The sequence below is a fragment of the Gallinula chloropus genome (genome assembly GCF_964237585.1).
Source record: "Gallinula chloropus genome assembly, chromosome: 19".
NCBI lineage: Eukaryota > Metazoa > Chordata > Aves > Gruiformes > Rallidae > Gallinula > Gallinula chloropus.
The window spans coordinates 6,231,040-6,368,328 of NC_140104.1; the positions used below are offsets into that span (position 1 = coordinate 6,231,040).

General features: G+C 55.5%; 6 protein-coding genes across 6 annotated transcripts; 4 read left to right on the top strand and 2 right to left on the bottom strand.

The window, feature by feature from the left end:
* Positions 1 to 2,167: 2,167 nt before the first annotated feature.
* On the bottom strand, positions 2,168 to 86,029 carry LOC311198891 (S-adenosyl-L-methionine-dependent tRNA 4-demethylwyosine synthase TYW1-like). The gene is made up of 17 exons (XM_084272913.1): positions 85,916 to 86,029; positions 84,030 to 84,172; positions 83,252 to 83,392; positions 82,631 to 82,732; positions 81,718 to 81,912; positions 80,290 to 80,571; positions 79,085 to 79,207; positions 72,243 to 72,369; positions 64,047 to 64,099; positions 59,874 to 59,992; positions 52,558 to 52,667; positions 48,356 to 48,533; positions 45,221 to 45,356; positions 28,094 to 28,204; positions 17,255 to 17,422; positions 3,284 to 3,543; positions 2,168 to 3,165 (listed from the first exon to the last, which is right to left on the bottom strand). The coding sequence occupies exons 2-16, from the start codon at positions 84,156 to 84,158 to the stop codon at positions 3,322 to 3,324; spliced, it is 2,196 nt and encodes a 731-aa protein (XP_084129039.1). The 5' UTR covers positions 84,159 to 84,172; positions 85,916 to 86,029; the 3' UTR covers positions 2,168 to 3,165; positions 3,284 to 3,321.
* Positions 86,030 to 86,217: 188 nt separating this feature from the next.
* On the top strand, positions 86,218 to 92,570 carry LOC311199027 (coiled-coil domain-containing protein 183-like; the record flags this gene model as incomplete). The annotated part of the gene is made up of 16 exons (XM_084273072.1): positions 86,218 to 86,500; positions 87,355 to 87,381; positions 88,347 to 88,484; positions 88,588 to 88,715; positions 88,831 to 88,890; positions 89,001 to 89,168; positions 89,296 to 89,400; positions 89,524 to 89,646; positions 90,010 to 90,138; positions 90,287 to 90,347; positions 90,434 to 90,534; positions 90,774 to 90,934; positions 91,318 to 91,477; positions 91,608 to 91,733; positions 91,974 to 92,070; positions 92,458 to 92,570. The coding sequence occupies 16 exons, from the start codon at positions 86,218 to 86,220 to the stop codon at positions 92,568 to 92,570; spliced, it is 1,980 nt and encodes a 659-aa protein (XP_084129198.1).
* A 2,592-nt stretch (positions 92,571 to 95,162) lies between these two features.
* On the top strand, positions 95,163 to 100,605 carry LOC311199028 (coiled-coil domain-containing protein 183-like; the record flags this gene model as incomplete). The annotated part of the gene is made up of 15 exons (XM_084273073.1): positions 95,163 to 95,403; positions 96,376 to 96,513; positions 96,617 to 96,744; positions 96,860 to 96,919; positions 97,030 to 97,197; positions 97,325 to 97,429; positions 97,553 to 97,675; positions 98,039 to 98,167; positions 98,316 to 98,376; positions 98,463 to 98,563; positions 98,808 to 98,968; positions 99,353 to 99,512; positions 99,643 to 99,768; positions 100,009 to 100,105; positions 100,493 to 100,605. The coding sequence occupies 15 exons, from the start codon at positions 95,163 to 95,165 to the stop codon at positions 100,603 to 100,605; spliced, it is 1,911 nt and encodes a 636-aa protein (XP_084129199.1).
* Positions 100,606 to 103,190: 2,585 nt separating this feature from the next.
* Positions 103,191 to 108,417, top strand: LOC311199029 (coiled-coil domain-containing protein 183-like; the record flags this gene model as incomplete). The annotated part of the gene is made up of 15 exons (XM_084273074.1): positions 103,191 to 103,431; positions 104,404 to 104,541; positions 104,645 to 104,772; positions 104,888 to 104,947; positions 105,058 to 105,225; positions 105,353 to 105,457; positions 105,581 to 105,703; positions 106,067 to 106,195; positions 106,344 to 106,404; positions 106,491 to 106,591; positions 106,836 to 106,996; positions 107,165 to 107,324; positions 107,455 to 107,580; positions 107,821 to 107,917; positions 108,305 to 108,417. The coding sequence occupies 15 exons, from the start codon at positions 103,191 to 103,193 to the stop codon at positions 108,415 to 108,417; spliced, it is 1,911 nt and encodes a 636-aa protein (XP_084129200.1).
* A 2,573-nt stretch (positions 108,418 to 110,990) lies between these two features.
* Positions 110,991 to 116,216, top strand: LOC311199030 (coiled-coil domain-containing protein 183-like; the record flags this gene model as incomplete). Its single annotated transcript, XM_084273075.1, has 15 exons — positions 110,991 to 111,231; positions 112,204 to 112,341; positions 112,445 to 112,572; positions 112,688 to 112,747; positions 112,858 to 113,025; positions 113,153 to 113,257; positions 113,381 to 113,503; positions 113,867 to 113,995; positions 114,144 to 114,204; positions 114,291 to 114,391; positions 114,636 to 114,796; positions 114,965 to 115,124; positions 115,255 to 115,380; positions 115,621 to 115,717; positions 116,104 to 116,216. 15 exons carry the CDS (start codon positions 110,991 to 110,993, stop codon positions 116,214 to 116,216), a joined length of 1,911 nt encoding a protein of 636 aa, XP_084129201.1.
* Positions 116,217 to 119,577: 3,361 nt separating this feature from the next.
* Positions 119,578 to 127,360, bottom strand: SEPTIN4 (septin 4; the record flags this gene model as incomplete). The annotated part of the gene is made up of 12 exons (XM_084273024.1): positions 119,578 to 119,637; positions 119,903 to 120,002; positions 122,142 to 122,304; positions 122,439 to 122,535; positions 122,903 to 123,004; positions 123,411 to 123,528; positions 123,628 to 123,762; positions 123,944 to 124,067; positions 124,881 to 124,967; positions 125,106 to 125,199; positions 125,412 to 125,711; positions 127,325 to 127,360. 12 exons carry the CDS (start codon positions 127,358 to 127,360, stop codon positions 119,578 to 119,580), a joined length of 1,416 nt encoding a protein of 471 aa, XP_084129150.1.
* Between the last annotated feature and the right edge of the window lie 9,929 nt (positions 127,361 to 137,289).

Below are 137,289 nucleotides of genomic sequence, written 5' to 3' on the forward strand. Positions count from 1 at the left end.
CCTGAATGTCCCACCACGGCTGGGAACGAACCCCAGGAGCTCCCACCACCACCAAACACTACTGCAGCTTGGCCGTGGAGGGGAGGAGATGGAGATGGAGCCGAAGAGGAGAAGGAGGAGGAGGGGAAGGAAGTGGCAAGCTCCCACCTCCAGGAAAGCTCAGCTCCAGAAATGCAAGGGCTTCCTCTGAAATATTTCCCCAGGATTAATTGCCTCCCCTTCATCCCAGCGAGCTGCTAGAGCAGCACATGTTCTCGCTGCTGGGTCAGGTCCCCTCCTGTGGGGCCCGCAGACTTTGCCAGCTCCTTGGCTCAGTTTGCAGCTGACGAAATGAGAGAGATGCCCTTCCCTCCATTAATTCAGAGCTCTTCTTCCTTCCCCCCCTCGGGGTGCGATAGCGGCTCTAACATCATAAATGATTTAGGAGCGGAGCCAGATGAAGACAAAGCTGATGGATGACAATTCTCTCTTTGGGGCATATTTTCCTGCTGGAGGTTTTTTTGGGAACTAATATATTTATCCTCATTCAAAAGTGAAATGCAACCCCCATCCCAAATGAGTCACTCTGTGAGTCAGGGCGCTACGGCAGCGCAGACGGACGGACAGAGCTCGCAGCATGGCGAGGAGAGATGCCAGCCCAAGGATGAGCCAGACCAGGTGGAAGAGCTGGGCATGGGGCTCCTCAGATGCTCTCTGCTTTCTATTCAGTGGTTATAAAATCATCTTTGCCCATTTTGCCTTTAGGATTGAATGTCCCAAGCCTCCAGGTTGGTTAGTGAAACAACAGGTCCCTCTTGGCTGGAGGTGGTACCTGGGATGCACTTCATGATCCAACTTTGGGCAAAACCCCTCAAAGTGGAGGGAGATTGGGTCTTTGGGAGGCTGTGGGGCAGCCTGGGGGCAACAAGAAGGATGGAGAACCCCCACCCGCCCCTCCCAGCATGGACTGCTGGAGGCTGGTTCCAGTCCAGATCCAGAAAATGGTTTGACATGAAATGTATTTGGAACAAAAAAGGCATCACCATGAGAAGAGCACAGGCTGCTCCCGAAATCATCACTTCAAAGAGGGCTTCCCACATCAGGATCTCTTCCTGATCTCTGGCAGAACAGAGAAGTTCTTTCCAGAGAGAGTGGTGAGGGGCTGGAACAGGCTGCCCAGAGAGGGGGTGGATGCCCCATCCCTGGGGGTGTTCAAGGCCAGGTTGGATGGGGCCCTAGGCAACCTTGTGTAGATCCAGGCCTGCAGGTTGGTGGCCCTGCCTGTGGCAGGGGGTTGGAGCTCTGTGATCCTTGGGGTCCCTTCCAACCCAGACCAGTCTGGGATTCTGTAAGATCTCATTTACCTAAAGGGAGATGGGGCTTCGTACCGCGTCGCACAACCGAAAGCTCCAGGGGTACGAAGGTTGTTTCCAGGTACGTGTGCTGAAAGGTTTGCTCTAAGCACCAGGTAATTCAAGAGTAGTTCAGGAGCAAGTCCTGACCAAATTCCTCTCAGAGGAGCCTCCAGATATCAGATGAACCCAGGAGGGACAACTGGGCAGCATGTGGCCCTGGTCACCATCAGCCTGGTATTTGGGGCTCTGTTTTGCATCTGGTGGCTGAGCAGAGGAAATGATGTTTTTTCTAAGACAGCAGCACAAGCAGCCCAGAAGATCACATCTCACCATGTCCTGGCTTAAGCCTACAGCAGCTTTCCCAAGAGGGTGTGACAACTGGTGGCCTGGGCACAGGGTCTCACCAGCCTGGCTGGGACACTGGGCACACCAAGCTCAGCCTCTAGCAAAGCACCAATGTTACAGCGTCAGGTTTCTGCTGTAGGAAGACAGACAGATGGTTTGAAAATGTCCTGTCCTTCCCCAGGGCTTCTCAGTGCCACCTGTGTCCTGCCCAGCACTGGCATGAAGAAGCATGGCGACTTCTCACCACCTCCAACCTCCACTCAGAGCTTTGGGGAGAGGAGCTGGGTGCCTCACCTGTTAGAGCAGCTTCCCCCTGGCTGAGCCCTCTCCATCACCCACGGACACACAGATGTTCTCCCTTCATCTCCACAGGCTATCAAGACAAAAAGAGAAGATAATCTGCAACATTTGTGCTTTTGGTGTTCTTCAAACCCCCTCAGCATCTCAAAGCCTCGCGTGGCAAAGACAACGAAGGTGCTCTAGGGAAAATGACTTTATTGTCTTTCTTCTTTAGAAACACTTGTTACAGGTTATAGAAATGAGGAACTTTAAAATAAAATAATCCCAATCTCAGGATCAGTCCAATCCAGAGTGTTGAGCACCACAGGATGAGGGACCCCAGCAGTACGGTGGGAGCGCTGTGAACATCTCTGCTCTGTGCTCACACAGAACACGAACACTCAAGCATGACCATGGTTTGTTTACCACCAGCAGCTGACATCTCTGGGTCTGAAGTAAAGCTCCTTCTGTAGCAGTTCAGTCAGGCTCCTCAGCTGAAGGGCTGAAAGGGATGGGTACCACGGGTAGAGGGGAGCAGAGATGGGAGCTGAGGAAGTGGCAGTCTTGCAGCCTGGTTCAGTCATTCGGCAACTGGAAGCGCAGCTGGACATGGGGCATCTCTCCAAACAAAGAGATTTGGTTTCTGGACACAGGATCTCACCTGGTTTGGTTTTGGTTTACTTCCCCTCACCACCTCTGCATGAGAAGGAGCGACGTCCGCAGTACGTCCTCACCGTCAGCAGGACACCGGGCACACGCTGAGCCCAGTCTGGAGAGCGATGGGTGGTGGTTAGGGCTGCTGGGGGAGGGGGTAAAACCACTTGGAAAAATATTCATGGCCAAATACATGAAGTTAGGAAATATTTGGAGAGATTTCAGAAGCTGCAAAGAGGATGAACAGCGGTGCCGTTCCACACACCATTCCCAAGCTTCAGCTCCTTGGGGCTGGGTCTTCATAGGAACTGGCACTGGTGTTTTAAAACACGTAAATCTTGGCTACTTCCAGCAGGGCTCAGGCTTTTATACCCAGATCCTCCTGTGATGCCACCTCAGATCCAGCCAGCCGGTGGCACTGAAGTTCCCTCAGCACTTATCCATAGGGATGCAGAACTGGTGCTGCCGAGTGGGGTGCCAGCATGCGCCAGTCTCCCCTCACACCAGACCTCACACGAATGAGAGCACTGTAACTGTTTTCATCCCAGAAGCCCTAAGAGCAGGAGGAAGGGTTAAAGAAAGGCTTTACCCCCCTTCTCAATACCAAACATCAGAGAAATCTAGGTGGAAAGGTTAAAAAACCGGTGTTAGCCTGGAGATGGGGACCAAACCTTCAGCAGCCAGCAGCTGGGTGAGCCCCGATCCAACCTCAGCATCCAGAGATGTCTCTTGCTTTGTTCTTCCGCTGGTACCTGATGTCCAAGGGATCAAATCCCCTTTCTCTGGACCCAAACAGTGCCCAGTGAGGAGTTTTGGCTGTGTAATCAGCTGCTGTGAAAGTCTTGGACCCACCGCTGCTCTCACGCTCTCGTACCAGCTCCTGGAAGCGGCTGTAGTTGATCCAGGTCCACCACTCGCCGTCGATCTTGAACTGGAAGGAGGAGAGACACGTTACCAAATCATGGGACAGGAGAGTACAAAACACCACACCTGTGCTATGACAGGCTGGGTGAATACTGATCTGGTTACCTATCTGTTGCTCCTCCTACTTTTCTCACCCCACTGAGGTCCAGGGTAAAGCCACCCTGCAGCTCATACAGGATGACAGCTGGAATAAGAAATTCAGGTGGACAAATGCCCAGGATGTCCTGTTCAGATCAACATTCCACCCACAGGGACAGGACAGCCACTTTTCTTACAGCTTTAGTCATTCAGTGCTGTCTACCAGCTGATCATCTCCTTGAGGGTTTGACGCTTGGGTGCTTTGCTGGACCCCTTAAATTACATGTTCCCCCAATTCAGCCCCACTTGGCGAGGAGGAGTGGTTCCCTGGTGCATCCCAAGGCACACCTCCCAGGTGTGTCTGCACTTGCCAGGTGTCACTTATACCCAGAAGACCTTGATTCAAGGACCTGAAAGAGCCATGGAGGAAATGGGACATTTAAGAGCAATACCCAGGTACCCTCAATGAATGAGCTGGGGGGCTTTGGGAAGAGCATGGCCAGGTTGAGGGAGGGTCTCCTCCCCCTCTACCCTACTGAGTTGGGTGTCCAGTGCTGGACTCCCCAGTTCAAGCCAGACAAGGAACTGCTGGAGCAGAGTGTACGAGGATGATGAAGGGACTGGAGCATCTCTGGTGTAAGGAAAGGCTGAGCAAGCTGGTGATGTTTAGCCTGGAGAAGACTGAAAGACAATCTAATTGATACTTAACAGTATCTAAAGGGTGGATGTCTAGAGAAAGGGGCCAGACTCTTCTCAGTGGTGCCCGGTGACAGGGCATTGGGCAACAGGCACAAACTGGAACACAGGAAGGTCCATCCCAACATGAGGAAAAACTTCTTCACTCCGCAAGTGCTCAAGCCCTGGGCCAGATTGCCTGGAGAGGTTGGGGAGTCTCCTTCTCGGGGAAGATCCCAAACCCACCTGGACACTGTCCTGTGCAGCCTGCTCGAGGGGATCCTGCCCTGGCTGTGGGACAGGCTGAGTGATCTCCAGAGGTCCCTGCCAGGCTCTGAATGGACCTTGCCAAGGCCAATGAAAGCCCCAGTTTGGAGCATGTGGCACCAAGTCCAGGGCAGCCTCAAAATGGTAGGGGAACACCATCACCGTGTGCCATGGGGACTGGGATGGATTGGGGTGATTCCTGAGAGAGGTGAGAGGGCTGTGCCGAGGGCTGGGGGAAGATAACAAAGTATGATGACATGAATGGCTCCCTGGGATAAAAAAGACAGGGATCTCCTGGAGAGAATCCAGAGGAGGCTACGGAGATGATGAAGGGCCTGGAGCATCTCCCCTCTGAGGAAAGGCTGAGTGAGCTGGGACTGTTCAGCCTGGAGAAAAGAAGTCTAAGGGGGGGATCTTATTAATGTTTATAAATATCTTAAGTATGGGATGCAGGGGGAAATGGGCAGCCCCTTTTCAGTGTCTGTGGGGACAGGACAAGGGGCAGTGGCTGCAAGTTGGAGCACAGCAAGTTCCACACCAACATGGGGAAGAACTTTTCCCCAGTGAGGATGCCAGAGGCCTGGGACAGGCTGCCCAGGTGGTGTGGAGTCTTCTTCTCTGGAGAGATTCCAGCCCTGTCTGGAGACCGACCTGTGCAATATGAGCTGGGGAGCTGCTTTGGCAGGGGGGTTGGACCCGATGAGCTCTCCAGGTCCCTTCCAACCACTGTGATTCTGTGATTCCATGAATCCTCTCTCCATGTGAGAAGTTTAAGAATTGCCTATTCTGACAGGCTGAAGCCGCCTTTGTCTAGCAGAGCCGCTCAGCTAATTTAGCAACAGCCTGGACTGAATCCTCAATTAGGATTTATCTGAGCTAAGAGCTTATTATGTGCTTCATCCAAAAAAAAAAAAGAAGAAGAAGAAATAGAGAGGGAAAACAGACTGACTCCCTGGTTTTTTCAAGAGCCTGATGGCTATGTATTTAAAATGGCACTTGACTTTCTGCCCAAGAGCTAAAAGCTTTTTTGGTTGGAAAAAGTGCTGACACCTGCAAAACTCTGCAATCAACCCCTGCTGATGGTAATATATCCCTGCCTGTGTCATTATTACAGGGGCTTCTCACAGGAGTTGTCCTCTCCATGGAGCAGAGACGTGAGGCTGCAGCATCCCAGCAGTCTCATCATAAATAAACCCACTCCATGCTTGTTCTTCATGCACTAAGGCTCAGGCCACATTTCTCCAAGGCCACACGTCTTTCCCATGCGTGGCTGGACTTAAAGCAACAGCAGAGGAGACAACATCTGGCCTGGAAAGGAAAATGGCAGGTCCCTACTGGGATCCAGGCTCTGGAGACCTGAATTCCCTCCCGATGTGCATAGAAGTGCCAGGTGACAAGTTGACACCACATGTAAGACTCCCTGTGCCCCCAAATCCGATTCACTGATTCTCACACAAATTAAGGGCAAAAAGAGAGGCCCCACACAGGATCCAGCAAAGGCTTCAACACTCAGGCATGTGGGAGAGTTGGTCAGCACATAAGCTGCTGAGGTTACTCCCATGACAGGTATAGACACTCCCAACACTGTTACTGTGTCACTGCCCCCTCTTTTCAGAAGCTAACTATTCCCTCACCCTTCCCCGGACTGTGTTGTGGCCATATCTTCCCACATCACCTGTTCTTCCTTAAGAGTTGCTGACCTCCAACAAGGCTTGTGACAGAAAGAAATAAAACCCAAGATCTCCCAAGCACCAGTCCCAAAATGTCCCCATCACCCAGAGCTGGGGAGCAAAGCTGTCAGTGCCCCCAGAAGCAGCAGGTACTGGAGCGAGTAAGGATGCAGCTGGCCTGAAGGCAGCACCCAACACCCACTGGCTTTTGGGATGCACTCTAGAGCAAGGTGCCACACTAAGAGGTGGCTTGGACTGACCAGAAGAGACCTCTGTCCTCTCCTCCCTGCCTCCCTCAGCATAAAGCACTACATTTGCTCTCCTGGGGATGAAACCCTGCAGGCTTGGATAAACCACATGCACTGCTCTGCATCCTGAACTTTGGCATGGTCACCAAAGTCAGAGTTTAAGCTATTTAATTTTAAACAATGATTAAAACTAAAGGAAGGAAGGTTTACATTAGATATTAGGGGGAAGTTTTTTACAGAGAGAGTGGTGAGGTGATGGAACAGGCTGCCCAGAGAGGTGGTGGATGCCCCATCCCTGGGGGTGTTCAAGGCCAGGTTGGATGGGGCCCTGGGCAACCTTGTGCAGCTCCAGGCCTGGAGGTTGGTGGTCCTGCCTGTGGCAGGGGGGGTGGAGCTTTGAGATCCTTGGGGTCCCTTCCAACCCAGAACATTCTTTCTATGATTTTAAACTATTTAAATTTAAGCTATTTAATTTGAAGCTATTTAATTCTGCCCCCATCTGAAGGCGCAGGTTCCAACACGATGGAGCCATCAAGGCTGGTGGCCAGCTGCTGCAGACTAAGGTGACAATACCATTCCCACCAGACCAACCAAACGAAGGCTCTCTGGGGTTCATTACAGAAGCAGATTAAATAATATTTACTATTTTCAGTGCTACAAAAGATGAGAAGCAGGGACCCTCCTTTCAGTGTGTCACGGGGAGCAGTCGCTTCTGCGGCAGGATAAAGACCCTACAAACACAGGCTGGGGGAGAACAGCTTCCATTGCTCACAAGATTTACAGATTAGGCTTTAGCATTTCCATGATTATTCCATAGACAACAGAAGATTTAAGACTCCAAACAGTTTCACAGCATCTGTATAACCAGCCAGCCAATGCTAAATCACTGGTCAGGCTTTTTATTGAATTTTTCACTATCTGGTTAAGTCTTTTAAGGTGATAAATACATCCCAAGGGACAAATGGCTGAAACCTTCTCCCCACCCCCCACCCCCTTTTTTTTTTAAGCTGGTATCATAAAAAAAACCCCAAGTAATAAAGCTCTTTCAGCTGACTCCAAAGCCAGGCTGTGCTGTCGGGAAAGGAAAGTCACCCTCCCTGAGAGCTCTGCTCGAGCAGCGGGATGCCGAGGGAGCCAGCACAAACCTCCTGCTTGCAGCTCCTGCTCCCAGGGTGTTCCAGCTCTGGTCCCACCACAGAACAGTCCCTACAGATGAGGTACCAGTGCTCAGCAACACAAAATCTGCCAGGTACCTCTGGGAAGCACAAGGAGCACTGCCCCAAGCTCCTGTTAATGCTGGGAAAATGAGGGGCAAAGGAAATGAGGGGAAACTTGGGATGGTTTTCAAGCCCAGACAAGCTGGACTGCCACAGAGACATCTCTCATGGGGTTACCCAGCCCTGCCAGGAATGGTCTGGCTGGACTAGGGACTAGCTTCAGGGATGGTGCTACCTGCCTAGTCTGTGCTGCCCATGGACATGACCTGGCCCTCAAGCAGTCTTGATATGTAGATACACACACCTAGATAGATATATACTGCAAAGATGATGAGAAGCCCAGACTGGAGTGGAGAGCTGAGTTACCTGGGAGCATCAGCAGAGCATGGCTAACACCTCCTTTTGCTCCTGCAGCTCCAAGTGGGCATGGACAGGACATTTCTTTCCATTACATATTGTGGGAGGTTTACAACTGTAGAGAGAGAGAAGTTCCTTGCTACAGGAACCCATCAGGATTAATGAAGGAGGAGACGAGTCACACCACGTATTTCTTTTCTTATCAACACATTTGCATAAGCAATTTTGAGGTGGGGAGGGAATATGTGGATATATTGAGGAGAATATAGCAGTACCATTTACCACATTCCTCCAGACATGCATAACTGCTGAGAAATAAACACAGGGGGATGTGAAGGGATAGAATATAGAAGAGAGGCAGCGACGGCGGGACGTGAAACGCTACCACTGGAAATGGAAGCCAGCCAAGAATCAATTAGTTTGTCCTAACAAGGATAACAGTGTATTTTCTTCAGAGAAACATCACACTGAAACGAGGAGGTTCCTCTTCATCCATTCACTCTGCTCTTTCTTCACACACAAAAAAGAAGAAACTTATGTATTTCATAGAATCCCAGACTGGTCTGGGTTGGAAGGGACCCCAAGGATCACAGAGCTCCAACCCCCTGCCACAGGCAGGGACACCAACCTCCAGGCCTGGAGCTACACAAGGTTGCCCAGGGCCCCATCCAACCTGGCCTTGAACACCCCCAGGGATGGGGCATCCACCCCCTCTCTGGGCAGCCTGTTTTCAGGAAAGGGCTGAATAGTAAGAGAATAAAGCAGAGCAGAGGGTCAGTGCTTGCTGCAGCTCCTTATGGAGCAAGCTCTGGGTACAAGGGACAGAGCCCATCCCCAACAGAGAGGGGACCCACAGGAAACCCTTCTCCAATGAGCTGCAGGGCACAGCAGAAGCCCCAAGGAGAAGAGGGAAGACTGGGAAGATAATGCAGAGCTTTGGGTCTTGTATCAGCTACTCTTTAATTACAAGAGAACGCAAAGATTTAGCCAACAAATGGTTTCTTCCCCAGGCAGGTGCAGGGGGTTTAACACCATGGGTTTAGGTGCACTTTTAAAGACCACATGAAAAATTAAAATGAAAATCAGTGAGTGGTAAGCAGTGAAAGCAGCACGGGCTTTAATTGCTGGGAGACACAGATACTGGTGGAGCATCGGGAGGGGACAGGATAGGCCACAGCTCCTCTGATGGCTCTTCCCGTTCTGGTCTCCAGCATTTTAAAGCCTGGCTTTGCCAATTGTTCCAGGCTTATTTGGGTTTGTACATACAGAAGATGTTAAAGGAGCATTTTGCAAAAGGAAGTCTGAGCAACCCAGCTTTCCTGAGGCCGGCGGGTCTGGTGCTTCCCAGCACACGCTCCCATGTCCCATCCCAAAAAGCTGGGGAAACCCAGCTGCCAGCTCTGCACTCAGCTGTGCAGAAAACAGCCACACTCCCTGCCCAAGCATCCCAACCCGAACCAAGTGACACAAGCTGACAGCTTGTGCAGGACACTGTGCTGCCAGGGTACCCCACTCCCCACCTCCTCTTCCCACAGAGCAGCTGGATCCAGCAGCACCCCAACAGCCCCTTCCCCACACACCAGCACCGCTGTTGCCATGGCTTTGGCCACTCAAGGCTGCAGGGTGACTTACTTTGAAAACATCACCTCCCCCCCAAAAAAACCCCAAACCCAAACAAAACCCCCAAATAGTGTCATGTCTAAAGATTTTTCTAGTCTGGTGAGGGACACAATGCATTCAGAGCCTGCAGACACCACAGTCCCCCTGCAGACATCACAGTCCCTGCACTGCCACAGCACTTAAGCAGAGATTTAAAAAAAATTCCCAAACCTTCCTATACACCATTTTCACTCCTGCCTGAGAAGAAAACTTTAAATTCTCTTTGGAGAAGGAGTGAGGATCTGCTCAGTGTGATTTCCAGTGGCTCTACTTGAAATACACTCTTTGCTGAGCATACATAGATTCTTTTGCTATTACAGAAAAGCATTGCTCTGGGGAGGCAGCAGTGTGGCTTGTGCACAGGACTTAAGCAGATTTATTTATTTTTAATTCCATGTTTACGTCTGTGGGGTCCTGAAACTCAAACCTGAGTATCTGAGGTTGGGTGAGCTCAAGGCCCATGGGGTCACTGGCCACCACTGGTTCTATGCGGACATGCCACGGGGTGGATTTTAGGAGTATCTGGAGGGATAAAACCCCAATCCATAGCAGAAAGAGAGTTCTTGGGACCCCTGGCAGCAGCTGGAAGAGCTCAGCAGCATCACAATACTGCGAGTTTCAATCTGTGGTGATGTATGTGAATACAAAATCACATCCATCCTGGCTACTTTCGGCATTGGCCACGACCGGCCACGCAGCGGGGCACGAGCTGAACACCCATCACCCCTTTTCCTTCCTCCTACATTTTCATCATCATCATCAAAGGGCCCAGGGGACACTTCCAGACCCCAGGCCTACAGCAGCATACCGGCCATAGAATCACAGAGTCATCAAGGTTGGAAATGACCTTCAAGATCATCAAGTCCAACCATCAGCCCTACACCACCGTAACCAGGAAACCATCTCCAGAAGCACCTCACCTACCCGGGTTTTGAACACCCCCAGGGATGGCAACTCCACCCCAAGCCTGGGCAGCCTGTTCTGATGCTTCACAGGTCTTCTGAAGGAATTTTCCCTAATATCCAGTGTGACCCTCCCCTGGCACAACTCGAGTTCCTGTCACTAGTCAGCAGGGAGAAAAGGCCCCAAAGCAACAGCACAAAGCTCACAGAGAATCCCGCTGCGGAGCCACATCTGCACATCCAGAGGGGTAACACACACATCTGGATTTCCTATAACAGACAGAAGCCTTGTGAGCTGTCTAGACAGTGCAGCTGGGCTACTGCAGGGATTAAAACACAGCAGCAGGCAAGGCCTTGCGAAGCTGGGCTGGGGCCGGTCCCCCCTGGAGGGTCCCCCCCGCCTCACCACAGCTGCATTGCCAGTCTCTACTTTTATGATTCCCCTTCTGAAACATAAAATCACATCTCCTCACTCCACTCCCCAAGGTCACTCATCTTGGAAGCATTTAAGGCTGCTGGTCCCTGGGCCAGGAGGTGTCAGAGCCGCGTTGGAGGCCTCAGTTACCAGTGCAGCAGCTTTCAGCTACTGGTTTTCTATGGCTGGCCTCCACCATCAGCACAACAGCAAACAGGCAGCTGGAAAAATGATCTTGATGGCACCAGGCCTGAGCTCCTTCGTTTAAATTTGAAGACAGCCCATCGCTGCAATAAACAACACAGCTTTGATGCTGTCACACGGGGTGTTATTACACAGATCATATATAACAGCAGCAGAAGCCGCTCCCATTATGCAACTGTTAGGGACTTTTTTACACCACCTGCCAGGAGGAAGCTCTCCAAGTCAAACAAATAATTCATTGAGTTATTACACACAGTTTCTCACCTAATTAAGACTCACAATTATTTAAGGCTCCTTTTGTTTCAGAGTGGAAGTGACTGAACTGGAGTCACTCAGGAAAAGAACTTCTGAGGATAAATCAATCTTAACAGGGTGATATTGGTCCTTGAAAAGCTAAAAACTTTTCCTTTTTAATTACCAGTTGTAATTTCAGGCTCCAGGGGGAAGAAATTAAGATTAAGGTAGTTATTAAATTACAAATGGGTGCAACAGAAGGTCATAACCACCCCAACAGGACACCAGGCATGCAGAGGGGAGTCTCACCCTGGCTGTGAGCAGTTAATGGTACCAAGAGTTTCCATCTGTTTTAGACAGGCAAAGGAGTAGTCTTGGAGTAGTCACACATTCAGTGGCTTGAATTGTTCATTAGCAAAAAAGCCAAAAAAAAGAAGCCAAACAAAGGGCAAAAAAAAGAAAAGCCAAGAGAGAAAGAGAGAGAGAAAGAGGGGGAAAAAAAGAAGGGGGGGGGGGAAAGAAGGGGGGGAAAAAAGAAGGGGGGGGAAAAAAGAAGGGGGCGAAAAAAGAAGGGGGAGGAAGAAGGGGGGGGAAAGAAGGGGGGGAAAGAAGGGGGAGAAAGAAGGGGGGGAAAGAAGGGGGGGAAAGAAGGGGGGGAAAGAAGGGGGGGAAAGAAGGGGGGGAAAAAAGAAGGGGGGGAAAAAAGAAGGGGGGAAAAAAGAAGGGGGGGAAAAAAGAAGGGGGGGAAAAAAGAAGGGGGCGAAAAAAGAAGGGGGCGAAAAAAGAAGGGGGCGAAAAAAGAAGGGGGAGGAAGAAGGGGGGGGGAAAGGGGGGGAAAGAAGGGGGGGGAAAGAAGGGGGGGGAAAGAAGGGGGGGGGGGGAAAGAAGAAAAAGGAAACAAAAACAAACCCCCTTCCAAAGCAGGTCCCTAGAATTGGGACCCCCATCTGCATTTGCCCCGAGTGCAGATCAGCAGGTGGCACCAGCCCCGCGGCGCTGAGCAGGCACCCCGGGACCCCCGCGGCTGCGGGGCTGCTGCCCGGCTGCCCCACCTCATCTCACTGGGGTGACTCTACAGAAAAGATTCACCTGTGCAGATGTCCTTTGTTCCCAGGCCCTACCCACTGCCCAGCAGAACATCTCGCCTGCCAATTAAGCTGGGGTAACACCATCCAGTTTCAATTCCATAGATGTAAACTGTTTTAACTTTAGCCCAACCACACTCTTTAATAACCACCAGACCAGGCAGGGCACAGCCACCTTCTTCTCTGCTGGGAAAGAACAAAGGAAAATCAAAAAGCTCTTCAGGAAGCATCACTTCAGACCCCCACCTGAGGCTGCTCCTTGGCACGGAGACACCTTGTCCTCAAGGTAACCCCAAGGAATAACCCCATCCCCTGCGTCTGCTGCACGCATCGTGGGGGGTGTCACAGCTATTTGGTGATTGAGACCCAAATTCTACCCCTTGCTGTCACAGGGTAACCACAGTGTGGATCACCAGCAGGCCAGCATGGCCCACGTCCTGGGTTTGGGATGCTGATGGCAAGGACACCTTACACTCTCCAACAGCTTTGCCAGGCAGGAAGGAAATAAGTGGCAATGGACTATTTTTCTCCACTGTAACCCTCGTCAGTGGATCTGCAGCTGGCACTGAAGTGCTTCCTTTTCCTCCCTAAATATAGATGAAATGCTCAGCATGGAACATCTTCAATGCCTTTCACCCAACCTCTTGAGCCTTCTGCAGTCACAGCCAGGACGCACATGAAGCCTTCACGTCCCATCTGAGCTCCCAGGTGAAGCCTTCATGTCCAGTCTGAGCCCCACAGCACAGGCACTGCTGGAAAACCCAGTAGGAATGAAAAGGCTGATGCCTTCTTTGCTGGGAAGGTTTCTTGGCTGATGGGAGAGTGATAGACAACTTTAGCCAGGCTGCTGTCCTCCCCTCAACACATTTCAGTTCAAACTACCTGTGATACCTGCCTTGGAGGTACCCTGTGATGCTGAATAAGGGCAAGTGTAGGGTCCTGCACCTCAGGAGGAATAACCCCAGGCACTGGGACAGGGCTGGGGTGACCTGCTGGGAAGCAGCTTTGTGGGAAAAGACTTGGGAGTTCTGATTGAAAACAGCCTGACCATGACCAGCAATGTGCCCTTGGGCCAAGAAAGCCAATGGCATTCTGGTGGGGGGGGGTATCAAGAAAAGCATGGGCTTTTTTTTTTTTTACAGATTACCAAGATGCTAAAATAAATGGAAATAAAAAATAAAAATTAAAATAAAAAAAGACAATCAGAAAATAAAAATAGAAAATAAAAATGAGAAATAAAAATTAAAATAAATAACATTTTAAAATAATCAATGAAAAATAAAGAGTAAAAAAGAGTAAATTTTATTTTAAAATATGGAAATATTTAAAAATAAGTAGTCTTTACTACAAGGCAGCACATTGCCCCTTCTAAGGTTCTTGTTTGGGTTGTCTTAAGGCTCCAGCGATTGCTGCAGCTCAGGGCAAGCAGCTGCCTCAGGTCCCTCAGCAAAAGGTTACTTGAATTAACTGTTCAATTATAAAGTTGCTGCTGTCTGAACATCTCAGCCAATGAGTTCAAAAGCCCCAAAATAAATCAGGGGGTTTGTATCGTGGTGTTTACAGGATTTGTACAAAGCAAATGTAATTCCTCAAGAATTTAACCCTATCACTAAGGAAAAGAACCAACAGGGACAGAGCTGAAACAGGCTGGGGCTGTTAAACTGGGGGAGGATGCTAAAGAGACAGGCAGAGGAACTGCCTGGCCAAGGGTGGGCTGCACCCACCCCCCACCCAAGCACCCTCACTTCTCCTTCAGGCTTACAAAGTCGATACCCAGCTGCCTCACAGCCAAGGAGTGGCAATACCAGTAACCAGTGGGTTTACTAGTCAAGGTGAGGGGGATCTGGGCGTTCTCTGGGGTATTTTTTAGGGATCTGTGAAGGGGAATTGGAAAACAAGGGGTTTGCTGTAAGGGTGAAGTTTATGAGATGTTTGAAGCTCTGCTTGGGGAGCGCAGCAGGGCCAGCCCCAAAGCTCGCCCCACGTCTCACTCCCAGCCCCAGCTGAGCTGTAACTGCAGACAGATGGACAGAGGTACACACAGACACTGGGAACAACTTCTGGTCAGCAGGAAAAAAAAATGCTGGGGGAGGTGGGGAGTGAGACTTGAAGCCTAACTGCAGATTTTTAAGCCCCTGAATTACCCAAAAATGCAACAGCTCCTCTCTCTCTGCATCACCTGATTCCCTCAGACAAGAAAACACCACCTGATACACAAACTGCTGTTTCCTCTACCTAAACCCCCTTCTTCTCCCTAAATCCTTGGCCTTAAGCGACTTCAGAGCCAAAACCCTAAACTGCTATTCATCAGGTAAGCAGGTGCCCATCAGTGACCCTCCATAAATCAGGGAGCAGGGGCTACCCGTTACACCTCTGACACTCCCAAACTCTCATTAACAGATGGCATTTCAATACCACCACTTCAAATGATTACTCTGAGCATTGTTTGAACCCCTGGAAACTCCGACCTCACAGAACACACTGAAATAAATCACATTTCCTACTGGGTTTTATTACCACCTTCCTCCAACTCCGTAACTTCTGCAAGATACCTTTGATTTTGCAATTACTCGCTGCAGTTTGATTGTTCCCAGGGCACAGGTTTCCTGCAAATAATATAAGCTGACAAATTTTATTCTCCACTGGAGCCTGAAATTCAGAATTAAACATAATAGAAATAAATTTATTTTTTATTAGTTGTTTTAGTACTGAGTATAGGTTGTTTCCAAAAGACGCCCTCTCCTTAATGGCTTTGGAAAGCAAAGCAGCTGTTGAATTCCTCCTGGGCTGGTATCAATCTATTCTTGTTACTAATGGTGTTTGTTAAATTCTACATGGATAATTTGGGTGGGGATCTGCTCCCTTCCTTTCCCTTCGGGATTTTCCCTTGGGGATTTTGAGGATTTGCTCCTTGCCACCAGTGGCAACACCCAGGACTCGGGCTGGAAATAAAGCCGCTTCAAGAGGAGTTAAAGTAAAGCCAGTGCCAGGGATCCTGGGATTCTCTGCTCCTTTACAGCTGTCCCCAGAAAGCAGGCAGTCCCCAAAACACAGAATCACAGGGGTTGGAAGGGACCTGGAGAGCTCATGGGGTCCAATCCCCCTGCCAGAGCAGCTCCCCAGCTCATATTGCACAGGTCGGTGTCCAGAGGGGGCTGGAATATCTCCAGAGAAGGAGACTCCACACCCCCTGGGCAGCCTGTCCCAGGGCTCCCTCACCCTCACTGGGGAAAAGTTCTTCCCCATGTTGGTGGGGAACTTCCTGTGCTCCAACTTGCAGCCATTGCCCCTTGTCCTGTCTCCACAGACACTGAAAAGGGGCTGCCCATTTCCCCCTGCATCCCATACTTAAGATACTGATAAACATTAATAAGGTCCCCCCTTAGTCTTCTTTTCTCCAGACTGAACAGCCCCAGCTTATTCAGCCTTTCCTCAGAGGGGAGATGCTCCAGGCCCTTCATCATCTTCATAGCCCTTCTTTGGACTCTCTCCAGGAGATCCCTGTCCTTTTTATCCCAGGGAGCCCAGAACTGGACACAATACTCCAGGTGGGGCCTGACCAGGGCAGAGCAGAGGGGGAGGATCCCCTCCTTTGACCTGCTGGCCACACTCCTCCTGATGCCCCCCAGGATCCCATTGGCTCTCTTAGCCACCAGGGCACACTGCTGGCTACGCACCACTGGAAAGCAGCACGAACCACCAGAAACAAGGCAAAACCAGCTGCCCCACCACAACAAGGTTTCTTCTTGCCCTTCTCAAATCACAAAGCAAGTGTGCCAAAGCACAGGAGATGCTGAGCTCCTCCTGTAGCTGATAAATGCTTTTTGCCTTGATTGCCATGGAAGAGCTGTGAGTTATTTCGACCCACAGCAGCATGGGTAACGTCTCCACAGCTTCTCCCTGCACACACATGTCCTGGCTTTGGCCAAGACAGAGTTCATTTGTTTCTAGCAGTGGAGGAAATGCCAGGTTTGGGAATTGGGATGAGAGCAGTGCTGAGAACACGCCCATGGTTTAGTAGTTGCCAAGCAGTCAGGGACTCCTCAGTTGTTCGTATTTCCCCACTAACGAGAAGGGGGGGACACAGCCAGGACAGGTGACCTGAACTGGCCAAAGGGTGTATTCCATGCCAGTCAGAATCATAGAATCCCAAACTGGTCTGGGTTGGAAGGGACCCCAAGGATCGCAGAGTTCCAACCTCCTGCCACAGGCAGGGCCACCAACCTCCAGGCCTGGAGCTACACAAGGTTGCCCAGGGTCCCCTCCAACCTGGTCAATGACGTGATGCTCAGCATCAAGGGGGGCTGGTGGGGAGGAGCAGGCAGCTTCAGGTTGTGTGAGCTTGGGAACGGTCTGATTTTGGGCTGTATGGCCAGAGCTGTGTGGTTCAGTGAGAAGCTGCACTGTGTGTCACCAGTCTCATGTGTCTTTTGCTATAAAGTCCTATTATTGTTCTTATACCTGTCTCTCTGCTATCCCAGCAAACTCTCCTTATCCCAACCTGACAGGTTTTGGTTTCCTGGGTTTTCTTCTCCCTCTCTTTTCCCCTCCCTCAATTCCACACCCCTCTTAAAGACCAAGTGGCTGAGTGGCTCTCAGCAGCACACTATGTGCACATCCAGCTAACTCAAGAGAGGAAACATGCTGAAGAAGGCAAGCGAGCAACCCTTCTGAGGAGAAGAGAGGCACACCCTGGCACACACTCACCTTCTTGTGAGCTATCAGGAGGCAGTTGGAGTGCTCATGCTCACATGCAATTTCGTAGTCAGGGATGAGGTCAGCCAGCTCCTGGACAAAGCGCACCACCTCCTCGTGCCAGGGGACGTTGGCCATGGTGAGGTTGCTGGCTGAGCTTTCACCACAGTATGTCACCCCCTGAGAAGAAGCACAGACACCATCAGCTCCACTCTTCACAAGCTCAGGGCACAGCCAACCCCAAACCATCTGTTTTAATCCCCTCCCTTATGCTGGACATTAAGGAAAGGTAATGGATTTGGAGATGGCATCAGGAAAATCGGGCTCCATCTCTTCTCATCACCAAACCACAGCGTGCCCAGGCTCCCTGCAGTAAAACACAGATCAGTCTTTATTCTGGGAAGCAGCTTTAACAGCACTGAAATGGGGGATGCTCAAGCTCCTGAGCAATGTGCCATGCCTGGAAGAATATCTCCTGAATAACCAGTGCAACATGTCAGCATGATGCTTCTCGGGATAACTGCCCAGTGTGAAGAGGTGAGGACCAATCCTTGCCCAAGCCAAGGCTGCAGTTCTTGCCACTGTCCTCTAGTATGCACGCAAATCTCATTCCAGCCCCTTGTAGAACCTCACCCAGCCTGCTCTGCCTCCCTGCTGCTCCTCTCCACAGCCAGACTATTCATCTGGCCTTCAGCCAGGACAGAATCCCGGAGCACATGAGCAAACACCCTAAAATTTAAAGCAAAACTCCCTCCAGCTCATCCCACTCTCACCATCTTCTGCTTAAATCATTCTGTAAATACCAAGAACTTCACAGGAAAAGAGTCCATCTCCACCTGCATCCCCGTGAGTACAGGTTGTGGCCAGTGCTATAGAATCTCTGGTGGTTACTGACGAGAACAGACTCGGTGGCATTAAAAAGCAGCTTGTGTTGTTTTGGTCAAAGGCCACCAGAACAAGGGAGGAAGTTCAATAATCTGATCACTCCACAAAGAGTCCATGCTGCTTGAGGAGACACTGATAGTAGAAGTGATCGGCCCAGAGTGAACATCCACAAGTCACACGTGGGGATTGTGTTTATATGACTGATCTGCACTGATTGCAGACCTCCCACCTGACCCAGTCTGCCAGCCAAAAGGCCACCACCATCACTCACCTCTTCATCTCCCCTGACACAACAGAAGTAAAGGTCACCCAGTGCTGGCATGTTGTATCCATGCCCAGAAAAACCCTGCTGGGGTGGGAAGCACCCAGCACATGCGGGCTAACGTGATGAGCACCGTGAGCATCCCTTGGGCAGAGCGTGGAGAAAAGCCACACATCGCTCTGCAAAGCTCTGAGGCTCATGAGCAAGAGTTCCTGGGCAGGAACACAAGGCTTTGGGCAAACAGCTTTGCTGGTTGTTTCTGAAAGCACACTCAAAACAATGTCCCTGCTCACTGCAAGGGGGTTGGACTAGTTGACCTTCAGAGGTCCCTTCCAACCCAGCCCATTCTATGATTCTAGGACTGAGGAGCAACATTGTTCAAAAGACAACTTCATTTCCCATTCTGCTGCATTTAGTCAGCAGAGATACTGGTTTCTTCCTCCAGCTCCCTTTCCAAACACCAAACAGCAAAGGGACCACAGGAGAGAGTGTCAGAGTGGGACATGTGGTCCTGCTGTGACCTACACAAAGCCAAGAGCACTGCTGCTCTGGGTGATTTACTTGCAAGAGAAACTGAGGCACGCCAGGATACGGTGATGCTCAGCTCCATGCGCTGCAACCATCGCTGGTTGGTGAACAAAGCCCCAAACGTTCTCCCACGTGTTCACCATCCAACTTCACCCTCTTTATTCTGAGATCAACTGCTCTCCATTTGGCCCTTTGATCCCCTGAACCTCCTGAATCACCGCTTCCGCCTCAGCCGTGACCTCCATTTCACTCCTGCCTTGCTCCATCTTTAATTACATCAGTAAATTCTCATCAATTAGCCCAGCAGTATGTGCCTTATCTAGATTTATTTTTCCTTCTTTCTTTTTTCCCAGATCAAATTCATTAAAGGCTCATCCAACTGGTTCAACCCATGGTGACGCAGGGTAGGTCACAACCCCACCCCTGGCACCCAGAGGAGCCAATTCACACACACACACACAAACCTGGTAGTTCTTCTAGACAAAAGCTCAACCCCTTTGTCCCTCTCTAGGTGGTTTCACCCCTTCTACTCTTTGGCCAAGCTATTTTATTCCAGTCACAAAATCCCATCAAGCACAGGTCTTTAAAACAAAGCGCATGCAATTTTCTGGATGATTATGTTTTGTGTTCTCAGGTTCTTCCTCTGTGAAGAACACTTCTAGCTGGTTTCACTGGCATTTGCATCCACACCATGTTTATGGTGCCTGGTCCCAATTAATGTCACACCCCCAAAGATCTAATTCAGCAACATTAAAGCTGAGCGAGTCGTGTCCGGCAATAAACAGAGACAGACACTCTGCAAACACCTCAGACTGGAACAAGGTGAACTATGCAGCGCTTGAACAGGGCTACAAAAGAAACAGGCTGATGCTAATTAGAAACTGTACAAGTTTTGGAAGCAATTACTTTCTCATGGGTAAATTTATGAGGGACCTCCTCTATTAATCTGCCTGAGTGATGGATATTAGAGCCACACGCCGTAACCCAGCGCCAGCGCGGAAACAGCCTGACCAGGCACCGCCGCAGCCCCGCTGGGGGAGTGCTAAACAGGGAAGTACATTAATTTCTTAGCCCAGCTCTGAAAGTCTGAAAAAGTTTCTAAATGTTCTTATATTAGAGCAGCCAGCCAGGCAAATAATAGGCTACGGATCCCCAAAGTTCAGCTGTACAGGCACAGCTCCATCCAGCACCCTTTTGCCCTGCGTTCCTTATACAGATTATGATTTGAGAGGCATGAAAAAAAAATGTATGACTACAGAGGAGGAAAATTCTTAGGCAGCTCTAACATGACTCATTCTTTTAATAAACTTCAAAGATATCATTTACAAGCAAAGAAAGCGCGGAAGCAAATGGAATAACGAAGCGCTCGGGTGGCTGATTAATTCACAAGCCCAAATCAATGGAAATCGGCTTAGCGGCACGCTGAGTGAAAGCACATCAGCTTTCAACTTCCCCAACTTCTTAAAACTTGAGTTAATTAGCAGTGCTGATACCACTTAAAAAATGCCAACAGTTGATTAGGGCGGTTGTGTTATATTTTCCAGTAATACCCAAAGACAGTTATTAAGACATCAAGCAGCAAGGAAGGAAACCATTCCATTCTGCACCCTGAGCTCTCGCACCGACTTCCCCGCAGCACCAGCGTCAACAGCGCTGCCTCTTAATTAGCCTTTAATAAGGGTGCTTTTAGCATCTTAATCGTGGCGCGGAGCTTCGGCCGAATACCTCGAAACACGGAAGCCTCTGAAAAGGCTGAGTGAGCTGGGGCTGTTCAGCCTGGAGAAAAGAGACTGACTGAAGGGTGGGACACAGAGGGAAATGGGCAGCCTCTTCTCAGTGTCTGTGGGGACAGGACAAGGGGCGATGGCCTCAAGTTAGAGCACAGAGGGTTCCCCACTAATATGTGGAAGAACTTCTTCCCGGTGAGGGTGAGGGAGCCCTGGGACAGGCTGCCCAGGGGGGTGTAGAGTCTCCTTCTCTGGAGATATTCCAGACCTGTCTGGACACCAACCTGTGAAATCTGTCCTAGCAACCCTGCTTTGGCAGGGGGGTTGGACTCAATGATCTCTGCAGGTCCCTTCCAGTCCCTACAGCTCTGTGAACCGTGAAAAGCCTCTCGACTGTTTGTGGTTATACCAGTACGAACCTGGAGATGCAGCGCTGGGCACTCTGTGGATCCCTGTGCTGCTGTAACGGAGGGGAGCATCCATTCATTCCCAACACGTGAGCACTTGTGCCCAGATGGGTATCACTGCAGCAAAGCACCAGAGAAGCACGTTTCCTCTGCTGTGCTTTGGCTCCTTGCCGGAGATCCCAACAGCCAACACTCCCTGTAATCCACACAGCCACGGAGGGAACGCTTGCTTGGGGAGCTGAGCGTGACAGCGCTTTGTTTCTCTGCCCTCACACTCCAGGCTTCCCAACTTAATTACCCAACACGAGAATTTTCTTAACTCCTAGCCCACAAATTACAAGTTTGTTTAATTGAGGCTCGTGTGAATTAACAGAAGAACAAAGCGTTGGCCAAGCTGCTGAGTGACAGAGCCGCTGTTTAAAAACTGAGGCAGCCCTGACCCAAGACAAACACAGAAAGCCTCAAATGACATGTTGATGGATCACACTCTGCAATGAAAACGCTTATGATCCGAGCATCAGCACTGTCCAAATTATACACACAAGCTCTCAGGCACGCCTGCTCCTCGCCCGGGTGGATTGAGGCCCATTGGGTGGTTTTAATAATCGCTTTCAAGCCGATTTAACAAAGGACGGGGGTTGGTTTGTGTCGAGCCTGGAAAGCAGGAACTGGAGTGGGTAGTTACACAGCATAACCCCAGTGTGTTTGACACTGCCTCTCCAGATGCACCCAACCCAGATGGGTGCTATGATGTCCTCAGCGACTCCCCTGAGGCCAAGGTAAATCCCTCCTGCACCAGCAGAGCTCCCCAACACCAGACGCAGCCTCTGGCTCTTGAGAACAAGTTGCATGGACACTAAGGAAGAAACAGCCACTGTTAACTCACCCCCCTGCTCCTCACGCCCAGTTAAAGGGCGATGACACCGGGTGGAAGAGTGGAAAGACTTGGTCTGGAAGGCAGGAGGTGAATTTTCAGCCAGCAACCTGCCTTGCTCAGACACACTCCCACCCTGCCTCAGTTTCCCCAGCTCCAAAGCACAGTATGTGGTGCAAGCTCCTCTTCTCCCACAAGCGAGTACCCAGAGCCATGGGCAGGACTGACCAGCACAGAGCATCAGCTGAGCACAGCAACACCAGGCATCACCCACCCCGGACTCCACAAGCTCATGCCTCTCTACAACTTCCCCTGCTCACACCAAAGCCTCACAATTGCAACTTCCAGGCCCCACACTGCCTCTTTGTTTTGGACACTAATCTTCATAGAAACACCAAAAAAAATGGTGAGAACAATCCTTCTTGGGTGGGATTTCCATCAGGCTCACCTCAGCACCCAAGTCCAGTCACAGACTGCAAATATTCCCCCCGAACTCCAGAGACATCTTTGCATCTACCCCAGGTTGGGCTCAGGGCTGACTCTGAGATGAAACTGGGGCAGGGGCACTGGAACAGTCAGAATTTAATCATTCACCTCCACTTTGCCATGAAACTCATTAGGCAGTCTTGTTGTGTGCTCACAACATGACGTTAGCCCAACTCCTTGCACACAGCTACCACAGCTCATAGCCTTGAGCTGGGCCCTGCCTCTGGCACTGCGGATGCCAATGGGGGAAGGAGCAGCCTGCAGCTCAGCACCCACCTTTCCCCAGGGTGATGGGGGTTAATGGGGCAGGGCCAGAGCCTTCGGGTGCCGACTGTCCCACAGGTCTCCAGCACAGCGGGGAGGTGGCACAGCCCTGGCCATGCCCTTAGACCCATGGCAAGAGGACACAAAGTGGTCAGCAGGGTTGTTGTATGCTGGTGGGATTTGGTTTAGCACAGGCACTAGGCCAGGGTTTTTTTAACTTCACCCTCATCTAAATGCAGCCTAGAATGGCAGTGAGACTCCAAACAGCTTTGACAGGTGGGGGCAAGTGCCTCTTGCTGCATGCAATTAAAAACTCATTAAAGCTGAGCTCATTTTCCTCATTATTTTAAGCACTTAAATAATCTTTATTGTTTAATATGACAAGACTGAGCAGACCGGGAGTGATACTTCCCCCTGGTCCTTCCTTCCAGACAGTTACTGGGTCATTGCAATTCCCCAGCAAAGCCTCAGGCGCCCCAGCACACCAGCCTCAGGTCCACCGGACTCCAAGCCCACCCACCAGCACCACAGCACTGTGCCAGAGCTGCAGAGCAATCATCAGGGACAAGGGCTTTGGAGTGGCTGGGAAGTGATTTCATAGAATCACAGACTGGTCTGGGTTGGAAGGGACCCCAAGGATCACAGAGCTCCAACCCCCCTGCCACAGGCAGGGACACCAACCTCCAGGCCTGGATATAGACAAGGTTGCCCCATCCAACCTGGCCTTGAACACCCCCAGGGATGGGGCACCCACCCCCTCTCTGGGCAGCCTGTTCCAGCCCCTCACCACTCTCTCTGTAAAGAGCTTCCCCCTAATATCTCATCTAAACCTTCCTTCCTTCAGCTTCACCCCATCCCCCTTGTCCTGCCACTGTCTGCCCTTTGAACAAGCTGATTCCCCTCCTGTTTTTCTGCTCCCTTCAGGGACTGGAAGGCTGCAGTGAGACCCCCCATGAAGCCTGAGGATATTCTGGGCAGTGCCACCAGCCTGAGATCTGCTCTGCCCTCCGACAGCACCGTGCTACCAACAGCCCTGGAATAACAGACACACCAGGCAGCCTTTGTTTCACTGAAATTAAAAGGGATGGAGATGCAGCATGTCTCTGCCAAGGGGGCAGAAGCTGCAGGACACAGCTTGGCTTTAGCAGACGCCAACCACTGCCCTTGGGATGTCCCTTCACCTGCGGCTCTGACCGCAGCAACTGCATCCCCCCCCACCACTGCTGCCAGAGAGGCTCAGGAATCACACACAGGGCTGAGCGCCTGTCTGCATCCACCCCACCTCCCAGGTGCTGCCAGGGCAGGGAGGGGGCCTGGCCAGAGCTGTGATTAAAGGTGGAAGCGTGCCCAGTTCCTCTGGGATCTGTCAGCAGCAACTAACAGTCCAGGTTGGGTTCCTGAGCACTTACCGGCTTTGTAGCAACCCAGCCATGGGACTGACCTCCCCAGGTTTACATCCCACCTGAAAATCCTTTTGCCCCTTTGGATCAGGAAGGGCAAAACACTGCCCATCAGCATGAGCCTCTGGCTTCTCAAACACAGAGAGGCAGCACTGCAGCATGAGCAGCAGTGCGTTCAGAGGAAGCATTAGGTGGGAAGGGACCTTCCAAGGCCTTGAATGTCTCCAGGGATGGGGCCTCCACCACTTCTCTGGGCAGCCTGGGCCAGTGTCTCACCTCCCTCAGAGTGAAGAACTTCTTCCTCAGGTCTCATCTAACCCTGCCCTGCTCTAGTTCAACCCATCACCCCTCATCCCATTGCTCCCTGCCCTTACAGACAGCCCTGCCCAGCTTTCCTGCAGGTCCCTTCAGGGACTGGAAGGAGCTCAGAGGTCTCCCTGCAGCCTTCTCTTCTCCAGGCTGAACCAGCCCAGCTCTCTCAGACTGTCTTCATAGGAGAGGTGTTCCAGCCCTTGGGTCATCCTCATGGCTTCCTCTGGACCCACTCCAAGAGGTCTGTGTCTTTCCAGCGCTGAGGGCTCCAGAGCTGGATGCAGCACTGCAGGGGGGTCCCACCAGAGCAGAGAAGTGGGGCAGAACCCCCTCTCTCAATCTGCTGGCCACACTTCTTGTGATGCAGTCCAAGATGCTGTTGGCCGCCTGGGCTGTGAGTACCCATTGTTGGCTCATGTCCAGCTTTGCATCCATCTGCACCCCAAGTCCCTTTCTGCAGGGCTGCTCTCCATCACATCACCCCCAGCCTGTGCTGGTAGTGAGGATTGTCCTGACCCACATGCAGGACGTTGCACTTGGCCTTGCTGAACTCCATGATGTTTGCATGGTCCCACCTCTTCAACCTGTCCAGGTCCCTCTGGATGACATCCTGTCTCTCTGGTGTGTCAACCCACCACACAGCCTGGTGTCACCTGTAAATGTGCTGAGGGTGCCCTCGATCCCACTTTCTATGGCGTTGAGGAAGATACTAAACAACCCAGAATCCAGATCTGAACTGTAACGCTCAGCTCTGTACAGCCCCAACAGCCGCATTCCCGCATCGGAACAGACCGAGGCAACAGTAACACTGACAAGTATTTAGTAACCACATGACTGATTCTTCCTGTACTTGGGCTTTACAAGGGTAATCAAGGCTAATTTCTATTGGCTTAACGACAAGAACAGGGTCCCAGTGAGTTCTGCTGCCGTAAGATGCTCATGTAAATGAGAACAAGGATTAAACCCAGCAAGAACCTCAATCTCCATCCACTGCACCCCGTGAGCCTCTCTGGAGCACCAGGGGATTAGCTACCTTCATTTGAAAGGAAGGTCATGTATTTCATGTATTTACCCAGGAAATCCCGTGGGGATGAGCCTCAGCTGGCAGATGCTTTGCAGTATCTCCTAACGTTACTTGGTCTGTTTGCCTTCAGCAGGACCTGGCCCTCTGTAACCCATCACACCAGGGGTTGGGGGAAATTAACAAAGCAAGCTATCCACACGCCAAACAGACTCTTCAGTGTGATGTATCTCAAAGGAACATGAGAAATGACTTTTGACCACCAGCACCAAGTCATAGAATCACACGGGTTGGAGGGGACCTTGAGAGATCATCAGGTCCAAACCCCCTGCCAAAGCAGCTCCCCAGCTCATATTGCACAGGGCGGCATCCAGACGGGGCTGGAATCTCTCCAGAGATGGAGACTCCACACCCCCTGGGCAGCCTGTCCCAGGGCTCCCTCACCCTCACTGGGGAAAAGTTCTTCCCCATGTTGGTGGGGAACTTCCTGTGCTCCAACTTGCAACCCTTGTCCTGTCCCCACAGACACTGAAAAGGGGCTGCCCATTTCCCCCTGCATCCCATGCTTAAGATATTGATAAACATTAATTAGGTCCCCCCTTAGCCTTCTCAAGACTGAACAGCCCCAGCTCACTCAGCCTTTCCTCAGAGGGGAGATGCTCCAGGCCCTTAATCATCTCCGCAGCCTCCTCTGGACTCTCTCCAGGAGATCCCTGTGTTTTTTATCCCAGGGAGCCCAGCACTGGACACAATACCCCAGATGGGGCCTGACCAGGGCAGAGCAGGGGGGGAGGATCACCTCCTTTGACCTGCTGGCCACACTCCTCCTGATGTCTCTCTCAGCCCCCAGCACACACTGCTGGCTCATGGCCACCCTGTCATCAACCAGTCCTTTGGGGCTCATCCCCAGGTCACAAACACCGTGTGAACACAGCAGACCTCTGCCCTGCGTCCTCTGGCTCAGGAGGTCACTCCTGACTCCACATGGTTGTAACAAGCATTGTGCTGGGTGCTGGGGGTTATACCCGTGGTTTTGCTCTGCTTACGCAGGCTTTGCTCACATGCAAAAAGAAAGGGGTGGGGCAAAAAAGAAAGGAAGGGGGGGGCAAAAAAGAAAGGAAGGGGGGGGCAAAAAAGAAAGGAAGGGGGGGGCAAAAAAGAAAGGAAGGGGGGGCAAAAAAGAAAGGAAGGGGGGGCAAAAAAGAAAGGAAGGGGGGGCAAAAAAGAAAGGAAGGGGGGGGCAAAAAAAGAAAGGAAGGGGGGGCAAAACAAGAAAGGAAGGGGGGGCAAAACAAGAAAGGAAGGGGGGGCAAAACAAGAAAGGAAGGGGGGGAAGAGAAAAAAATAAGAAAAAAGAAGGGGGGGGGAGGAAAAAGTCCTCCCTTGTGGAGCTCTGACAGGTGCTTTGAGGCAGTGATGACATTTTTGACTGAAGCAGTGTGAACTCCTGTCCCAGCGGGAGCAGTGCCAGGAGCACACTGAGCACCACCTCTCTTCCCAGCTGCTCCCCTGGCAGCCCAAGCATGATGCTTCCAGGGAAGAGCCACTGGGAAACCACAGCTATGAGGCTGAATCCTTCCCTCTGCCTTGGAGGAGACAGATGTTTGTCCCAGAGAGCCCTCAGGGGAACCTGCATTCCCATTGATTAGCTTACACCTGATTCATTTTACTAATTAAAAGTCGCTACACACGACAGAGCAGTCTAAGCAGCACGTACACCGACAGCCTCACACTCCAGGCTGGTGTGCACACTCACCCCCACCCTCATCACATGCTGCAGGGGCTTTTTTCCCCCCGCAAAAAAACCCCTGAGGCTTCTCACCCCCAAACCTCCACTGACAGCCTGAGGAGCCACACAGAGAGCACAGCAGCTCCCAGGACAGGTCACATCAGAACCTCTGGGGTTTGGTTTGTAAGGAAATTGCAGCAAAGTCCTTTTCTTCAAAGCAGCAGCAAATAAAGGTTAAATAAAAGGAAAGTGAGAAAGGATGAGGAAGGAAAGAGGAAGACAAGAAATAAGGGAGGTGCAAATACACAGGCCTGAGGTAAACGGGCTGGTCTGCAGGGGAGCTGCTGGATGAAGACACTGACAGCAACTCTTGACAGAACACACTTTGCACTGTGCCTGTTCGACATCCCCGTGACACTAAACTGATCCACCCTGTGATAAAGCAGCTCCTGCCTGCTCTGTCTCACATGCTCCTGGTAGTAGCTCTTCCCTGAAGGAAAACACTTCCCTGTTTTGCACAGTACCCCTTGTAAACTTGACATTTGTGCCTTGATCTCAAGTTCTGCTGGGGGCAAAGGTGGGAAGAAGAATACCACAAACCACCAGCTTGCTCCAGAATATTTTGTTTAAAATGCTGGCTGACATAAAGGAGGAATACCCAGTTATCAGGCTCTGCTTCCATGAGAAAAACAGAGACCAGAGGGTTACCATTCTGTTGGGCAGAAACTGCTGGGGCAGAGCTTGGCTAGCCTAACACTGAAGACACTCCAAATGCACCCCCATAAGGTACCAGAAACCTGGATGCTGAACACCAAAGCAAAGGGGAAGTTCCTTATGCATCACTGACTGCCATCTGGGGAGAACTGCATCTGCCTGCACACACTATGGGCTGGGAGGGTGGAAAAAAGTAAAGTACAATGGAAAAAAGAAATAAAAAATAGCTGTGTGCAGCTCACCTTGACCTCAATGAAGTCTGGCTGCCCAAGGGCGATCAGGTCAGCGTAGGCTCTGAGTTCATCCACATTCCACGCCTTCACCAGGGTCAGCCGGTACACGGTGCGCTGCTGCTGCAATGAAGATCAAGTTCCATTAGCAACACCTTGGGATGCAGGGAGGATGCTCCAGCCTCACACACAGCTTTGAACACAGAGGGGGGAAAATCACCATGCCTTTATCCAAGAACTGGGGGCTAAAACCAACCAGGAGCCACCTCACTTGCTCTTTCCAGAAAGTTCTGAGATTCTGAGAGTGGAGCCACTTTCACCTGTCTTCCCTCTGTCTATCCCAGACACTTTGTTTTTACAGGAGCTTTAACTTCATGGGTAAACAACCAGGAAGTTTCTCTCTCTTTATTTCCTTCCCAGGCACAATCATCTCCCTGTTAGCTGCCCTACCAATGTTTTATTCACTCCAGCTGGACCATCTGACACCAGCGGCTTTTGGGCAGGATGAACAAGACCACAGAGATCATCCCCTGCCCTGTCTGTGAATTCTTCCAGCACATCAGGTATGACAGCACAGTGAAGAGGCTCTCCTGTCCTCACCAGCTACACAGAGTGTTTTATTGGAAGCCCAAAGCAACAATTAAAATCACAACACTGCAGACATGCTGCTTATGACCCCACTGTACCACAAGTGTGGTGCAAGCCCTTAGGAACAAACACTGATGACTGCTGGAGCCACATCCACCCCTTGGTACCCTCTGCAGCAGGGTAGCCAGGTTTCCACCACAGCATCCCTGCACAGACCCATCCTCTCCATCCCATGGCTGAGAGGAGCCAGCCGGGCACTGCCACTCCCCAGCTGCCCCTCCAGGATGCCCAGACCCCATCTATTTCTGTGCACAGTGATGAGCAGCACCCCAAGACAACCTTTCCTTGGAGTTACTCTGATTTTCCCTCTCTGGGCAGCTCTCCAGAGATGTTACTGGTGACAAAAGAACTTCTATTATCCTCACAACCACTCAGCCATGGAGCAAATCCGGTCTCTCTGCTGACATCTGCTCTCTTCTCTCTTTCCCCTCCCCTTCCCTTCATCTTCCACTAACATTTTATTTCACTTATCTCTGGAATTTATCTCCCAACAAAATTGGGTTTTTTAATTAACTCCTTTCCCTTCCTTGGCATGCTGCAGACCAGAAAACGTGACCAAAGCACCCGTTTAACCAGAGGGCAAGAGCACGGTAACCAATCTGGAGTGAGCCACATCTCCACAGCTCGGACCCGGCAGGACACCAGAGCTGGGACCTTGCAGAGCAGCAAGAGTTGAGATCAAGATCTGCTCCAGGAGTCTGGGCTTGGTCTCTGGTCAGGAGTTTCTCCCTTACCTGTAACACACTGGAGCACAAGGTTACCTGAGCTCCAGCGCTGTGCACAGGAGGAACACACACTACTCTGTTCAATACAATTTCCAGCCCAGAAGGACAAGCTGACTCCCAAGATCCAATGCTGGGCTGAGCTCTCCATGGCCAAACCTCAGACCATTCCCAACTGCGATGCCCTGGAGAGCACCGCTGCCCCAAGGCAGAGTGGGGATGGATCCCAGAACCCTGAGTCCTGGTCCAAGGCTATTAAAAAACTCCATGTTCAGGGAAGACCACAAAATACTGGCAGCAGCTGGAACATCTGCCCTGCGCCCCAGTAGCTGCCACCAGTACAAAAGGAGGTCGTGGTGTGACAGTGGGTGTGAAGGCACGTGGCCACCAGCAGCTCTCTCAGAGCCAGGGGACACAGGCTCAGGCAGACCTGAGCAAAGTCCAATGTCCAGTCATTTGTCACCTCCCACAGCAGGGTGAGCAGGGACACCCTCTGCCCTGCACCTCTGAGCCCGCAGGAGCCGCCGGGAGAGAGGGGTCATCTCTCTTTCTAAAACCTTGGGGTTTGGGCACCACACCCCTGTTGCTCTCCGTGCTTTGTCCCTGTGACTCTGAGAGTCCACCCTGTCCTCCACTTCAGCGCTGGGCTGAGGATGCCAACGCTTCTCCTGCAACCCCCCTACTGATTCATTTCACTCCCGTTCCACACAGGGACTGACCACAGAGCACCGGGTGGAAGCGCAGGCGGCACAGACTGAGCACACAAGGAGCAAAGGCCGTGCTGAAGGGCAGCTCTGCAGAGGAAGAAAGCTCATCAGCTGACCTTCATCACAGTGTTTTCTGATGCCCATCAAGTACCACGCTGCAGCGAGCATCTTCTTACCAACACCAGCACCTGTCTGAACCTTCCTTTTAACAATACACACACTAGATCCTCTCAGAAGCCTGACTTTAAAGTTCAAGTACTTCAAAAAGCTAAAATTGCCACAAATGTATGAAAAGGGCTTCTCTCCCCCTGTAGGGACAAGCGATATCCACAGTCTGGGTGTATCACCCATCACTTCCATAACGGAACCATCACAAAACCTGGACCAACCCATCCCAACCAGTGGTGAAAGCAGCAAGTTAAAGAAACTAAACCACTGCCAAAGGGATACAGGGAAAACCCAAACAGGCAGAAATACCAGAAAATAATACATTTGAGACTGAGGAAACTTCTTCCCAAAGGGCAACATCTCTCCAGTGGTGTCTGAGCAGGAGGACAAGCGGTGGAGGGGACAGATGAGAATGATGGAGGGCCTCCCACTGCAGACTGTTAGATGGGAGCAATCTGTGCAGGCTGCTGGCAGGACAAATGCACAATCCTGGTTTATTAATGTATTATTTGTCTTTGGTTGTACAATAGGGCCCCAGGAGAGCCTCTTGTAAGCGTTGAAAAACAAGAAATAAGAGCTTCAGCCCTGAGGATTTAATGATCTAAAGCATCAGGATATGAAGCCAGGCTTGCAGGGCTTTACGCCCCGTGCTCCCAGGAAAAGCAATTGGTGTAATTTCACCTCAGGCAGCCAGTGGAATAACCTCAGCAGGAAAGGAGAAGTTAATATGGTAACAAGCCTTTCCAACGGGTGAGAGCTGAGGGTGAGGAGCAGCATCTATCTCCTGCCCAGAAGCTCCTCACACAGACCATCAGGGCAGCTCTGGGATGGTCAGGTGGTGATGGGAAAGTGAACAGGAGAATGCGTCCTTGTAAACGAAGACCTGGGAGGGATAACGATGAGGAGCAGAGATTCCCCTGCAGCTTGTGGAGGACCCCACTAAAAGACTTTCCTGCTAAGAGTCTTTCCAAACTACTCCAAGAAGCATTTGCATCCCCAAATGCCTGGGCACAAGAAGGGTACTGACAATAAAACCCATTTCAGGACCTGGATCTAAGATCCTGCTCAGCAGGCAAAGAGACCAAGATCTGTCTCAAAACCATAACTGTCCTGGTGCCAGCATCAATGCCCCATGGCCAGAGCTCAACACCATGCTCAGGGGCAGCCAATTGAGGATCACAGAATCCTCAAATCACAGACTGCGTGGGCTTGGCAAGGAGGCCACCAAAGGCCATCCAAGTCCAACCCCTGCAGTGAGCAGGGACACAGAAACACAGAATTGTAGGGGTTGGAAGGGACCTCAAGAGATCGTGTCCAAAGCCCCTGCCAAAGCAGGGTCCTTAGGACAGATCACACAGACACCTTTCACTAGAGCAGGTTGCTCAGAGCCCCCTCAAGCCTCACCTTGAATGTCTCCAGGGATGGGGCCTCCACCACCTCAGTGGGCAACTGACCTAAATCTCCCATCTTCTAGTTTCAAACTATCACCTCTCATCCTATTACTCCCTGTCCTTGTGAACAGACACAGTTCTTCCCCTCCGTATTCCTCACCTGGCTGATTCTGGGGGAACCCAGCAGGGAACACCAGGCTGTGCAGATCCTCAGCCTCCAGCAGCTTGAGCTGATGCATGGTGAGCAGCAGGACAACCTCCCATTTCCAGGGCAGATATATTTTCCTCCAACACCATCCTAAACTTTTCCTAGTCCTACACCATGGGCGCATTTTGCCATTGGCCGAGTCTCAACCCCAAAGCACCTCAGAGCAAGACAGAGCCCAAGAGATGACTCTGCTCTCCCAGCATCTGCTGGTCCAGAAGACTTTAACAAAGGACTCTCATGTCAGTTTGACAAAGTGCTCCCTTCTTGCTTCAATAACCAAGAGGGATTGGGGCGCTTTTTTTTTATCACTTCTTTTTAATTCCCTCCTCCTCAACATTCATCTTCTTGTAGATCAAATATAATTATTCTTCATAAAACATCTCAGGTCTAATCTCAGGAGGAAGAGGGAGGGGTGAACACGTCAACTGTGCAGCAAAGAACAGGTTGCTGGGTTGACAAGTTGACGTGGAAGCATCTCCCTTCTCTGGTCGGGGCAGGGAGGCAGCAGAAGCAGGACTGGACCTCGTGGGACTGCAGAAGGCTGGGACAAAGGGAAGGGCAGACAAACCTTCTCCTCCACACACTGAGGTCCTACAAGACATTGACCTTGGATCATGTCACTTGAAATTGCTCTTTTAATAAAGCCAAGAATGTTCTGCCTGTAGGAAGGAAACACCCCACAGCCCAGCTGTCCCCACACTCATGTGCCCTCCTTGGATAGATTAATTTTCTGGCATTTCATTCACAGGAGATTCAACGTGAATCCATATTCTGCAGCCAGTGGAAGGTAAGAAAAGCAATAGTGTCAATAGAAACATCACATCATTTCACAGCCTGGAGAAGAGAAGGCTGGAGGGGCACCTCATTGCAGCTTTCCCATCCCTGAAGGGAGCAGAGAAACAGGAGGGGAATCAGCTTTTTAAAAGGATAGATAATGGCAGGACAAGGGGGATGGAGTGAAGCTGAAGGAGGGAAGGGTGAGATGAGATATGAGGGGGAAGGTTTTTACAGAGAGAGTGATGAGAGGCTGGAAGAGGCTGCCCAGAGAGGGGGTGGGTGCCCCATCCCTGGGGGTGTTCAGGGCCAGGTTGGATGGGGCCCTGGGCAACCTTGTGTAGCTCCAGGCCTGGAGGTTGGTGGCCCTGCCTGTGGCAGGGGGTTGGAGCTCTGTGATCCTTGGGGTCCCTTCCAACCCAGACCAGTCTATGATTCTATGATTGAAAGCTGACTCCATGACATTTCCAGAGCTGGCACAGACCTGCTCGGATCCCAATACAAACCAGCCCCAAAACTCAAGCAGGCTGTGATGGATCCCACAGCCCAGCAGGGTGCTGGTGCTGGTGGAAGGTTCCTCACCCTCATGTGCTGCTGCCCTTGGCAAGTGACAGCCCCAGCAAAGTGGGGAGACATCCTTCTCCACAGAATGGGTGCGGATCCCTTGTTTGGGTTTCACAAGGCTGTGCTAAGCCAGTGAGGCCTGAATAAAGATATCAAAGCAGTTTTCACACTTGGAAATTACTTGTCACAGGGATGATGGGATGAGGAAAAAAAAAAAACCAAACCCCTGCAGCCAAGTATCTATTCACCATATTCAGTAACAGCATCTTTATGCATAAGCCCCCACGGAGGACAAAAGATTCAAAAACACAGCAAAAGGAGTTTTCAAATGCCAACACCCCCCAATTTCACAGCTTTCCCAACGCTTCCAATCCAGCCTGGAGACAAAAGTCCCTGTGAGAAGGCTGGAGACCACTTGTGCCTCCCCTGACTCCAGTGCTACTGAGCCTGGGGGCTCTCAGAACCTCTGCACATGAGCTGAGGCACACATCTCACTCCAGAAGAACATCATCAAGGAAAGACTCAGCGCCCTTGGAAGGGCAGCAGATTAATCCATTCTTCTGACAACCAGGACCCTCCCCTTAAATAAAAGGCTCATCACTTCATTAGGGCTCATCTATCACTACACAACACGGGCACTGGAGAGATGATGTCCTCCTAAAAGTCACACTGCCAACCCCCAGAAGCATTCTGCTGGGCAGATTTGCAGAGCAGAGATTTTTTTTTTTCCCCCTCTCTCCTTCCAAAGATTAACTCAGCACAAAGCAGAGAAGTTCTGAGCTTCCTTTCATCAGGCTGAGGCAGTCATTAAAGGAAAAAGCCTGAACAGGTGATGCTGCGTAGGTACCTACTAAAACATACATTGTTCAAGCATTTGCTATTAATACACCAGCTTAAAGCAAGTTGAGGCTTTGTCTTCCCTGCTAAAAAAGGTGCTTGTTACCAGAGGGTAATTAACACATTAGCTACTCTGCTCAGAACTTGGAGTTCATTGCTAGGAAAGTGAGTGTGCTCCACCTCAGCGTTTACCTGCAGATCAGCAACCAGTCCCTTGGTCTCTGCCCAGCACACACAGTAGTCCCTTTGTCATCCCCAGGACTGGGGAAAACACCAACCTCATCATCACCACCCTCTTTTTTGGACCCTGCACCAGCTCCCAGCAGAAAAATCAAGTTTCAATGCCGAATCACAGAATCACAGGGGTTGGAAGGGACCTGGAGAGCTCATGGGGTCCAACCCCCCTGCCAGAGCAGCTCCCCAGCTCATATTGCACAGGGCGGCCTCCAGACAGTGCTGGAATCTCTCCAGAGAAGGAGACTCCACACCCCCTGGGCAGCCTGTCCCAGGGCTCCCTCACCCTCACTGGGGAAAAGTTCTTCCCCATGTTGGTGGGGAACTTCCTGTGCTCCAACTTGCAGCCTTTGCCCCTTGTCCTGTCCCCACAGACACTGAAAAGGGGCTGCCCATTTCCCCCTGCATCCCATACTTAAGATATTTATAAACATTAATAAGGTCCCCCCTTAGTCTTCTTTTCTCAGACTGAACAGCCCCAGCTCATTCAGCCTCTCCTCACAGGGGAGATGCTCCAGGCCCTTCATCATCTTTGTAGCCTCCTCTGGGCTCTCTCCAGGAGATCCTTGTCCCTTTTATCCCAGGGAACCCAGAACTGGACATAACACTCCAGGTGGGGCCTGACCAGGGCAGAGCAGAGGGGGAGGATCACCTCCTTCAACCTGCTGGCCACACTCCTCCTGATGCCCCCCAGGATCCCTTTGTCTCTCTCAGCCCCCAGGGCACACTGCTGGCTCATGGCCAACCTGTCATTCCTCCCCCTGTTGCCACCTATTGCTTGTAATTTACTTTATCACTTCCCACTTCAATATAGATCAATCAGTTTATTGGTTAAAGTCTCTAGAAATACACCAAGTCCAAGGGCAGTTTTGTTCTGAGACCTGAATATGCTCTTGTTAAACAGATCCAGAACCACACCAGGACGTGTTTTTAACAGACTTACTCCCATAAACCAGCCCTAGCAATATTCCAGGGATTATTTCCTTCATTGCAATATTTCTTGGGCAGTTTCAAGGAACTACCATGTAAAATTTATACCAAGGGAAAAAATTCCAGTGTAATATAACTTAAACCAGAAGAGGAGCAGTAAAGCAGATCCTACCGAGCCTCGAGCAGAGACACACTTCAGGCTTGCTGTTAAACAGACCACACAGCGGGCTGATATGTCATTTCCTGGGGAAACAGGGATGTTTAACAGCAAACAGCCAGGAAAAGCAGGAGCAGGAGCCTGGGGAACGCTCCCAGCCCCATGCTGAAGGCTCATCACAACCAGAGACAGACAATGACACTAGCAGGAAGCGAACACACGACACCAAAAAGCTGTTTCACCTGGCTAAAACCCTTCAGCATCGCTCCAAGTGTGTGCCCAGGGCACAGTGACTTTGAAAGGGCTTCACCCAGAAGCTTGACAGGGGATGCTCTTGTGATGGCTCCCAAAGACGGGAGAGATCAGGACCTTTTCCACATGGGAGTCTTCCAATTAAGTGCAGCAGCTGTCCTGCAGGTCGGGGCAGCAGCTGCTGCAGCAGCAGGGACCTGCCAGGTGGGTACCAAGTGACAAGAGCTTTGTTCAGCTCCAGCTGCTGCTCCTCAGCACGAAGCACAGACAAGCTGCTGACCTGCTCAGCCACCGTGGCTCCATCCTATCTGCAACAGCCCCTTCAGCAAAGAGGTGAAACATCCAGGAGAAGCTCCAACTTGCTTTGATCTGATCACAGAAATGATTTCTCCTTAAGCTGAGCAAGCACCTCGACTTTCATCCGGACCAGCACTTTGCATGCATGGTCACAGGATGGAGTGGACACACTTATGTCAAGGCCACAAGCCAGCCCTGCAATGAAACCACCCTCTGAGCCATCCCACAGCCTCCTGTCCTTTCACAGTCCCCAAAACATCCCAGCCACAGCTCCACGCTGCCACATCTCTCAAGCTCCATCACCCCATGTCTCAGGCTTGGCTGCTTGGCCAAAGCTGAGGGCAGCTCGTGGTCCCTGGTGTCCTTGGTCCTGGAGAGGCACCGTTTTGACCAGCTCAATTCTGCTCAGTTGTAACCCTGGCAGCATGAGAAGTTGAGAGAAGAACAGCACCAAGAACAAGCTTAGAGCTGAGGAAGCCCCAAAGAGAGGGACAAGGAGGAAAGTTTACCCCAAACACAGTGCAAAAAGCTAAAGCAAGGGGTAAGAGCAGCTTCAAAACAGCACCCAGCTTTAGCCCAGTGCTTCTGGCTAAGGGAGGACCTCAACATTCAACATCACTCTGGATCCAACACAGGAAACCAGTCTCCCCCACGTTTTCCAGCCACCCCAGCAGTTCATACATACAGCCAGAGACCTCCACACTTCCTTACGGATCTCCACAGACTGAAATCTCAGCCAGGAAAACAACATCCCACTGAAACTTTGCAGGGCTCTGAAAAAATATTCCTCAAAATCCATGCTTTCTGCTCAGCCATGGGGGATACAGGATGGAAGAATAAACATCATCTTAAAGGATCCTGTAGTAAGCATAGGATCATTGAGTCTTTAAGGTTGGAAAAGACCTCTAAGATCATCAGGTCCAACTGTCTGTCCAACACCACCATGTCAACTAACCCATGTCCCAGAGTGCCACGTCTATATGTGTTTTGAAGCCCTCCAGGGATGGTGACTCCATCACCTCTCTGGGCAGCCTGGTCCAATCCTGACCACTCTTCCATTGAAAACATTTTTCCTGCCTCCAATCTAAACCTCCAGTGACACAACTCGAGATCATTTCACCATGGTTTAAGTGAGCAACTGCAGGATAACAAGAACCTGAGGCACCATGTCTGGAATGTTAAAAGAAGATCCACAATGTGACAAAATGTCACATGGGATGACATCCATGGGAATAACTCCAAGGGCAGCAGCCAGCAGTGCAGGTACAACAAGTGCAGCACAGCACACAGGCTCCACCACAGCCTGAGAAGGGCTATTGTATTTAAGAGAATAAACTGACTCTCGTTATCTCAGGAAACAACAAACCAGCAATGCAACTTGCAGAGTGAAATGATGAAAGCAGAGATTAATCCCCCATAAAAACATAATTACCTCGTTAAAAATCACTCTCGCAGCCTGCGAAGCAAAGGATTTAGAGTATTTTTCTTCTGGGTTTGGTCCAAATCATCTAAAAATAGAGCCAAAAGCCCCACCACGATTTGCTGAAAGTCCTGCTCACTTCATCTGACAAAGAACACCACCAGGGAGGAGTGGGAAATAAATTCCCTTCTTAAGGATTAAGCGATCCCTGGGAGCCTGCTCCTCTTGTAAAGCCCCAAGGCAGCGGTGCAGCTCCGAAGGAACACAGGCTGAGGAGGGAAACAAGCTTTAAATGTTTTAACTGCCCAGCCTGTTAAGCAGCTGATCTTCAGGCTGAGCTGGGGTCTGAGAGGGGACATTCTGATCCGAGCATGGATGCTTGTACAGGCAGCCCCTGGATTGCAGCCCCTGGACCACAGCCCACTCGTGGGGACTGGGGATCCCGGGGGCTGGGGATCCTAGGCTGCCAACCCATTGTTTGCCAGCAGCTGCTGTTAACCCCTGTCCCAACACTTCTCACCAGCACCTACCTGAGGGTGCAGAAGCAGCACTGGGAGCCTTTAGCTTTCACCTGGCTCCTCACTCTGAGTGGCCTGTCTCTGAGCTTCAGCCTCAAGGGGCCAGACTCCAGTCAGTTCCCACCGGTTGACAGGATGACACCCTCCAGACAGACCCCAGGAAAGTTTTTGGGGTATCACCATTTTGGAGCAGGCAGGGATACTTGAACTCCTTAACCTCTGCCCCATCAACTCCAGCCACTGAGAAAGCTGACTCCCCATGTAGGTCAGCATAGCAGAGCAGCATCTGGAGAGCCCACAGAGCTCCTAAGGCAGCCATCATCTCCAGGTGAGTGTCACAGATGGTACCCCTGACCTGGGCTGCTTGGACCTGTGAGGGGGACACTCCCATGTGTGCCAGCTCTAAGGGGTCAGTCACTGGTGTTAGCAAAGTTCACCTCTTCCCAGCCCCACTCCTCTGCTGGACATGCCCTTGAGCGCAGACATAAGCACCAAGTACCTGGTTGTTGTCAGAGATGCTCAGTTAAGATTCTCTTGAAGCATCATGCAAAACAGCCAGGCTCTTGTTTGCCACTGTGCAACATCCTCCTGCTCCCACCTGGGTCCCAATGTGGCACTGCTCCATCAGACTCACAAGCCAGATCCCCACAGGCAGCTCCAACAGAAGCAACACGTGAAAAAGGAGGGTTTGGAGCAGAATTGGAGAGATTTCCTGAACACAACAGAGGCTGGGTAAAGGAGAGAATGAATCTCTTAAAAAAAAAAAAAGACTGCAGAAATAGTCCAAGGTCATGGCAAAATCCAGGGGTTTGAGCACCAGGTCCTGTCCCCACAGCTCCACAGACCTTCCCAGATGTGAACCTCAGGCACAAGGTGCCATGCGATGCTACCGAAGAGCTTCCATCTCCTCACCCAGCTTCACTGAGGCACAGGCTCAGCTGTTAATTACCCACCTTCTACCTCTGGTACTTATCAACCTCTGACAACCTGAACAAACCAGCAACCCAACCTTCTCCTTGGGCAGAGGCTTCGGCAGGAATGCTGCCTAGCAAGTGCTGGGTGAAGAGAGCGACAGTCCTTCTGCCAAGGAGCAGGTCCCATCTGTGACAGCAATACCACCAGGCACACTCCTGTGCCTGACACCTGGATTTACGAGTTACATTGCTTAAAAACCCACCACAACAGAGGGTTTGACAAAGTCCCAAGCGTCTCTGGAAGCACAGAGCGACTTCTGCTCCCACCTGAGGAGCCCACCGTGGGGGTATGGGCTTGACACTACCTGGAAGTCTGACATCCCAAATGAAAGCCTTCAGATCTTCCTGCTGTCACAGAAAACCAGGCTCTTCAGAAGAGCCCTAACAGGGAGACATGGCTCCTTGAGATCCTTAAGCAAATTTCAACACCCAAAGCCCGAGGGAGACGAAGGTGATGAAGCAGAGCAGCATTTCTGCAGGCCTGTAAACAGTCACATTAGCGCTATGGATCATCAGCTCCCCAGCTCCAGGGCTCATCTCCACTTACGCTCTTGGTGCTCCTCCATTTTTAGAACAAAGCAGTTAGAGGAGATCATTTACAGCCCATCTAACAACAGATCCTCACCACAACATCCTTTCAGGGAGTTGGAGAGAACTGAGCCTCTTCTTCTCCAGACTGAACAGTCCCAGCTCCCTCAGCCACTCATCAGATTTGTGTTCCACACCCTTCACCAGCTTCATTGCCCTTCTCTGGACACACTCTAGGACCTCAATATGGTTCTTGGAGTGAGGGGCCCAAAACTGAACCCAGCATTCAAGGTAGGGCCTCACCAGAGCTGAGTACAGAGGGATGAGCACCAACCTGGTCTTGCTGGCCATGCTATTCCTGATGCAAACCAGGATGCCATTGGCCTTCTTGCCCACCCCAGCACACTGCTGGCTCATGTTCAGGCAAATGTCAACCAACACCCCCAGGTCCTTCTTCTCTGTACAGCTTCCCAGCCCACCTGCCCCAAGCCTGTGTCGCTGCTTGGGGTTGTTATGACCAAAGTGGAGGACCTGGCACTTCACCATGTTGAACTCTATCCTATTAGCCTCTGCCCATGGATTCAATGTGCCCAAGTCCCTCTGAGGGCGTTCAAACCCTCTGGCATATCAACACTTCCCCCCAACCTGATGTCACGATGTATCACAGCCAACCCCTTTGAGGGGATTTCTGGCCTCCAAAGCACTAAGTCTCCCTGGTTTTACTTGCATTGCAGGAGCCCACAAGCACGTTCCCCCTGCTGCAGAGGAGCACCAGCACACCCGCTACCCCGCGCCCAGAAAATCCATCTTCCTATCCGCACTGTTTTCGCCTCGATTATACACTCACCATCCAAGATGAGAAAACAGATCACTCTGGCAGATGCTTTGTCAACTCATCTCTCCTGAAATGTCAAATGAATAGATTCAATGAACCCAATGAACGCTTCGGATCTGAATCATCGTGCCAGAGCCGCTGATAATCGGTCAGTGAGTAGAGACATCCAACAGCTAATGCATTTAGCAGAGTGGAATATTATACAGTGCTCTGCCCAGCCCCAATCCCAGTATTTGGCCCTGTTACTTCCACTTTATAGGCTTAAATAAAAGCCTGTTTTAAATTAAAGCACAGATACAAGTTCCCTTTGCCTGGCTGCCACTACCAGAGTTTTAGGCTCATGCTCTCTTTTTTAAGAGTTGATGTAAAAACAAACATGTGCTCTGTCTTCTCTGGGTGCTTTTCCATGAGGACTACTGCTCTGATTCACAGCTAGGGAATGCAAAGGTGAAAAGATGTCCCCTAGGAGCAGAGAGCCTGTTGGGGCAGCTCCAAGCCCTGAGGTACAGAGCAGCCCTTCACTAGTGAGTGGAGTAATAAATAACAGAAGGGCTGGAAGCAGGAGCAGAGATGGGTTTGAATCAAGTTCTCTAAAAGCCGAGTCTGGCATCTCTCACACAGCCTCGGAAGAGCTCGAGGCATGAGGAAGATCATGTTTACTGAAGGGCAAGAACAGCAAATGCTGCTGAGATGTTCAACACCAGAAGAGCCAGGCGAGCTAAGGAACATGTGCTGGTTCAGGAGCAAAAGAAGTATCACAGAATCACAGAGCTGCAGGGGTTGGAAGAGACCTCCAGAGATCACTGAGTCCAAACCCCTGCCAAAGCAGGGTCCCTAGGACAGGTCACACAGGTCAGCGTCCAGACAGAGCTGCAATCTCTCCAGAGGAGACTCCACACCCCCTGGGCAGCCTGTCCCAGGGCTCCCTCACCTTCACTATGAAGATGTTCTTCCCCAGATTGGTGCGGAACTCCCTGTGCCCCAACTTGAGGCCATCACCCCTTGTCCTGTCCCCACAGACAATGAGAAGAGGCTGCCCATTTCTCCTTGTCCCACACTTGAGATATTTATAAACATTAATCAGATCCCCTCTCAGTCTCTTTTCTCCAGCCTGAACAGCCCCAGCTCACTCAGCCTCTCCTCATAGGGGAGATGCTCCACTCCTTTAATCACCTTCATAACCCTTTGCTGGACTCTCTCCAGGAGATTCCTGTCCCTTTTATACCAGGAGAGTGAATGTGGAAGAGGAGGAGGGGAAGGACCCTCTTTCTCCCATATACACTTTGTAGCCAGAGCCCGTTCCCAAACAGCATGGGAAGGGGGACATGTGTCTCTTACCCACACTGAGGGCGGCAGCTGGGTGTCTGCTCCCCAAGCAGCAAGGGAACAGTCTGAAGCTGGGCAGGAGTGAGGAGGGGACTGATGTGGGTAATGAGCAAAGCGCCGGGTGAGGACAGAGACAACACGGATTTTGCCCAGCTTGCAGAGACACCCAGCCTCACCATCCCATCTTCACCCAGTACCATCCAGCAGTTGGAATAACACACCAGTTTGATGGTGAAGTGTGTTTATGAACATCTCCCCCCTCCTCTTCTTGCCTGTGAGCACACCAAGCAGCACTGGCACAGACAGACAGAAGATCGCACTCCCTCCGCAGCCAAAAACCTCTCTGAAGCTTCCCTGGATCGCTGCTCTCCAGAAGCCAAACTGAGAGGAGGGGACATATTTCAGAGACAATAACTCAGTATTAACCATGGCACCTCTGTCACACTCAGCACAGCGCATCACAAAAGCCTCACACCAGAAGGCTTATTAGCAGACCCATTACAACGAGCCCACAGCTGGAGGAGAACACTCCCTGTGCAGGGGATCAAAGTCTCCTCAATTTATTGCTGCAAAATTGATTACTGATTCTAACATCTGCTGCAGATTTTACATTTCAATTCTCCTTAGAAAATCAGTGAGCTCAGAAAGCTCTGGCTGGGCTCTACAGACCAGCTCCCCTCCCCCAGGTACCACCTCAATCATCTCCATGCAAATCAAACGTGCTCTTTTCCTACCAGCAATTGTTGCTGTTGAGATGTAACTCAGTGTATTTACACTGCACCACGGCAGGGTCAGAGCAGATGTGAGGGAAAAGTTCTTCCCTGAAAGAGTTGTGGGGATGTGGAACAGGCTGCCCAGGGAATGGGCTGAGTCCCCACCCCTGGGTGTGTTTAACAGACGGGTAGATGAGGTGCTCAGGGATATGGTTTAGCACAGGACAGGAACAGTTGGACTTGATGACCTTAAAGGTCTTTTCCAACCTTGTGATTCTGTGATTCTGCCTACAGTCACAAGTCTACCTGAACTCCAGAAAGCACCAATCAGCTGTTTCTTTTGCTTTCTGTGACCCTCCTGGAAGGACAGGAAGAACAGGAAGGATAAGGTTCTGCTGCATCATCAGTTCCTGCAGTGCCTTAACATCCATTAACCTAAAGGGGGTTCCCCCCCCTTCCCCTGTTAGCTTTGTGCGTGGCTGCAATCTGTTTGAGAGAACATTGGCACCTGTCCCCTGAAGTTGAAGCAGTTCAGCAATGCCTGCCTGGTGTCTGGCAGCACAGCAAGTACCGTGAGGTACAGTGCACTGAGCAGCTTGGACAGGATTTATCATGATTAAGTGAAGAAGATACAGACAGAAGAGGTCACACCACATCAAGGTTGGAGGGCTGCTTCTCAGAGCACAAGAGCAACACCAGGGAGCTCTTCCCCAATGCTCCCCAAGGCCTTGAGCATCCACGGAGCAGCTGATGCTCCCTTCAGAAGTTGCCTTCCTCTCCCAACACAGAAAAAGAGACATTTGTGGAGATGCTGCACTGAAACATCAAGCCACAGACATTCTGCTGTGTGTCCATCACCATCTTTTCTCCAGCTCATTTCAAAGTGCTTGGGTAGAAATCCACAAGCACTTCTGCCATTCCAGGTCCCTCCATCCCCGCTTCATTCAGCAGCAGCTCAGTGGGAGATGCCCATTTATCTCAGCCAGCATCCCCATCACCTGGGAACACACTTGGTGATTTATGGATGCCAAGAACAACAGTTTAAAATCCCTCTGCCTAGAGAATCTGGTGCTGTAACAGGGAGGGGAACAGCACAAAGTCAAAACGCAAATGGATCACAAGCCTGGCTGCTGGTGGAGGGCAGCTCAGAGAACAGCAGCACGTTATTGTCTGGCTCAGACAGCTTGGTGAGCGGGGAAAAAACGACCCCAGAACATCCATTTGACAGGACTTAAGGGAAGCACCATGAAAATATGGGACTTGTATCTGTTTCAGGACATAAGAGAGCTTCACCACCTTCCATTCATCATGGTCCTACAGAACAGCACTGGTCACACCAAAACACTGAGCAACACACTCCCAGAGAAACCAGAAAGGAGCTTCTGCCCAGAAACAGCTCAGAGAGTTTTTGGGTTCTCAAACCACATATAACTTGAAGAGAAATACCAAACAAGCATCCTCAAGGCTTCCTGCTGTCCTGCATGTGTGATGATGCAAGATGCAGCTGAGCAGGGCCTGGCAGAGCAGCCTCCTGCCAACTGGAGTAACTGCTAATTTGCTCTTGTGTTATCAGTGCTTCAAGGACTCTTCAAATTGCAGTTGCTTGGAGGAGAAAATGCACCTGCTAGTTGAGCTTCTTTTTCCTCTCCTCTTCACCTTGTCCAAAGTATTTTTAGCTGGATGGACAGACTTGCCAATACTTTCACCTTCAATTCTCTGCAAGGAAACCTCTGACAACGCGCTGCAACGAATGAGCTGTGGCTGCCCAGGGCAGAGAGAGGCAGAGGGGAAGAAATGATGGGCAAAAGCAAACTCCCAAAAGACTTTGTTCAATATATCTGCCTCCAACATTTTAGCTCTCCTTCTTTCCACAGCCTCCTCGACCCACACAAAGCTTAGTACCCGATTTCTGTAAGTTCAAGAGTGTGGCCTGAGACTCCACATAACCACACCAGCCAGCACCTTCACACCAACGGCTTGATAAGCTACTCACAGGCAGAAGAAAGTGTGGCTCAGTTCCTCTGAGTCTCCACACCTACCCACATAAGTACATTTGGCAGTAAATTGTCCAATATTGCCATCTCAGAGAGCAGAAAACCTCATTATTCAATTAAACAGTCTCTCTTGCCTGTTCATCTCAGCAGGTAACATGTCAGCTTCTGCCAAATGAGTAAACAGAAGTACAGGCTCCCATCAGAGCAGGGTGTCAATAAATGAGAGGGAAGACATGAAGCATCATTCTTATTAATTCCTGTGATGCTGGGACCACCAGCACTTCGTTAATTGCTACAGAAACAGTGACATGGCAGGGTAAGTCCCAAGCTGACGGCAGCGAGACGTGATCTCACAGGACTTGGGGTCACTGCTCAGCTGTCTGAGACAGACAAACCACCACAGACCACTGACAGCCCCAAGGGTCACCCCTGCCACTACACCCAGGTCTGCTCAGGAAAATCTGCCTGGAGTGAGCAGATCTCTGTGCCACAGGAGGGTGACTCGAGCTCATAAACACCTGCACACACATCTGGATGCCTGTTCTGTCTGTCCTGGAGTTTCAGGGGATGCTAAGTGCCATGGGGGGGGGGGGGTTATGCCTCCTCCTGGGTGTCCCTCTGTCTGTCAGCAATCTGCTATCAGTGCAAGCACTTCCTTGGGAAACCTGCTAATATTTCATACCCCCCTCACCTCTTGTAGCATCTTATGCTCCCAGCAGAGCTCCATCAAAGGGGACAGACATGCTGCTCTGCCCACACAGAAAACTCATGGGCTTTAAAATGTGTAAACATGTAAATACACTCCCCAGACACCCAGCACCCACTCCACAGCCCATCTTAAGCTTCTACATCTTCTACTTTTGTCCTGAGTATATAAAGTGCAGAAGAAAAGGGGGAAAATATTTAAAAAAAAAAAAGGAAAAAGCACTCTTAGCTGGGTACCTTTTTGGACAAGGCCTTTAAACTGTCTAGAAACCTCTGCCAGAAATCCTTGAAGAGGGGTCGGTCAATTCTCCTCAGGCTCTCTTTGGTGCTGGCATCCACACTGACGTACAGCTGAGTTACTGGCTCCAGGTTCCTTGGAAATAAAAAGGGGAATTGTTGTTTTCAGACATCACCGCTCGCTCAGGTTGTGTTTTCCTACCCAAGCACACACAATACACAGTTATCTCCAGGCAGGAGGCTCTGCTGGCCCAGGAGCACCAAGAACCACACAGCATTTAGAGGGAAAACTACCCAAAACTAGGGGTTCACCTCTGCCAAGTGCCCATCACCTAACAGCAGGCATCACAACCTACTTTCAATAAATAATATACCCCAACATGAGAACATGGCAGGATGTTTTAATGGCTGATGTTTTAATTACCTTCTCCTCACTGAACTCCAAAGTATTTCACCCCAGAGCAGCTGTAACACCCTCCAAAAGGTTCCTCACAAGCTGCCAGGGGTTCATGTGAGGCATCAATGGGCTCTGCTGCTCACCGTAGCCCCCTATGGTTAAACACCACAAAGCTCAGACCCTTCCCCAAGCTCCGTTTGCTCTGGACAATGGAAAATAATCCCATCAAGAGGAAGACAGCCAGAGTTCAGCAGGTTCTATTGCTGGGCACACTGAACTTACCTGACCTGCAACTGGTATCATCAGGAAAGTATTTTTTTGATGGGAAATCAAAGATCATAGAATCACAAGCCACAAGCTCCAAACCCGACCCAATGTTCTCGGCGTGAGTGGATTGAAACACTCCGTTTCAAAGAACACAGCCAAAACTCTTCTTTTCTGTCCTTAAATCTGCATTTGCCTAATTAAAAGGGACCCTGCTGAAGATGGAGCGAGGGGTTTTCAAAAGAAGAGCTGATAAAAATCATCTCTCTGAGGATACGAATCCTAAGGACAGGCAGTGAGAGCCAGACTCAATGCCATTGGGCTGGAGAAAATGAAGGAATTAGAGGAGATTCCAGTGAGGGATTTCTGCCCCACATTGCTCCAAAACAGAGGGGTCCAGGGGGCTCTGCCACAGCCATGGAGCTGGGATGACCTTGTGCATCCTCTGTGAAAGGGAACACAGAGGAAGGGTGCAGCCAGCACCAGGGAGAAGCAGAGCACAGACTGATGTTCCCAGGGCGCAGCCACACTTCATAATTAGCAGGAGATCTGGTTGCACTGAACTGGGATGGATTTTCCAATCCAGTTTTTGGTTGTACTTTCCAAACTAGCTTAGACAGCTGGGATCTCATCCAGGAGATCAAATTCCTCTGCATTTACCACATAGGAACTTGGGCAGAAATCATGACTGAGCAGCACAGCAGAGTGAAGAGCACCCCAGCAGCCATGGGGGGGTGACAAGGAAGGCAGGACATGCTCGTTTTTATGGGGGATGATAAGCACCTGCTCATTGCTGTTGTTATTATGGATGCTCATAAGTGCCAACACGTATGTGGGGGACCTTGTTCGGCCACTAATCAGAAGCCAGAGGAGGAGGAAGAGGACAAGAGCCAGGTCACTGCTCAACACAAGCTCACATGCTATAAAAACCCCTTCACTTGGCACGCACACACCTGGAGGCAGATGAAACTCTAAGTCCAAACACAAGAAGAGGAGGAGGAGAGGAAGGTACAGCCAGGGGGTCTGCAGAGCAAGCAGGCCCCTCTCCTACATCCAGACCCCCCTGGACAGGTTCCCCATTTGGTGAGGGATGCCAAAGGTCACGGTGCTTATGGGAGGACGAGCTCTGAGGTGACAGCTCCCCTCTGCCACCCCTGGGAAGGCGAGCTTGGGGTGTGCTTCAGCTCCTGCATTTAGGAACTCATTTTCTCTGATGAGATCAGTTGCAAGACCAGCATTTTATCACTTTCTTTCCTGTTTCTCTTTAAAAGCAGGCAGCAGATCCTAAGAAACACAGCTTCAAAATAGAGCGGGTGCCCTCTTTCCCAAGTGCTATTTTTAGAAAAGAGCAATTTCTGTCTATCAGGCACATAATACACGACTTAAAGTTACTTGATTACACAATTATCCAACCATTTGCAATGCCTTTGTAGTGTGTAATTACTCCCTCAAAAATCACATGCCCTCCCCGCTCCCTGCCACGGTCACACCAGGGGAAGGAAATTAAAAGGAAGTTTGACCAGAAACTGGGAACTTGGAGAGGTGTGGAGCCCACACGGGGTCGTGGCTGAGCCCCAGGCTGCAGCTGAGCTCCATGTGCCCCTCGTTCCCTCCTGCCCCGGGGCAGAAGAAGACAGAGCCTCACGGGCTGGGATAAGACCAGGTACTGACACTTTACTGACCCAACAAGGTGAGTGACACACCAAAGCCACCCCATGGCTCCCACAACTCCAGGGTTGGACTTTGCTGCCATTATTAGTTGATGGGGTTGATGAGTTCTCAACCACCATGCTGCTGCGTCTCCCCACTGCAGAGCTTCACATCTCATTACCAGCAGCCTGGATGCTCAAGAACATCAGAAGCAGGACTCTTCGCATTCCTAAAGGCTCTTTCAAAGTTCATTAAAATGTTGGGAACATTTAGCTCAAGTGTCTCTGAGAGGAGGTTAAGGAAAAAAATAAATCACAGCAGAGTATGTGCTTTTCACCTTTCCTTATCCTGCCCTTGTGTCCTGCCAGGGATGCCGGGCTGTGCAGCCCCTTGTCTGAGCCCTTAGAGCTGGTCTTACAGAGTTAGACCCAAGACCAGACCCTGGGAGAAGCAGGCAAACTAAAAAGGCAGTTGATGAGTTCAAGTTCCTACTCCAGCTGTGGGAAACACTCACACCGGTTATCCACGTGCTCAAGTTTAAACTCGAGCTCACTCGCTGTGGTCCTTCCCTCACATCTCTGGGAGGTACTGTATCACATTCTCTCCACTTTCAAAAGTAATCACACTTTAAGAGACACAGAAAAGAAAATCAGACTGGGGGAGAGAAAGAGATGAGAAATACCATGAGGAGATTAAGGTTAAAACCCACCAGATGTCGAGCGGGCAGCGCTCACGCTGAGCTGACTGATGAGCGATCAAATGGAATTAAAACCCAGGTCAGCACTCAGATGCTTCAGCAGGGTGCTATCTCCTCCAGCTCTTACCTAATCTCATCTGGGAACTGAGCGTTTGTAACCAGGAAACTGGAGATGCTGTGCTGGTGCAGGAGCTTCACGAAGCGGTTGATCTCTGGGTACATGATGGGCTCTCCCACTAGCGACAGGGCGCAGTGCTTCACTGTCATTGCTTCCTCAAAGCGATCCGCTTTTACCCCTGACACGCCTGCAAAAAGAGGGGAAACAGGCTTAAATCAACTAATCCCCCCTTCCCAAACTGTGCAGCTGGACCTGAAGGACACCCTGGCAGGAGGAAGACTGTGCAAAACCAACTGGAGCCCTCCCAGCCTGGATGGGACCCCGTGCCCTAAGCCAGCTTGGCAGTGATCCAGAGAGCAGTGAACACTCAAACACACAGAGCTCGGGGTGATTGTTAACTATTGGGGTGATCATTAACTCCTGCAGGCCATTTCCTAGTCATTCCTGAGCAAAGCTTCCCCTTGAAGACCTCAGGGATGCTGCCTGAATGCCAAGACAGGAACACAAGAGACAGGTCAATACCACTTCATGTAGGTGTCAAAGATAATGAGGGTCTCTCTGTCTCCACTGACCTTCCCATGAAGACCAGTTCCCCACAGGAGCTGGGCACACTTTGCCAAGTTCAGCACCAACAACCAGGTCTGACCCTGGCACAGCAGCCACGTGAAATGCATCTCCAGCAAGGATGTGTTTGGAAAGGAGACCCAACACACAGCTCTGGCCTGAACAGCAAGAACCATTTCAGAGGGAAACACAAGGAGCTCAACTGGAATGTCCACGTGAAAACACTTTCTGTAGGTTTAACTAATCCAAGTCACGTTTCTTCTTCCCCCTGGGAGGGCAGGGGAGAGGCAAACACTCCTCCAAGCCCATCCGTACCCAACTGAGTGCTCAGGACCCCGTACGAAAGCATCTGACTACAAAGTTCTGTTCCAAATCTGTCACTTCCCATTTCCTCCACACGCCTTGATGGACTCGAACAATGTCTGAGGGTTTAGACTGGGACTTGGTATGGCTTTAAAAAAACCCCCACAAACCAAAGACTTTGAGTAGGAATCCAGGTCCTCAGCTCACCTCTCTCTGCCCAGACGCTGGAGCTGAAGCGGTGATGACATGCCACGCTGCAAAGCCAAGATAAAGGAGGTGTTCATGGGGCTCACTTCAGCCCCCCCTCCGAAAAGCTGGTTTGCAGGGGGAGTGCAGCTCACTGAGCTTCAAACCAGCCAGGCTCCATCCCGAGCAGTGGCAGGACTAATGGCTGCTCCACAGAAAGCTGACAGTACTAAATGAGGACTTAATTTGCAAAGAAAGAAGCGTCTCAGCCCCACGCTGAGATTAAAGGCCTAACTTTGTATTCCTAAAGCTACTGTAAGTCATTTTTGGAATTAATTAATTCCTCTCTCTCAGCATCTTCCAATTGGGCTACGATAATTACCGTGCCGGCTTTGGAAGCAGACAGAACATTCCAACGTCGGGTAAAATTTAGGAACAACTTTCTCTAAACAGTTTACAGCAAATCCAGCACATAGTAAATCCCCTCTGGGGGAGGGCTGAGGTTTTGTATGCAACCACTCGATCACAGAAGTCGTGACCCAGACAGGGATAAACTAAACAGCGTTAGTGGTAAGTCCAGGGAGCACACAGACCTCTGCTCCTGTTGTGGATGAGCCTCCTTCTGTCTTCAGTCAACCAGAGTCAGCAGAGTCAGAGCATGGGCAGATTTTGCATGGCAGGCAGCACGCTGCCTCAACACAGGACCTGCAGGAACTGGAGAAGCCTCTGCAAGAGGTAGTGGTGTCCAGCTCCTGCCAACCTCAGATCCCAGTAGCGTGTGCAGCCACAGCTCTTCTGCTCAGCATGGATCCTCTGAAGAGCTGAGCTCAGCTGCTCTCCGACTGGTGCACTTGAATTTGGGAAAGAAAAGCATCACCTGGCACATCACCCTGGAGTGGCTGGTCCTTGACTTCAGGCACCCCTCTGCAAGTACCGAGTCACCATCACAAGTGTCTGGGTGACTGGGGAGATGAGTAACCTGGTTGATCCACCCTTAAGAGACACACATGGGTAGTTGTGGGACTTGCTAGTTCAGGTCACACGCTTCTGCCTGCCTTCATTCTTCCCCAGGATGACCCAGCGCTGTATTATCAGCTTTCTGCTCCCCCAGGTCTGAGCTGTGTCTCAGTTCTGTGTGTGCCCTTCACAAGGGCAGAGAGATTTACTGGGCCCTGCCTAGAAAACACCACCATCAAATAAACTACATTCCACCTTAGCTCCCTATCAGCAAGATGTCTCTCCATCAGTTACTGTAAGCGAGAATTGGGTGACATTAACCAACACCTCCAGTCCTTCAGAACAGGACAAGCTATAGCAAAGACAAAAAAGATGACAACATACTGTTCTCAGAGGGTCCTGGAGGGCTCTAGCACCTCCATCTCACCCGTCCGTGCAGTGTCACCAATGGAAGCAAAACCACCTTGACTAACAGGATTAATCAAGGTGCTCCCTAGCTGCTGCATGATCCATCAGGATAACTTCTTCAAGACCTATTCAACCTACACTACTACCTGTCAGTGCCACAGGATGAATGCAAGAGGAGGAAAAGCACCCATAACTACACTGTTCCTGACCCAGTGGGTCTCTGATGGACACATCTGGCCCATGTACTGACAGCACAGGAAACAAATGGAGGAGAGCGGCATCGATGTTGTTTATTTAGATACCTTCAAAAGCAGGCACAGGGAGTCTCACAGGACTGCAGGGTATCCTCTAGGACACACTGTAGGAGACAGGGTCCCCAAAAGTTCTTCTGTTCCTTCAGAGATGGTGTCACTTTTACTACAACGTGTGGAATTTATAGCTCACCCATCCCTCTGGCACAGAGATGTCTGTATGCGTGTGTGTGCCTGAACACAGGGCTGCAGCACTGCTACCAGAGGGATTTATCCAAGAGCTCTGGGTGTTACCTGAGCAGCATTACCAGGCACTCCAGAGCCTTGCGGGCTCTCTGGCCAAGACATTTCCCCAGGGTATTCTCCCCCAGCAGCCCAAAGACCCTGCTCTGCTCTGTGCTGGGACTCACAGTCAAACACCCTGCTGGAAGCTCCTCTGGAGTCCCTGTAGCTGCCCAGCCAGCACTGCGGAGCCCAGCTCCAGCCACTCTTCCCTCCAGCCCAGCTCACAGCTCACCTCAGGGTAGTCAGAGGGGAATGCAGGACTCAAACCAGCCCCTCCAAGTTCACAAGACCATCACTGGAGTTATATTTTCCACCTATCATATAACTCCAGTGACTGAGGCAAAGCGACTCCGCTCTGCTGACAGGAGGGGTTTTGCCCATCACATTTTTAATCCACTGGGTTCTCTCTGTGCACAGTCAGGGTAAACAAACAGGTTCCCAAAATGACAGCCAAGGCTGAGGCTCATCTTGCACATTTGCTGGATGCTTTGTTCCACTCCTGCTGCTCGCACAGCCTCTGCTGTCAGTTAGGAAGAGCAGAGTCCTAGACCTGTCCTGCCAAGCTGGCCAGCCCTCCCAGCACGCAGAGCTGACCTTGGCAGAGGAACCAAGCTTATCACATTTGGGGAAAAAAGCACCATATTACTAGAAATACTCACTGAACAGCTGACAGACCCACAAGGAGATGAGATGGGAAGTAAAACACAGCACTTTTCAGAGGGGCTGTGCAACTGCAGCTCCAGTCACACACCGACACAGGGAATAATGCCTGGAAATGATACTCCACCCAACGCCGCCGCTCACTCGTTAATGAGGAAAAGGCAATCTGGAGGTTTGGGAGCCAACAGAAACGCTCCCAGGGGATTCAGGCTGGGTAGTGTATCTCTCATCAGTGAGTCCCACCTCACTTTTACACGAAGGTCAAGACTGCTCCTCACCCAGACCAGCTTAACCACTGCCAAAGCCTCTGAGTGCAGAGGAAAAGGACACGACAACTACCAAGATGCACAAGACACAACTCCCCTCCACCATCAAAGCAGCAGCAGGTACCCAACACCTGACTCACATTCCAACAGCAAGAACAAGGCAGAACATCTCAGAAAACTTTCCTCTCACCCATCTTTCTGATACTATAAACCCCAAATCTCCCTCCCAGCATTCCCTGGGCGAGCAGAACCTTTTCACCTATGCTTTGAAGATGCTACTGCTGGTTATTTCCCAAAGCATCACTAACAGCAAAGAAGGGGGAGAAGTTACCTTTGAACTGCTTGATCATGTTCTGATGGTTCTCAATAGCCTCCTGCAAGATCATTTCAGGTTGGTCCATCTTCCATCGCCACTCGGTACCCACTGGATTCGTGTGATGTCTGAAGGGAAAAGAAAATAGAGTTACTCACTGTTGTTTGTAACATACATTAAGAACACACCTGTCTCCCTGGGGCACAGTGGCATTGTTTGATAACATTAAAAGCAAGGAGAGCCTCTCAACAACATCCTGCTTCTGACACAGATGCCATGTCACCCCATGACACCAGTTTCCGACCCCTCCTTCAGGCTCTGGGCTCCACAGAAGGAACAACAGACCTGGCAGTTTAATATGAACTTACCTTACCTATATTGACTCACAGGTAAAAGGTTTCTATGCTAAAATGAAGCTCTGCAGCTGGAAAAGCCTCTGTAAAAACAAGAAATCTGTTTCTACCTCCTCTTCTGACCACAGCTGCCCAAAACACTCGATGAGGAAGGTCTTAAGGCAGTTCCATTGCAGAGGGACCAACTGCCACCCAAGGATAGGAGCTGTTATTAACCCAGCCTTTGTTTAATGCTCTAGGAACAAGAGAGATGAGGGCAGATGACTTCAAACCCTCTGAAGAGACTAGGAAGCTGGCAGTCTGCTGGAGATGCGTGGCTGTTGGGTCTGGTTAATGTCCCAAATGAGCTATTACAAGCAACAGGTATGGTAACATCATGCCTACAGCCAGATACAGGCAGCCCAGTGAGCCTGCACAGGGGCACAGACCTCTCCCCAGTGATAGGAATTTCCCACTGACCTTCCTGCACTTGGGCTGGTATCAAACTGGGACGATTCAGCCTTTAAGTGTCATAGCATTAAAAAATAAAAAAAACAACCTCTTCTGTGCTTTTACATCCTTTTTCTCTCTGCATCTCCTGCTTTTTTCCCAAAATATCATACAAAAGTCCCTCCACCTCTCCCCACCAGCTGTCTACTGCAGCCCCCAGAGTAACTCAGTAATGCCAGAGCAGCAGATTTTACAGTGTCTTTCAAAGCAGCACCCCTGGATCAACATGGCTCTGGACAAGTAAAGAAGTCTGAGCAGTGTCTATTCTTGAAGCTGTTTTCTGGCCAATCTCTGTTTCCTCCACCCCTGTCAGTCCTGGAGACAACCATGATGTTACCAGCCATCTTCATCCCTCCAGCTACATGGGCACTAGGACACAATGCTCAGTGCTGAGCTGCTGGAGAAGAGAGGGAAGCACTTCCTTGGAATGAAGAGCTGCTCCAGAACTTACTGAACACAACCTGAAGGCGCCCACCAACTTCAGATGAGAAGGACCTGCAACTCCGTGCTCTGACAGCACTAAACCACACTCCATTCTAGTCCCAGGATCAGTAAAACCAGCCCTTTGCCCAAAAAACATTTCATCCACTTCAAGAGCAAAGACCCAAGCCCTGCTCTCAAGCCCCTTCACCAGCCCAAGGAGCTCAAACTGCTTTGCTTTTTGAAGTTTTGATTATTTCTTGCTTCCTGGCTGCCAACAGGGAAAGTTTTCTGAGCTATAAAAGGCATTTATAAAACTCTTACATGTTTAACTACCTAACTTGTACCTTGTATATTTAACAGTGCAAGTTGGCAGCAAATCAATAGGCTCTTGCTGCATGCTGGACAGCTCTTAATTCTCTGTGTCTAACAGCCCCTGAATTTTTAACACGTTCTAACTGTTTAATAAACACACTGGACCATGCCAAAGGAGCTGCTTATTTGGCAGGGAGCAGTTTCTCCTCTAATAGGGGGGAAAGAAAAGCGATGCTTGAGGCTGATCAGGTCAGTTCAGAGCCACCAGCTCAGGCAGAATTTCACCTTCCACCCTCTCACAGGCTCCAGAACCCTCTGCAGAATCTGCTCACCCAGCCGCCCAAGTCTGGAGGAGGAAACTGTGCTGACTATTCCTTCTGTTCTCAAAGGAATGCAAGCAAGGGGAAAAACCCCTCACCCACCACCCCACCTCATTTCATTAGAGGTTCCTGGTATGAAGCAGGTTTGATTTGATGCTTCAGGGACGAGCCACTTCTGCTACAGCACCAAGAGCAGCATGTGGCCACTCAAACCCTGACAGGGAGCTCCCAGTCGCTCCTGCTCTGATGAGAAGACAAGACAGCCCCTGCTCCAGCCTGACCTTACCTCCACACTCAATAGAGCTGGGACCTGCCAGCCCTAACAAAGGCTCCCTGGCAGCTGGTCAGAGCTCTGAAGAGGGGGTAGGTGCTGGTGGGGCAGAGCAGCCCCTTCCCCGCCCACTGGTGGGTGACTTTAATACATCAGCTCTTCTGCTGTGCCCTCTTTGAAGAGCTGCTCCTCTGCTCCACATTATGAAGTGTTTCAAAAACCTTTGTGGGGAAAATGCATCAGGGGTTTAATGTATCATTTGATGACCCAAGGGCTGGAACACCTCTCCTATGAAGACAGGCTGAGAGAGCTGGGCTGGTTCAGCCTGGAGAAGAGAAGGCTGCAGGGAGACCTCTGAGCCCCTTCCAGTCCCTGAAGGGACCTGCAGGAAAGCTGGGCAGGGCTGTTTGTAAGGGCAGGGAGCAATGGGATGAGGGGTCATGGGTTGAACTAGAGCAGGGCAGGGTTAGATGAGACCTGAGGAAGAAGTTCTTCACTCTGAGGGAGGTGAGACCGTGTCCCAGGTTGCCCAGAATGGTGGTGGATGCCCCATCCCTGGAGCCACTCAAGGTCAGGCTTGATGAAACTCTGAGCACCCTGCTCTAGTTATAAAGGTGTCCCTGCTCACTAAAGGGTGGGACTAGATGGCCTTGGAAGGTCCCTTCCAAGCCAATCAAGACTGTGAGTCTCTGATTTATTCAGTGATCAACTGATCAATGTTGATAGATGGTGGGGAGCACAAAGGAGGGTAAACACTGGTGGCAGCGATCATGAAAGGACAGAGGACACAGTTCCCAGGGAGGGAGGGGAAGGGAAGAGCAGAAGAAAACCAAGACAGCTCAAGGAGCAAGCTCCAGCAAACCCTGAGAAAGGCAAGTGATGCTGAGCCCCTCCCAGACCCTGGCTTGTCCTTGTGCCCTCCTGGCACAACCTCACTTAGCACCCTCTCAAAAACTCTTCCAACACTCGCTGCGTGTCAGGAGGTACAAGGTCACTTTCCAACCTATAATCACTCCATCATGCCACCCATTACTGTAACTGGGGACCAATTACCAACCACCTGCACCAACTCTGGAGATGCAGGATCATTTCCTACCCAATAATCAGATTATATTCAGCACTGATGCCATAAAACCGGTCACTGGGGCCCGCTCCCACCTCTCCACACCAACCACCCTGATATCTGCTCCTACAAGTGCTTCAGCACCACCTGAAGGCACCCAGAGAAGCATTCTCTGCTGGGTTTAGTGCACTGAATTAAAGTGAGGGTGGGGGAGTTGGTGGTTTTGGTTTGGTGGGGGGATCTTATAATTAAGAGTGGTTCAGGTTTTCCCATTGAGGCAGGCTATGTTCTGGGTTGTCTGCCCCCATCTGTGGTTGCTTCAGAAGCTCCTGGGAGATACACAGGCCCAAAGACAAAACCTATCTGAAGAAAACCTCAAGTCACAAAATATTAATTCTGTAAACAAGAGCAGGCAAATTGAAACCCTAGGAGAAGAGAATATTGACTTAGCAAGCAAGGATGAGTGGTACAAAGAGACTCTGAGCCATCCAGGTCAGGTTTGAAGTTTTACAAACCTGCAGTGTCAATATTTCCCAGTCCCCTGAAGAATTTAGTCCCTGGAGTCAAGTTATGTAATGTGAAGAAGCTTTTGTTTTAGTCTGTTCTCAGTTTCTTCTTAATCTTTTTAAAGACCTGAAGTATCTCTCCGTTATTCCTCTCTGGGATCCCTGGCTTCTGGCCACACACTTACTGAGATCACCCAAACAGAACTTTAGCTGTTGTTCACTATGCAAGTTGAAGCTGAAACCTTCAAGCACAGGTCTAAACATCACCAGGTTACAGGAGAAGCAACACAAACTGATTTCTGTACAGAATATTTCACTCTGCCTGGACTGTCTCCTCCTCAGATGCAAAAATAATAAACCCCATTAATTTTAATCTTATTTAGCTGTTCCATCTTTCCACAATAATTGATTGGGCTTTAGATGCTCAGCCAGAAAACATAATCAAATCAGGTTTGCCTGGTGATTGCGCTGCGATGGTGTCAGAAAGGCTCAGTCCCCACACTCACCCTAATTGATTAAAAGATTTGGTCACTTGTACGTTTCCATTTAGACAATTAAGCTAAAGAGACACCCGGACCCAGCGCGACCGGCCGAGAGCAGTAACAGGCAGAGACGCGCTCGTTTTGTAGGGAGAATGATGAGCTGAGGGTGCTGCAGTAATTTAAGGTGCCTCCTGGTTACCCCCTCACAGCTGCGGGAGCTCACATGAATGAACATCCTGCTGCTCCTGCCACGTTACCAACTGCATCCCCAAACCCTCAGCCAGCTCTGAGGGAGAGGCAGGGCATGAGCAGCCACACACATGGCTTCCTCCAGCACGGAGCAACAAGGCCGCCCTCCAGCACGGAGCGGCAAGGCCTCCCTCCAGCACGGAGCGGCAAGGCCTCCCTCCAGCACGGAGCGGCAAGGCCGCCCTCCAGCACGGAGCGGCAAGGCCGCCCTCCAGCACAGCGGCCAAGCTGCACCTTTCACAAAGCCCCTAACCTGGAGCACGTTTGGGTGCTGATGCCACCTGCAATTCCTGCTTCAGGGCCAAAAGCCAGCAGTGATGACATCCAATTCCCAGGGAAAACGGACCAACCACGGTGCTCCCTGCCAAAACGAGGAAGAGAAAACAAAAGGGCTCCTTGGCCTTTTCCTCAGCCATCCTGGGAGAGCCGCAGTGCTTTGCAGTTGGAAACACTGGCAGACTCTGCAAATGTCAAAGTCCTGAAAGAGGAGATCAAGGGAAACCAGCCCCCCTTCCCCTCCAAAAAAGGAATCACAGCTGTCTTATCTGCAACCCAGCATGCAGATCTGCAGGACAGCACCAGCAAGGCTTAAAACCTGTATTAAAAACGTTTTGCTGACACTAAATCAAAACTCTTGCTTCATATGCCAACGGCACCGACAGTAACTGCTAACAGGAGGGTAACGTGTCTGTCCTAGCCAGGCACCGGGGCTGCAACTCTGTGTTCACCTCATGACTACAGGTCTGCGAGGAGAGGTGGGTTCAAAATCAGTCTCCTCTTCCTACAGCGAGTGAAGGGCCTGGCAGGGCACAGCCACACCAGGGATGCAGCAGAGAGAACACTGTGTAAAACCGCAACCAAGGTGAAGAAAACTTTTGTGGGTGGTGGTTTACATCAAGCCTATGGAGTATGTCCAGAGAGCCTGGGGACAGGGCTCAAGCTAAGCTTTGAGTCCTCTGACTGACAGCACTCTGGGAAGAGATGACTGGCAGCAGCGGTCCGTACAGCAAAGCACAGCCCATCCACCTTCTGCAGGTGAAGTGAGAACACTGCTCAGCACAGTCCCCAGCAAGCTGCTTCCTCGCGTTCAGGCTGGCACCATCAGTAAAATAAGGACTCCAGCAGCACCAGCATTACAGCTCCTGTTTGTGGGGTTCGTCTCAGGGGGACAAAGGGAGGTGACAGGGCTTAGAGGCACACAGTGACTTATCCCCATCGCTGTGCTTCACAGCCTACGTTTGTCTGACTTCCCCGAGTCAGCCCCATCCTCTGGGCTCAGGCTGCTGCTAAGAAGCCCTGGAGCTGGGTTGCTGTGAGGAGAACAGCGTTAAACACTCTGCAGCACGACGCTAGGAACAAAGCACCTTGTTCTGGTAACGTTATTGCTTTGTGTTTGCTGTTTATGTACCTTCTGTGTAGGGACAGCAGCACAATACACATGGCAATCTCCTTCCTACCAGCACAATCACCGCTGCGGAATTAAACGCAGGAGAAGGAACGAGCTGTTCGTTTTTCTTCCCCATCATTAGCTTGCTCTGAAGGAAAGCCACAAAACTCACACATTAACCACACCATTTGCCGTGTCCATTCAAGCCAGGCTATGATGAAAGCTCATCAAGGGCACCAATTAATACTTTAGTATAAGCTCCAAATGCAAACTTAAGTACAAGCATTAGTCACCGGTCCTCCTGTTAAGACCAACATGGGAGATGGTTTCAAAGTGCCTTCAAAATCACCAGAGGCTTCTTGCACTGAGGCTGTCATTTAAATACGCTCAGGAAAGATCTGTGTTATTAAAATGCAAAGACTATGAAAGGCAGAAAACGGTACTTGGAGGAATTCAGTTGGTTTTACATGAGAATATGGGGCTGTCGATGGAGAGATGGAAGGAGTGTCACTGGCAGGCAGCTCACTGGGTTCACATCAGTACCAAAGGAAGCACAGCCCCCGTGGTTTGAGTTAGGAAGGTGGGAGATAAAAGAACTCAAAGAGCCACCTCCTCGCCCACCCCCTCAGTACACTTTCAGGTCACTGCTTTTATTTGTGCTGAGCCTCTGGGGCTCTCTCCCCAGTCCCATCCTGTGCTCCCCCAGCCTCGCCAAAGCCCCCCTCAGAAACCCGGGCACGTTGGTGAGTGAGCAGTGCTGCAGCAGCCCACAGCTCAGGCCCACACAAAGCTCGTTTCCTCCAGAGGTTCAACAACAAAATGATTCCTCTGAGAAAGGGGCCACTTCACTGACTGAAATGAAAGTCATTTATTAGCTCCTGGTTTCAGAAGGCAACAGTTACTAAGTCATCGCTTTCCACTCACTGCCAACGCAGCAGCATCGGTGGCACAAAGCACTTTAAATAGAGAAAATGGCCTGATTCCAAAAGAAATGTCACTTTGCACCCTGGTGACCTCACCCAAGGAGCAACAGGAGCCACGGGGAGTCCTGGTGATCTCTAGAGGGAACTAGACCTACACCAAGTGCTCATTGCAGGCAGCAGTGGGAATTGCAGGGTGGGAGAGGTGGCTGTCTCCTGCCTTCCCACGTCTTCAGTTGCTCTGAACTTGCTGAGCCCAAGATATTGCTGCCCAGGAGACAGTTCTAGGGGAGGTGGTGCTAGGGGGCCCTCAGATCCTCCAGCCTCTGAGCTGAAAAGCCCACCCAGCCATCCAGCTCCTACCACTCCTGACCCAGAGGCTCCACAGCTCCCAGCACAGGAGGGCTATGTGCAGGAACAGGGAGCTGCTCCCTCACAACCCCTTTATCCCCCAGTTTCTAAGTGACAAGGACACAAAGGTAGCACCGCTCCAGGTCTGAGCAAAAGACAGTGACAGAGTGGAACAGAACCCCAAAATAAAATCACATCAGGACTTTACCTCCAGCAGAAGACACATTTGTTGGCACAAGCCAGGCTCGGCGTGGCCTCCATGCAGCGGTGGCTCTCGATTCCGTAAAAGGTGTGTTTGTAGCATCCTCCTCGGCCTCGCAGCATCGCCTGGCAGAGAGCAGACACAGACAGACCCCCAGGGAGTTAACACACACTGTACATAGCTGACTGCAAAGGTTTGAAACCTGCTCCCCAGGTGGACCCACAGGTTTGAGTCGCTCAACTTCAGTGCCCAAAGTCACCCGGGACAGACACAGCACGCGAGGTCACAGCTGTGGAACAAGGCTGAATGAGGCCAGATGCAGAGAGCAACTCCCAGCCCAGAGATCAGGACACAGGCTGAGTGTTTACACACGCCCTTAGAGAAACAAGGCGTTTATGATGTCAACTTTATGACTGTTTTGGAGGGGAGAAATTTTACCATCATCAATAACTCCTCACTTGTACCCCCAGAGCGTAACGCCGCGCTCTGCTGAAGCTGCTCAGTGAATCAGCCAACAATCGAAGGCCAGTGAAGCCACTTAAGCTGCAAGAAATATTATTGTAAAAGCTCATGAAAGAGGAACAAGGATCAATTTTGAGGCTGCCCTGCCGAACACTCAATCCTTTTCATTTGTCTACAGGAGTATTTCTTCTAGCACTAAATTAAATAAATACCCTGACCTTATAAAACCCTCATTCACCCCAGTCAGTGGCTCCAGAAGGATGCTGCACTTCACAGCCGAACCGCAGCAGCCTTCCCACAGGGATACATCTCCTATTTAGCATGCAAGTTGCTTGGAGCTAAGACTATCTTTCATTATCTCAGTTAAATAATAATAAATGAGAAAGAATCTTTACTACTCTCAAGAGAGGAGGTGAAATATGACATAGTAGCTTTTAATTTACCTTTCTGGCGATCCAAGAGAAAGCCTCCACTGAGCAGCAGGGAAAGAACAGACAGTAACCCCTACTGTACATGCAGCCCTGTTGTACTTGGGAGATGAAACAAAGTGGGAAATGCTGTTTATTCTGCCCATCCCTCAAGCAACAGGGATTTTGGGAGATGCACCCACTCACAGACAGCAAGGTGTCCAGTTCTGGGCTCCTCACCATAATAAGGACATTGATGTCCTCCAGCAAGTCCAGAGAAGGGCAACCAGGCTGGGGAAGGGGCTGGAGGGCAAATTACAGGAGGAGCGGCTAAGGGAGATGGGGGTGTTCAGCCTGGAGAAGAGGAGACTGAGAGGAGACCTTATCACCACCTACAATGACCTGACAGGATGGCACAGAGGTGGGCAATGGTCTCTTCAGCCAGGGGACAGGAGATGGGACAAGGGGAAATGGCCTCAAGCTGTGCCAGGACAGGGTCAGATCAGATGTGAGGAAAAAGTTCTTCCCTGAAAGAGTTGTCAGGGCCTAGAACAGGCTGCCCAGGGAGGGGCTGAGTCACCAACCCTGGATGTGTTTAAAAAAGGGTAGATGAGGTACTTAGGGATATGGTTTAGCATAGGATGGAAACGGTTGGACTCGATGATCTTAACTTTTCCAACCTTGTGTCTGTGTGATTGTGTGACTCTGTATTCCCAACAGCAGGCAAATCAACAGAATCTTCCTAAAACCTGCAGGGTTGACACTCTCCTCCAGACGCTGGCAGAACACACTCGCTTTAACCCCAGATACCGCTCTGATCCTTTCCTTAACACTAATCCCCCAGTGATACACATCTCCAAGGAGCCTCCTGAAGATATTCCCATACTGGTGTGAGGCTGAGTCAAAGCTGCTGCCTGGAACCAATTTCAGCTGCGTTTATTAGAAGCCTTTACATTCAATTCCAGCTTAAGCTAAAAATAGCAGGGTCCTATCTGAGCACACAGAGCTGCTCTTGATTTTGTGAAAGGGTTTTGGAGCCCAGCGTTAAATTCCAATTCTTTACCAAAACCAGGTACTCTGGGTTCCTCTGTCACAGCCCCGAAGCTTGACAAGTTTTTGGTCAAACATTTGCCAGCCTCCTCTGTCACTCACAATGATAGAAGAGAGAAATATGTGTAAGAGTAAACAGCAGAAGCATCAGTGGGATCGGCACGTCTCGTACATCTCACAAATATTCATGACAATCCAGCAGTGGGCTCTCAATTCTCCACAAGAACAAGTCTTCTGATGAAGGAGTTCATGGATAGCAGGCATTGAGGGGAGAAAACCTCGCTGCAGCCACCCACTCTGGTGATTGCCATTCAGAGAGCTCCTTTCAAAAATAGACAAAGTTAATCATGCAGCAAAAGAGAGCTGAGAGACCCAGGAGCTGATCGCTGCCCCGGCAAGAATTAGAGATGTGTTGGCATTTTAATAAGGTGATGAGTCCCATATTTATCATCTGGTGATTGCTGATGGCTCTGGGACATCAATGTTACTGCCCAAACGTGTGACACTCCAGAGCAGCTTTCAGCTTCCAGGCTTCTCGGGGACCTGCAAAGACCGATAAAGGCACCGAGGAGCCCGAGTGTGCTCTCCAGGGCTCTGCACAGCCCTGGGGAGCATTGTGAAGGTTACCTACAGACCATGTGAACAGCTACTGGTTCACATCACCTAAACCACAGCAGTGACACAGACAGTGGGATCGAGGGCACCCTCAGCACATTTACAGGTGACAGCAGGCTGTGTGGTGGGTTGACACACCAGAGAGACAGGATGTCATCCAGAGGGACCTGGACAGGTTGAAGAGGTGGGACCATGCAAACATCATGGAGTTCAGCAAGGCCAAGTGCAACGTCCTGCATGTGGGTCAGGACAATTCTCATTACCAGCACAGGCTGGGGGTGATGTGATGGAGAGCAGCCCTGCAGAAAGGGACTTGGGGTGCAGATGGATGCAAAGCTGGACATGAGCCAACAATGGGCACTCACAGCCCAGAAGGCCAACAGCATCTTGGACTGCATCACAAGAAGTGTGGCCAGCAGATTGAGAGAGGGGGTTCTGCCCCACTTCTCTGCTCTGGTGGGATCCCCCTGCAGTGCTGCATCCAGCTCTGGAGTCCTCAGCGCTGGAAAGACACAGACCTCTTGGAGTGGGTCCAGAGGAAGCCATGAGGATGACCCAAGGGCTGGAACACCTCTCCTATGAAGACAGGCTGAGAGCTGGGCTGGTTCAGCCAGGAGAAGAGAAGGCTGCAAGGAGACCTCTGAGCTCCTTCCAGTCCCTGAAGGGACCTGCAGGAAAGCTGGGCAGGGCTGTTTGTAAGGGCAGGGAGCAATGGGATGAGGGGTGATGGGTTAAACTAGAGCAGGGCAGGGTTAGATGAGACCTGAGGAAGAAGTTCTTCACTCTGAGGGAGGTGAGACACTGGCCCAGGCTGCCCAGAGAGGTGGTGGAGGCCCCATCTCTGGAGACATTCAAGGTCAGGCTTGATGAAGCTCTGAGCACCCTGCTCTAGTGAAAGGTGTCCCTGATCACTAAAGGGTGGGAGTAGATGGCCTTGGAAGGTCCCTTCCCACCTCAGGCAGTCTGTGAGTCTATGAACTACAGGGCTTGGAGGACTTTTCCACAAACACATGTCCATGCACCCACAAACACACAGAAACATGTTACATACAGCCACACCTGTGCACACACCCTCCCACAGGGTCATTTTAAAAAAATCCCAGTGCAACAAGTGACAGTGACCTCAGCACCTGCCTCTGGCTGCGGAAATGCTGAAAGCAGCAGAGGAACCCTGAGTGTCACAAGCCAGGGACACCAGTCACAGAACCCTGAGTGTCACAAGCCAGGGACACCAGTCACAGAACCCTGAGTGTCACAAGCCAGGGACACCAGTCACAGGACAGGTTCCAACCCCCTTGTGTGCCTGTCTGAGTGCAGTGATAGGCTGCCTTGTCTTTGTTTCACAAGGTGATGTAACCTACCTGCTCTTCTCTGTGGTGTTCTGCTCCTGCCACACGTTCCAGGAGGCAGGAGATATTTTAGCAGAGAGCAGAGTAACAGGGAACAAACCCAAGAGAAATGATGCTCCCAGCTCACTCTCTGCAGCAGGATTTTAATAGCTTGACATGCAAAACTACAGCTTGGAAGATGAAATTGGGATTCGAGGAAGCAAGACCAGGTATTTAAGGGATATTTCACCTGGAAACTGTAACACCCAAATCTTCCAGGGGGTTTTTAACTTTCCAAAACAAGACCAAGAACATACCTTTGTCCACCGGCAGAGCTTCACCCCAGAATGGCTCCCAATCAGCCTGTAACCTGAAAGCAAAGCAAAACCGAATCAAACAACTGATTTTCCCCTGCAGCAGGTGACACCCCAAACACACTCATTGGTACCCACAGTTATGCAGCATCACAGTATCCATGCTGCTCCTCCCTGGTGACCCAAAGGCGATGCTACTGAGGTGGCAGGGCCACCCACTGCCATCTCCATCTGGTTCTGGGGACCTGCACATCAGAGCAGTGGCCACAGACACTCAAGGGACTCGAATGGGTTCCTCTTGATGGGAGAGTTATTTGCACTGCTCTGTCTTGCTTGAATGAAGAGGGGGTGGCCAGCAGATTTCCCTGGCCAAGTCCAGGAATGCAGGACACTCCCCCTGATCCCAAGGCACAGCACTTGTCCCCAAAGGGAGCAAGACATGGACCCAGAAGCATCTTCCTGGCCCTGAGCCCACCCCAGGACAGAGCAGCCCTAGTGCTGCTGCTCCTCCAGACACCTCAACCAGTGTGGGGGGGGGGAGCAACCAAGGAGGAGAACTGAAACCCGGGGCTCAGCTTGAGCCCAAACTTCACCAGTTTCACCAGTTCCACCTCTGCACCAGCAAGGAGCCGCTCCTCTGTGCCTCCAGGGAAGCTGATTTCCCATCACTTCCCTGCTCCCAAGCCAAGATCAACACAATTCCATTTAAATTTATCAGCCCAGGAGGATTAATTGCGCCGCGTTCGTTAAGCACTGAGCACTATTATTACCCAAACTGCTCCAATTGGGTTATTGTTCTCTTTGAATAAAAAAAAAGTACTTAGAGACCAATATGTCTGAAGGATTAAAAGTCACTTCAAAATCAGCATAAAAATAAGAGGGATTTGCAAAGCCTCCCCGTGCCATCCACACAGCAGTGTCCACACTGGTGGCCCAGCTGTCCCCAAAGCCAGCACAGCCCAACCAGCTGCTTTAGCCTGAGGTTTAGATTAACACTTTTGAGGGATACAGCAAATTTTAGGTATCCAGTCTCCTTCCTGCCAATGGGCACGAATCAAACAGGGGGAAGAAAGCTGCCTGTTCAGCAGAAGAATTGGCCTTTGCCTCCAGCACGGAGAGGTGGCACGATTACCCTGCCCTGCTCGTTTGTCACCTCCAAGGATGCTGAGCCAGGCAGGAACTACAGTGACAGCAGATGCCACCACAGCTTCCCCAGCTAAAACCATGTGAAGACACAAGTGGCTCACAAGGAATGGGACAGCATCTAGAGCAGGCTGCTCCAGTCCCTCTGAAGTACAGCAGAGACCTGCCCTATTGCCTCTTTCTTCTTGAGGTGTTTGCTGCTGGCTCCAGCCTTGCTGGGGCATTAGGACACATGCATCCTTAGCCTGAGCAGGTCCCTGGAGTGACTCTCCAGGAGACTGTACAGGAGTGAGCAGGGAGTACCCCCTGTTTGGTGGCAAAGGGTCAAATTGCCAGATGAAGTGAGGCTTTGGGGACTCCAGTGTTGGGCTGCTCCCACATTCTGAGCTCTCTTTTCCCTCCAGCTCAGGGGGAACAGGCAGTACTGCAACCTTCACCTTCCTAAATGAAGCAGCCCTGAAATCCCATGTGCACAGGCATGAGGTATCCCATATAGCACAGAAGAACAAACTGTTACAAGCTAAAAAGCCTTGGTCTTGTACACCACAGCCCATCCAGTCCTTCCCTGGAGAAAGGCATCACTGTGACCCCCATCAGCATTTCTGACATCCAAAGCCACATGCAATACTGGGGACACCTTTATCTAGGGTGGGATGGGACCCAGCAAACCTTGTGACCACTTCTGCCTGGCAGTTATCAGAGGGACAGGCAAGTCTGCACAACTGCATTCAGCTGCATCACTTCACCTCTTCCCACCCTGGGCCTGCCCTGCCTCTTTCCTCTGCATCACTTTGCTAACAGGCTCATCCAGGATGGTCTGACCTCAGCCCAGACCTTCCTGCACGGCTACAACTCTTGTCCTTACCAAATCTCTTGACAAGCATGGGAAAGGGCAATGCAACCCTCCTCTCTCCAAGCCAGACCCTTTACTGATGTCAACCAGCCACATTTCCTTTCCATTTCTCAGATCTCAGCGACAGCACCCATGTGAGATTACTCCCTCACACATCACTCGTCAGCAGAAGTAATATGGCTGCTTTCAAATGGGCTTTGGATTAAAATTAAATTGGAAATAGGATATGCCTGCCTAGATCTGCTCCTGAGCTGTCTGAGGGAAGAGAGGAAGCAGCTAAACAGAGCGAGGTGCCAAGCTCCAGAGCCCAAAGCTGCAGCATTTTCTCCTAAGTAACTTAAACCAACTTCCATCCACCATGTGGAGCGCCCACAGCTTCCTCTGAAGGCCAAGAAGATGGTACATGTTCAACATCAAAACAGTGTCTTACAAACTTCAGCCAGCTTCAGGGATGAGAAGGGGTTTACTCATCTCCTTTGCTGCTGCCAGGAGTCACAGCTACAGTTACAGGAGGAAACAGCACACACTTGCAGAACTTCTTAAAGGGACCCCACACAGGTAACTGGGAGAAATGTGGTCACCCTGGTGAGCCATCACAAGGAATCCTGCCCATGCCATGCTTTTTCAGACTTGAAAATTAGATTAAAGTATCAGTGACCAAGACCAACCCTTCTTTACACATCTGTTTTGTGTGAGCAGAGTCCTTCCAGCTCTATGAACCCATTTCTCCTTTACTGCTGGCTGGTAGAACAGGCAGAAAAACCAGCCTGGGCTAAATGAAACCACAGAATAGAATCAAAGAACCTTTAAGGTTGGAAAAGGCCTCTAGTATCATCAAGTCCAACTAACCCTGTTCAACTAACCCATGCCCTGGAGTGTCACATCTATATGTGTTCTGAACCTCCCCAGGGACAGTGACTCCACCACCTCTCTGGGTAGCCTGGTCCAATCCTGACCACTCTTGCATTCAAGAACTTTTTCCTGATCTTCAATCCAAGCCTTCCCTGATGCAACTTGAGGCTGTTTCTTCTTATCCTATTACTAGTCACTTGGGAGAAAAAAAAACAACCCCCACCTCTCTACACCCCTCCTTTCAGGTAGCTGTAAAGAGCAATAACATCTCTGCTCAGCCTCCTCTTCTCCAGGCTAAACCTCCCCAGTTCCTTCAGCTGCTCCTCATAAGACTCGTGCTCCCAACTTTGTACAAAGCTTTGTACAAAGGGTTAAGCAAGAGCCAAGTTGCACTGAGTTTCAAACTGAACATGTGACAAGACTTGAGAACCAGTCTGGGGGTCCTTGCCATCCTGTTTCCACGTCACAGCTTCTGCTGAACAACCCTTTGAAAGCTGCCCCAGAAGTCAGCACCTCTGCACACCAGGACTTGCCATCAACACCTTCACCTATTTGCTTGAGAGATACTACTTGTGCCCAGCAACTCTAGGTGAGTATCAGATACACCACTGCCCAAACAATGCCCTGGTGCTGGGCTGAGCAAACCTGACCTAATTATTATCTCTACAGCCTGATATTCCAAGGATTCCTTGAATTATAAAAGAGGTCCACAGTAACAAGCCCAACTCCTGGCTAACAACACAGGAGCATCTCATCTGATGTCTGTGTACAAGATGATCCTGCTCTAGATGATGAATTCTGAGTGACCAGCAGCCTGCCAACCTTCACTGCAACTGTCCTTTTTTACTATAATAAGACATTAATTCAGCTTTCAAACAAGCTTTGGGGTGAAATGAGTGGTTTGAGCTGCACCACTGGGCTGATAAACAGTTGGTGAATGTTTGCCCTGACCATCCAAGTGGATTTTAATAGCCCATGGACAGACTTTTAATGAGAGATGGCCGGAGGCACAGATGGCAACTGCTCCGCTGTCAGCACGTACCCTCTGTCACCTAACTAATGGCTTTACAAGTCCATTCTCTGGAATACAAAGAATTCATTGAGGGAGCCTACTGATACCTCTGCCACTGAGACAGGACACTTCTCTATGTATTCATGTCATGTTCTGGGGTGTCAAGGTGTCCTGGTGGTCAGTTTGCTAGTTTACCAGTGCCATACACAATGTCACACCTGTGCCTCAGTTTCCCTGCCAAGGTCAGAGCAGGGGTGCCACTGCCAGGACCCTGGGCTCTCCCCACACACTCTCCCACAAAGGAGCTTTGAGTCCCTCCAGTGCCTTCTGCACCCCTGTCTCACACCTCCAGCTCCCCTCACAGTCCCTATTTTGGCTGCTCTGGTGGCTGGGTAGGAGACAGCCTAGGGTAGGAAACTCAGCCTTGGCAACTGGCAGGAACCAGCTGGCCAAGAGGATAGGTTGTAACTTACAGGTCACAGTGAGAAGAAAAAGCCTCAAGCTCTTTCTTATTCATAGGAAAATTCCCAAGAAATCTGCAGGAACTTCATGTCATTAAGAACTGTACATCAGCATCAGCTGAAAAAAGTTCCCAGTGGAAGAAGGCAGCAGCCAGCCTGCCCAACTCTTCCTCAAGTACCAAGAACAAACCCATAAAGAGCAAGACACAAGCTGCTACAGACAGGATCTGGGTTTTGTGTGTGTTTTACAGAGTCCCTTTTCAGTCATTCCAGGCAGGTTTCTGTCCCCACACTTCCATGTGTACAAACTGTCCCCCTGTGTGGGGAGGGAAGAAGAAAGGGCAGCATGTTTCACCCTGGTCTGAATACACCTTGCATTTCGTTTCAGCTGAAGAGATGTCATTTCCAAGACCAAAACCCCTCCAAGACATTTCAAAAATTAACAAGGGAGACACTTCAAATATCAATTTTCCTCTGTTACACATGGAGTAACTCCACCAGCTCCAGTAACTACACAGGGGAAGAATTAGGCCCACAAAAGTGAGGTCTGCCTCTGCTGCTCCATCTGCATCAGTGAATTCATATCACAGTGAGCTCACCAGCAGCTCTTGCAGCTTCTGCACCATGGGACTTGGGCATCTTCTGCTTCCCAGATTCTTCCCCTTTAGCTGCTGTTTACTTACACAGGTGTTTGCTGAGGAACTACAAGTTCAGTGGGCCCCACTCTGCCTCCTCCGTGCAGCCAGAGTGTTTACTCTGCTATAAATCACTGTTCATTGTGCAGACTGATTTCTACCCTTCCCATGTGGGGATTTGAATCCCACGGTGAGTTTGTCCCCAGTCCCTGATGCAGCCATGAGCTGCTGCTGCCACCTGGAGTTGAAGAGCCAGACACAAAGCACACCCAGCACCCATCTCCATGCCATGCCTTTGTCCAGTGGGTCTCCTTCCCTCACTGTGGGCACTCAAAGCCCAGCACAGCGAGCTGAGAGGGGGTCAGAAGAGCTCAGAGCTGCAGGCACAGGAAACCTCCATCCACAAACAGACCACAAAAGCCACCAGGTCCTTGGCAAGTGCTCACCAACCTTGGTTGAGATCAGGGTTTTAAAAGCCCAGGACCTGAAGTCAGCCTCTCTATTGCCCTTACACACCAAAAACCACAGAGCAAAGTCTCTCTTTATATCAACCATGAAGCTCATACCAACTGCATGGAAATGAGCAGCTAGTGAAGCAGCCCCTGCTACTTCAGATACAAGCTGCTTCCCAACACCACTTGCCTCTGGATACAAGTAAAGCTGAGGTATCCTGGGCAGCCTGGTGCTAACTGTAGGCAACAGGAGAGATGCAACAACCCAACTGGGCTGCAGCATGATACTTGTGGGAGCAGAGACACAGCAGAATCATTTATTCCCCATCAGTGGGGTCAGTCTCAGGGTATCTTTCATGCATTCCCATGGCATTGCTACTGTGAAAAGCAGTTTTATTTAGTGCTACAGTAGAAGAGCACAAAGAACACAGCATGTTGAAATGCACAGGATAAGTGGCTTAAGAAATCCAGGTTCCTGGAATTTCCTGTGGGGAAAAAATCAGCTCTTCAGGATTTGGAGTTTGTTTCTTCATCATTTTATTCCTGCACATTTGAGAGAAGTCCATCAAGGACCACCTGAAGCACTGCTAAATGCAACTGCTTTCAGGCAACTGCTGGCAAGTCAAGGAGTGGTTAGGACCAAGGATGGGTAACAACCACACAGCACAGGTCTTCGTGCTACTGCTGTGCTGATTTGTAACAGCAGGAAAACCCCAAAGACAGCACCACTATCTGTACCCCTAAAACAAGCAGAGCTGATACAGGGGACACTGAAGGAACCCCCATGGATTCACACTGGGCTTTGATGTTGGGGGGGGAAGGTCAACTTTCCTATTGAAACAGCAGCTTCTCTACAGAAGGATTTACACAGAGTTCCTGAAAAATCAGGAGCTCTGGAAAGACAAACTTCACTATGGACAAGACCCTCCTGGTACCCCAAGCCAAGCAAAAAGAGCTTCCAGCCCAGCAAGGGTTGTTTTGGGACTCTACAGGCAACAGCAGGAAGCGAATGAGCACATGTTGGGCTGTATCTGCCAATCCCCACAGGCAACATGTGTATGGAAAGTTCCCTTTTTCCCCCCTTTATTTCAGGGCATCTACCTGAGCAGATGGAATCACCACAAAATGGTACCACCACAAAGTCCTTCAGCTGCCAGCTGCCCTCTCTCCCCAGCTGTACATGTTACTGGGAGCCACCAAGCAGTCTGGGCTGTACCTGTACTTCATGCAAGGCTGAATCCTGATGGGAAGGACTCAGTGCTTTCTCCCAACACAAGATGGGCTGTGGCTTGGAAGAGGAACTATTGCAGAGCACCTTCTACAAAGGCATCTGCAACCAGGCAGCTCCACGGGCGAGCGCCTGTGTGACCCCAGAGGTGAAGCTATATTTAGCTGAAATGCAACCCCAGGGTTAAAATAAAGCCATTGTTTAAGCAATATTCTCTTTACCAACAGGAAGGTAAATATATCTGAAGGTCAATCAAAATAAAAGGGGTGAGTGCTGCAATAGCCTGAAGAGATGCTGCTCAAAGGCAAACTTCTGTTACACAACTGTAATGTAAAAGAACAGCTTTCTCCTGAAGCACTGGGACTGGTTTTTCCTTCTCTTGGGCTAATTATGCCCCCAGGGATAATCATGAAAAGACACTGAACCCACACCCAAAGCAACTGGTTCTTGTTAAATAAACTGAATTATTTTGACTATGCTGAGCTTGTTAATTTGGGGGGACAGTGCTGAGGGAAGGAGGGGCTACTTTTGTGTTTGCAACCACAGAGGTGCTTTAAGCTCTGGTCACACTTCTCATCACCCAGCTCTGGTGTCACTGGGGGTGCAGGGCAGGGCCATCAATTAAGATTTTTCTGTCCTTTATTCCCTGTTGAGTCTGTTCTGCCAGTGATGCTGACTGCAGAATGATCTCTCCCTGGTCTTATCCCAACTCCTGAACCTCTCAATATCTATTTTCTCCCCTGTCCAGCTGAAAAGGGGAGTGATGGAGAGGCTTTGGTGGACATCTGGCCTCCAGCCAGGGCCAAACCTCCACAAATGCAAGAACCAGAAATGCATTCTCAGATACTTCCAACTTCAACAAGAAAACCAAGCACACTCACCCTAAAGAGATACAGGAAATTAGACTGAACTCCCTTTAGTCTCCAGCTGAGCTGCTCAGGGAAGCTCACATCACCCTTCTGCTGATCAGAAGGGAGGTTTCTGAACTGCTGGGTGGTCAGTCTAGCTCTTCTCATGCCTGTCCTTTAAGTTCATTAAAGCTGTTCTCCACAGCTCATAGACACCTGCTAATCTAATGGACTAGTGGCCTGCTAAAGTTAGCTGGAACTACTCCCTTTTCTCAAAATAAAGTGTCAGGAAGAAAATCCAAGTTTGAAACTGAAAGAAAAGCAGGGGACTGAGATCCAAAACTGATGCAAAGCTGATCTTGAAATATTCTTTGAGAAACCTTCCCTCTGGAGGCATGTGGGACTGTCATCTCCCTCACGCTGCCCTACTAGACAGGGTACCAGACAGGTACCCAGGGAACTCTGACACTCCCCACTCATTAACAGGCATCACACCAAGATGTGGTCCCCAGTTCAGACTCTTCTTCTGCAACAGCCAGGTAAAAACAGCCCCTGCCCCATCTCAGTCCTGCCTCTGGTAAGAGCCTACCACGACTGAGGGCCCAGAACAGTACCCTCACCATGGTGAAGGCCACCACCTTTCACTCGCTCGCTTAGAGGTCTACCTCCAAGGCCACAAAGCCTGTTCCACCCTCCAGCCACTGCAGAACCTCACCTTGTTTGGTCAGGGCTTCTCTCAGAGCCAGGGTAATCATCTCTCTCTTCTCACCCTCCTCCTTCCTCCCCACGTCCTCTTGAGTGGAGCTTGTTCCAACACCTCCTGCCTCCAGCTCTCGGTCTCTCTGTTTAAAGACAGGGAATTGCAACCTTTAGGTTCCAGCAGCACATTTCAAACCCTGGGTCACAGTTCAACCCTGGATCTGCTCAGCTTAAAACTGGTGCACATGTCTCCATGTGAATTCCTGCCCTCACGTTATCAGACTCACAGACTGGCCAGGGCTGGCAGGGACCTCTAGAGATCATCTTGGCCAATACCCCTGCCAGAGCAGGATCCCCTTGAGCAGGCTCCTGCATTTCAGCCCTTCTCCCAGCAGACTCCCACCCTTTAGTAATGTGGGTTTCTTTATTCTTTAGTCCCAAAAAGGCTCCAGATTGGTTCACTACCACCACAATAAAATTCTCTAGGGCTCCTGAAGAAACCAGGTGTCTGGATCTCATCTGAGAGAGAGAGGCACTCCAGCACTCCCCCCCAGCAGCCTCATCCCTCTGCAGAACACAAAACGTTTTGTGCCTGACACCCAGTGGCCTGGAGTGACAAGCAGCAGCTGTCCCTGGTATTTGGGACAGGGCAGAGAAGAAAACCACAGCACCAGGAGGAGTCAAGACTGCCCAGGAGTTTGCAGAGTAGAAGCTGTGCTCTCCAAGAGTCACCTGAAAAGCCAGCCAAGTGCACCACCAAAATTCAACAGTCACCACAAACCCCGCAAAAGAAGAGGCTGTTCCCCCTCCCCACCCCACAGCCTGCTCCTGGCACAGGACCTGCAGCACCCCAATGAAGTTCAGCTTCCTGCAAACGCTGCTTTATAAGACAAGATTAAACCCTTGGAGCTCAACCTTGGAAAGGCCAGTGCAGGAGTCCAGTGGAGAGTGGAGGCTGACACTGGACTGTCGTAGCCTGAAAGAAGTCACACGCCCATGAGTACACCTGGAATCAACTGTTCCAGGGTGGAAACAGCCCCACCATCTACCATGGACTGGTCCAGGCTGTGTTAGAACAGGGTGAAGCCCCAGAGCTCCAGCAGTGTGTGGGGAAACACAGCAGAGGAAGAAAGGGAAGAAAATAATCCAAGTTCTGCTAAAAGCTGGATTTGCCATCAAGCAAAGTGAGGTCAAGGGACCTGCTCAGGAAACTCAGTTTCTAGGAGTACAATGGCAGCATGGATGTTGTCTGATCCCAATGGATGTTATCCACAACACAGCAGCGATGTCTCCACCACCCAACAAGGAGACAGGAGCTACCCCAGGATTCGTGGGTCTCTGGTGGATGCCAGAGCCACACTGTGGTTCTCTCTCCCAAACCACACCGTGCCCACAACCCCTCTGCTATGTCACACAACACGTAACCTGTCAGCCCTTTAGGGCTTTTCTAAAATATTGGCAGAGCTGTGGATAAACAGAAAACCAAACCCAAGAGAGGACATTCTGCTTGCACAGAACTGAGGCTGTGTCACATCCAAGCCTCCTCTGTGCCAAAGACATCAAGACACACAAACACTTCCAGTTTGAGTCCATCCACCGACTGTCAGCGTCGCTAAGGAAACCAGGGGAAGGCATCCCAACCAGGGGAAGGCATCCCAACCAGGGGAAGGCATCCCAACCAGGGGAAGGCATCCCAACCAGGGGAAGGCATCCCAACCAGGGGAAGGCATCCCAACCAGGGGAAGGCATCCCAACCAGGGGAAGGCATCCCAACCAGGGGAAGGCATCCCAACCAGGGGAAGGCATCCCAACCATTCCTCGGCACACAAGAGATTGCTTTTGGATGGGAGCAAAACTTCAGAGAAAACCAAACCCAGTAAACCCCACATGAAACAGCAGCTTAAAAAACCCCAAGAAAACCCCATGCAGACTTGGAGGTTCAAGGACAAAACAGAGTTTCTAACGAGCACTTAAGAAGGGAAGAGGAAAGAAAATCATTTAGGGACAGAGATTATTACCTTTTCCACTTGTTTTGAGTATAAATTTGCTCACTGTTTCAGTAAGGTTGGGGGGGGGTTCTAATGCCTGGTAACACAACATGCTCCTTACTCAAGGGAAACGCTGGTCCCATCTTCCTTTTGCCCAGTTCACTGAGTTTTTAGGCAGAATTCCACTGGTCTGGCACAAAGCCTCAGGACTTCCCTGAAAGGCCAGCTCTGCTAAGTACTTGCCATTTGTTGGGTTTAAAAGCTCATTTCTGGAGACTTGATCTTCATTTATCAGCGAGATGCTTCAACAGTAAAATATTAATATGAGTGGAGAAGCCTCATGCATAAGGAAGAAGGGAGATAAAAATCCTCATCTTTTAACTATTAAGTCCTAAAGAAGCTCCTTCTCCCTCAAGTACCAGTTAACCCAGAACCACGACCAGACACCACGTACACAGAAGAGGCACTATCTTAGCACAGATTTGTTCGCTACTGGAGGCAAAACACCACACAGGATTTACCTCACCACTCTGCTCTCCCATCTCACATCAGCCTAGTTGTCCCAGAAGAGCATTACAGAACATCTCCTAACATTAAAGCTGCAGCAGCTGCCTTCAGTACAAGTGAGCCATCCCACCCAGGCAGCCTTCAGGTGCAGGAAAAGTCCTTCTGAACTTCTACCTGCCTCCTGTGACTGCAGCAGCTGGGGAAAGGTCCAGAGCAAAGGAACAACAGATGAAATTGTATTACTGGCAGGGCAGAAGCATTTATTTCAATAATCACTGTTCCCCTCACAGGGATGATAATATTTTTCCCCCACTCTCATCCTGATGTGAAAGCCAATAACCCAAATAAAGATTTGTTTTCCTCCAAACAGCAATACCCAACTCCCTGGGTTTGGCATGAGATCAGCTGCAGCAGTTTCTTGGGGGAAATGGAATTCACAGCCCTGGAAGTTTTACTTATTTGCTTAATAAACCTCTCAAATCTATTATTTACAGTCTGAGCAGAGAGAACAAAGTTAACTTCTTCCCGAGTTGGGGTGATTTACCAGAAAGTCTGATCATAAATCTCCTGCCTTTCCAGAACAAATCAAGCGAGGAGCGACACGAGCGGCTTCTCACGGCTTGGAAACACTTCCCTGCCCAAGAACTGAACAGTCATCCTCTGGTCTGTGCTGAACAAGAGAAGCCACTGATGAGAAAGCCTTGGAGACCTGGGGTCCCTGGGATAAAAGGGACAGGGATCTCCTGGAGAAAGTCCAACAGAGGCTATGGAGATGATGAAGGGCCTGGAGCATCTCCCGTCTGAGGAAAGGCTGAGTGAGCTGGGACTGTTCAGCCTGGAGAAAAGAGGCTGGGAGGGGATCTGATCAATGGTTATCAATATCTGAAAGGTAGGACACAGGGGGAAATGGGCAGCCTCTTCTCAGTGTCTATGGGGACAGGACAAGGGGCAATGGCCTCAAGTTGGAGCACAGGGAGTTCCCCACCAATATGTGGAAGAACTTCCCAGTTAGGGTGAGGGAGCCCTGGGACAGGCTGCCCAGGGGGGCGTGGAGTCTCCTTCTCTGGAGAGATTCAAAACTGACCTGAACATGTTCTTGTGTGATGTAATCTAGGTGATCCTGCTCTGGCAGGGGGGTTGGACTAGATCTGTCAAGGTCCCTTCCAACCCCTACAATTCTGTCAGTGTCCCTGGGACATAGTTGTGTCCTTCTTTACGCCTCAGTCTTGCTCTCACACACCCCCTTCCTCCTTATTTACATTGCAAATGCAACTATCAGCATCATTAAACTTTCTGGTTTAGAAAACAAGAACATCAATCTCAAAATTATGTCAACAAAATATACCCATTTGATTACTTCCCAACCCATCCAAAGAAAATTAGGATATTATTATTATTACTCCTGCCTGTGGTTTATAAATGTGAAGGTTAATAAAGCCATTTCATTCCTTGGGAACCAGTCAAGATTGATCTGTCTTTCTAGTTTATCACAATCTCTCAGCTGTGGGAGATAATCTACATTAAGCAATGGTGTCCCCATGATTAATGGCAGTCTTGTGGGCCACAAACATACCCATTAGATTTCACATTTTATCTGATAAATACATTTCAGGGGAGTAACTCTGGAGGACAGGGAAAGCACGCCAGCATTGTACAACTGAAGGCTTAGTTATTAAATACTCTGAGAGCCACCACTGCCACCTTCTGCTGCATATGAGCAACCTGGAAAACATGCCCAGGCTCTCAACTATAAACAAACTGGAGGAGTGATAAATGGAGAGAAAGAACAGATCTTAACTCCCCCAACTGCTCATCACCCAGCCCAGCATCACAGCCTTGGATCATCAGGCACCTGAGAGGAGCCACCTCAGCGCTGATGGTGATGGACCAACCTCCCTCCCCAGCTCTCCTTGTGGCTGGATCATGCTCAGTTGGACTTTCACACCTACCAATTCCCCTCATGAAAGCGTAAGCACCCTCTGTAGTGACATCAAGTGACCAGTTCAGGACCCTGCTAAGCATCAGCCTCTGTACTGTGGGTACAGAGAGAAGCAGCTCAGGCTCCCTCAGGAAATATTTACACAGCCACATCCTGCCATCGCCCTGGAAACGACAACCCGTTGGGAGAGCTGAGGGTTCACACCCGGGTGGGAGCCAAGGGCCCCCTCCCCATCACCTGCTCTGCTTCCAGGGGCCTGAAACCAGGACACAAGAGCACATCACCCACTCCAAAAGGAACCAAGGGGCCAGCCATGAGAACAGCATCACTTCATGTTTCAAAGTTAATCCAAAAACCTGGGATGCAACTACAGCAGCATCAGCCTTGCCTTATCCAATGCTCAGGGGCTGCTCCAGCAGCTGAAAACAGCCCATGTCCAAGAGGGGCAGGACACTGCCAGGCCCAGAGACACATCCAGTCCTTGCCACCATCCCCCAGTGAGACTTCACTCTCAGGATGTACCCACCTGCAGAGGCAAGAGAGCAGCACAACGGCCAGGACAAGAACGAGCCTTTGCCACCTCCTCCAAAAGAGGCAGCTCAGAAACTGCAGAGGAGTGTCCATGCTGAGACAGAGCCTGTCCCTCAGAGCAGAGGCTGCTTCAGTCAGAGCCATCCAAACCTGAGCTACACTGGTGGGAGGGTCACACCCAGAGTTGTGCTCAACAGCTCAACGGCCAAGTGAAGAGCAGTGAGGAGGGGACCCCTCAGGGGTCAGTACTGGGAGTGCCTGTCCTCAGGGGTACTGGGACCAGCACTGTTCAGTTTCCTCAGTAACTTGTACACACAACATACATCACTCAAGGAGAGTGACAAGGCAGTTAAGGAGAGAGAGTTAATTGTTTAAAGTCAGGTAAAGTCATAAACAGCAATGGATTCTCACAGCTGGTGTGTAAAACCATCCCAGACCAACAGCAGCCATGCTCAGGGCCTGAGCAAACAGCACATGAATTCAAAAGCAGGAAGTGTTTTATCCCTGTACTCACTCTTTACTCATAGACTGGACTATGAGATGCAGTTTTCCTGATTTACACCACACTTTGATCATGGCATTGCCATGTTTTGTCAGTGAAAACTCAATGCCTAATTCTCCACAGAGCGGCTGGAGGACACCAGCTCCCCTCTCTGAGCCAAACCATCTGGCAGCGGATGCTGCTGCAGAAAACCCAGTTCCTGTCTTGTCAGTGACCTCTAGTGGGGAGCACACGCCAGAGAAGGGAAGGAGGACCGCTTCCAGCAGTCATGCAGCCTGAAAGAGCCATCCTTGCTCCCTCCAAAGGTCTGTCCATCCACCCTTCTCTTGCCCACTGCAGCGCACAAGCCTGTACACACTCGGGGCAGGAGCTCTCGCCCGAGCCTCCCTCACTCCTCTCCTAGCAGTTTGCTCCAAGCAGCTGGAAGGATTTTGCCTCCTTCCCCATCCCTAAGGCAGAGATCCCCCCACTCTCCCTGTAACCTCCTGCCCCCAAGGAGTGCAGCTTCGCTGCTTAAGGAGCTCCCAGCAGCAAGGGAGCTCTTTAAGGTTTAGGAAGAAGCCACAAGAGGTCCACACCAGAGGTACTCGAGGTAAGGCCAGGTAATTACAGGGTAGGTTTGTTGAGAGAGGGATGGAGAGCAGCTGAAGGGTTCCCAAGGAAAGACACCGTGATGGGAAGACCACTAAGGGGGAATAGAGTCAGCAGATGGCAACACACCGTATCACAGGGCCAGCCTGTGGCCAACCCTCCACCCCTGACCAGCTGCAGGGCCAGGAACGAGGGGAGCTTGCTATAGCTTAGCCCACCAGCTCTCTCCAAACAGAGAAAGGAGTTTGCTGCTCTAACTAACGAAGGAGTTTGGTACATTCTGTTTGCAGGCTGAGCACAGGCAGAGGACCCACAGACAGAACAGCTCAGGAATGGGGTGAGAACAGCCCGGAACGCCACAGGAATCAGGGTGGTGTTTGGCAGGTCCCACACAGCTCAGGTCAAGCTCCTGTGCTGGCAGAGCAAGCCAAGCACCTCACCTCAGGACACACAGGACCCTGCAGCAGGGTGTCACCGCTCCACCGGCAGCTTCACTCCCTGCCAAGCACACACAGTGTCCCCATGGGCAGGCACAGCCACGGGATCAGTGCCAGGGACAGACACTGGGATCCCAACACAAGCCACAGGCTAAGACAGCCAGTGAGCACCGCAGCAACCACCCCCTGAACAAGTCACAGTCAGACAGCGGCTGTACCCAACCACCTCAGAGCAAGCTTTTTCTGACACAGGCTCAACAACTCAGACTTCCCCCTCCCTCCAACAGATTCACCACCAGCAGCTCATATTTTAAATCAATTCAACTGAAGGGTGACAGTGCTACAGTCCCTGTGCAGCTGTACCTTGGCTCTCCTCACGTGGCTCACAATCCTGCCGAGATCTTCAACGTCGACGACAGAACTTGTGCCTCCAGCTTCCTCAGCACCAGCCTCCTCCTCGCTACTGGTTTCAAACAACTCCTCTGCCTGGGTAAAGAGAGAGCAGAGAACAAGAAATAACATTGGGAACACAGCCAAGTGTTCAAGGTAAGAATTCCAGCTACACTGACCAGCAAAATCAGCTCTCACAATTAGAGAGCAAGGAAGAGTCGAGCAGTAACCTGTGTAATGTATGTGGGACTCATATCAGTATTTTTCAGAGTTCAGGAGCACACAGACCACCTGAGACTCAGGCCAAATATCCCACCTCCAGATCCATAATGCTCCATTTCCCTCACATGCTTATCTATCACCACACCCACCATGCACTGTAACAGTCTGGAAGCCCAAAATCCCTTTACCTGCCCCAAGTGCCCCTGTCAGAATGGACAGAGACACCAGCAGAGAAGCTGTCCCTCTTTCTGTACACAGCCAAGGGCCAGCCAAACAGCATCTGCAGAGCAGCAAACATCATTCCTCTTGTCCCTACAGCAAGCAACACTCAAACCTACTCATCCAACACAGTCCCTATTTCCCTACAAAATTGCCCATGGCCACAGTGATCATTCCCAGCCCACAACAACCAGCCTGCAGGGAGCACTAAAGCATCACAGCAACTCAGGGTCTTGCACTGCAAAGCAAGAGAGGGTTTCTTATGCAAAACCTGTAATCAAACACTCCAAGACACAGGAATGACTACAGGCAGACACCTTCAGAGGAAACCCATGGCCTGCTATTCCAACTGCCTGTGGAAAAATCTTGGTATGTAGGAGTGCAACTTCAACAAGTTGAAATGGAAGCAGGTTAAGTCCTCACAGGAAATGCTTTATTGGCCAGGAGACAAAGAAAAGGCTGACAAGAACCCAGCCCAGCCCCTGGAGCATCTGGCACAACACACACTGCCCCCTGCTCCAGGGGAATGCTCCCTCATTATACAAATGCCACCTGGCCAAGGGCCATTGGAAATTCTTTGGTTCCTCCTTTGTGGAAGGCTTCTGTTATCCACCATGGGATCTCATGCCTCCTACCCCTCCACTTCAAAAAGAAGAACTAACAAGTTCCCACAGCACCCTTTGGGTGCTCCAAGGGGCATTAAACCCAAAATACGATCCCACAAACTTTGCCTCTACCTCGGTATTCTCGCATTCTGATGCCTCGTGGTCATGATCTGAGCTCTCCTTGCTCTGCTTCCCATGGGATTTGCACTTCTTTCTCTTGCACTTCCCACTGCAGGGCTGCTTCTCCCCTCTGCAGAGTGCCTGGAGCCGGCTGAGGAATTGGGCTGTCCAGGCTTTGAAGTCAGCCTCAATGCTGCCGTGCTTGCTCTGGGCCACGTTGCAGTCCCCTTCGGCACGGGTCATGATGCGCCTGGCTCCGAGCATCCACAGCCACCTGTCAATGTTCCTTCCAACCTGGGGCAGGAGAAACGTTGGAGGGGAATTAAGAGAAGCCCAAGGGAAACACAGCAAGCACAGAAAGTGAGGACAAAGGCTAGAAATGCAGGGGGTGAGCTGCACAGGACTGCAAGGCAGGGACTTCAGGACTCCTGCTCACCCTGCTGACTCGGAGGCTGCAGGTCAGCCTGCAAACCACCACAGACACCCAGCTCCTACCTGAGGAAGCCCCTGCAGCCACTCTGCTCTGCAGAGAGAGGAGCTGGGAACCAGCTTCTCTGTGCCGTGGCTCTTGGTCAAACTGTCCGCAGCCCCAGTGATACAAACACAACAGCCTGGGGACAAGTCACATCATTCCTCTGACTGGGCTGAAACCCAGCACCAGGGTAAGATATTGCCCTATTTTACCCCAGGAAACAAAGCTAAAATCCACACAGTAAGTATGTAAGAGAGAGAAAAGGGTTGTAAAAGGCAGCAAGGTTTGCAGGGACCTCACACACTGACAGCAAGCTTTCAGAGCCAGGAAGGGAACTCGGGGAGGATTTACCAAATGCATTAGCACAGCTCCCAGGTGAGTGCAGTGCTTACAGGGCTCCTGTCCCACTTAGAAGGGCAGCACAACTGCTTCAGAGCTGCACTGCCTCTGCCCTGAGCCCAGTCTCTAATCAAGTCCACACAGGGGCTGGAATTCTCACTGGAGCTACCAGCATTGTTCAGCTTTCATAGAATCATAGAATCACAGACTGGTCTGGGTTGGAAGGGACCCCAAGGATAAGACAGCTCCAACCTGCTGCCACAGGCAGGGCCACCAACCTCCAGGCCTGGAGCTACACAGGGTTGCCCAGGGCCCCATCCAACCTGGCCTTGAACACCCCCAGGGATGGGGCATCCACCCCCTCGCCGGGCAGCCTGTTCCAGCCCCTCACCACTCTCTCTGGAAAGAACTTCCCCCTAACATCCAATCTAAACCTTCCTTCCTTTTATCCATCCCCCTTGTCCTGCCATTCTCTACCCTTTGAACAAGCTGATTCCCCTCCTGTTTCTCTGCTCCCTTCAGGGACTGCAAGGCTGCAGTAAAGTCCCCCCCACAGAGCTTTGTAGCACTCAGGACAGTTTTGCCTTTCAGAGGAGTGCAAACAAAGGCAAGGCACACAGGATACTTACTGTGTTGTAGTGATCAACATAGACAGAGTTTCCCAGGCCAAACACAGCATATCTCAGGCCCTTCAGATGCATCTTCCCGAAGCGGAAGTCGTTGGCAGCCTCTTCTAACCACTTGCAGAACCACCCTGAGCTCTCTGGTGGTTGGCCATCCGTGTAGGTAGCTACCAAGAACACACAAATGTTCCTGCTCGTTGTCTAATAACACAAAGAGAACAGAACAGGAGGGATTGCTGCCTTTTCCAGAACTCTCTACACCAGTGGGAGAGCTGCAACACACACAAGAGGTCAAGAGACCAAGATTTCTGCTACAGGGGTTATCAGCCTTTGGTGTGGGACACTGGGGACTATAATCCCAAGGGCAGTGAAAGGCCATCCTCCCTGCAAAGGCACCTTCAATTAACCAAGAGAGATCAAGCTGTCTTCTCCCTACTGAAAGGCACAAGGGGATAAGCCAGAATGGGACCCTGACCTTCCCCACCCCAATCTACAGCTTCTTGAACAGGCTCTTGCAGCATTAAAGTCTCCTGCGGATTCAAAAAGCCAAATCCATCAAGGATTACTCAGAATAAATATGCCTCCCAAGAAGTTTCTAGCATCCACATCAGCTGCAGCAGCATCACCAGCTCCTCAGCCTGGTTTTGAACCCTTCTCAGACTGAGCAGAGGGGCCTGAGGCAACCCCTCTTGTGCAGAATTAGCTCATGCAACGTCACCACCAGCATCAAAATATTCCATGAATCTTTTCCCAGGGGGTTTCCAAGTGTGGGTATTTTCTGCCAAGGGTTGGTGGGCTGTACTTGCTTACATAGAAGGGAAGCAATTTTCAGCACACAGCCTGGGGGATTTCCAGGAAAACAGGAGTAGAATACCAGAGGGAAAGAGCCTTCACAATCCCAGGTTGATAAGGAACATACCTCCTCTGCTAAACGATCATCTGGATCAGAGTCTCCCAAGCTAATGACTTCCACAGGCAGATGAAGGGAAGTAACAGCTTCAGACAGAGCTTTGGCAAATCTCTGAAAGCAGAAGTGTAGGAAGTTATGGATTCCTTCAGCCCGGATACTGATGGGCTCAAACAGGCTGTTTGACTTCTCCCAACACATGTGGGAACTGAACAATGGACCAATAAATCCTCACTTAAAGCAAACAAAAAGAAGTATGCTGGCTGACAAGAGAGTTAATGACTGTGTGTAAACGTAAGCTCATTAGAAATTCAATTTCTTTTGGAGAAAGCACCTGTAACAGCCCTGCTCCCTGCCAGCAAATGAAAAGTATATTGCAAAAGTAAACTGCAAGCTTCATAATCAATTCTCTACCATGTGCCCCCCTTAAAGGGGGGGGAAAATCTTACTTTTACATTACTTTCACTTATCTTTCATATTGGGCATTGACCTCTAACGAGCTAATGAACCTGCTGAACGCTCAGGTGCTGACACAAGGCAGTGTCAAAAGGCAGGCAACAGAGTGAATCAACATGTCAATTCAACTCCAGGCACACAGGGAACAAAAAAAAACCCAAAACAAACACCTTATACCTTTGCTGTGCCAGTCTGAGACCCGTAGAAGATCTTTACCCCAGCCACACAGACTCCCTTTGCCTGCAGGGCTGCGTATCCATTCACTAGTTTGTCTCCTGTCCCTTCAGAGGCAGCTGGATGCTCGCTGGATCTTCCACCCTACAAAACAAGCACCACACATCATCCAAACCCACACCAAGTCCATTCTCCCAAGGAACATTCAAGGCCCAAATCCCACCAGCAGACTCCCAGCACTGCTCAAATGCCAGTCGAAGCATTTTAGCTCCTCATCCCTAGGGAAGCACATGGGCTCTGAACATCTCACACATCGGGGATGCGGTGGGATTCCAGCCAAACCTGAGAGCCTCCCAACGTGGGCAGCACAACTTCACCCACCTCCATGAGGAGGTTTGAGTGGACTGATCCCACTCCCAATCCTCAACCAGCCCAACCCCATCACTAACATCAGTGGAAACTGAAAACGCCGGGCACAGAGCGATTTACCTGAAGTGACAGAGGAACCCAGACTGAAACACTGGCTCAGTAACGAAGAGAGATCTGCTCCAACATCAGAGCAACGGGGGTGTTTGCCACCCACAAGCACAAGACAACCCAGACCAGGGATTATAACCACCAGATGAATTCAACTCCAACTGGAATTTGCCACAATGTAGGTAGGTGCACAGGGAGACAGCACGTCTCTCTGCAGCAGTGGGCACCTCCACCTGGCAGCTACTCACTCCTGTGCATGGATTTTGGGGTGCTCTCAGACAGAAGTGCTCATGTGTTTGGTTACCTGCTTTTTGGTGGTGAAGAACTGAGCAACGACCCAAACGCTGATCCCAAGTGCAGCAGCAGAATAGATGTAAAACCTGTGCAGCCATACGGACACCAGGCAAGTATGGAAGAAGCTCCACGTATCCATTGAGACATCTAAATCTAGAACAAATCACAGAATCACAAGGTTGGAAGAGACCTTTGAAGATCATCAAGCCCAACCAATTCCATCCTATGCTAAACCAGATCCCTAAGTACCTCATCTACCCCTTTTTCTGAACACATCCAGGGAAGGTGACTCAACCACATCCCTGGGCAGCCTGTTCCAGGCCCTGACAATTCCTTCAGTAATTTTTTTTTTTTCTAATATCCAATCTAAACCTGCCCTGGTGCAGCTTGAGGCTGTTTCCCCTTGTCCTATCTCCTGGCTGAAGAGACCATCACCCGCCTCTCTGCACCCTCATGGCAGGTCAGTGGAGGTGGTGATAAGGTCTCCCCTCAGCCTCCTCTTCTCCAAGCTAAACACCCCCAGCTCCCTCAGCTGCTCCTCACAGAATAGAAGGGACAGTCCCTCCCTTAGCAAGAGCAGACTCCTGCAGTAAGGGTTTAGAACAAGCACACAAGGCCCACTCATAGAGCACCCAGTCTCACGCCATTAGCTGTTCTCAGGCTCTACAGAAAACAGCTTTTGGCTAAACAGGCAGCAGCAAAAGTTAACCAAGGAGCCTCCACCTCACAGGTGTGGAAACAGAATTCATCTGTGTCCTCAAACTAAGGGTTTGGTCTGCTACACAGGATCTCTGGGTTTGCCTGATAGAGGGCAGGTCTCTTACAAGGAAAGGAGAAACCCTTGTGCTTTGGCAGCACCTGAAAGTGAAAACCCTTCTGAAACACCCGCTGCTCTGTGTGGGTCTCAACTTTGTAAACATGCAGATCTCTGGAGCCAAGAAGCTCCATCGCAATGGGAAGGTCATCCCAAGAGAGCTGCTGCTGAACACAAGGCACCAGGCAGATGACCACAGCAGCTCCGACCCAGAGTTGCACAGCTGGGCTGAAACCCCAGAATCTCCTGAGTTGGAAGGGTCCCAGAAGGCCCATGGAGCCCAACTCCCAGCTCCACAGGCCCAGCCAAGCCAGAGATGGCACTGAGCACATCGTCCAGACGCTTCTTGCCCTGAGCCCAGCTCGGGGCTGGGACCCCTTCCCTGGGGAGCCTGTGCCAGCGCCTGACCCCCCCCTTTCAGGACAGAACCTCTTCCTGACACCCAGTCTAAACCTCCCCTGGCTCAGCTTCACGCCGTTCCCTCGGCTTCCATCCCTGGGCCCCAAAGAGAGGAGATCAGCACCTGCCCCTTCGCTCCCCTCGGCAGGCAGCCACCGACCCCAGCGAGGCCTCCCCTCAGCCTCTTCTTCTCCCGGCTGGACAAACCCAGGGACTTCAGCCTTTCCTCGGGAGCCTTCCCCTCCTTCCCCATCCTCGCTGCCCTCTTCTGGGCACTCTCCCAGTCACTTCCCTCCTGTCCTCTGGCGCCCAAACCCAACCCCAGGACTCGGGCTGAGGCCGCCCCAGAGCAGGGCAGAGCGGGACAGGCCCTGCCCGGGCCGGCTGGCCGTGCCGGGCCGGATGCACCCAGGAACAGGGTACGCTCGGCCCTCCCGCCTGCCCGGGCCCGCTGCCGGCTCACGGGTAACTCGGCCTCCAGCGACCCACCGCGGCCGTGCGGCCGGGGCTGCCGGGTCCAGCCGAATGGCCCTTCCCGGAGCTCTATCGCGGGGCGACGGGACTCCAAACCACCGCGGCTGCGGCTTCCCAACCCGGGCCCGGACCGCTGCGGCCGGGAGCGGGCGCCGGAACACGGCTCGTATGCGAGGCCCCGCCGGGCAAACAGGCGGCCGCCCACCTACCGTCCTTGGGGCTCCCGCAGGCACCGGGCCGGAGCTTCCGAGAGGCCGGACACGCTCCGCCGGCTCCTTCCCACGGGCCGCAGCGAGACCCAGCGGGGCGGCCCCTCTTCACCCGCCCGGAGACACGGGACTCCCCCTCCCCTCCCCTCCCCTGCCCCCCCGAGCAGCGAGCCGAGCGCCGCCCGGGCACAACCACCCACCCCCCGCCCCAGAACCGAGCGCCCTGACCCGGCCTTGATTTAACGCCCCCTCGGTCCTCGCCCCGCCCCTCCAACCGCCCCCCCCATCCCCCCCCCGCGGTCATGGCCCCTCACACCCGCCCCGCTCCCGGCCGGACAGACAGACAGACACCGCGCGCCTCACCGCCGCTGCTCGGGCCACGCGCCGCTCCCGCCCCTTCCGGGCCGCCGCCGCCGCGTTTCCCTCCGGCCGCAGGCGGGGAAAGCGCCAGGCGGAACCCGGCCGCGTCCGTTCCGCCCCCGCCGGCCGGAGCCGCCTTTACCGGGAAGGACGCGGGATGGCGGGGCCGAGAGGGACCGTCCGCGGGGGAGATGGGGCGAGGGAAGCCCCTGCGGGGACCCGGCTGTGAGAGACGATGGGGCCCGGCCCTGGGGAGCCGGGGTTGCCGCGGGCTGCAGGGCTCGCTGCTCTTCCTCACCTCGCTGCCCTGGCGAGTTCTCTGCCCGTGCCCCCATCTCTCGGGACACAGACCCCGGCCGGGGCCTCGCGGGCGCACACGGGGCTTGTCAAGGTTTCCAAAGGCCGGGTGGCCGAGAGGGAAGATCTCGGTCCAGCCCGTGGGGCGATGGCCAGGCAGGAACCTGCCGGGCGGCGGGATGCGACCGCTGGGCAGCTCCCGGCTCTGCGAAGCTGGGAGGAGGTTTCCAGACGCGAGGGATGCGATGGGGTTTGGTTTGGTCCTGGGACGGCTCTGCCGAACGCACCGCTGCCCGGGGCTGCCTGTGTGTTCAGAAAGGGGTGGAAAAGAGCAGCAACTGTCAGAGCCGCTGATTCAAGCCCCAGAGAATGGAGAATCCCAGGAGCAAAGTGGAAGTGAAAAAAAAGCACGGCACGGGTTCCGTGCGTGGTGTGGCCAAACCTCTACGGTCCCTTGTGGCGCGGTGAAAGGCACAGACACGAGCCTGGTGGACCAAAGGCAGCTTTAATAACAACCGAGCACACCTTTATCCCCTCTGGATGGCTGAAGGCAGCCTGCAGGCAGGTTTCGGTACTTCCCCGTTAACACCAGACCCACAACGTTCCTATACAAAAGGTTGTCCCACCCTGCTGAACTCCATGCCAGCTGCCTGCTGAACACCACACACTTTGACAGCTCTACAAGACCCTCTGCCTTCTGCTGTATGGCTTTTCCTCTGGCTTCCTTCCAACCAGCACAACTGTTGTGTCTCCTTTCCAGGGCTGCTCCTCCTTTCCCACAGGTTACCAGAAGGTGAACGAAGCTGCAGGTGTACCAGAGACTCTAAACCAGGGGCTGGTTTGCACGCTGGTGAGGAGATTCTGCCTTTATTGCACAGAGGTTGAGGCTTCACTCTGAGCAGAAGCGCTGCCTGATTCCTCTTCGCAGTGACTCTCCTACACCACCCACACTTCTCTGGGCCGACACAGACCATTCCTACTCTGTTTCCATGGCGGGTCAGGCCTGTCCTTTGGCAGGGGGCATTTAGCTTTCTAAATACTAGTCTGTGATCCTCCTTGGTTACACGACAAGTAACACTGAGGAGCCTGGTGCTGGGATGGCAATTTCCTTCCCGAGTCATTTTCCACCCATCAGACAGGAAGGATTTTTCTCGTGGAGAGGCAGCTTGTTAATTTCTCAACAGGTAATTAGGGGTTGGCATTGCTTATGGCATTGGTGGGTCCATGAGAAGGGATGGGAACCATCTGTCGTGGTTTTGCCCCAGGCAAGAGCCGGGCACCACACAGCCGCTTGTTCTTGAACAGAGCGGGAGGGGTTGTGGAAATTGAGGGAGGGGGAAATGGAGGGAGAAGAAAACCCAAGAAACCAAAACCTGGTGGGTTGGGATAAGGAGAGTTTGGGGTGCTCCTCACCCCACCGCCGCCTAAGAAGGCCAAGGGCAGAGTCCTGAGATTGGAACATAATGACCCTGAGCAGTGACACGGGCTGGGGCAGAGCAGCTGGCGGAGAAGGACCTGGGGGTGTCAGGTGACTGCCCAATATGAGCCAGCACTGTGCCCGGGTGGCCAAGAAGGTCAACAGCATCCTGGCTTGTGTCAGACACAGCGAGGACAGTAGGTCTGGGGAGGCGATTGGGCCCCTGCACTCGCCCTTTGTGAGGTGTTGGGCGGGGGGCAAGCGCCGTATCCACTGTGACGTCAAACAGAGCTGGTGAGCCCAGCCTGCCCTCCGCTGCCGGGGCAGCTCAGGACTCGCCATTTATCCCATCCGCAGGAGCGGGGAGGAAGCGTCTGCGGGTGGGGATGATGCCGCGGGTGGCGATGGCTGAGCAGGGGAGGTCCCGCTTCCCGCAGTTGAAGGGCAGCCTCAGCCAGCGCGTCCAGGACCTGCGGGACGTCACCGTCTTGCGAGGTGCTGCCCCTTGGGCTTCGCGGGGCGAGTGGGGGGCTGTCCCACTGTCCTGCACAGCACTGACTGTACCCGTGTGGGACTAACGGCACCTTCTGTCCTCCAGAGCAAGGGCGGAAGCTCCTATCGCAGGCGTGTGAGGAGAAGCTGGCTGAGACCCGGGAGCTGCTCCCCCGGCTGCGTGAGGTGGTGCAGAAGGACACCCAGACCCTGGACACCTTGCGGGGGGCCCCGGTAGGTGCTGAACCCCCCTCGTGCTGGCCTGCAGAGCCAGCTCCTCTCCAGGAGCAGGATGTGACCATCCCCGGGCTGGTGGTGATGGTTCTTGCTGCCCCTCTGCCACCCACAGCGCAGCAAGATCACCTTGGCGGAGGCATGCAGGGCAATTGCAGCCAGGAAGACATTTGAGGTACGAGGAGGGGTGGGTGGGCAGGGGTTGCTGCAGCCCCCCCTTCTCCCAGGGGTGCCCGGTGAGCCGTGCCTGCAGCCTGGCAGTCAATCCCTTGTGTCCTCCAACAGCTGGGCCTGGAGAAGTTGCGGGCTGAGGTCTATGCCCGCGTCAGGAAGTACAACTTGCTGCAGTGCAAGGTGTGGCAGCGGCGCCAGACCCTGGAGGAGCTGCAGAGGCGGCTGCAGCAGCTGAAGAGTGCCACGGCCGATGGCAGGCAGTACCAGCGGCAGATGCAGGTACCCAGGACCCCTTCTTGGGGGGGCAGCACCCACAGGGAGCTTTAGTCCCACCCCAGTGCCCCAGGGTGAGTGCCGGGCTTGGCTTGTGGGGTAAGCCCCTGCCCAAATCCCATCTCTTCTCCAGACAATTCACCAGCTGGAGAACAACATAGGGAAGATGGTGGTGAAAGACCACGCCGCGCAGAAGATGAACAGCCTGTACCTGGCGATGCGGGATATCCTGAGGGAGGTGAGCCCCTCCTCAGGCTGCCGTCCTCCCACCCGCCCTGCTCTCCACCTTTCCCTGCCACAGCATGCAGGGCACCCCTGGGGCTCGCTGAGGTGACGAGCGGTGGCTCCCTGTGTGTCCCAGGAGCTGGCCCACCTGCCTCGGCACCTGGACCTCCTGTGCGGGATGACCGAGACCTACCGCCGGGAGCTGGAGGACATGGAGCTCACGGCCTCGCACACTCTCAGAGCTGCCGAGGCAGCCAAGGTGAGATGGTCCAGGGCATGCTGGAGCCCTCTCCCACCCCAGCGATGCCACTCATGCTGGTGCATCACCCTGCTCTAAAGAGCAAGAGACTGAGCTGGGCTTGCCCACAGCCCCCAGCTGCCTCCATAGCTCCTCCCGCATCCTTCCCGTGGGCCAGGCTGGGTACAGCCCAACAGAAGCCCCGGACATGGGGAAGGCAGTACATCCCATCCTCCAGTCAACCTGGCCCAGTTTCCCTCTCAGCCTGTTTACACAGGGGCAGGGGGGGGCATTTCTGACCCTGGCCATCCCAGAAGCTCAGCTGGCTCACTGAAGTCCTTCCCAGCTTTGGCAGCCCCTTCTCCTTTCTCTGATGTGCTCCAGGTGAACATGGCAGGGATGAAAAGCCAGTTCCAGGCTAAGAGAGAGCTCAGGAACCGCTCCCTGACCGCCCTGAAGGTGCCCAGGGACAGGCAGTGGCTGAAGGACGTGTCTGGAAAGCATCCAAAAGCGGTGAGCTGGGGCACGGGGTGCAGGACAGGCTGCGGGCAGACAACAGGCATCACTGCTGACCCCCCATGGGAGGCTGGGTGTGGGGGGCAGCAGGGCCAGCTCTCCCCAGGTGCTGGCAGCTCGGGGGTGACAATGACCATCCTTGCAGCAGGCCCGGGATGAGCTCGGCATGGACTTCGCGGCCCGGCACTCACAGGACTCGCTGGTGGGTGAGTGCCTGGTGGGGCGCAGGGGGGTGGGATGCAGGGGTGCCAGCTGGCAGGAAGGACCCCTCATACTTCCCCCCCCAACCCAGACACCGAAGCAGAGGCTGCCAAGGCCCAGATGGAGCGAGAAGCCCTGCTGACGGAGCAGATGGAGAAGACCAAGGCTGCGGTGCAGTGCTCCCTCCTCTGGGTAAGGTCAAGACCCATCCAGGGGGGCTGCTGTAGCACAAGGAGGGGAGCCCTTGCTCTCACCTGTGGGTCCTCTCCTCTGCCCTGGGAGCCCCAGAGCCCCGCTCAGGAGGGCAGCGATGGACCTGCTTTTCTCTGCTGTGAGCTCGCAGCCTCCACAGTGCAGAAACGCCGGCGAGGCCACAGCCCGACGCTGTTCCCTGCACCGTGGGCTGAGTCCCTGTCCTCTCCCCTGGCCAGGACATCCCAATCAGGCTCCAGGATCAGCACAAGTGCTCACAGGACTTGGACAACTGCCTGCGGGAGCACTGGGAGAAGAAGCGGGCGCTGGAGGAGACCCTGAAGGAGCTGGAGCTGAAGCAAGCCCAGCTGAAGTTTAGCCAGGCTCCCAACACAGCCAGGTGCTGCTGGTGTCAGGGCAGACATGCCACCTGGGCCACTTCCCTGGGTGGGGGGAACGTGTGTCACGGGGGCCCCAATAGGTCACCCCTTCCCCTGTGCCAGTGCAGCACCAGCCCTTCCTGCCCCGCAAGTTCCTGAGCAGGGTGTTCCCCCAGCTCTGGTCCTGGCAGAACCCCGAAGCTCCCACTGCAGCACCAGGAGCCCCCTGGCTCCCTGCCTGGCATGGGCAGTGGCAGCAGGGCTGCAGGCGGGCTGCAGGCAGCACCCCTGGTCTGCAGTTCTGGGGGAGGGCAGGGGGGCAACGGGAGCAGCCTTCACACCAGCTTTGGGGTGTCCCTGCACCCCTGTGCGGTCGTATGGATGTGAATGTGTTTGGCTGCAGGACATTGGAGGAGGAGATGCTGATGAGCCTGCGGCACGAAGAATCTAAGCTGGAGCAGCTGAAAGCCCGGCTGATGCAGAACCAGAAGGTGCTGATGCAGTTTGAAGATGGCCTTGACAACCTCGCCATCCGTCTGCACGGCGTCTCAGTGCCCGGCCAGGTACCTGTGCAGCACCAGGGTGACACAGCCCCAGCCAGGGCTTGGTGTCCCAAGGCCACCTGGTGCAGCCCCCATCTCCCCACGGGGCTCGTTTTCACCACCAACCTGCTGCTTCTCTCTCTGGCTCCAGAAGGAGTATGTCAAGGCCTTGGGGCTGGAAGAGAAGCTCCGGCACTGCGAGCAGAAGCTGCGGCACCTGAAGCAGCGCGTGGCCGACCTGCCCCATGACAGCCACACTCTGACTGAGAGGAACGAGGTGTGGGGGGGCTCTGTCGCTGCCAGGGTTTTGGAGGACCCAGCCGGGGCTCTCCTGGGTGGCCCATCCCTGCTGGGAGGATGCAGAAGGCCCCAGGGAAGAGCCATGGAGCAGCTCAGCACCAGGCAGCCCAGGGCACTGCAGGGTGTCCCCCTCAGGTTCATCTACGTGGGGCACCCCGGGCTCGGGGTCTTTCCTCCCACCTCCCATCCATCAGTTAACCCAGGGTGTCTTTCCCAGGTTTTTGTGAAGGTCAGGAATCTGGTGGAGAAGGCCACTGCCGATGACACACAGAACCTGAAGATTTCCTTGGATGAGGGAGGCAGCAGCGCCCAAGGTAGGAGAGCAGAGCCAGGACACATCCCACAGCGACTGAGCCAGCCCCTGCCCACTGGGATTTCTGGGGGGGCTGTCTCCCTCTGTCCCAGCAAACCCCAGCCCATGAGCTATGGCCCCTCCTGTCAGATGCTCTTGGAGGAAGCGCTGAGACTCCAGACCTCCATGAGAAGCCCCAGCAGTGTCGCTGATGGGCCGGGCACACGGGGCTGCTAAGGGAGGCAGAGCCTCACTAGTCCGTAGTTGCCTGTGCCAGAGGGCTCAGCCCAAGGGTTCCCGGTGATGCCACCAGCCCTTCAAAACATGCCGGCTCTCCCTGAGACATGGGCTGAGGGGAGGTGGCCCCAGTGCCTCTCCTCAGCCCTCTCCTCTCCATTTTCTCCTCCAGACCCCTTTGAATATGATGGGAAAGACCACGGCGTTGTCCTCACCAGGGAAGACATCAAGAGGCGGGGACAGCGCCTGATACAGCTCAAAAAGAAAAGCAAGAGGAAGAACTAGTGGTCTCTTGGATGCTGTGGCTCCATCAGACCCCTCCTTGTGCTTTGGAGCCCTCAGCTTCCCCTTGTTCCTCTTCCCAGCTGGTTTAATAAGAGCAGATGTCTTTCATTGTTCCCAAGCCTGTGGTGTTGCTGTATTACAAGGTCTCACGTTGTATCTTCCCTCTGGGACACAGGGTGCAAAACCTGAGGGGTGCAGAGCTGGCTTTACAGGCAGCCCCATCCCATCTTTTCGTGCCCTTGCCCTTCATCCAGCCCCTCTCCCTGCAGAGGTGGGGATGGGCTGGGGTGGCAACAGCTCTCCTGGCCAGAGCAAAGCCCGGGGGACAGTCTGGCTTTCTACCCCCTGTGACCCTTTGGGATCAACACCTTCCTGGGCCCCCTGTCCCTGGAAAACCAGGGGGCTGCTGGAGCGCGGGGAGGGGAGCCCTTGCTGCTCACCTGTGGGTCCCCTGCTCTCCTCTGCCCCAGGAGCACCAGAGCCCTGCTCAGGAGGGCAGCAATGGACCTGCTTTTCCCTGCTGTGAGCTCGCAGCCTCCACGGGGCAGAAACACCAGCGAGGCCACAGCCCCACGCTGTTCCCTGCACCGTGGGCTGAGTCCCTGTGCAGCTGGGGAAGGGTGAGAGGAATGAATGCCCCCCCACCCCCCCCCCCCCCGTCACCAGGCAAGGAGGAAACCAACTGACCGAAACCCCCATTCCCCTAGTCTCTGCCCCTCCCCATGCCACAATAGGGGGGAAGAAGGGAGAGAAATCCTAGCTGAAGTCTGCTGAGAAGGGAGGGCTGAGGGGGGAGCTGTGTTAAAGGTCTGTCAGCGCTTCTCATCCGACTGTTGTCACTGTGTGCAGGGCAGTGTAATAAATTAGAGAGGTGTTTTTCCTTTATTCTGTGTTCTGCCCATGATGCTGATTGCAGAATGATCTCTCCCTGGCCTTCCCTCCACTCCTGAGCCTCTCAAGATCTATTTTCTCCTCTGTTCAGCTGAAAAGGGGAGTCATGGACCGGCTTTGGTGGTTGCCTGGCCCCCAGACAGGGCCAAACCACCACAGAAGCCAAAGTGGAGGAACTGGGCATTGGTACTGGGGGTGACCCAGCCGTGCACAGTGCCCACAGTGCCCCCCAGCAGGACCCTACCCACCACGGGGACCTGATGGTGCCGATGGCAGCAGGCAGTGTGCTGTTCCCTCCCCCAGCTCAGGCTTCCCTCTTTGCTCCCCACTTCCCACCACAGCCCCAGTGCCAGCAGGGCTGGGGGCCATTGGGACCCCAAGCCAGCACAGTGGGTGGTGACATGGTCCTCTCCCACCCACCCCCAAGCCCACCATCAACGTGCATGCAGCAGAAGCCCCCCAATATCCCATCTGAGCCTTTGCCAGAGAAGCAGGAGCCAGAGGCCATGAGGATGGGCACAGTGAGCCCCCCCATCCTTGCCTGCCCGGGGGCTGTGGGGTGCCCACCCCCTGCGTGGAAGCGCCTCAGGGTTGCAGACAAGCCGGGTCAGCCGTGTTTATTGAGAACGGTTGTGGAGGGATAAAAATATTTCCACTAACTCTCCAAGTTCAAGTTACAAACCTACAGTCTGCCTCTCTGGTAAGAAACACCCGCTGTGGCCACCGGGCCATTAGCTGTTCTCAGGCTCTACAGAAAACAGCTTTTGGCTAAACAGGCAGCAGCAAAAGTTAACCAAGGAGCCTCCACCTCACAAGGTGTGGAAACAGAATTCATCTGTGTCCTCAAACTAAGGGTTTGGTCTGCCACACGGGATCTCTGGGTTTGCCTGATAGAGGGCAGGTCTCTTACAAGGAAAGGAGAAACCCTTGTGCTTTGGCAGCACCTGAAAGTGAAAACCCTTCTGAAACACCCGCTGCTCTGTGTGGGTCTCAACTTTGTAAACATGCAGATCTCTGGAGCCAAGAAGCTCCATCGCAATGGGAAGATCATCCCAAGAGAGCTGCTGCTGAACACAAGGCACCAGGCAGATGACCACAGCAGCTCCGACCCAGAGTTGCACAGCTGGGCTGAAAGCCCAGAATCTCCTGAGTTGGAAGGGTCCCAGAAGGCCCATGGAGCCCAACTCCCAGCTCCACAGGCCCAGCCAAGCCAGAGATGGCACCGAGCACATCGTCCAGATGCTTCTTGCCCTGAGCCCAGCTCGGGGCTGGGACCCCTTCCCTGGGGAGCCTGTGCCAGCGCCTGACCCCCCCCTTTCAGGACAGAACCTCTTCCTGACACCCAGTCTAAACCTCCCCTGGCTCAGCTTCACGCCGTTCCCTCGGCTTCCATCCCTGGCCCCCAAAGAGAGGAGATCAGCACCTGCCCCTTCGCTCCCCTCGGCAGGCAGCCACCGACCCCAGCGAGGCCTCCCCTCAGCCTCTTCTTCTCCAGGCTGGACAAACCCAGGGACTTCAGCCTTTCCTCGGGAGCCTTCCCCTCCTTCCCCATCCTCGCTGCCCTCTTCTGGGCACTCTCCCAGTCACTTCCCTCCTGTCCTCTGGCGCCCAAACCCAACCCCAGGACTCGGGCTGAGGCCGCCCCAGCGCAGGCCAGAGCGGGACAGGCCCTCCCCGGGCCGGCTGGCCGTGCCGGGCCGGATGCACCCAGGAACAGGGTACGCTCGGCCCTCCCGCCTGCCCGGGCCCGCTGCCGGCTCACGGGTAACTCGGCCTCCAGCGACCCACCGCAGCCGTGCGGCCGGGGCTGCCGGGTCCAGCCGAATGGCCCTTCCCGGAGCTCTATCGCGGGGCGACGGGACTCCAAACCACCGCGGCTGCGGCTTCCCAACCCGGGCCCGGACCTTTCCCACGGGTTACCAGAAGATGAACGAAGCTGCAGGTGTACCAGAGACTCTAAACCAGGGGCTGGTTTGCACACTGGTGAGGAGATTCTGCCTTTATTGCACAGAGGTTGAGGCTGCACTCTGAGCAGAAGCGCTGCCTGATTCCTCTTCGCAGTGACTCTCCTACACCACCCACACTTCTCTGGGCCGACACAGACCATTCCTACTCTGTTTCCATGGCGGGTCAGGCCTGTCCTTTGGCAGGGGGCATTTAGCTTTCTAAATACTAGTCTGTGATCCTCCTTGGTTACACGACAAGTAACACTGAGGAGCCTGGTGCTGGGATGGCAATTTCCTTCCCGAGTCATTTTCCACCCATCAGACAGGAAGGATTTTTCTTGTGGAGAGGCAGCTTGTTAATTTCTCAACAGGTAATTAGGTGTTGGCATTGCTTATGGCATTGGTGGGTCCATGAGAAGGGATGGGAACCATCTGTCGTGGTTTTGCCCCAGGCAAGAGCCGGGCACCACACAGCCACTTGTTCTTGAACAGAGCGGGAGGGGTTGTGGAAATTGAGGGAGGGGGAAATGGAGGGAGAAGAAAACCCAAGAAACCAAAACCTGGTGGGTTGGGATAAGGAGAGTTTGGGGTGCTCCTCACCCCGCCGCCGCCTAAGAAGGCCAAGGGCAGAGTCCTGAGATTGGAACATAATGACCCTGAGCAGTGACACGGGCTGGGGCAGAGCAGCTGGCGGAGAAGGACCTGGGGGTGTCAGGTGACTGCCCAATATGAGCCAGCACTGTGCCCGGGTGGCCAAGAAGGTCAACAGCATCCTGGCTTGTGTCAGACACAGCGAGGACAGTAGGTCTGGGGAGGCGATTGGGCCCCTGCACTCGCCCTTTGTGAGGTGTTGGGCGGGGGGCAAGCGCCGTATCCACTGTGACGTCAAACAGAGCTGGTGTGCCAGCTGCCCAGCCTGCCCTCCGCTGCTGGGGCAGCTCAGGACTCGCCATTTATCCCATCCGCAGGAGCGGGGAGGAAGCGTCTGCGGGTGGGGATGATGCCACGGGTGGCGATGGCTGAGCAGGGGAGGTCCCGCTTCCCGCAGTTGACGGGCAGCCTCAGCCAGCGCGTCCAGGACCTGCGGGACGTCACCGTCTTGCGAGGTGCTGCCCCTTGGGCTTCGCGGGGCGAGTGGGGGGCTGTCCCACTGTCCTGCACAGCACTGATTGTACCCGTGTGGGACTAACGGCACCTTCTGTCCTCCAGAGCAAGGGCGGAAGCTCCTGTCGCAGGCATGTGAGGAGAAGCTGGCTGAGACCCGGGAGCTGCTCCCCCGGCTGCGCGAGGTGGTGCAGAAGGACACCCAGACCCTGGACACCTTGCGGGGGGCCCCGGTAGGTGCTGAACCCCCCTCGTGCTGGCCTGCAGAGCCAGCTCCTCTCCAGGAGCAGGATGTGACCATCCCCGGGCTGGTGGTGATGGTTCTTGCTGCCCCTCTGCCACCCACAGCGCAGCAAGATCACCTTGGCGGAGGCATGCAGGGCAATTGCAGCCAGGAAGACATTTGAGGTACGAGGAGGGGTGGGTGGGCAGGGGTTGCTGCAGCCCCCCCTTCTCCCAGGGGTGCCCGGTGAGCCGTGCCTGCAGCCTGGCAGTCAATCCCTTGTGTCCTCCAACAGCTGGGCCTGGAGAAGTTGCGGGCTGAGGTCTATGCCCGCGTCAGGAAGTACAACTTGCTGCAATGCAAGGTGTGGCAGCGGCGCCAGACCCTGGAGGAGCTGCAGAGGCGGCTGCAGCAGCTGAAGAGTGCCACGGCCGATGACAGGCAGTACCAGCGGCAGATGCAGGTACCCAGGACCCCTTCTTGGGGGGGCAGCACCCACAGGGAGCTTTAGTCCCACCCCAGTGCCCCAGGGTGAGTGCCGGGCTTGGCTTGTGGGGTAAGCCCCTGCCCAAATCCCGTCTCTTCTCCAGACAATTCACCAGCTGGAGAACAACATAGGGAAGATGGTGGTGAAAGACCACGCCGCGCAGAAGATGAACAGTCTGTACCTGGCGATGCGGGATATCCTGAGGGAGGTGAGCCCCTCCTCAGGCTGCCGTCCTCCCACCCGCCCTGCTCCCCACCTTTCCCTGCCACGACATGCAGGGCACCCCTGGGGCTCGGTGAGGTGACGAGCGGTGGCTCCCTGTGTGTCCCAGGACCTGGCCCACCTGCCTCGGCACCTGGACCTCCTGTGCGGGATGACCGAGACCTACCGCCGGGAGCTGGAGGACATGGAGCTCACGGCCTCGCACACTCTCAGAGCTGCCGAGGCAGCCAAGGTGAGATGGTCCAGGGCATGCTGGAGCCCTCTCCCACCCCAGCGATGCCACTCATGCTGGTGCATCACCCTGCTCTAAAGAGCAAGAGACTGAGCTGGGCTTGCCCACAGCCCCCAGCTGCCTCCATAGCTCCTCCCGCATCCTTCCCGTGGGCCAGGCTGGATACAGCCCAACAGAAGCCCCGGACATGGGGAAGGCAGTACATCCCATCCTCCAGTCAACCTGGCCCAGTTTCCCTCTCAGCCTGTTTACACAGGGGCAGGGGGGGGCGTTTCTGACCCTGGCCATCCCAGAAGCTCAGCTGGCTCACTGAAGTCCTTCCCAGCTTTGGCAGCCCCTTCTCCTTTCTCTGATGTGCTCCAGGTGAACATGGCAGGCATGAAAAGCCAGTTCCAGGCTAAGAGAGAGCTCAGGAACCGCTCCCTGGCCGCCCTGAAGGTGCCCAGGGACAGGCAGTGGCTGAAGGACGTGTCTGGAAAGCATCCAAAAGCGGTGAGCTGGGGCACGGGGTGCAGGACAGGCTGCGGGCAGACAACAGGCATCACTGCTGACCCCCCATGGGAGGCTGGATGTGGGGGGCAGCAGGGCCAGCTCTCCCCAGGTGCTGGCAGCTCGGGGGTGACAATGACCATCCTTGCAGCAGGCCCGGGATGAGCTCGGCATGGACTTCGCGGCCCGGCACTCACAGGACTCGCTGGTGGGTGAGTGCCTGGTGGGGCGCAGGGGGGTGGGATGCAGGGGTGCCAGCTGGCAGGAAGGACCCCTCACACTTCCCCCCCCAACCCAGACACCGAAGCAGAGGCTGCCAAGGCCCAGATGGAGCGAGAAGCCCTGCTGACGGAGCAGATGGAGAAGACCAAGGCTGCGGTGCAGTGCTCCCTCCTCTGGGTAAGGTCAAGACCCATCCAGGGGGGCTGCTGTAGCACAAGGAGGGGAGCCCTTGCTCTCACCTGTGGGTCCTCTCCTCTTCTCTGCCCTGGGAGCCCCAGAGCCCCGCTCAGGAGGACAGCGATGGACCTGCTTTTCTCTGCTGTGAGCTCGCAGCCTCCACAGTGCAGAAACGCCGTCGAGGCCACAGCCCGACGCTGTTCCCTGCACCGTGGGCTGAGTCCCTGTCCTCTCCCCTGGCCAGGACATCCCAATCAGGCTCCAGGATCAGCACAAGTGCTCACAGGACTTGGACAACTGCCTGCGGGAGCACTGGGAGAAGAAGCGGGCGCTGGAGGAGACCCTGAAGGAGCTGGAGCTGAAGCAAGCCCAGCTGAAGTTTAGCCAGGCTCCCAACACAGCCAGGTGCTGCTGGTGTCAGGGCAGACATGCCACCTGGGCCACTTCCCTGGGTGGGGGGAACGTGTGTCACGGGGGCCCCAATAGGTCACCCCTTCCCCTGTGCCAGTGCAGCACCAGCCCTTCCTGCCCCGCAAGTTCCTGAGCAGGGTGTTCCCCCAGCTCTGGTCCTGGCAGAACCCCCGAAGCTCCCACTGCAGCACCAGGAGCCCCCTGGCTCCCTGCCTGGCATGGGCAGTGGCAGCAGGGCTGCAGGCGGGCTGCAGGCAGCACCCCTGGTCTGCAGTTCTGGGGGAGGGCAGGGGGGCAACGGGAGCAGCCTTCACACCAGCTTTGGGGTGTCCCTGCACCCCTGTGCGGTCGTATGGATGTGAATGTGTTTGGCTGCAGGACATTGGAGGAGGAGATGCTGATGAGCCTGCGGCACGAAGAATCTAAGCTGGAGCAGCTGAAAGCCCGGCTGATGCAGAAGCAGAAGGTGCTGATGCAGTTTGAAGATGGCCTTGACAACCTCGCCATCCGTCTGCACGGCGTCTCAGTGCCCGGCCAGGTACCTGTGCAGCACCAGGGTGACACAGCCCCAGCCAGGGCTTGGTGTCCCAAGGCCACCTGGTGCAGCCCCCATCTCCCCACGGGGCTCGTTTTCACCACCAACCTGCTGCTTCTCTCTCTGGCTCCAGAAGGAGTATGTCAAGGCCTTGGGGCTGGAAGAGAAGCTCCGGCACTGCGAGCAGAAGCTGCGGCACCTGAAGCAGCGCGTGGCCGACCTGCCCCATGACAGCCACACTCTGACTGAGAGGAACGAGGTGTGGGGGGGCTCTGTCCCTGCCAGGGTTTTGGAGGACCCAGCCGGGGCTCTCCTGGGTGGCCCATCCCAGCTGGGAGGATGCAGAAGGCCCCAGGGAAGAGCCATGGAGCAGCTCAGCACCAGGCAGCCCAGGGCACTGCAGGGTGTCCCCCTCAGGGACATCTACATGGGGCACCCCGGGCTCGGGGTCTTTCCTCCCACCTCCCATCCATCAGTTAACCCAGGGTGTCTTTCCCAGGTTTTTGTGAAGGTCAGGAATCTGGTGGAGAAGGCCACTGCCGATGACACGCAGAACCTGAAGATTTCCTTGGATGAGGGAGGCAGCAGCGCCCAAGGTAGGAGAGCAGAGCCAGGACACATCCCACAGCAACTGAGCCAGCCCCTGCCCGCTGGGATTTCTGGGGGGGCTGTCTCCCACTGTCCCAGCAAACCCCAGCCCATGAGCTATGGCCCCTCCTGTCAGATGCTCTTGGAGGAAGCGCTGAGAGTCCAGACCTCCATGAGAAGCCCCAGCAGTGTCGCTGATGGGCCGGGCACACGGGGCTGCTAAGGGAGGCAGAGCCTCACTAGTCCGTAGTTGCCTGTGCCAGAGGGCTCAGCCCAAGGGTTCCCGGTGATGCCACCAGCCCTTCAAAACATGCCGGCTCTCCCTGGGACATGGGCTGAGGGGAGGTGGCCCCAGTGCCTCTCCTCAGCCCTCTCCTCTCCATTTTCTCCTCCAGACCCCTTTGAATATGATGGGAAAGACCACGGCGTTGTCCTCACCAGGGAAGACATCAAGAGGCGGGGACAGCGCCTGATACAGCTCAAAAAGAAAAGCAAGAGGAAGAACTAGTGGTCTCTTGGATGCTGTGGCTCCATCAGACCCCTCCTTGTGCTTTGGAGCCCTCAGCTTCCCCTTGTTCCCCTTCCCAGCTGGTTTAATAAGAGCAGATGTCTTTCATTGTTCCCAAGCCTGTGGTGTTGCTGTATTACAAGGTCTCACGTTGTATCTTCCCTCTGGGACACAGGGTGCAAAACCTGAGGGGTGCAGAGCTGGCTTTACAGGCAGCCCCATCCCATCTTTTCGTGCCCTTGCCCTTCATCCAGCCCCTCTCCCTGCAGAGGTGGGGATGGGCTCGGGTGGCAACAGCTCTCCTGGCCAGAGCAAAGCCCGGGGGACAGTCTGCCTTTCTACCCCCTGTGACCCTTTGGGATCAACACCTTCCTGGGCCCCCTGTCCCTGGAAAACCAGGGGGCTGCTGGAGCGCGGGGAGGGGAGCCCTCGCTGCTCACCTGTGGGTCCCCTGCTCTCCTCTGCCCCAGGAGCACCAGAGCCCTGCTCAGGAGGGCAGCAATGGACCTGCTTTTCCCTGCTGTGAGCTCGCAGCCTCCACGGGGCAGAAACACCAGCGAGGCCACAGCCCCACACTGTTCCCTGCACCGTGGGCTGAGTCCCTGTGCAGCTGGGGAAGGGTGAGAGGAATGAATGCCCCCCCCCCCCCCCCGTCACCAGGCAAGGAGGAAACCAACTGACCCAAACCCCCATTCCCCTAGTCTCTGCCCCTCCCCATGCCACAATAGGGGGGAAGAAGGGAGAGAAATCCTAGCTGAAGTCTGCTGAGAAGGTAGGGCTGAGGGGGGAGCTGTGTTAAAGGTCTGTCAGCGCTTCTCATCCGACTGTTGTCACTGTGTGCAGGGCAGTGTAATAAATTAGAGAGGTGTTTTTCCTTTATTCTGTGGTCTGCCCATGATGCTGATTGCAGAATGATCTCTCCCTGGCCTTCCCTCCACTCCTGAGCCTCTCGAGATCTATTTTCTCCTCTGTTCAGCTGAAAAGGGGAGTCATGGACCGGCTTTGGTGGTTGCCTGGCCCCCAGACAGGTCCAAACCACCACAGAAGCCAAAGTGGAGGAACTGGGCATTGGTACTGGGGGTGACCCAGCCGTGCATAGTGCCCACAGTGCCCCCCAGCAGGACCCAACCCACCACGGGGACCTGATGGTGCCGATGGCAGCAGGCAGTGTGCTGTTCCCTCCCCCAGCTCAGGCTTCCCTCTTTGCTCCCCACTTCCCACCACAGCCCCAGTGCCAGCAGGGCTGGGGGCCATTGGGACCCCAAGCCAGCACAGTGGGTGGTGACACGGTCCTCTCCCACCCACCCCCAAGCCCACCATCAACGTGCATGCAGCAGAAGCCCCCCAATATCCCATCTGAGCCTTTGCCAGAGAAGCAGGAGCCAGAGGCCATGAGGATGGGCACAGTGAGCCCCCCCATCCTTGCCTGCCCGGGGGCTGTGGGGTGCCCACCCCCTGCGTGGAAGCGCCTCAGGGTTGCAGACAAGCCGGGTCAGCCGTGTTTATTGAGAACGGTTGTGGAGGGATAAAAATATTTCCACTAACTCTCCAAGTTCAAGTTACAAACCTACAGTCTGCCTCTCTGGTAAGAAACACCCGCTGTGGCCACCGGGCCATTAGCTGTTCTCAGGCTCTACAGAAAACAGCTTTTGGCTAAACAGGCAGCAGCAAAAGTTAACCAAGGAGCCTCCACCTCACAGGTGTGGAAACAGAATTCATCTGTGTCCTCAAACTAAGGGTTTGGTCTGCCACATGGGATCTCTGGGTTTGCCTGATAGAGGGCAGGTCTCTTACAAGGAAAGGAGAAACCCTTGTGCTTTGGCAGCACCTGAAAGTGAAAACCCTTCTGAAACACCCGCTGCTCTGTGTGGGTCTCAACTTTGTAAACATGCAGATCTCTGGAGCCAAGAAGCTCCATCGCAATGGGAAGATCATCCCAAGAGAGCTGCTGCTGAACACAAGGCACCAGGCAGATGACCACAGCAGCTCCGACCCAGAATTGCACAGCTGGGCTGAAACCCCAGAATCTCCTGAGTTGGAAGGGTCCCAGAAGGCCCATGGAGCCCAACTCCCAGCTCCACAGGCCCAGCCAAGCCAGAGATGGCACTGAGCACATCGTCCAGACGCTTCTTGCCCTGAGCCCAGCTCGGGGCTGAGACCCCTTCCCTGGGGAGCCTGTGCCAGCGCCTGACCCCCCCCTTTCAGGACAGAACCTCTTCCTGACACCCAGTCTAAACCTCCCCTGGCTCAGCTTCACGCCGTTCCCTCGGCTTCCATCCCTGGCCCCCAAAGAGAGGAGATCAGCACCTGCCCCTTCGCTCCCCTCGGCAGGCAGCCACCGACCCCAGCGAGGCCTCCCCTCAGCCTCTTCTTCTCCAGGCTGGACAAACCCAGGGACTTCAGCCTTTCCTCGGGAGCCTTCCCCTCCTTCCCCATCCTCGCTGCCCTCTTCTGGGCACTCTCCCAGTCGCTTCCCTCCTGTCCTCTGGCGCCCAAACCCAGCCCCAGGACTCGGGCTGAGGCCGCCCCAGCGCAGGCCAGAGCGGGACAGGCCCTCCCCGGGCCGGCTGGCCGTGCCGGGCTGGATGCACCCAGGAACAGGGTACGCTCGGCCCTCCCGCCTGCCCGGGCCCGCTGCCGGCTCACGGGTAACTCGGCCTCCAGCGACCCACCGCGGCCGTGCGGCCGGGGCTGCCGGGTCCAGCCGAATGGCCCTTCCCGGAGCTCTATCGCGGGGCGACGGGACTCCAAACCACCGCGGCTGCGGCTTCCCAACCCGGGCCCGGACCTTTCCCACGGGTTACCAGAAGATGAACGAAGCTGCAGGTGTACCAGAGACTCTAAACCAGGGGCTGGTTTGCACGCTGGTGAGGAGATTCTGCCTTTATTGCACAGAGGTTGAGGCTTCACTCTGAGCAGAAGCGCTGCCTGATTCCTCTTCGCAGTGACTCTCCTACACCACCCACACTTCTCTGGGCCGACACAGACCATTCCTACTCTGTTTCCATGGCGGGTCAGGCCTGTCCTTTGGCAGGGGGCATTTAGCTTTCTAAATACTAGTCTGTGATCCTCCTTGGTTACACGACAAGTAACACTGAGGAGCCTGGTGCTGGGATGGCAATTTCCTTCCCGAGTCATTTTCCACCCATCAGACAGGAAGGATTTTTCTTGTGGAGAGGCAGCTTGTTAATTTCTCAACAGGTAATTAGGGGTTAGCATTGCTTATGGCATTGGTGGGTCAATGAGAAGGGATGGGAACCACCTGTCGTGGTTTTGCCCCAGGCAAGAGCCGGGCACCACACAGCCACTTGTTCTTTAACAGAGCGGGAGGGGTTGTGGAAATTGAGGGAGGGGGAAATGGAGGGAGAAGAAAACCCAAGAAACCAACACCTGGTGGGTTGGGATAAGGAGAGTTTGGGGTGCTCCTCACCCCACCGCCGCCTAAGAAGGCCAAGGGCAGAGTCCTGAGATTGGAACATAATGACCCTGAGCAGTGACACGGGCTGGGGCAGAGCAGCTGGCGGAGAAGGACCTGGGGGTGTCAGGTGACTGCCCAATATGAGCCAGCACTGTGCCCGGGTGGCCAAGAAGGTCAACAGCATCCTGGCTTGTGTCAGACACAGCGAGGACAGTAGGTCTGGGGAGGCGATTGGGCCCCTGCACTCGCCCTTTGTGAGGTGTTGGGCGGGGGGCAAGCGCCGTATCCACTGTGACGTCAAACAGAGCTGGTGTGCCAGCTGCCCAGCCTGCCCTCCGCTGCCGGGGCAGCTCAGGACTCGCCATTTATCCCATCCGCAGGAGCGGGGAGGAAGCGTCTGCGGGTGGGGATGATGCCACGGGTGGCGATGGCTGAGCAGGGGAGGTCCCGCTTCCCGCAGTTGAAGGGCAGCCTCAGCCAGCGCGTCCAGGACCTGCGGGACGTCACCGTCTTGCGAGGTGCTGCCCCTTGGGCTTCGCGGGGCGAGTGGGGGGCTGTCCCACTGTCCTGCACAGCACTGACTGTACCCGTGTGGGACTAACGGCACCTTCTGTCCTCCAGAGCAAGGGCGGAAGCTCCTGTCGCAGGCATGTGAGGAGAAGCTGGCTGAGACCCGGGAGCTGCTCCCCCGGCTGCGCGAGGTGGTGCAGAAGGACACCCAGACCCTGGACACCTTGCGGGGGGTCCCGGTAGGTGCTGAACCCCCCTCGTGCTGGCCTGCAGAGCCAGCTCCTCTCCAGGAGCAGGATGTGACCATCCCCGGGCTGGTGGTGATGGTTCTTGCTGCCCCTCTGCCACCCACAGCGCAGCAAGATCACCTTGGCGGAGGCATGCAGGGCAATTGCAGCCAGGAAGACATTCGAGGTACGAGGAGGGGTGGGTGGGCAGGGGTTGCTGCAGCCCCCCCTTCTCCCAGGGGTGCCCGGTGAGCCGTGCCTGCAGCCTGGCAGTCAATCCCTTGTGTCCTCCAACAGCTGGGCCTGGAGAAGTTGCGGGCTGAGGTCTATGCCCGCGTCAGGAAGTACAACTTGCTGCAATGCAAGGTGTGGCAGCGGCGCCAGACCCTGGAGGAGCTGCAGAGGCGGCTGCAGCAGCTGAAGAGTGCCACGGCCGATGACAGGCAGTACCAGCGGCAGATGCAGGTACCCAGGACCCCTTCTTGGGGGGGCAGCACCCACAGGGAGCTTTAGTCCCACCCCAGTGCCCCAGGGTGAGTGCCGGGCTTGGCTTGTGGGGTAAGCCCCTGCCCGAATCCCGTCTCTTCTCCAGACAATTCACCAGCTGGAGAACAACATAGGGAAGATGGTGGTGAAAGACCACGCCGCGCAGAAGATGAACAGCCTGTACCTGGCGATGCGGGATATCCTGAGGGAGGTGAGCCCCTCCTCAGGCTGCCGTCCTCCCACCCGCCCTGCTCCCCACCTTTCCCTGCCACGGCATGCAGGGCACCCCTGGGGCTCGGTGAGGTGACGAGCGGTGGCTCCCTGTGTGTCCCAGGACCTGGCCCACCTGCCTCGGCACCTGGACCTCCTGTGCGGGATGACCGAGACCTACCGCCGGGAGCTGGAGGACATGGAGCTCACGGCCTCGCACACTCTCAGAGCTGCCGAGGCAGCCAAGGTGAGATGGTCCAGGGCATGCTGGAGCCCTCTCCCACCCCAGCGATGCCACTCATGCTGGTGCATCACCCTGCTCTAAAGAGCAAGAGACTGAGCTGGGCTTGCCCACAGCCCCCAGCTGCCTCCATAGCTCCTCCTGCATCCTTCCCGTGGGCCAGGCTGGGTACAGCCCAACAGAAGCCCCGGACATGGGGAAGGCAGTACATCCCATCCTCCAGTCAACCTGGCCCAGTTTCCCTCTCAGCCTGTTTACACAGGGGCAGGGGGGGGCGTTTCTGACCCTGGCCATCCCAGAAGCTCAGCTGGCTCACTAAAGTCCTTCCCAGCTTTGGCAGCCCCTTCTCCTTTCTCTGATGTGCTCCAGGTGAACATGGCAGGGATGAAAAGCCAGTTCCAGGCTAAGAGAGAGCTCAGGAACCGCTCCCTGGCCGCCCTGAAGGTGCCCAGGGACAGGCAGTGGCTGAAGGACGTGTGTGGAAAGCATCCAAAAGCGGTGAGCTGGGGCACGGGGTGCAGGACGGGCTGCGGGCAGACAACAGGCATCACTGCTGACCCCCCATGGGAGGCTGGATGTGGGGGGCAGCAGGGCCAGCTCTCCCCAGGTGCTGGCAGCTCGGGGCTGACAATGACCATCCTTGCAGCAGGCCCGGGATGAGCTCAGCATGGACTTCGCGGCCCGGCACTCACAGGACTCGCTGGTGGGTGAGTGCCTGGTGGGGCACAGGGGGGTGGGATGCAGGGGTGCCAGCTGGCAGGAAGGACCCCTCACACTTCCCCCCCCAACCCAGACACCGAAGCAGAGGCTGCCAAGGCCCAGATGGAGCGAGAAGCCCTGCTGACGGAGCAGATGGAGAAGACCAAGGCTGCGGTGCAGTGCTCCCTCCTCTGGGTAAGGTCAAGACCCATCCAGGGGGGCTGCTGGAGCACAAGGAGGGGAGCCCTTGCTCTCACCTGTGGGTCCTCTCCTCTTCTCTGCCCTGGGAGCCCCAGAGCCCCGCTCAGGAGGGCAGCGATGGACCTGCTTTTCTCTGCTGTGAGCTCGCAGCCTCCACAGTGCAGAAACGCCGGCGAGGCCACAGCCCCACGCTGTTCCCTGCACCGTGGGCTGAGTCCCTGTCCTCTCCCCTGGCCAGGACATCCCCATCAGGCTCCAGGATCAGCACAAGTGCTCACAGGACTTGGACAACTGCCTGCGGGAGCACTGGGAGAAGAAGCGGGCGCTGGAGGAGACCCTGAAGGAGCTGGAGCTGAAGCAAGCCCAGCTGAAGTTTAGCCAGGCCCCCAACACAGCCAGGTTGGGGCATGGGCAGTGGCAGCAGGGCTGCAGGCGGGCTGCAGGCAGCACCCCTGGTCTGCAGTTCTGGGGGAGGGCAGGGGGGCAACGGGAGCAGCCTTCACACCAGCTTTGGGGTGTCCCTGCACCCCTGTGCGGTCGTATGGATGTGAATGTGTTTGGCTGCAGGACATTGGAGGAGGAGATGCTGATGAGCCTGCGGCACGAAGAATCTAAGCTGGAGCAGCTGAAAGCCCGGCTGATGCAGAACCAGAAGGTGCTGATGCAGTTTGAAGATGGCCTTGACAACCTCGCCATCCGTCTGCACGGCGTCTCAGTGCCCGGCCAGGTACCTGTGCAGCACCAGGGTGACACAGCCCCAGCCAGGGCTTGGTGTCCCAAGGCCACCTGGTGCAGCCCCCATCTCCCCACGGGGCTCGTTTTCACCACCAACCTGCTGCTTCTCTCTCTGGCTCCAGAAGGAGTATGTCAAGGCCTTGGGGCTGGAAGAGAAGCTCCGGCACTGCGAGCAGAAGCTGCGGCACCTGAAGCAGCGCGTGGCCGACCTGCCCCATGACAGCCACACTCTGACTGAGAGGAACGAGGTGTGGGGGGGCTCTGTCCCTGCCAGGGTTTTGGAGGACCCAGCCGGGGCTCTCCTGGGTGGCCCATCCCAGCTGGGAGGATGCAGAAGGCCCCAGGGAAGAGCCATGGAGCAGCTCAGCACCAGGCAGCCCAGGGCACTGCAGGGTGTCCCCCTCAGGGACATCTACGTGGGGCACCCCGGGCTCGGGGTCTTTCCTCCCACCTCCCATCCATCAGTTAACCCAGGGTGTCTTTCCCAGGTTTTTGTGAAGGTCAGGAATCTGGTGGAGAAGGCCACTGCCGATGACACACAGAACCTGAAGATTTCCTTGGATGAGGGAGGCAGCAGCGCCCAAGGTAGGAGAGCAGAGCCAGGACACATCCCACAGCGACTGAGCCAGCCCCTGCCCGCTGGGATTTCTTGGGGGGGCTGTCTCCCTCTGTCCCAGCAAACCCCAGCCCATGAGCTATGGCCCCTCCTGTCAGATGCTCTTGGAGGAAGCGCTGAGACTCCAGACCTCCATGAGAAGCCCCAGCAGTGTCGCTGATGGGCCGGGCACACGGGGCTGCTAAGGGAGGCAGAGCCTCACTAGTCCGTAGTGCCTGTGCCAGAGGGCTCAGCCCAAGGGTTCCCTGTGATGCCACCAGCCCTTCAAAACATGCCGGCTCTCCCTGAGACATGGGCTGAGGGGAGGTGGCCCCAGTGCCTCTCCTCAGCCCTCTCCTCTCCATTTTCTCCTCCAGACCCCTTTGAATATGATGGGAAAGACCACGGCGTTGTCCTCACCAGGGAAGACATCAAGAGGCGGGGACAGCGCCTGATACAGCTCAAAAAGAAAAGCAAGAGGAAGAACTAGTGGTCTCTTGGATGCTGTGGCTCCATCAGACCCCTCCTTGTGCTTTGGAGGCCTCAGCTTCCCCTTGTTCCTCTTCCCAGCTGGTTTAATAAAAGCAGATGTCTTTCATTGCTCCCAAGCCTGTGGTGTTGCTGTATTACAAGGTCTCACGTTGTATCTTCCCTCTGGGACACAGGGTGCAAAACCTGAGGGGTGCAGAGCTGGCTTTACAGGCAGCCCCATCCCATCTTTTCGTGCCCTTGCCCTTCATCCAGCCCCTCTCCCTGCAGAGGTGGGGATGGGCTGGGGTGGCAACAGCTCTCCTGGCCAGAGCAAAGCCCGGGGGACAGTCTGGCTTTCTACCCCCTGTGACCCTTTGGGATCAACACCTTCCTGGGCCCCCTGTCCCTGGAAAACCAGGGGGCTGCTGGAGCGCGGGGAGGGGAGCCCTTGCTGCTCACCTCTGGGTCCCCTGCTCTCCTCTGCCCCAGGAGCACCAGAGCCCTGCTCAGGAGGGCAGCAATGGACCTGCTTTTCCCTGCTGTGAGCTCGCAGCCTCCACGGGGCAGAAACACCAGCGAGGCCACAGCCCCACGCTGTTCCCTGCACCGTGGGCTGAGTCCCTCTGCGGCTGGGGAAGGGTGAGAGGAATGAATGCCCCCCCCCCCACCGCCCCCCCGTCACCAGGCAAGGAGGAAACCAACTGACCCAAACCCCCATTCCCCTAGTCTCTGCCCCTCCCCATGCCACAATAGGGGGGAAGTAGGGAGAGAAATCCTAGCTGAAGTCTGCTGAGAAGGGAGGGCTGAGGGGGGAGCTGTGTTAAAGGTCTGTCAGCGCTTCTCATCCGACTGTTGTCACTGTGTGCAGGGCAGTGTAATAAATTAGAGCGGTGTTTTTCCTTTATTCTGTGGTCTGCCCATGATGCTGATTGCAGAATGATCTCTCCCTGGCCTTCCCTCCACTCCTGAGCCTCTCGAGATCTATTTTCTCCTCTGTTCAGTTGAAAAGGGGAGTCATGGACCGGCTTTGGTGGTTGTCTGGCCTCCAGACTTGGCCAAACCACCACAGAAGCCAAAGTGGAGGAACTGGGCATTGGTACTGGGGGTGACCCAGCCGTGCACAGTGCCCACAGTGCCCCCCAGCAGGACCCTACCCACCACGGGGACCTGATGGTGCCGATGGCAGCAGGCAGTGTGCTGTTCCCTCCCCCAGCTCAGGCTTCCCTCTTTGCTCCCCACTTCCCACCACAGCCCCAGTGCCAGCAGGGCTGGGGGCCATTGGGACCCCAAGCCAGCACAGTGGGTGGTGACAAGGTCCTCTCCCACCCACCCCCAAGCCCACCATCAACGTGCATGCAGCAGAAGCCCCCCAATATCCCATCTGAGCCTTTGCCAGAGAAGCAGGAGCCAGAGGCCATGAGGATGGGCACAGTGAGCCCCCCATCCTTGCCTGCCCGGGGGCTGTGTGGTGCCCACCCCCTGCGTGGAAGCGCCTCAGGGTTGCAGACAAGCCGGGTCAGCCGTGTTTATTGAGAACAGTTGTGGAGGGATAAAAATATTTCCACTAACTCTCCAAGTTCAAGTTACAAACCTACAGTCTGCCTCTCTGGTAAGAAACACCCGCTGTGGCCACCGGGCCATTAGCTGTTCTCAGGCTCTACAGAAAACAGCTTTTGGCTAAACAGGCAGCAGCAAAAGTTAACCAAGGAGCCTCCACCTCACAGGTGTGGAAACAGAATTCATCTGTGTCCTCAAACTAAGGGTTTGGTCTGCCACACGGGATCTCTGGGTTTGCCTGATAGAGGGCAGGTCTCTTACAAGGAAAGGAGAAACCCTTGTGCTTTGGCAGCACCTGAAAGTGAAAACCCTTCTGAAACACCCGCTGCTCTGTGTGGGTCTCAACTTTGTAAACATGCAGATCTCCGGAGCCAAGAAGCTCCATCGCAATGGGAAGATCATCCCAAGAGAGCTGCTGCTGAACACAAGGCACCAGGCAGATGACCACAGCAGCTCCGACCCAGAGTTGCACAGCTGGGCTGAAAGCCCAGAATCTCCTGAGTTGGAAGGGTCCCAGAAGGCCCATGGAGCCCAACTCCCAGCTCCACAGGCCCAGCCAAGCCAGAGATGGCACTGAGCACATCGTCCAGACGCTTCTTGCCCTGAGCCCAGCTCGGGGCTGGGCCTTTGCCAGCGCCTGACCCCCCCCTTTCAGGACAGAACCTCTTCCTGACACCCAGTCTAAACCTCCCCTGGCTCAGCTTCACGCCGTTCCCTCGGCTTCCATCCCTGGCCCCCAAAGAGAGGAGATCAGCACCTGCCCCTTCGCTCCCCTCGGCAGGCAGCCACCGACCCCAGCGAGGCCTCCCCTCAGCCTCTTCTTCTCCAGGCTGGACAAACCCAGGGACTTCAGCCTTTCCTCGGGAGCCTTCCCCTCCTTCCCCATCCTCGCTGCCCTCTTCTGGGCACTCTCCCAGTCGCTTCCCTCCTGTCCTCTGGCGCCCAAACCCAACCCCAGGACTCGGGCTGAGGCCGCCCCAGCGCAGGCCAGAGCGGGACAGGCCCTGCCCGGGCCGGCTGGCCGTGCCGGGCTGGATGCACCCAGGAACAGGGTACGCTCGGCCCTCCCGCCTGCCCGGGCCCGCCGCCGGCTCACGGGTAACTCGGCCTCCAGCGACCCACCGCGGCCGTGCGGCCGGGGCTGCCGGGTCCAGCCGAATGGCCCTTCCCGGAGCTCTATCGCGGGGCGACGGGACTCCAAACCACCGCGGCTGCGGCTTCCCAACCCGGGCCCGGACCTTTCCCACGGGTTACCAGAAGATGAACGAAGCTGCAGGTGTACCAGAGACTCTAAACCAGGGGCTGGTTTGCACGCTGGTGAGGAGATTCTGCCTTTATTGCACAGAGGTTGAGGCTTCACTCTGAGCAGAAGCGCTGCCTGATTCCTCTTCGCAGTGACTCTCCTACACCACCCACACTTCTCTGGGCCGACACAGACCATTCCTACTCTGTTTCCATGGCGGGTCAGGCCTGTCCTTTGGCAGGGGGCATTTAGCTTTCTAAATACTAGTCTGTGATCCTCCTTGGTTACACGACAAGTAACACTGAGGAGCCTGGTGCTGGGATGGCAATTTCCTTCCCGAGTCATTTTCCACCCATCAGACAGGAAGGATTTTTCTTGTGGAGAGGCAGCTTGTTAATTTCTCAACAGGTAATTAGGGGTTGGCATTGCTTATGGCATTGGTGGGTCGATGAGAAGGGATGGGAACCACCTGTCGTGGTTTTGCCCCAGGCAAGAGCCGGGCACCACACAGCCGCTTGTTCTTTAACAGAGCGGGAGGGGTTGTGGAAATTGAGGGAGGGGGAAATGGAGGGAGAAGAAAACCCAAGAAACCAAAACCTGGTGGGTTGGGATAAGGAGAGTTTGGGGTGCTCCTCACCCCACCGCCGCCTAAGAAGGCCAAGGGCAGAGTCCTGAGATTGGAACATAATGACCCTGAGCAGTGACACGGGCTGGGGCAGAGCAGCTGGCGGAGAAGGACCTGGGGGTGTCAGGTGACTGCCCAATATGAGCCAGCACTGTGCCCGGGTGGCCAAGAAGGTCAACAGCATCCTGGCTTGTGTCAGACACAGCGAGGACAGTAGGTCTGGGGAGGCGATTGGGCCCCTGCACTCGCCCTTTGTGAGGTGTTGGGCGGGGGGCAAGCGCCGTATCCACTGTGACGTCAAACAGAGCTGGTGTGCCAGCTGCCCAGCCTGCCCTCCGCTGCTGGGGCAGCTCAGGACTCGCCATTTATCCCATCCGCAGGAGCGGGGAGGAAGCGTCTGCGGGTGGGGATGATGCCACGGGTGGCGATGGCTGAGCAGGGGAGGTCCCGCTTCCCGCAGTTGAAGGGCAGCCTCAGCCAGCGCGTCCAGGACCTGCGGGACGTCACCGTCTTGCGAGGTGCTGCCCCTTGGGCTTCGCGGGGCGAGTGGGGGGCTGTCCCACTGTCCTGCACAGCACTGACTGTACCCGTGTGGGACTAACGGCACCTTCTGTCCTCCAGAGCAAGGGCGGAAGCTCCTGTCGCAGGCATGTGAGGAGAAGCTGGCTGAGACCCGGGAGCTGCTCCCCCGGCTGCGCGAGGTGGTGCAGAAGGACACCCAGACCCTGGACACCTTGCGGGGGGCCCCGGTAGGTGCTGAACCCCCCTTGTGCTGGCCTGCAGAGCCAGCTCCTCTCCAGGAGCAGGATGTGACCATCCCCGGGCTGGTGGTGATGGTTCTTGCTGCCCCTCTGCCACCCACAGCGCAGCAAGATCACCTTGGCGGAGGCATGCAGGGCAATTGCAGCCAGGAAGACATTTGAGGTACGAGGAGGGGTGGGTGGGCAGGGGTTGCTGCAGCCCCCCCTTCTCCCAGGGGTGCCCGGTGAGCCGTGCCTGCAGCCTGGCAGTCAATCCCTTGTGTCCTCCAACAGCTGGGCCTGGAGAAGTTGCGGGCTGAGGTCTATGCCCGCGTCAGGAAGTACAACTTGCTGCAATGCAAGGTGTGGCAGCGGCGCCAGACCCTGGAGGAGCTGCAGAGGCAGCTGCAGCAGCTGAAGAGTGCCACGGCCGATGGCAGGCAGTACCAGCGGCAGATGCAGGTACCCAGGACCCCTTCTTGGGGGGGCAGCACCCACAGGGAGCTTTAGTCCCACCCCAGTGCCCCAGGGTGAGTGCCGGGCTTGGCTTGTGGGGTAAGCCCCTGCCCAAATCCCGTCTCTTCTCCAGACAATTCACCAGCTGGAGAACAACATAGGGAAGATGGTGGTGAAAGACCACGCCGCGCAGAAGATGAACAGCCTGTACCTGGCGATGCGGGATATCCTGAGGGAGGTGAGCCCCTCCTCAGGCTGCCGTCCTCCCACCCGCCCTGCTCCCCACCTTTCCCTGTCACGGCATGCAGGGCACCCCTGGGGCTCGCTGAGGTGACGAGCGGTGGCTCCCTGTGTGTCCCAGGACCTGGCCCACCTGCCTCGGCACCTGGACCTCCTGTGCGGGATGACCGAGACCTACCGCCGGGAGCTGGAGGACATGGAGCTCACGGCCTCGCACACTCTCAGAGCTGCCGAGGCAGCCAAGGTGAGATGGTCCAGGGCATGCTGGAGCCCTCTCCCACCCCAGTAATGCCACTCATGCTGGTGCATCACCCTGCTCTAAAGAGCAAGAGACTGAGCTGGGCTTGCCCACAGCCCCCAGCTGCCTCCATAGCTCCTCCCGCATCCTTCCCGTGGGCCAGGCTGGGTACAGCCCAACAGAAGCCCCGGACATGGGGAAGGCAGCACGTCCCATCCTCCAGTCAACCTGGCCCAGTTTCCCTCTCAGCCTGTTTACACAGGGGCAGGGGGGGGCGTTTCTGACCCTGGCCATCCCAGAAGCTCAGCTGGCTCACTAAAGTCCTTCCCAGCTTTGGCAGCCCCTTCTCCTTTCTCTGATGTGCTCCAGGTGAACATGGCAGGGATGAAAAGCCAGTTCCAGGCTAAGAGAGAGCTCAGGAACCGCTCCCTGGCCGCCCTGAAGGTGCCCAGGGACAGGCAGTGGCTGAAGGACGTGTGTGGAAAGCATCCAAAAGCGGTGAGCTGGGGCACGGGGTGCAGGACAGGCTGCGGGCAGACAACAGGCATCACTGCTGACCCCCCATGGGAGGCTGGATGTGGGGGGCAGCAGGGCCAGCTCTCCCCAGGTGCTGGCAGCTCGGGGGTGACAATGACCATCCTTGCAGCAGGCCCGGGATGAGCTCGGCATGGACTTCGCGGCCCGGCACTCACAGGACTCGCTGGTGGGTGAGTGCCTGGTGGGGCACAGGGGGGTGGGATGCAGGGGTGCCAGCTGGCAGGAAGGACCCCTCACACTTCCCCCCCCAACCCAGACACCGAAGCAGAGGCTGCCAAGGCCCAGATGGAGCGAGAAGCCCTGCTGACGGAGCAGATGGAGAAGACCAAGGCTGCGGTGCAGTGCTCCCTCCTCTGGGTAAGGTCAAGACCCATCCAGGGGGGCTGCTGGAGCACAAGGAGGGGAGCCCTTGCTCTCACCTGTGGGTCCTCTCCTCTTCTCTGCCCTGGGAGCCCCAGAGCCCTGCTCAGGAGGGCAGCGATGGACCTGCTTTTCTCTGCTGTGAGCTCGCAGCCTCCACGGGGCAGAAACGCCGGCGAGGCCACAGCCCCACGCTGTTCCCTGCACCGTGGGCTGAGTCCCTGTCCTCTCCCCTGGCCAGGACATCCCCATCAGGCTCCAGGATCAGCACAAGTGCTCACAGGACTTGGACAACTGCCTGCGGGAGCACTGGGAGAAGAAGCGGGTGCTGGAGGAGACCCTGAAGGAGCTGGAGCTGAAGCAAGCCCAGCTGAAGTTTAGCCAGGCCCCCAACACAGCCAGGTTGGGGCATGGGCAGTGGCAGCAGGGCTGCAGGCGGGCTGCAGGCAGCACCCCTGGTCTGCAGTTCTGGGGGAGGGCAGGGGGGCAACGGGAGCAGCCTTCACACCAGCTTTGGGGTGTCCCTGCACCCCTGTGCGGTCGTATGGATGTGAATGTGTTTGGCTGCAGGACATTGGAGGAGGAGATGCTGATGAGCCTGCGGCACGAAGAATCTAAGCTGGAGCAGCTGAAAGCCCGGCTGATGCAGAAGCAGAAGGTGCTGATGCAGTTTGAAGATGGCCTTGACAACCTCGCCATCCGTCTGCACGGCGTCTCAGTGCCCGGCCAGGTACCTGTGCAGCACCAGGGTGACACAGCCCCAGCCAGGGCTTGGTGTCCCAAGGCCACCTGGTGCAGCCCCCATCTCCCCACGGGGCTCGTTTTCACCACCAACCTGCTGCTTCTCTCTCTGGCTCCAGAAGGAGTATGTCAAGGCCTTGGGGCTGGAAGAGAAGCTCCGGCACTGCGAGCAGAAGCTGCGGCACCTGAAGCAGCGCGTGGCCGACCTGCCCCATGACAGCCACACTCTGACTGAGAGGAACGAGGTGTGTGGGGGCTCTGTCCCTGCCAGGGTTTTGGAGGACCCAGCCGGGGCTCTCCTGGGTGGCCCATCCCAGCTGGGAGGATGCAGAAGGCCCCAGGGAAGAGCCATGGAGCAGCTCAGCACCAGGCAGCCCAGGGCACTGCAGGGTGTCCCCCTCAGGGACATCTACGTGGGGCACCCCGGGCTCGGGGTCTTTCCTCCCACCTCCCATCCATCAGTTAACCCAGGGTGTCTTTCCCAGGTTTTTGTGAAGGTCAGGAATCTGGTGGAGAAGGCCACTGCCGATGACACACAGAACCTGAAGATTTCCTTGGATGAGGGAGGCAGCAGCGCCCAAGGTAGGAGAGCAGAGCCAGGACACATCCCACAGCAACTGAGCCAGCCCCTGCCCGCTGGGATTTCTGGGGGGGCTGTCTCCCACTGTCCCAGCAAACCCCAGCCCATGAGCTATGGCCCCTCCTGTCAGATGCTCTTGGAGGAAGCGCTGAGACTCCAGACCTCCATGAGAAGCCCCAGCAGTGTCGCTGATGGGCCGGGCACACGGGGCTGCTAAGGGAGGCAGAGCCTCACTAGTCCGTAGTGCCTGTGCCAGAGGGCTCAGCCCAAGGGTTCCCTGTGATGCCACCAGCCCTTCAAAACATGCCGGCTCTCCCTGGGACATGGGCTGAGGGGAGGTGGCCCCAGTGCCTCTCCTCAGCCCTCTCCTCTCCATTTTCTCCTCCAGACCCCTTTGAATATGATGGGAAAGACCACGGCGTTGTCCTCACCAGGGAAGACATCAAGAGGCGGGGACAGCGCCTGATACAGCTCAAAAAGAAAAGCAAGAGGAAGAACTAGTGGTCTCTTGGATGCTGTGGCTCCATCAGACCCCTCCTTGTGCTTTGGAGCCCTCAGCTTCCCCTTGTTCCCCTTCCCAGCTGGTTTAATAAGAGCAGATGTCTTTCATTGTTCCCAAGCCTGTGGTGTTGCTGTATTACAAGGTCTCACGTTGTATCTTCCCTCTGGGACACAGGGTGCAAAACCTGAGGGGTGCAGAGCTGGCTTTACAGGCAGCCCCATCCCATCTTTTCGTGCCCTTGCCCTTCATCCAGCCCCTCTCCCTGCAGAGGTGGGGATGGGCTGGGGTGGCAACAGCTCTCCTGGCCAGAGCAAAGCCCGGGGGACAGTCTGCCTTTCTACCCCCTGTGACCCTTTGGGATCAACACCTTCCTGGGCCCCCTGTCCCTGGAAAACCAGGGGGCTGCTGGAGCGCGGGGAGGGGAGCCCTTGCTGCTCACCTCTGGGTCCCCTGCTCTCCTCTGCCCCAGGAGCACCAGAGCCCTGCTCAGGAGGGCAGTAATGGACCTGCTTTTCCCTGCTGTGAGCTCGCAGCCTCCACGGGGCAGAAACACCAGCGAGGCCACAGCCCCACGCTGTTCCCTGCACCGTGGGCTGAGTCCCTGTGCAGCTGGGGAAGGGTGAGAGGAATGAATTCCCCCCCCCCCCCCCCCCCCCGTCACCAGGCAAGGAGGAAACCAACTGACCCAAACCCCCATTCCCCTAGTCTCTGCCCCTCCCCATGCCACAATAGGGGGGAAGAAGGGAGAGAAATCCTAGCTGAAGTCTGCTGAGAAGGGAGGGCTGAGGGGGGAGCTGTGTTAAAGGTCTGTCAGCGCTTCTCATCCGACTGTTGTCACTGTGTGCAGGGCAGTGTAATAAATTAGAGCGGTGTTTTTCCTTTATTCTGTGGTCTGCCCATGATGCTGATTGCAGAATGATCTCTCCCTGGCCTTCCCTCCACTCCTGAGCCTCTCAAGATCTATTTTCTCCTCTGTTCAGCTGAAAAGGGGAGTCATGGACCGGCTTTGGTGGTTGCCTGGCCCCCAGACAGGGCCAAACCACCACAGAAGCCAAAGTGGAGGAACTGGGCATTGGTACTGGGGGTGACCCAGCCGTGCACAGTGCCCACAGTGCCCCCCAGCAGGACCCAACCCACCAAGGGGACCACTGATGGTGCCAATGGCAGCAGGCAGTGTGCTGTTCCCTCCCCCAGCTCAGGCTTCCCTCTTTGCTCCCTACTTCCCACCACAGCCCCAGTGCCAGCAGGGCTGGGGGCCATTGGGACCCCAAGCCAGCACAGTGGGTGGTGACAAGGTCCTCTCCCACCCACCCCCAAGCCCACCATCAACGTGCATGCAGCAGAAGCCCCCCAATATCCCATCTGAGCCTTTGCCAGAGAAGCAGGAGCCAGAGGCCATGAGGATGGGCACAGTGAGCCCCCCCATCCTTGCCTGCCCGGGGGCTGTGGGGTGCCCACCCCCTGCGTGGAAGCGCCTCAGGGTTGCAGACAAGCCGGGTCAGCCGTGTTTATTGAGAACGGTTGTGGAGGGATAAAAATATTTCCACTAACTCTCCAAGTTCAAGTTACAAACCTACAGTCTGCCTCTCTGGTAAGAAACACCCGCTGTGGCCACCGGGCCGTGCCGGGGCAGCGGGAAGAAAAGGGCGAGCTTAAAAAAAGGAAAGCACTAATGCACCCCCCACCACCACCCCCCCACCGCACCCCCCCCGGGCCCCTGTCGTGGGGGCTGAGGGACCCTCTGGCTCGTGTGGGGATGTGGGCAGCACATGGCAGATGCACAGCCCAGATGCAGCCCCCTCACACACCCCCTCCCCAGCCAAACCTCCTGGATGCAAACCTCCCACCCAGGGGTGAACTCACCCAGGAGCCCCCAGCTTGAGTGACCCTGCCAGGGAGGGGATGTGTTCCCAGTGATCCCACCGCTCCCAGTTCTGCCTTGATGTCACCCTTTGCCTTTCCCTCTTCCCAGGGGAAGCAGGGTGCTGGGGCTGGGAGGGAGCGGTTCGGGTCCATCCCCCCCAGGGATGCTGCTGGCTGGGAGGTGCGGGGCTGGGCTCACCCTGGGGACACACAGCCATGCTCTGCAGGGCAGCAACACAGATGGGGACATCCTGGGGGGACACAGGGACATGACACAGTATTCTGGAAAAGCAAGAGGGATGGGCACAGCTCGGGGGGGGCAGTACACAGCGCTCCATAGAGCAGCCCCAGATAGGGATGTTGGGGGGACACACACAGTTTTGTTGGGAAGCAACATGAATGGGGAGATCCTGGGGGGACACAGAGGGACATGAAGTGATGCTGTGCCAGGAAGCAGCAGAAACAGCGACAACTGAGGGTGGGGGGACACAGGGACATGATACTGGGACACCACAGAGGAGCAAGGGGCTGAAACAGCAGCAAGGGACAATGCTGCTGCCCCAGCTGGGAAATACCACGGGCACAGGATGGTCATTATTGCTTTGCAGGGCCAACATCGGGGGGGCAGGGGGCAGGAAAGGGTCCCAGCCGCTGAATTTGGGTTCAAGGGACTTGTTCCAGGACTGGGATGCCCCCACACTCCTGAGCCATGACGCTCCCACTCACCCAGGGTGCTCCCCAGGGTGACACACAGCAGGGACAAGGACCCTGCCCAGGACACAGGGCTGGATGTCACCCAGCTTCAGTCCTCCCTTGCACTGGCACCTGGATTGGAGGGAGCTGAGGGTCCAGGTGTACCCCCCCCTTCCCTGCCCTTGGTCACCTGTGGTCCCCAAGAGCTGCTGTCCCTCCATGCCAGCCACATGTGGGGGGTAACCCTGTCCCCTAGAACAGGGAAGCTGGGGATGGGGGTGCTGGGACTGGTCCAGTCCCCCCCTCTTTCCTTAAGCCAGGGCCAAGCTGAGCATACAGGCTGGAAGCAGGCAGCCTAAGGTGACACAGGGACAAGGGACAGGCGTGGGGAGCAGCGTGGCTGGGGGGGAGGCATCCAGCCAGGACAGGGTGCAGGGACCCCAGGGCGGGGGTCCTGTCCCCTCGCTGTCCCCGGGGTCAGGCGCTGGCCCGCTGGATAAGGCGATACTGCAGCAGCTTAAGGTGGCGGGTGTGGTGTTGGTACTGAGGGGCCGGGATGGAACGTGATGTAAACATTTCTGATCTGGGGGGTAGAGGAGGAGGAGGAGGAGGAGGAGGAGGAGGAGGAGGAGGAGGAGGAGGAGGAGGAGGAGGAGGAGGAGGAGGAGGAGGAGGAGGAGGAGGAGGAGGAGGAGGAGGAGGAGGAGGAGGAGGAGGAGGAGGAGGAGGAGGAGGAGGAGGAGGAGGAGGAGGAGGAGGAGGAAGAGGAGGAGGAAGAGGAGGAAGAGGAGGAAGAAGAGGGGGCTAGTGTGAGTCCTTCATCTGCTTCTGGATCTTCTGGAGCATCTCCTGCATCCGCCGCAGCTGGAAGGGAGCAGAGCAGGGACCACGGTGGGGGGAGGGCACTGACTGTATTTGGAGCAAGTATCCCAAGCAGGCTGGGGTCACCCAGAACTGTGAGCTGGGGACAAACATCCCTCCTCTATCCACCACCCCTCTATCCACCACTCCTCATCCTGGCTGGAGGGGCAGAAGCCCCTGGGATGCTATGGGAAGGGTGACCCCCTGACCGTGCCATCACAGGGGTGCTGAGGGGTTAAGGGGGGGCTCGGCCTTCCCACACACTCACCTCCTCGTCCTTCTCCCGAATGAGCTTCTCTGTCTCTGCATCCGGCACGGGGGGGATGACAGGGATGGGGAAATCCGTCCCGCTCTCCCGTGTCAGCTTGCTGTGGGCAGAGAGAGGAGGTGAGGATGCTCCCACAGCCCTGACAGCCCCCACAACGGATAATCCCACATGGGTGCTGCGGTCCCAGAGACCCCAAACCTTGCAGATACCCCCCACCCGCCAGCATAGACTCTGCCCTCTCCCCCAGCCCCCAGCCAGGCCCCTTTTTTTCCCAGCAGGACTGAACATAAGCAGCTCCAGGTATCCCCCCCCAAATCTCAGCACCCCCAACATGCTGTGAACCAGTCTGAGGAGCGCAGGGAGGCACCACCATGGCAAAGGGTGCTAGGAACAGCTCCGGGCAGAGCCCTGCCCAGGTGCTTCGAGCTGAGGTCACGTTCTCCTCACCCAAATTCAGCATCTCCCTTCTCTCCCACACCCGCAGCCCTGCCGCAGGGTGGGCTCCCTGAGCACCCACTGCCTCGCCAGCCCTGGGGATGCTCCACACTCCTTTTTCCAAGCAGCACCTCCTGTCCAAGCCCATCCATGCTGGAAGGAGCTGCAGGCATCCCCCCCCCAGGGCCACCCCACTGCGCAGGACCACAGCAAGCTGAATCAATGGCTTGTCCCCTGCCCATGGCAATGGGGAGGGACCAGCTCTTCCAGCTGGGTTCCCACGGATGCCACGCGTGGCCCCTGCGGGCAGACACATGGCTGGGACGCTGCTGCTGCGGCTGGCAGGGGTCACGCGTGCTGCCACGTGCTGCTGCCGGTGCAGCCCCCCCCCCACCACGTGCAAAGGGGTGATGGACACAGTGGATGGGGCAGGCTGGGTCACCCTGCAGGGTTGCATTGTGCTGGGGGTGGGGAGATGTGCCAGCATCCCGCAGCTGGGGATGGGGTTTGGCCACATTTTGAGCCACTTGGGAAGTCACTGCCCGTTGTCACGGCTCCTCGCCATGGGGGAGCCAGGAGGGAGCACATCCAACCCCTCTGGCCCCTGGCAGAGAGACGGGGCTTCAGCCAGGCACTGGCAATGGAGCAAGTGGCATCACCAGCTTGGGACAGACTGTCTACTGCTGCTTCCTGCACCCCAATATCACAGCCCCCTGGGAGGGCAGTACAACGGGAGTGCCCCCCCTGCAGCCCTTCCTTTGGGCAGCCTCTGGCTGGGAAAAGCTGAGCACTGCCAGACAGTGACGTGTCCCCCCACCCCACCTTGCCTGGGTGAATGAGGGGGGATGCTACTAGCACCTGGCACCCCCCCAGCACCACCAGCAGTCCCGACACCCCACGGGCAACTCATGTAGGCAAGGGATGGGTGGCCACAGGGCCAGCTCTCCCTGAGAGCAGCTGCCTGGCCCCTGCGCAGGCACAGAAGGACCGAGACAGCGTTGGGTACCAGCAAGTACTTTATGTAGGGGCCAGGAGGGTGGGCAGGGGCAGGAGGGTGGCGGGGGCCCAACACGGCCCCGGCCGGGTCCCGGCTCAGTCGGTGGAGCAGTCGGTGCAGCACAGCCTCAGCGCGGAGGGACGCTGCCTCCTTGGGCAGCACGGATGGAGAGACCAGCTTAGAGGACCCTACAGCCACCACAACTGCCAGCCCCCCTGCCAGCACTGCTGCTTCACCCCCCCACCCATGCCCCACTGCCTCTGCTCGCTCCTGCACTGCTCCAGCCCCCCAGCCAGGGCTGCTCAGCCAGCCCCCCCACCCTGGGAACGTGGGTTGGGGGGCTCTCCCCAGCACCTTGGGGAGCTGCAGGGGACACTGTGAGTCTGGCCAGCACTGGAGGCTGAGCTCCTGCTCGGCCCCAGAGCCCCCAGGGATGCAGCTCCCCCCTCACTGTCAGAGATCCCTCCTCAGCCCCTGGGGGATGCAGGGTCCCCATCATTGCTTGAGCACTGCTCCCCCCCAACCTCAACAAGCCCTGGGGTTCATGGGGTCCCCCTGGCCACTGGAGCAGTACTCCCCAGCCCAATAGCCTAGGAAGGGTCCCCCCACTGCACTGTGCCACCCCACCACACTGCCAAGGCTTCCTGGCCCAGTGCACCACAACACCTGGCATCAACCCACACACAACCCCAACCCACCCCCTCCCCCAGGATTCCCCCGTCGCCATGGGCTGTGGGGTCACCCCAAAGAGAGGGGATGCTCCTCCCACCCCCCCTCCAGCCCGGTGCCCAGCTCCCCGCCCCGTACTTGCGGTTCCTCTCCTTCACCACCATGCGGGTCATGCTCTGGATGCACTGCGTGCGGTAGTTCTCGTAGTGGGTTTCCCGGGTCACGTCCTTGAGGTCCTGCATGTGGGTCCTCACCAGCATCGTCCGCAGCTTCACAAAGTCACAGTGGGATGGGTTCTCCACTGCAGGGGAGCCCGAGGTCAAGGGGGAGGTCACAGCTGGTCCCCCCGCATCCCCCTCGGCACCCCCAGGCTGAGCAGTGTGGAGATCAGGATCCCAGGGCTGGTGGGACGCCGGGGACACGGCCCAGCATTACCTTCCACGATGCCCCAGGGGTAGAGTCGCCCACGGACACGCCGGCCTTTGGCCTCCACCACTGTGTTGCTGCCAATGACGGCGAAGGGGATGCTCTCCTGCAAGGAGACAGCAGGAGTTAGCAGGGCTCTGTCCTGCCCACTGAGGCCCACATCCCTCCACACACGTCTCCTTCGATGTATCCAGCTCCAGCCATGATACCTGGGACCGCTGGCCAAGGAGAGCCCTGGCCAAGGAGAGCCCCAGCTGGGATGGCAGCACCCATGTCAATGGGTTTCTCCGTGCCAGCCCCATCCCACCAAGTTGCAGGTGGCACCTGCGAGGTCTTGGTGACAATATACCCCAGCCCCACCATGCTACCAGAGGGCTTGTGTGGTTCCAAGTGAACCCTGGGATGATGGCCATGGGGCTCTCGGCCATGGGGCTCCGCTGCCCCAAGGATGAAGCTGGAAGAGCCAGACTCACCTTCAGTGCCTGGTCCTGGAGCTTGAACTCCTCGTCCTCATCTGAGTCGCACTCAGGGAACTGGTAGATACGGATGCCGTAGTGGTCGATCTCCTCCCGGATCTGGGGGCAGACAGCCCTGCTTAGGGCAGGGCTCTGGCCCTTGACACGGGGGTGCGATGTGCCACAGAGCCCCAGTGTCCCCCAGGGACCCACAAAGCCCTGTCCCCCGCAGCAGCCCTAAGACTAGATGTCACAGACCCTGCCCCACAGCCCTCCAGCCCCCAGCTGAGCACCAGGCAGATGTGTCCTTGGTGGCCACATGCACCACACTACCCTCTACAGTGCTGCAAGCGTGGAGGTAGCTCCATGGGGATGGGATGTGATGGGATGGGATGGGATGGGATGGGATGGGATGGGATGGGATGGGATGGGATGGGATGAGCCCCCAGCCCAGCAGGGACCTCAACCCCCATGGCATCACCATCCCCAGGGATGTGATGGGACAGGTAGGCCAACCTCCCCATACCTTGTTCTTCATGCGCTCCACCTCGGTGGGGGTCAGGGTGTCAGCCTTGGCCAGCACAGGCACGATGTTCACCCTCTGGTGTAGGGCTCTCATGAACTCCACGTCCAGGGGCCGGAGTCTGGTGGGGGTGTGGGGGAAGTGTGGTGAGCACCATCCCCTTAAACCTCTTCCCCAGCACCCCCCCCATCCCAGCAGCACGAGCAGGGGCTGCCCATACCCATGGCCAAAGGGTGAGATGAAGTAGATGCAGCAGTGGACCCGGTTGTCCTGGATGTTTTTCCGGTTGAGGCCACTTTCGTCACGGAAATACTGCTCAAACTGCTGGTCGATGTAGTCAGCCACCGGCTTCCAGCTGCAGGGACAGGGAGGTGACCCTCAGAGTCCCCTTGCTGCTGTCCCTGGATCCACACCTCCCATGGCTCAGCATCCCGCCCTGAGGAGCCACCAGCATCCCACCCTCAGAGCCGCTGGCACCCACGGCAGCGCTGCCCAGCCCCAGGGAGACCCCGCTCCCACCCCTCCATGGGACACACCACTCTGTGTTGTTGACGGCGTCGCCAAAGCCCGGTGTGTCCACGATGGTCAGGCGCAGCTTGACACCCTTCTCCTCGATGTCCACCACGTGCTTGGTGATCTCCACCGTCTGCGTGATGCGCTCTGCAGCGGCAGGAGACACGGCGATCGGGGGGGGGACACACCCCGGGGGAGGCACCGTGGGGATGGCACAGGGAGATGCTGCCACCCCTGGGTGTCACCCTCCACCCTAGGGGGCTGGGGTGGCTTCACAGGATCAGCCCCGCCACGAGCACCAGCGCCCAGCACCAAGATGGGATGCTCAGCCAACCTCCCACACCCTGACATGGATCTGCCCCCCCTCCCTCGGTGCTGTGCCACCGCCCTGTACCAGCCGGGGGGGGGTCTGCTGGGGCCAGGCATTGCTGTGAGAGCATTTGCAGCCCCTGTACCCCCACAGTTGGTCCCACAGCTCGGGAACTGCCCCCCTGCCCCTTTCCACATCCTTGCATTCCCAAGGACACTCGGGCTGCATCACGCGTGACCGCACACATCCCCCTGAGCAACAGCACAAACCAAAGGGCTCCCCCTGAGCCTCTGGGGATTTGGGCAAGTCTGGGCGATTTTAGGTCAAAACCTGGCAGCAGCTGAACCAGTGCTGTGCCCCTGACTGGTTCCCAGATTTCCTGCTGCTCCTCATCCTAAACAAGCTGGGGCTTGTTTTCCCAGGAGGGACAAAGCCCCTGTGGGGGTCCCTGTGTTGGGCAGGGGGGTCCCCCTGCTGACTTGGAGAACTCCCCAGCACGGGCAGGCAGCTGGCCACATGCCACACACAGCTTCAGAGGCCTGGAGGAGCCTGGCTGGCCAGGGAGAGGGGCTGCAGCCCCCCCCAGGAGCAACATGGGGCTCTGCAACCCCTCCCCTAGACACCCCATCGCTGGGGCTGCCCCCCCTCACCTTCAGCGTTGAGCAGCTTGCGGTCTCTGTACATGTCCGTCAGGAAGAGGCTGTTGACCAGGGTGGACTTACCCAGCCCAGACTCCCCTGGGAAAAGAGGATAAAGGGGAGGGGGTGGGCAAAATCAGCCCTTTCCCCCTGCCATAGGGGGATCCTATGAGGAGTAGGTTCCAGGAGTAGGGTCAGCAGCCCCCCCCCCCCATGCTGGGTTCAGCCCCCCTGTACCTGCCACCATGAGGGTGAAGTCGAAGCCTTTCTTCACCGACTTCCGATGGACCTGGTTGGGCAGCGTGGCAAAGCCCACATACTCCTTGTCATCCTGCAGGCAGAGGGGATGTGGGACAGGGGATACCAGCTCCTCACCCTAACCCCCACCCTTTCCCTGCACCCCCAAAAGTGATCCTACAGGGCCAGAGCACTGCAGGATGCAGCCATGCCCAGGTTTGGAGCGCAGGAGCATCCTCCGCTGTGTCTCCAGCCACCCCTCACCCCATGTCCCCGTCCCCCCCTCCCCATGGCCGCATCCTGCACCTCAGAAGAGTCGTAGGGGTCCAGCTGCCCCCAGGGGCTCCGCGGGCGGTTGGGGCTGGGGGGTGGAGGGGCAGCGATGTGCTGCTGGAAATCCAAGGGCCGGGACCGGGAGAAGATCCGGGCATCTCTCTCATCAGTGGGTTCTTCAGGGGGGACCCTGCCCCCGCCGCAGAGCGGGTGGCCAGGCTCCCGGCGGCTCTCCGGGTGCTCCACCTTCCTGGGGCTGTCAGCTGGTGGGCAATCCCGCAGGAGCTGGGTCAGCTCAGCCTCCTCCGAGTCCTCCTTCAGGAAACGCTTTATCTGGGGACCAAAAGCGGAGGTGACACTGGTGGTGGCAGTGCCAGCCTGAGCTGGCATCACCCGACTTGGCACCATCGGCCCTCAGTATGCAGCAGCCAGACACATGCACCCCAAGGATGGCAAGGAAGGGAGAAGAGGGGGGACACGGCCACCCCAGAGGAACAGCCACCACCCTGGGGACAGCCACGGGGATGGCAGCGGGCACAGCCACGGTCCCATGAACCCCGGGCGCTTACGGCTTGCGGTGCAGGAACGGTAGCCGGCTCCTGGCACTCCAGGGGACAGGAACCTTCCCCTTGGGCACCCTGACGGTTCTCAGGGTCTTCTGGGGTCGCCAGGACCCCCCCACACCCCATGGCCTGCCAGGAGGATGGGGGGAGGGGGGGTGCAGGGGAGGAGGGAGAGACAACAAGAAGAGATGAGCAGCAGCAGTGGATGAGCTGGTGGGAGGGGGCGGGAGGACGGACAGACCCAAGGAGGGGGACAGACAGCGGTCAGGGCTCTGCCCGTGCCCCCCACCTGCCTGCTCACGAGGGGGGGGGGGGGGGGGGGGGGGTGTGATGACACAAGGGGATCCCATCCCCACGGTCCCAGGGGACAGGCGGGACAGGGCACCCTACGCCCAGCCACTCCCGACCCCCCGTGCCGAAGGCTTGGGGACAAGGGGCTGCGAACCCCGCGGCCCCTTCCCCTCGGTACCGCCCCAGAGTTGGGACCGAGCAGCTCGGGCAGGGGCTGCGGGGGGCCGGGCACGGCGGCTCCCCGGGCCGGTGACCCCGTAGGGCGGCGGGGCCGGACCGGCGGCTCTGGGACCGGCACCGGGACCGCTCCACATCCTGTTTACAAGTGCTGGCGGGAGGAGACGCGGTCCCAAGGGCACGTCCCGCAGCCGCTGCCGGCGGCCAAGCCGGGGATGGGGGAGCGACTCCCCGCACAGGACCGGTGAGAGCCCCCCACGCGTCCTCCCCCCCCCACCCCGCCGTGTCCCCGCTCCCCCGGCAGCGGGGCAGCCGTGCCGGCGGGATGCACCGAGTCAGCGGGCTGGAAACAAGGTCACGGCGCTGCCGGGGCTGCGCGCTCACCCCCCCCCACCCCCCTACCCAGCCCCCCGCTCCCGACACCCCCGCGCTGGGACCACGGCGCCAGTCTGGGGGGGAAGGGGGGGGGACACACAGCGGGTTTCCCCCGGGCGGAGGGTGCGGGGTCGGTGGCGCTCAGCGAGTCTGTAACCGCCGCATCCTCTTCCTCACCGACCTTCATCTGGAGGAGGGGTGAGGGGAGAGCTCAGCACCGGCCCCCACCACAGCACAGCCCGGCCGGGGGCCGCACAATGATGGGAGATGATGCCGCTCCCCCCACTCCCCGCCGGGACTCCGGCTTTTCGGGGCTCCCCCCGTCCCCCAACCCCAGAGGAGCCTCGGTGATACCGCGGCACAGGGCGGGTTGCACCGCATCCTCGGGGGTCCTGCAGCAAGAGCTTTCCCCCCCCCTCCTCCCCCGCCCAGCTGTCCCAAGGACGGAGCATCAGCTGTGGCACCTCCCCTTAGCTCCAGGGTGCTCCAGGTTCCCCCCGTGTCCCCCCCGCCCCGCCAGGGAGGGTGCCGCACCCGTACCTCTCGCCCAGGCTGCGGGTCGGGGCAGGTGGCCATGGCAGAGCCGGTGTCCCCCTGGCAGGGAGAGGATGGAGAGGAGGATGGAGAGGATGGAGCTGCGCCCGGGGATGAGGAACTGCATTAGCATAGCTCCACCCTGGGCCAGCAGAGCGGCCTGGGCACCCACAGCACCCAGCACTCAGGCACGGCCCCTGAGGGGAGGACAGGGCGGGGGGAAGAGGAGGGGCGGGGGGACGATGGGGAGGTAGGTGTGCAGGGAGGGAACGTGGGGGAGCCCTGGGGCAGAGCCAAACCCAGCTCCTACCTGACTGAGGAGATGGCAAGGACCAGCAGAAAAGCACTGTTGGCCAAGGAGGTGACAAGACAGGTCCTGGGGGCTACCTGGCCACCACCAGCAGCCCACCCTGGATGAGCATACAGCTTGGCTACAGCCCAGGAGGACATCTAGTCCTTGCAAATACATTTGTCCCAGGACAAAAACCTCCTCTACCCCAGTGCACACCAGGTCCTCTCCCACTCCCTGCCCCAAAGACCCCTGCAGCCACCCCAGCCTCTTTGAGAGGAGAAATCCAGTTTTCCATGAAAGACTGAAAACAACACTTCTGTGCCTGGCATTTAAAGTTTCCCTGTGTGGCTCTGAGTTGCTGCTCTGGCTGGGCCTGATGGATCTGGCTAGGAAGGACCCCTCTGTGCTGTCAGAAGCAGGGATGTTGCTCACCACAGGGATCCCTGGCAGAAGCTCCAGTAGTCCTGCCTTGGCTTCCCAAGCTCACTCTTGGGTAGGCAAAGGGTTAACAGGGCCCCAGGAGCTCCCGTGCGTGGCAGTGAGGGTACCAGAGCTGTCGCTGTTGGGGGTCACCAGGGATGGTGATTCACCTTGATGCGTGTCAAGGCTCATCAGAGCAGCTCAGGCATGGAGCCAGGGGCGCTGGCCCGTGGAAGGGCTGCGTTCGCCAGGGAGGTGCTAAACAGCCCCAAAGCGCTGGCTGCTGCTGGAGGTGCAATGAACTGCAAGCCTGTGGATGTGGAGAGGGGCCTGGATGCGTCCTGTGCCGGTCCCCAGCACCCCTGAGTCCCAGCTGTATCACAACTACAGTGCCAGATCTCCCTCCCCACCCCCAGCTTCAAGTCCACCCAGTGCCAGTGGCAAAGCCCCACTCAGCCACACCTGGCCTCAGCCAGCTCCCAGGGCAGCAGTGCCACCATCCCTGGCTGACACCACGCGTCCCCGATGCCTGTGCAGCCCCTGTCTCCTTCCCATCACAGCCTGAGCACCCCTCCACCGCCCCAGCCAAGCTCAGCATCCTACCACCCCTACCCCTCACTGTCCCCCCCAGACCCCCCTGCCGGGTGTAGCACAGTTCCATGACACCCATCCCTTCCCAAGCCCGGCAGGAGCCGGGATTTACCACGGCGAGGCCGGGGCAGCGCCGGTGCCCCCTAAGCCGATTACATGCCCGGCCGTGCACGAGCCGGCGCCGGGGCTGTCACCGACCCGGCAGCTCCAGCGAGGTGACACACGCGCTGCCTCGTCCCTGCCTGTCAAGCTGCATCGCACCTTCCCGGCGCGGTGACAGCCCGAGGGCCGTGGCAGGGGGGGCAGCAGGTAAAGCCTGAGCTGGGAAAGCCACAGGCTGCCCATTAGCACCTCCCCGCCTGGCACCACGTTCCCATGGGATGCGTTTTCCCAGTCTGTTTCTGCTGGGAGAAGGAAGGGAATGTCTCAGCAAGGTGCTGTCCTCACAGCCGAGCTGGCTGAGGTGTCCCCCAGCTCACCTGCCCCCCATGGCACAGCACACACCGCCCCACTGCAGCTGAGCATCCCAGGTACAAACACGCTGTCCCAAAGCCATGAACCCCACATGGGACAAGAGCACAGTGGCCTCCACCAAAGCCCAGCTCTGCTGGACCAGCCCAGGGAGTGTGACACTTCCAGGGACAGCTGGCACCTGGGGCTGTGCCTGCACCAACCTGCCTCCAGATGCACGGGATGCTCCCACTGGCACTCTGTAACCAGAGCTTCTTACCCCCAGCTCTCCCTTCCCACCTCATCAGCAGCAGCCCAGGTGGGAAACCAACAGCTCTAACAGGAGCAGGGCGCTGGGCACCCTTTGGGCATGGAAGTGGGCAGTGGCAGGGGCTGGGCAGGGTGTCAGCACTTGGTGGGTGGGCACACAGGACAAGACTTCCCAACGCATCCCAGGGTGCAGCAGCTCCAACCCCTGTTCCACGGGGAGCCCTCCAGCTCGAAAGACCCACAAGCACTTGTGTGGGAACCCTGGGATGGGACCACATGCAGCGAGTCCCCACAAGCCACCAGGCTGGAAATGAAGTGGCACTTCAGCAAAGTGGGGATGGGTGAGAAGAGGCAGCCAGCTAAGGGCCAGGAGCAGAGGCTGGAGGGGCGAGCTGCCCATCCTCCTTCTCCATGTGAGCCACAGACCACACTGTGGACAGAGGGATGTGCCACCAGTGTCAGGGGGCACCAGCTCCACCTCTGCGGGTCCTTCCAGATGTATCCACACCTGTCTCCAGCCCAGCCCAGCCAGGAAAGCCCAGCTCCTCCCTGCTATCCAGCTGCCACTGCCGTGCTCCCCCTCGGACGTCTCCACGCCTGGGTCTGTCCATCCTCAGAGCCGCACTTGGGAGCCGGCTGAGACACGCTCCGCCAGCCGCGCTCCTTGCTGGGGCCGGGGAGGGACAGCTAGCACAGCCCCTGCCAAGGGAAGGGGGTCCCAGCGCTGGTCGAACGGCAGCCACGACCCTCCATCTCCATCCCTGCCCTGGGGTCCCCGCGGGGCCTGTCACCGCGGAGGAGGAGTGAGGCAGGACGGGCTCCCGCGGAGCCGGGAAGGCCCCGTACGGCTCCGGACCTCGCCGGCAGCGGCAGAGCCGGCTGCCCAGCCCCGCCGCGGGAGGGCCCGGCCAGCCTGGCAGCGCCGCCGGGACCGCAGCCCGGGGGGAGCAGCCAAAGGCACGGCTGGGTGAGCGATACTCAACTGGGAGCCACCCGAGAGCAGCACCAACACCCCCTGCACCGCCCCATCCCTCCCCCAGCCTGTGCGGGGACACCCCGGGGGCGTCACAGGTCGAGGGGACGCGCAGGTGCCGCTCGGAGGAAGTGAGTCGCCCGCCCCGATGCCACGGCGAGGGGCGGCGTACAGGGGGGGGGTGTCCCGTTAGAGCCACCGTTCCCCCATCCATCTCCCCCTGAGCCAGTCCCGGGACTCTGCCCGGCTTTGCTGCCCTGCCGGGACCGAGCAGGTGCTGCCCGTCCGTCCGTCCGTCCGTCCGTGTGTCGTCCCGTCCCCCCCCCCTCCACATCCCGCTGCGGCACCGGCGGCCCCGGCCCGCTCCGCCCCCACCGCACCGTCACCTTCACGGAGGGCACCGGGATGCGGGAGTCGGGCCCGGCCGTCCCACCCCCCCGGTGCGATGCGATGCGGTGCAGCGCTGCCCGGTGCGCTGCGTGTGTCTCCCCCCCGCCCCTCCCCAGCCCGCCGCCGGCCTTACCATGGCTGCGGCGCCGGGCGCCGTCCGGGAGCGGCGGCTGCCGATCGGCACGGCCGGGCCCCGCCGCCGGGATTAGCAGAAATAGCAGCCGGCGGGGGCGGCCCGGGGCGGGGCGGGCGGCGGGCGGGGCGGGGGCGGCCGCTGCCGCTCGGCACCACCGGCACCGGGCACCGGCACGGCGTGTGGGACACGGCACCAGGGCACTGGGCACCGGGAACAGGCGCTGGGAACAGGCACTGGGCACCGGCAACAGGCACCGGGAACAGGCACTGGGAACAGGCACCGAGAACCAGTTACAGGCACTGGGCACCGGGAACAGGCGCTGGGAACAGGCACCGAGCACTGGGAACAGGCACTGGGCGCTGGGAACAGGCACTGGGAACAGGCACTGGGAACAGGCACCGGGCACCAGTTACAGGCACTGGGCACCAGGAACAGACACCAGGCACCAGTTACAGGCACTGAGCACCAGGAACAGGCACTGGGAACAGGCACCAGGCACCAGTTACAGGCACTGGGCACCGGGAACAGGCACTGGGAACAGGCACCGAGCACTGGGAACAGGCACTGGGAACTGGCACTGGGCACCAGTTACAGGCACCAGCACGGTGCAGCACTCACCCAATGCAGGGTCCAGGCGCAGGCAGCAGGTGCCCCAGCATCGGGTACTGGTATGGGTGAGAGGAACCAGCCCCAGCCCCAGGCAGTGACATCCCAGTACCAGGTACCAGGAGTGGGGCAGGCAGCACTGGGCACTACACACAGTCTCTGGGGATTGGAAATGCCAGGCACCAGTTAGTGCCTACTCAGTACTGGGAATGACATACCAGGTGCTGAGCACGAGGGGAACGCGCTGGCACCACACAGCAGACACCAGGCACCATGTACCAGGGGTGGGGGACTGGATCCCAGTCTTTCCCAGTGCTCCCTCTGCTACATCCCAACTTGCTTCCCGCTCCCCGAGGGTTCCCGGGGGTTGACTCTGCCCTGGCTGGGTTGCAGCAGGCTGGCAGCCTGGAAATCTGGCAGGGGGAACCAGCAACCCCGCAGGGGGTGTCCCCGTTCCCATCCCCATCCCACTCCAGGGGCTGCAGCCCCTTCCCAGGATGCCCCAGTCCCCGGCCCGTGCAGCAGGGACACAGGGCTGTATCCATGCCCCTCTGTCCCCAGCAAGGGCAGGGGAGGACACTGGCACTGCTGGCTGGGGCGGCACAGGGCACTTGTGTTCCCAGCCATGAAAGGGGCCGGGGGAGTCCTGGCCGGCCTTGGCCATTCCCTGCGGAGAGCGGTTGGCAGAGGCTCAGCCATCCCCAGATCTCAGCCAACCACCCCCCAGGGTTGGCCTCTTCCCCCCCCCAGATGCACCCCAGATGTCACACACATCCCCAGAGCACCCCTCTCATGGGCAGCTCCTCCCTGCCTCAGTTTCCCTACCCATAAAATGACGCCGGTGGTAATTTCCCAGCAGGAAAAACGGGATCCACCCTTGCACAGAGACTCGCATCACGGCTGGGTGACTCCACAGGGACCCTCTCAGCCTTGTCACTACCCAGGTCCTTGTCCCCCCCACCATGTTACGGGGTCAGGCTGTGGCCAGATGGCTCCTCGTTCCCATCATTCCCACAAATAACAGACGCAGGCTCAACGTGCTGTGCAGGAGTCCTGGTGGCCACCCAGGCCTCATCCATCTGGGGTGGGCAGGCAGCGAGCCCACTCACCTGGCAGCCCTTCCTGGGCTGCTGCTGGCCAGGGGGGCTGCAGGCAGCCCCCAGGCAGGGGAGCAGGCAGGGGCAGGTAGGTGAGGGTGGCTGTTTGCATCCCTAATCCCTGCAGCAAGCGCTTTCCTCTGAGATTACTGGGGATTACAGGCTTGGGTACTCCAGGAGCTCAGCCCGGTCTCTCCCTACCCTTCACGGAGCAGTGCTGAGCCCTGGGTGGGGGGGGGATGGTGGTGGTGGAAGGGCAGGCTGGGCACTGCTGCAATGAGCTGGGTGTTCTCAGCTGTGCCAGTGAGTACAAGGCTGGAGCAGCTGCCAGCTTGCCAGGGCCTGGGTCCAGGAGCCCAGTGCCTGGTGAGGCTGGCAAGCTGCAGCCCTGGCTTTAAACAGAGCATTAGAAGCTGAAAGGGTCAGCTGTGGAGTGTGGGGGGGATGCAAGGGGAGTGAGGGTGACGTGGAGGGAGTTTGGCACTGCTGGGAGGTCCCTGAGGCACCCCAGTCTCCCTCGTGCCAGCCAGCAGCATCAGGTCCTGGCCTGGGAGGGCTGGGAAGCCACCACGAGCTGCTACCAGGGACCAGAGCTCTGTAATTACCATGGGAGGCTGAGTTATTTTGGGAAGCAGCTCCAGCACTGCCAAGCCTTTTCTTCCTCCAAACCAAAACAAGATGGAAAGAGCCCAGCCCAGGATGCTGCATCCGGTGTTAACCCCTTGGTGCCCCGCTGCCCACACCCCAGGCTCTACCTGCCCCCCTACCCCTCCACCTCCACCCAGCATCACGGTGGGTCCTGGGGGCGTTGGTTGCACTGGGGAGGAGTCAAATTCTGGGGGGATGGGGGGGGGGGGGGGGGGAGAGGGAGGAGGAAGAGTTTGGGTGGTGGAGGCCAGGGGGGGTGTGCTGAGGAGGTCCAGAGGCTGCCTGTTTGGATGCTGTGCTGCATCCGCCGTGAGAACCGCTATTTTTAGTGAGCTCTGGGTCCCGTTTCGGGGCCTTCCCAGTGTGAGGCTGGGCTGGGGAACGCTGGGCACAGCGCAGCACCTCGCTGCTGCCCCAAATAAAGTGTCCCAGGGGACGAAGCCCCAAAGGGCCCATCCCAAAAGCCACGCTGGAGGCCAGGCAGAGGCAGCAGGCTGGGGGTGGGGGTGGTGGTGTGGGGGGGGCTGTTTTCCAGTCTCTGAAGCAGCCAAACAGCCTCCAAGGGTGGGATAAACTCCCTGTTCCCAGCACAGGGTCTGTGCTCAGGGTGACACCCCAAAAGCCTGGGGTTTGGCTCCTGCCTTCTACCTTCTCCCCCTCAATCCAAGCACAAGGGGTGCCCCGAGATGGCCCCTCCTCGTGCTGGGTCCCTGCAGGGCAGCAAGTAGCCCCCAGACCCATGTTCTGGGGTCTTTCAGCCCCCCAAACCCAGGCACCAGGGTCTCCTCATCCTTAAAGCAGCTCTGGTCCCCGTGGTGGTCAGGTTGCCTGGGGGCTGTTGGGGGGCTGCACTCCCCCCTGTCCCTCCAGTGCCAGTCCCTTGGAGGTGCTTAGGCATGGGCAGGGCAGTGGGGACAGAGTCACAGCCATCCAAAGCCACAAGCCCAGGTGGTCCCACCCCAAATCCTGGTCGCACGGGCCCCCTGCCTGACCTTCCCCTACACCTGAGCCTGCCCACAACTCATCACATGTCACCAGCTCCCACCAAACCCCTTACAAAAGATTCACCACCCAGTCCTGCCCATCTCTGGCGCCAGGCTTGGGGACCTGGTGGCACCAGGGAATGAGGAACATCCCGGTGTCACCTTGAGCTCCCACCCCATGGCCCCAAGCCCATCACTTACCCCTTCCCCCTCTGGAGCCACAAGCATGTGCACCAGAACCAGAAGGGAATGGCAGCAAAACCAAGGGAAAACAAGTTCTCCCATCAGACCCAGCTGAGGTTGTCCATGGCCCCCCCACTAATCCCTGTCTGTCCCCCTCCCAGGTCCCTGTGTCCCTCCAGGACCTCCAGCTGGGCCCAGGGTGAGACCCAGTGGGAGAGGGGCAGGAGTGGGTGGGAGATGGGGGATGGCAGTGCTGGCACAGGGAGGCACAGGGGAGCTGCACCCCTGGTGCTGTGCTTAAAAAGCCACCTGGACACAAGGCCTGCAAAACCCACCAGCCAGCAAGGAGTAACACCAAGCCCATGGCACCTCCTGGCCCAGCCTTGCCTAGGGTGAGCCTCAGCCTTCAGAGGCCAGGGAACGTCGGCATGCCCCCCATCAGTCCCATCTGGGGTGGGGGGGGGACACACAACACCAGAAGGAGTGAACAGCTCCTCCTTCCCCTTCCCCACCCAGCACCCCTGTGTCCTGCCCTGGTAAAAAGGGAAACTGAGGCAGGTAGGTTCTAACCTGCCAGAATCAGCCTCAGAGCCCTGCAAGGTGTTTCTAGTGTCTGGATTTACCCCATGGAGCAACCAGGACCTGATGACCCAGAGACAGGAGTGACCCAAGGATGTGGCTCCTGTCCCAGCCCAGGCTGCTCGGGTCGGGGCCAGGGGGCTGGGGCAGCCACACCTCTCTGCCCAAATCACAGGAGGGCTTGGGCCACTCCTGGGCCTTGCAAAGTCCTGAGCTGGAAGGATGGGTGCTGTGCCCAGGGGACAAAATGTTGCTCTGGGGGACAGAGACCCTGCAGAGCCCGGCCCCAGGTGCAGGATGGGAGATCAGAGGGGGGTAGGACAGGAGACCCCCCACAGACATCTTCAGTTCATCCTCCAGCTCAAAGCAGGGATGGGCAGACACACAGAAATGCTAGTGGAAAGGTCTCTGGAGGTTCCCACTCCCACCAGGAGATCCTCCAGTGTGGGTGAGCCTCCCTGCAGCCATGGATGGGAACTGCTCCCCACATCCCTGTGGATGGGGTCGGCTGGACCCCAGTGACCCCACTCCCCCTGTCCCACAGTGATGGGTGCCACCCCACAGCAGGGAGCTGGTGGGATCCCAGCAGCTCTTCCCTCCAGCTCCAGCCATCCCGACAGACCAGCTGCTCCCAGCAGACCCTGGCACCTCTCTGCCATACCCTCAGAGCCCGTGAGAGCCCTGCTGTCACCCCCTGCCTGCAGGTAGCCACTGTATCTCTGGGAGGGTCCCAAGCAGCAGTGCCCACCCTGCTGAGGTGCCGGGGAGGCCGGTGGCCCAAGTTTACCCCAGAAGAGGGTGCTAAACACAGTGGGCGGTTGCTGTCACAGCCAGAGCTGGCTGGGCCTCGGGTGGGATGCTGGGGGAAGCTTCGCTGGGTGGCACTGGCTCAGCTGGTGCCTGCCAGGGCCACCGGTGCCTTTGGCCACCGTCTCGGTGGCACTTGGCTGCTGGCCTGGCATCAGGGATGCTGGCAGTGGGGGTGCCTGGCTCCCCTCCTGCAGCAAGGGCCACCACGCCGAGCTGGGACAAAGCCAGGGATGTCCCTGGGGACCAGCTTGGGAAGGGACAGAGCGAGATCCCGGGGGGGCACCGGGGGTTTGGGTGCCCTCTGGCGCAGTGATGGCTGCAGCAAGGGTGCTGGGCCGGCTGCTGGGAGCAGGGGTGCTGAGCCCCTTGTGCCGGCATCAGGATGGTCTGGGGGGGTGAGGACCCTGTGGAGCTGCTGCTGGCTGGGTGCAGGGTGGGTGCTGCACATGCCAGCGGCCACATTTGGGCACAGGGTGCTGCATGCCCCAGCGAGGGGAAGTTGGGTGGGTGACAACCATGGTGTGGGGCCTCCAGGGCTGTGCAGGGGCCACCTCCCTGCCTGGTGAGGGGGGCTCCAGGCCAACAGCTCCATCACGGGACTGAAAGCTGCTGAGGCTTCGGGCCTGCTGAGGCTTCTGGCCTGGTCCAGCCGGCTGCTGGCTCTGGTCTGGCCGTCCCCCTGCCCATCACCGAGGGTCCTCTGTAGGGTCACCAGCAAGGGACCACATGGCACCAGCTGCCCCAGGCACATCCAGCTGGGTGAGGGGCTGCAGGGGGGGTCCTGTGGGGCTGGGGGTTTCCCGCTGCCAAACTGGGGGTTCTCTGGGGTCCCGCTCTCCCATGGCAGCAGGGGGTGAGGACCACAGTGCTGCCCTGGGGTGACGGCTGCAACAGATGCCCTGTGGCCCCCAAGTCCCTGGGGGGTGATGGCGTTTTGCCCCAGAGCGAAGAACAGCGGTGGCGCGATGTCACTTAGAGGTACCGTGACAGCACCACGACACTGGCAGCATCCCTACAGCAGCACGATGGGGGACAAGCAGCCAGAGGAAGGAGCCAGCCTGGGCCAGGGGGGTGTCCTGATCCATCGTTCACTTCCCACAACACCCCCGCCCCAGAACCTCCCGTGCTGCGGCCAGCCAACCCTGGAGCAACACACTGTGAGGTTTTCCTGACAGGGATCCAGCCTGGATCCCAGGATCCCCATGGGCTGTGCTGCCCCCTTGCCAAGCTGCAGCACTCCCCCCTCCCCCTTCCCTGTCACCCTCCTGAGCCCCAGGTTCTCTCCAGCCAAAGCTCGACCTCTTCTGCAGATGGGGATACCCCACCCTTGGGATCTTCCTTTGGTCAGAGAACAGAGGGACAGCCACTGGCCATCACCACCTGGGGCATGGGCCACCTCGCTGTCCCCTGGGGCTTGTTTGACACTGGAGGCAAAGCCGCTCCATGGCTCAATAAGGCATCACTGCCACGGGTTCTGCCATCACATGGGGTGACAACAGGGAGGGAGGGGACAGGAGGCTTGGGGGTCCTGGGGCCCAGCCAG

What these genes read in the sequence shown, in the direction of transcription:
- LOC311198891 (XM_084272913.1), bottom strand. Translation starts at nt 84,158, where the DNA reads ATGGATACGTGGAGCTTCTTCCATACTTGCCTGGTGTCCGTATGGCTG. An exon ending in TCTTCACCACCAAAAAGCAG is followed by an intron (nt 83,393 to 84,029) that starts GTAACCAAACAC and finishes CTTGTTTTGTAG; the next exon opens with GGTGGAAGATCCAGCGAGCA. An exon ending in GCCACGTGAGGAGAGCCAAG is followed by an intron (nt 72,370 to 79,084) that starts GTACAGCTGCAC and finishes GTCTTTAAACAG; the next exon opens with AGAGACCGAGAGCTGGAGGC.